The sequence below is a fragment of the Equus caballus genome, chromosome 15, assembly GCF_041296265.1.
Source record: "Equus caballus isolate H_3958 breed thoroughbred chromosome 15, TB-T2T, whole genome shotgun sequence".
Lineage (NCBI taxonomy): Eukaryota > Metazoa > Chordata > Mammalia > Perissodactyla > Equidae > Equus > Equus caballus.
The window spans coordinates 52,686,199-52,811,829 of record NC_091698.1 but is presented as its reverse complement, the minus strand read 5'-3'; the positions used below and the strand labels follow the sequence as shown (position 1 = coordinate 52,811,829).

The 125,631-nt window shown below is 42.1% G+C and overlaps 1 protein-coding gene and 1 long non-coding RNA gene across 5 annotated transcripts; one reads left to right on the top strand and one right to left on the bottom strand.

Annotated features, from left to right (window-relative positions):
- Positions 1 to 8,299: 8,299 nt before the first annotated feature.
- On the bottom strand, positions 8,300 to 123,020 carry SERTAD2 (SERTA domain containing 2). 4 transcript variants are annotated; one of them, XM_070235366.1, is made up of 3 exons: positions 122,277 to 123,010; positions 14,723 to 14,937; positions 8,300 to 13,551 (listed from the first exon to the last, which is right to left on the bottom strand). In XM_070235366.1, exon 3 carries the CDS (start codon positions 13,545 to 13,547, stop codon positions 12,600 to 12,602), a length of 948 nt encoding a protein of 315 aa, XP_070091467.1. In that variant the 5' UTR covers positions 13,548 to 13,551; positions 14,723 to 14,937; positions 122,277 to 123,010; the 3' UTR covers positions 8,300 to 12,599. The 4 variants fall into 4 exon arrangements, with proteins under 4 accessions (XP_070091467.1, XP_023474757.1, XP_005599995.1 ...); XM_023618989.2 differs by lacking the exon at positions 122,277 to 123,010 and adding an exon at positions 30,610 to 30,927; XM_005599938.4 differs by lacking the exon at positions 14,723 to 14,937 and having other exon boundaries at positions 122,277 to 123,020.
- Positions 102,424 to 106,910, top strand: LOC138917670 (uncharacterized). Its single transcript, XR_011426013.1, has 3 exons — positions 102,424 to 102,692; positions 103,563 to 103,671; positions 104,040 to 106,910. It is a non-coding gene; the product is annotated as an uncharacterized lncRNA (long non-coding RNA).
- Positions 123,021 to 125,631: the final 2,611 nt, after the last annotated feature.

Sequence of the window (125,631 nt, the reverse complement as noted above, 5' to 3'; positions counted from 1 at the left end):
ACTTTGGGGGGGCACGGAAGAGGGGATATATGGGGACTCTCTGTACTTTTTTCACAATTTTTCTATAAACCTAAAATGATCTAAAAAATAAAGTTTATTAATTAAAAATCTTTAAAAGTAATTAAAAACAGATTTGTGCTGCCCACTTCCCTCTCCTTCAGGATGGAGCCGGGCAGCCCCCCCTCCCTCAGCTCCAGCTGCCAGCAGGAGCTCTCTCCTCCCCACCCAGAGCCCTAGAGGGCGCATCACGGAGCCCAAAGCACCATTCAGGCAATGGCGGGGCGGGCAAGCCAAGAGCACAGCACTTCCTCCACTGGGGAAGAGAAATACTTCTCATCTGGCAACAGGACCAGCACACACATCATTCTCTCAATCAATTATCTCGCCTGGGACAATGCCCTTGGGCCTCCTCCCTCCAGGCTGGAGCCAACCTCACACCGCCCTCCCTCTCCTCACCCCTCTCAATTCTCACCAGTGTTGGGGGGGCAGGGGGCAGCATTCAAATGCCTGGGACCAAGGTGTGGTCCCCCAGCCTGAGAGCAGGAGGGAGCGGAGACGGTGCGGGGCAGCCACTTCGCCCCCCTCACCTCTGCAGGTTGCCCAGCTTTGGCCCTAGGGGAGGATAGATAACAAAGGGGAGAAAGACCAGATCCCTAAAGACCAGCAAGCAGAAGGCCGCCCTCAAAGAAGTAGGTGGTAACGACAGCACCTGCTTTGCTGGGCTGTAGTGGGATTAAATGAGATAAGTCATGGAAAACATTTAGGCCAGGGCAGACACTGGAAGAGGTCAGGAAATACTGACTGTGACTGCTCGGATCCGGGTGCTCACCCCACGCCCATCCTCCTGGTGGGAACGAGGCTGTGGACTGCGCGAGGGTGGGCGCCAAGCTGCTTTGCTCTGTCCTGGAGCGCCGGCACCAGCAGGATCTAGTCCATCCGCTCCTTCTGCGAGGAGTTACCAGGGGTTGGCCCCCATGCCAGGCACTGGGGACGGCCACAAAAACACAAATTCCAGGCCTCGTGGACTCTACCCTTCTGTGAGGGAGACACGAGCATCAAATAACCACCAGAGGTTTATAAACTCGTAGGAAGCAATGTGTGGTGGAAGGCAAGGAGTCCGGCGGGGCTGGAACAAAGTGCATGGGGAGAGGGGGGACACAGGGCAGAGAAGCAGCAGGGGCCAGAAAGGCCAGGACAAGAATTTTGGATTTTATTCTAAGAAAGCGTGGAGCGCTTGGAGCACAGGAGTGACGTACTCTAATGCTTGGCTGCTGGATGTGGGCTCCGTGGACTGGCATCTCCCAGAGGCTCGTGAGATGCAGGCGCTCAGCCCCATCCCAGAGCCACGGATTAGAAGCTGCACTTTCACCAGTCCCGCGGGTGAGCCGTGTGCACATTCTGGGAGCACAGGACTGATTTATACTTCTAAAGGATCCCTCTGCCTGCTACGTTAGGATCCAGACAAGGAGGGGAGCAGGGAGAAGAGCTGGGAGGCTGTGTGGTAATCCCGGTGGTGAGACGCCAGGAGACCCTGCGTTCGTCTGAAGGGCGGAATAAACTGACCCCACTGATGAGGTGGGTGCGGTGGGAGAGAGGAGGGTCAAAGTGACTCCAAGGATTTTGGCCGCAGCAGTTAGGTGAGTGGTGGTGCCGTCTACTGCGATGTGGACGCCAGGGATGAGGCAAGAAAGGCTCATGGAATGAAAGAACAAACGGCCCACAGGAGCTCCCTCACCTGCAGCTGCCCCAGCCATGGTCTTCCTGCTGCCACAGCCATCAGACAGGCTCAGAGGTCACTTCTAGCTGGGGAGGGTTCCATCCTCTATTTGTTATGACCCACAAAGATCAGTCTCAGTGTGGGGAGCCCTTCTGGTCTCCAGAGTTCCTCTCCTGCCCATCCTGTTCTTGCCCGTAGCCAAGCTGAGGGGTCTGGCAGGCCGGGGATGCAGGCTGCTCAGATCTGGGGACCAGAACCTATTCTTGGCCCCTCACTCCCCTCTGAGCCAGCCCCGCCCAAGATGGCTAGGGATCACATCCAAGCTTTCTGTGTGGCACCGTCTCCACAATGACCCACAGTGTGGCCCAGGCACCCTGGACAGCAGAGTGATGTGTCCGTGCCATGAAGAACAGAGTCTTACAGGAACACGCAGACCCCCTGCACTCCCCAGGGACCAGCTATGCCACCTTGGACAACCTGCCTAACTTTTCTGGGCTTCAGTTTCCCTGTCTGGATTAGTGAGAGGGTGGCCAGAGAGGGCCCAGCCCAGTGTCCAGCAGAGAAAAAGTGCTTTACAGAAAGTAAGGGTCTCCCCCTCCCCCATCTCCCTAAGGGCACAAGCCCTCAGCCCCAACCTGTCAGCAGTCTTCAAGGTCCCAAGCAGCCCCTACCCCGACAGCATGGTCTGTTTGCAGACCACTGAGAACAGAAGGACCCAAGACTCGTGCTCCCCACCACCTGCCAGCACCACTGGCTCCTCTCCCCATCCTTGGCAGATGCCTCTCCTCAGAGCCCACCTCCCTCAGAGCCTGGCACCCCACCAGCTCAGCTGACCCAGGCAGTGCCACCTGGGAGGCCCTCCCCTCTGCCTGGAATATCCTCCCTCCATGTCCCATCTGTACTTAGTCCCTGCAGAGCTGCTCAGGCCAACCTGGAAAACTGAGCTAGAAACCTCCTACCCCAACTGACCCACAGCCTGGAGGCTGGGCGGCCCCAGATGGGGAAGCCAGGTACCTAGGAGGCAGCACCAAGGCCCCCCCACCCTGCCAGACCAGCAGATGCCCCTCAGGGGTTCCTGGGGGCCCTGGCCTTGTGACTCAGAGGTCGCCAGACCTCTGTGAACCTGAGCCCTGGAACCTCCCAGTCCCACCAGGCCTGCCTCAAAGGCCAGGGAATAGGGCCCAGCTCCTGGGATGCAGAAATCTCATACCTCGGAGAGGGGTGAAGCTCCGAGGGCAGAGGGGCCTGGGTCACTGGCTTCCAAGGTCAGATTCAGCGCTGGGTGACAGCAAAGCTGGCTAAGTAGTAACATGGGAAACACAGCAGTCAGAGACCAACGGAAACTGAGGGGAGGAGAAGGCAAAGGGAGACAGAGTCAGAGACTGAAGAGAGGAGGTAAGAGGAGAAGACGTGGCAGGAATGGAGGTGGGATGGAGAGAGAGAGAGAGAGACAGAGAGAGCTCCAGCCAGCACAGGGGGCGGCCAGGGGCCACAGAAGTTCTGCACCGCAAAGCTTAGGGGTGCAGTTTGGCTGGAGGCCACCTCCGGGTTTGTCTCAGAGCTGGGCTGGCCCAGCAAGCGCCTGAGTTTGTTTAAGGCTGAACGTTTGGGGTGTCTCTGTGGGTCACAGCCAGGCCTGGGCCTAAGGCCCTGGAGGTAGGGCAGGGCACCGGCTGCCTGGAGCTGAGGCCCCTCCGCTCCCTCCGCTGCGGACAGCCCCCTTGGGGGTTGGTGGGTCGCCCAGGGGAAGAAAGGACGGACAGGAAGCTCTGAGGCTTCAGTCCCCCCTCAGCTGTTCCAAAGGTCCAAGAGAAGATGCAACTTCTAGCTCCAAGGTTCCCTGTTGACCCTTGTTTTGTCATCACTGAGCTTCCGGCCAGTTTCTTCAGGCTCTGAAGCACCAAAGGTGGTACAGGTGGGTGGCCAGAGCTGGAACTGCATGGTCACACTCCTCCACCTAGCAGCCCTGGGCCCCTCGCTGCACCTCAGTTTCCCCACGCCTGCCGGGTCTCCCCCCATCACCACCCCCTCCAGAATCGTCAGGAGAATCAAACAGCGAATGGACATGACAGGCTTCTGGCACCAGGAAGCCGCACCCGAGTGTCAGGACGATTGTTACCAGCACTGGACCCTCCCCGGGCCGGGAAGCGGCCCTCCCTGCGCGGGTATGGACTGGATTGACTCTGGACAACGCCACTGCAGGGGCGCCGCCACCTGGCCCTGGCTGCAGGCCCTCGGCTGGGAGATAAGTGACCACAAATCCTTTTCTGGTGGCGGCCTGACCCGGCGCGCTAACACACACCGACGCGCCCTCCCCGGGAACGGCCTCCTGAGCGGACCATCGGGAACAGAAGCCTGCTAGTGCGACTGTGCTGAGGACGTGGCCCCAGCGCGCCCCCTCCCCCTGCTGTCTCCAGCCTCCCCGGCCTGTGCTCCCCGCAGCCATTCCCTGTCACTGCTGAACAATAGGCCTCCTGGCAGCTGGCAGCCCGGCCGCCCCGCCGGCGAGGGGAGAGGGGAGCGAGCGAGCGAGCGAGGGAGGTGGGAGGCCGCCGGCGGGCTGCGAGGGGCTCCCAGCTCCAGGCACAATGGCAGCGTGCGCGCCTTCCCATCATGCGCACGGCCGTGCCACCCCCGAGCCTCGAAGGCTGGTGCTGGGCACCTTAGGGCCCCGCGCGCGTCCCACCTAGAGCTTCCGTGAAACCCGCGAGGCCTGGGCCCTGGGCCAGAGATGCTGGAGGAGGCCTCAGGATTCTCACCGGCCGCCGGGGAGAGCCAAGGCCGAAGCGCACGGCATGTACGTGGTCCTGCACCTTCCCTTTGCCCCTGAGCCAGCTGAGTCCCTGAGAGGGCAGGTGACTGGCCCAGGGTCACACAGAGCCAGGACGAGAGAACCTAGGGGGCATTCAGCTCTGTAGAGCAGTCCCAACTCTTGGTTCACTGCTGGCCCCACTGGGACATCTTCCTCCTCTTGTCCCTCTGGGTGGTGCCCTGGTGTGCCAGGAGGACTCCACACCCCCAGGAAGAAGAGGAGACGTGAAGCGGCTGTCCAGGGTCAGGCAAGTGAAAGAGGTAAAGCTCGGATGGCATGCCATCTCCTGACTCCCGCACCTTGTTCAGCCTCCAGTGTCAGCCTGCCTGTGGATGCCATGACACAAGGAGCAGTGATGAGTGCTGACAGGAGAGCGTGCTGAAGGGGTTACAAGAGTCATGGGGCCCCACCCACAATCCCAGCTCTGCCACTTGCTAGCTGTGTGACCTTTGGGCAATTGCTTAACCTCTCTGAGCCTGGACTCCCTCCTCTGTAAAGCAGAGGTGGGAGGAGAAACCTCAAAGGGCTGGGGTGAAGAGTCCATGAGATCATGCACGTCAGCACTTCATGGTGTCTGGCACGTGAGTGCTCAGTTAAGTGGTCACCCCGGGGACTATCACTGCTGATTCAGTCAAAGATTCCTTTCCAAGAGGGGCAACAGGACCTTAAAAGCAAAGATGGAAGAGGCAATAGGCACTCTGGGAGCCCAGACTGCCACACGAGCTTCAAGCACCGTGTCCTCAGTAAATAAAAAGCTGACCACTGTGATGACAGGCATGGTGTTAGGAAACGGCGCTGTCCCCACAAAATGTGCGTTTAGCATGAGGACGCCCCAGCTTTGCTTTATGGCCCAACATAAAACACCGCCCTGAGTGGAGGCCTGGACTTTAGCCCTGCCCACTGTCGTGTGTGCCACAGCTAACATTTGTGGACTTCTGTTTTTCATGGCCTAGAACTGCGTTAAGTGCTTCACATGGATGGACCCATTTAATCCCCACCATTGCAGGAGACAAGCTAGTTATTACCCTTGTCTTTCAGAGGAGGAAGCTGAGGCACAGAGGTGATCAGGAGCTCGCCCAAAGTTACAGGCTACAAACGATGGAGCACAATTCAAACCAGGCTGTCTGGTGGCAGAGCCAAACTCTGAACCCCGGTGCTATAAACTGTGTCTTGCCCTAGACAATAATCACGTCCCCTCCCTGTGCCTCGGCTTTCACATCTGTGAAATGGGGCCCTGGGACCAGAAGATCCATGTCTGAGGCTCCTCATAGGTCTCAAGCTCTCTGAAGATGTCCACTTTGGTGTGACTTTTCTGACTGCTCCGCCTTCTCTGGCCCTCGCACCCCCACCTCCAGCGCTCTGTGCCCTTGGGACCCTTGCCGCCACATCTGTACTGTCTTCGCTTTCCTGGGGTGTAGGTCCCAGTCTATGTAAGCCTTGGAGCCCAGGGACTGCAGCCTGGCCCAGCTGTGGACGAACACTGTCCTAAGCATTGCATGGTTTGCAAAGATTAGGGTTTGGCAAACTGTTTCTGTTAAGGGCCAAAGAGCAAATATTTTAGACTTTGAGGGCCATATGGTTTTCTGTGCCATTGTAGCAGGACAGCAGCCACAGACAACACACAGATAAATGAATGTGGCTGTGTTCCAATAAAACTTTACTGACAAAAACAGGCAGGGGGCAGGATTTGGCCAAGGGCTGCAGGTTGCTGACCTCTGGCAAAGGTGAACATCACAAGGTCGTTGCTCTTCAGAGCAGCAGAGGGACGTGGAGGAAAATGGCGTCCAGCTAACCTGAGACATGGCAGGACTTGTTAAGAGTGTTCGCAGAGGCTCGGAGCACCCCAGAAGAGGTTGGTTCTGACTGCGGAGAAGGCTTTATGGAGAGGCACTTGAGCTTAGCCTTGGAGTGATGGGTGGAATTTCTACAAGCAGAAGTGGGGGCCCAAGCAAGGGCACGCAGTGTGCTGGAGATGACGGCATCCAGAGGGCCAGGATGGGAGTGGGCCTGGGACCCAGAGAAGACTGAGTCCTGGCTTCTCTCATTCCATAGAGAAGGGTGAACTCCAAGGGTTTTTTTCCTTCTTTTAATCCAACAAATGTTTTCATGCCTTTGGAGGCATGAGATGACAGGCATCCGTAACTTGTGTTTTTCTTGCACTGTCAACATTTTCAAAGAGATTTAGGAGCTATGACTTTATCTTATCCTCACAAGTCCAGAGAGATCGAGCGATTTGTGATTTCTATCTCTAATTAACAGCAGATGCTCATAATTCTAGAGACAAACCACTCTCCTGAGCGAGAGACTCTTACTTCTAGCTGCCTAATGAGTCTCCACCGGGATGTCTGGAAAGAGCTCATCCTGTCCTTCTCCCCCTGAGTTTGCTGGGGCTGCCGTAACGAAGTACCATGAACTTAACAACGGAGTGGCTTAAACAGCAGAAATTTATTGTTCTGGAGGCTTGAAGTCAGAGATGGAGGTGTCAGCAGGGTTGGTTCCTTCTGAGGCCGTGAGGGAGAATCTATTCCATGCCTCTCCCCTAGCTTCTGGTGGTTTCCTGGCCATCTTAGGTGTTCCTTGGCTTGTAGACACATTACCCTGATCTCTGCCTTTGTCTTCACAGTGCTCTCCCTGTGCACTCGTCTGTGTTGAAACCTCTCCTTTTGATAAGGACACTAGTCATACCACAATAGGGCCCACCCTAATAACCTCCTTTTAACTTGATTATCTCTGTAAAGACCCTGTTTCCAAACTAAGGTCACATTCTGAGGGACTGGGGGTCAGGCCTTCAACCTATCTTTTTTGGTGGGCACAGCTCAACCTGTAACACCTCCCCAACACTCCTCCCTCATCACATTCCATTGCTGATTGATTGGAACCCTCATTTCCCAGGTCCCTCACACCCAGCCCCCTCCCCTAGCCAGCTGGTATGGTGGCCCAGAACTGCCTGGACTAGGCAAGGCTGGATCCCACGACTCCATCAAAGATGGGCCAGCTGCCGAGGAGGATGCACAGGATCTCCTCCATTAACCTCTGAAGATGGGGGGGAGCAGGGCCAGTTGTATAAATCACAGGGGGCTGCTGGAGGAGGTGCAGCAAACGCGTGCGGCACTGGCGCTTTGAAACGTTGACTCTCGAACCAAGGATGTAAGAGAAACAAAGGCGGCAGGTAGAGTAGCTAGGAAGCAGGTGCAGTGATCGGAGGCAACAAGGGGACCTGAGCTGGGGAAGCTGTGGTAGGGATGGAAAGGAGGTGGTGGGGGACCTGTGAATATTCGGGAACAGGATGACTGGCATTGGAGGAGTGGGGGCAGCAGAATCACACCTGGGAGGAAGGTGACAAGGCCAAAGAGGGGCCCAAAGGGGAAGGATCATCCCAGTGGGAAATGAGGCTGTTTTAGAATGCGCTCAGGGTGAGACGGCACGGCCTGGCAGATGCTTAAGTCCAGGGCTCGGGAGAGAGGCAGGAGCTGGAAGCAAGTTTTCAGAGTCCCGAGTTGATCAGATCCCCTGGGCACAGCAAGCTGGTCAAAGAGCTGGTCACTGACCAACCAAACCCTGGACAAAAATGATTACAGAGAGTTGGGGGAGCAGAGTTCGAACAAGGAGAAAGGCCCAAGAGGCAAGGGAGAACCAGGAGAGAAAGGTGTGTCTGAGACCAAGAGGCATGAGAAGGTCCCCAGCTCCACCTCCAGCAGAGGGAACACGACGACTCCTGACATCCGAGCTGGCCGAGCTCCGGTGAGAAGGAAACTGCACACGCGCCTCACTCATCTTTTAACTGTTTATTGTATAATATAAAACTACAAAAGTAAGACTGCTCATTTCCATGTACATTTAATCTGTCCAATTGTTTAGATTACAGCCCAAACCTACACGTGAATACAGCCATCTGGGTTCCGATGTAACGTCTGTAATATTGCATAGAAAAGGCACAGCTCTCAGGTCTGTGGGGGAAAGGTTACACCTCCTTTTTTGACAGAAGCCCTCCTCAAAACACCATGCACCAAACACACCACTATGTACATCTTTTCCAAAATCTTGGTTGTTTGCTTGTATGGATTGCACTTCTCTTCTAAACTTGTTATCCCCAAAAGATGTCCAAAATTTTTATTGGCTTTGTCTGCAATCGCATTTGATCCTGGCCAATTTTCAAGAACCATTTAGACTCGTTCTTAGAAGCACTGAAAACAACTGTACACAAGCAGGACGCACGCACCTCGCTGCCATTGGCAGGTACCAGGAAGTTAACCATTTACAGCCAGAACGGGTTAAATAAGCTCTTTTCAATATTTTCAGAAAATGTATAAAGGTCCAATTTGTAACAGCAAGGTTTTGAAATTAAGACAATTCATATGGAGAAGGACAATCGCTGCACAAAGCAGAGTCTCTTAGTTGTTTTTTTACATCTGTCATTTAAGAAGGCTGCCCTGCGGGATTCATAATTCATTGTTTACCACAAAGGTGGCTAATAAATTTAGGCTTTAAAAACGATCCGTAAATTGATACTTTGGCTCTTTGGAGCTTATTTACTTAAGAAATTTTCCTTGATTGACCTCAGGGCCGCTGGGACGCTCCGAGGGGCTATGGCCATCAAAAGCTTAATTGATAAAGACACTGGAGGTGGAGCAGGGGCCCAGCTCGTTCTCAGCCTCTGATGTGAACAAGGGTGTCAGTGTGGTGGCCCCGTCTGTCATAAAGAGAAAGTGCTACTAGAAACATGTTTAAAAATATCAACCCTTTGATGCTTGATTTTCTTAAAAATTTGGAGGTATTAAAACATTCCTCATCCATACCTTTTGCATATTTCAAATAGACCCATATTAGAGAAGAGAGTAAAAATGAATGTGGACTGTGCATACGATGAGAAGACCCAGGGGTCTGGCTCGGACCCCCTTTTAATACAGATTGACATTCCTACAAGAGAATACATTCCTACCATACATTCTGCACATGTTACGATCCAGATGTTGTTAGAGCTCCACAGTAAAATAAATATATTTACACAGAAAAAAGGAATAAATAACTTATGAAAAAAAATCACTTCAAATTCAAAGCTCTTATTATTCTGCTCTCGTCTTGTCACTTCATTGCACATCACTGTCAATAATTGTCCTCTCCCAGCCCCACCCGGCACGTCTTTCTCATGAAGGCACCTCAAACTGCCTGCCTGGCTTACTGAATGCCACGTGATGTCCTCCAGCACCGGGAGGGCACTGCTGCCAGGTGGCATCTGGAAGCACGTCCCACAGTCAGACTGGGACTCGGAGATGGCACACAGGCTCACGTTCTTCCCTGTTGGGACATCACTTTGTAAAAATAAGACACAAAGATAACTTGAACACTTGATGGTTTTGTTCTTTTAAAATGGGCCACTAACTTCCCCTATCCTCCCCATTAGACCTTGAATATCAAGCATTTACGGCAAGAGTATCCAGAGTTAAAAAGCATCTGCCTGCTGTTCTCGAGGGTTTTGTTTTGATTCTGAAGCCCAGCCTTACAAACACGAGAGAGTCGGAGAACCACGTCTGGGCAACACTTCGCTGTGCTTATCTGAACTGTTGCCCAACATATGGGATTTGTTTAAACACACGATTTGCTAATCCACCCAGAGTACAGTTGTTCTAAGTTACTGTAAATCAGCCTTTAACAATGGCTGATCAGCCGCCCTTAGCCTGTTATTGTTGGGCATCATCAACACTATTGTGTGTGTGCACGTATGTGTATGTGTGCGGCAGGGGGTGAGTCGGCTGGGTCTTCCAGTTATCAAAAGCATGGCGTCTGCACTGACTTGTTCTCCATAGGAAAAGGAAGCTCTTAAAACGGACAGGCACAGTGACACCGGAAGCATCTACAACAACCCTCACCTTCGCTATCTGGTCCCTAGTCCTACCAAAGGAGGTGACACATCTGAAGCAGCACGAGGTGTTCCGGTGGAGGTGGGCTGTAGGGGAACAGGTGCAATTTGATCCGTTTCTCACTGTTCTGAGTTGATAAGTAGCCTTTAAAAACACATTCAAGTGGGGGGGGAAGTAAATTAGAATGTAGAAAGATTCAATCATATCATACACGAATCTTTTGCTTAGATGAGCAGTTCCTTCATCACAAATGTAATTACTTCCCCATGTGCATTATAAAAATAAAACTATCTATGGCTTGTTTAAAGTGCCATTTTATAAAGCTGACTTTTTTAATTGGCCAGAAAGACTCAATTTTATCCATGGCAAGAAGTGAGCAGAATTGGTGACTCAATATTGACAAATGACCAACAACAAAGACAACAACAACAACACAAATCCCATAATTTAAAAATTCTTAAATAAATATAAAAGTTATTCCTAAAGAAGCCATCTGCATTTCAACAAATATAGGTGGTAACCAGCTAAAGTACCATTGGAAGAAAGAAAAAAAAACGAAACGAAAAGGCCATAAACAATTTCGGCAACAGGCATGATACATTGCAAATGTTTTAAAATTAAATGTACACCGCTAGGAACAAAGAGCTACTTCTCAAGTGTCCTGGGGGGGGCGGGGGAGGGGGAGGAGGAGAAACATGCACAGAAGGTCCTGTCTGTGTATTGGGGTAAAACAGCCTTGCAAAGTGTAGTTAAAGCAGTTGATTCAAGAAAGTAACCAGATTGGAAGCCGTGATGTAATGGGACCGACTCCAGGTTCAAGAGTTACACGAGTGCACCCCAGGCTGAGCCAAGGTGAGCAGAGCTCACTGTGGTGATCATGAAGATGCCATTTCCAGCACTTAGCAACAGAGGGAATGAGAGCTCTAGGGAAGGGAAGCTGCAAAAGACAACTGAGCGACATGATGGATGCCTTCTGGGGGAAGATTTTCTTCTTTACGAGCCTTAAGCATTGCGGTACGGTTTAGTTCCGTGAAGAGGTTGGTTGCTTTTCATAAAATTTTGTTCACGTGTAAAATTTCACGTCATCATAAAAATTACGCCAAAAAGGGAAACATTTGGGTTTTCGTTTAAAAAAAATAAAAACAATTAAAAGCGCAAACTTGGCATAGATACAGTGAGTATTCGGTAGCCTTCCTCTCAAAAGAGGAAGCTAAAGAGAACCATCACTTAAACCCCCCCGAGCTTGACAGTTGTCTCCCGCCAACCGCTGACTGAAAATTTGATGAGCAGACGTGGCTCTGGCTCCGGAAGTCACCGTGCTGGCGGGTGTTCATGCCAGGGGGTCGGTGCTCCTGAAATTTGGGTGTGATATCGCCTGGCCCTTCCTTAAAGCACTGTGTGTGTGTGTGTGTGTGTGTGTGTGTGTGTGTGTTTGCATTTGGGGACATCAACTGCAGACTGATTTGATCCAATTTTCTCTTTGCACCAAACACATATAAAACATTACAACTCTATAAAAGTACAAGTGCAACTTGTACATCTGAAGTTTGCAGGAACTAGGTGAGCAAATCCTATCAAAATAGCTATCTCATATGTATAAACAGCATTTGTTTTTAGAAAAACAATATCATAAACTGCAGAATCTGTACAAAAATATAAAATAAATTTGGGCAGCAGTTTCTAAACAGCCATGTAAATGCAACACTTATGAGGAGTAGTTAATGCCTCTAAAAAGGCTGAATTGCCAAGTCAACCTATACAGGGCGAAAATGCCAGAAAAGGTACTGAGATTATCTAAATAATATATATATATTTTTTCTTTTTTTTCTTTTTTTACCTCTTGCAATAAAACTTATAGAAAAAATAGACAAATATGCACATGCAATTTACAGCTTTTCCAACTTATTCCTTGTGCTTCACTTGAACTGTTTATTTTTGTCATTCAGCATAGCAACATTGTCTTCCAATGTATTCTTTCCTATTCCAGGGTAGCAGGTCTCTGAGGAACCACTCCGAAAAGCATATTAAAAGTGGTCGTACTTGGATGAAGGCACTCCAACTCTGCTCAAAGCAAAAACTAGTGTGATCCTTTTGTAAAATGTTTCGTTTTCTCTGAAAAAGGCAAGCAAGGGTGCATGCACAGTGCGGAGAGCTGTCAGGGTGTGGGACGCTGGCAGGGTCTGGATGGGCACAGTCACCGGGTCCCCAGGTCTTAGGACCCGACGAGCACCTCCATGATGTGGTCCAGCTCTGTGAGGTCCATTTTGAAAGGCTGACTCGGGGCGACGGGCTGACTGCTGTAAGGAGCCAGAGTCTTGAGGAGGTCGTCGGCGGACACCGGGGCCATTTTTGAGGCTGTCCCCGACGTGGACGTGCAGGGGTCAAAATCATACATCGACGTGTCGATGTCGGCAAACAGGATGTCGTCCAGGGTCAAGTCTGTCAGAAAGCCTGTGGACGTCGTGATTTCAAAGTTCCCGGGTAGAGAGTCCATCAGTTTCGAGTCGTCAGGCCGGCCCTCCTGGAGCCCCTCGGGTTTCTGGAGGCTGGACTCGCTGGAGTCCCCCTTCGGGCTGTCAGTCACTGCCACGGTGGTGGCCTCGGTGGAGGTAGATGTGGGACAGAGCTCCTCGATCTCGTCCAAGGCCGAGGAGAAGCTGTCCTTCTCCGGTGGGAGGGCTGGAGGGGAGACTCTGGCGGGAGCAGCCGGCGGCATGGCCGGGGAAGTGCAAAAAGTGTCATCATCGTCCTCGAGCAGCGAGGCCGGGGTGAGGCAGGCCTCCAGGGGCGTAGTGCTTCCGAGGTCGCAGGGGTGCGCAGAAGGGGACGCGGGGTGGCTGAGGGGGGCCGGGGCCTCTCGGTAGCTGTCGCTCAGCGAGTCGGCCGGCTGGGAGGAGGCGGGGAACACAGGCCTCAGGCTGCCTTCCTGTTTGAGCTCCTCTTGGATCCGCCTCAACATGTTGTTGATGAGCACGGTCTTCTGCAAGCTGGGCTCTGTGAGGGGCCTGTGGTTATAGAGTTTCATAAGGGAAATGTTGAAGATAGTCTGGCGCTGTAAGGTGTAAGACACCTTGGACGGACCGTCGGAGGGAGACACGATTTTGCCTTCCAGCCCATCTTCATGCTCGTCAAACTTCCGTTTTCCTCCTTTACCCAACATATATCTGCAAAGGAGAAAGGGAGGAAACGGAATTAATCACCCGAAAGCTAATTCCCACCGTAAAACAAAGACGCTGATTCAGAGGTCAGGACTTGGACTTCAATTCCTTGCCCATGGTTAGTGAGAACAGACTGATTAACTGGGGGAAGACCTTTTGGAATAAGAGAGAATTGGGAAATCTACGTTCGTATGCCGGTGGAGCAATTTTTATCACTAGGTAGTCTGGTGAATATATTTCTTGAGAAATGTGTACGACACAGACAAGTTAAACGTTACCATGGAAACCGTGATTTTGACTTTCTCAGCTCGTGTGCCTGCTTTCGCTTGCATGCCTAACATTACTATGCAGGTTCAATTTCCCTCCCCCAAACCCATTTATTTTTAAAGCTCAAGAAAACACTTACAATGCTAGGACCTAAAGAGATAAAGGTGTCAGAGATTACAGGTTGACCACATCTTGAACAATTAAAAGAACCAAGCTGGAGAAGGGGGAAGAGGTACAATTTGGGCAGAACTGTGTGTGCTTTCAATGTGCCTTTTCCTTGCTCATTATGCATACAGTCCTTCTGTCTGTTTGGTGACATGTGGTAAAGCACTCGGCCTGTGTTAAATGACCAGTGTGATTGACCTGCCACAGCTTTTCAGTCTAGAATCAAGAGGAGGAATGTGGATTTCCCAGCCCGAGTTTTTCCATGACTTGATTTCACTGTGTGCAGTTATGACTGAATGCCACTGGACTAATTTAAAAAGTAATTTGCCCTGATTATAAGCATTGCTCTTTGGGTACTTGAGATGTCTCATAACAAAATACCTACAGATACAGATGTATGTCGAAGCAGCGACGAGCTCGGCTCTCAGAACGTGAGCGTTTGGGAATGGGTTGCATTTTAACTCCCGCCCCACCTCACCTGAGGCTCACAGCCTGGCTGCCTCGCCTCTTGCTCTGCCCTGAGTGAGGACGTCCTCAGCTGGCTGCGCCTTTTGGAGAGGGGTCCCTCTTCTCAGAACTTCTACCAACTGAACAGAACAATCTCAAGTCCACTGCCCTTTGCCTCACAGACCTCCCTTCTACCCATTTAATCAGGAAAGCTGTCCTTATGTTGTCCAGAGGGGGAGACGTGGTTCTAATTAAGCCTGGCCCCTGCCTTCTCCCTCACCTCCTCTACGACACTTACCCATAGATGCGTGTTAATCCTCTCCTCAGTGCCACTCACTCACTCTCGTATCTTCATATACAAGTGAGTGCTGTACAGTGATCCAATTTTTCTTCTAAAAGTGACTCGCCTTTCACTGAATTGCTTCAGCTGATTTTGACGGCGCCTCAGTCAATCCTTTACTACCTCATTCCGCATCTCTGCTGTCCTGGGCACGGGCCAGAAAGCGCGGAATCCTGCAGACGGATAAAGCCTGGTCTTCACGGGGCTGAGTATCTTCTCCCACACCTCAGTATCATTTTGAATTATGAGTCTCACCCCAAAGGAAGAAGGCTAACTATAAGAAAACTTCACAGAACTTCCCTCCGACACTTTGCTAAAGGAGGCCACACTGTCCCTCAAGGGGGCCAGACATGCAGGTGGCCAGAGAGCCTGGCACACAAGTCTCATGGGGCGGTGTGGGGGACTGCCTTCATGTGCCTCAGTCTCCAGGAGAGAAAGGAGACAGCTGCAACCCGTCAACGTCAGACTCAGCTTGAGAATTTGTTAATGCTCATAAAGAATGTGGAATTACTTGTCTGAAACACTTTCTCTCATTTTGTAAACATTAAGAAAATGGCTGTCAATCACTAGGACCAAAGACCAGTCCCATAATTAACTGCTCTCCGAGGCAAGGAAGGGTGATAGGAACAACTTGCTTATCGAATACTTCAGATGAAAGAAACATTTCCCGCTGCTCACACGTCGCCCAGGACACTTCCTGTCTCGAGTCTCTGTGCCTGTGCAACTTGGAGCGAATCAGAGAAGGTGATTCATTTCACATTACAAAATACTTTTCCACTTTATGCAGAAGTGTTACCGGACAACTGTTTTCAAACAGAGAACTGTATTCACAATTATACTATTTGTGTTTGCTTACAACTTAAGCATTTACATACTTGCTTCCAGAAAGCTTCCTCTTTTGCCAAAGAGCTCACTAAGGTACACTTAATTCCCATATGAAGCTGTTAGATGACGTGCATTCTATGGAATAATGTGATCATATCCAATACATTTAAATGTGCGTGTGAGAACACAAAAATGCATACACATACCCTCGGAAACAGTGTTTCTCAAAGTGTGGTCCATGATGAGGTAAGTAGAGATACTGTATTAATTAAAAACTTTTATAGAAAATTTACAGAGTAATTGTATGTCTGTAAATCTAATTTAAAAACGAGGTTTCTATTTTAACGTCTCTGTCCTTTAATCTCATTTCCTAGTGACTGTTTTTATTATGTTTCACTAAAATATTAGTCTATGAAGGAGGAAACAAACAAAATGGTCCTTCATCACAGAAAGTTTGAGAAGCACTGTCCTAAAATGTAAACTGAAGTCACAACTAAAAGCAGGTTAGTAAGCTCAGCGCCACTTTCAATTTTTCTTGGTTTTCTGGAGGAGAGGTAACACTTGGCTAAGACTTTTTTCTTTTGGTCTCGATATAGAACTGTCTCTTGAAGACTTGCTGCCAAAATAAACAACAGGACTTTCTCAATAACTCACATTTCTCTAGAAATAATCACTGAATCTACAGAACTGAGATATCTGATAAGCACGCAGTCCTCCAGGCCTTTAGCCGAATTCTCACAGCTGAAGGAGATCTGTGGAGATCTTTGCAGAGAGATGTCAATGTGGGGAGCACCTAATTTCCAATTAGAAGGATCCAGCTGGTCATAGCTGTGTGATAATCCTAATGATTTGGGAAAAGCCTGATAAAACATTTGTAATGCTGTCTGGAAGGGGAAGGAGGAGGGCCCCTTGTAAGCAAGATCTGTGAGCAGGAATATTTAGACAAATCGAATCTTGGATGCTTTTCAAATGTGTAAATAGGACCCATGATGGAGTATGTCTCAAAGCAAGTTTGCCCTCATTTCTCTGGTTCATTTTATGAGGCAAAACTGGCTGCACACACCCAGTAAGATTGCAAAATCCACACAATCTTGATTTGTAATCCTAATTCTATCTAAATTCTTATAGAAAGGAGTAACATGCAACATAAAATCTAGTCCACATTTTTATTTTAAAAAATTTAAAAGTCTTAAAACATTAAAATTTTCCCAATGTTTGTGGAACACAGTTTCGAGTCAAGTGCTCCCACTCCCAGAAGCGGGAGGGCGGTGAGAAGAGCGCTCCCTCCCAGGGCTGTAGGAACACCCACCTCTGGGAGCAGGGCACCATTCAAAGAAGGACAGCCAGCCTCTCGAGGACCCGACGGCAAGAAGCCAGGCGGGGTCTCGGGCCTGAAGTGCTGGCTGGCCAACGCCAAGGCCGGCTGGCTCCGCAGAAGCCGCTTCCCTCAGGCACTCCAAGAAATAACAATAGCTCTTTAAGCACGCTATTGGAGAGGCACGTGACCTTTTAAAAGGCCTCGCTAGGCTGCAGTCTGAAGATGAAGCAATGGCTGGGGCTCACTGCAGGCTTCAAGGTAACACTAGTGAAGGGGGCATCTGCTGTTCTGGCCTGAAGGGCCCCCAATTGTGGAACACAGACTCGGGATGATGGCCTGGAGTTCACTGAAAGGCGGGGCTTGTGACAAGTCCGGTTTCTAGGCCGCCCTGAGGCTTGACACCCCATTGTGTCTCCTCCCTTGGCTTGTGAAGACCTGAGCCCAAAGCCCGTGCTTTCTACCCAATCTTTCAGTCAAAGTCCCAAAAGGGACCCGAGCTTCAGGGCTGGTTAGAGACCCCCATATGGAGGAGTGAGGTGGGTGTTCCCTCCCTTTTCTGCCCACCCAACTGGGCCTAAAACTAACCACAGGCACTCTCCACTGGCTCTTAATATACGGTGCAAGATAAAACACCCTCCTCCCCAATACACTTGTTAGAAACAAACTCCTAGCACTCTGACTTTCTTTGCATAAATTTCAGCAACTATAACTGCAGCAAACAGTTTTGAGAATAAAGATCAAAACTCATGGGTAGCAACAGAAATGAAAACTTCTCTTCCGGAGTTTTCCAGGAAGTTTAATACTGAATAAAACTCTCTCTATACACCAAATCTGGCTCTCAAGTGTGCAGCTTTCCCCAGGAAGGACCCTGCCCTGAAAAGCTACAACCTGCTTGAGCAAATGATCACAGGTAACCAATGCCACTCAGAGATTCCTGAGCAGAAGAAGTACCAGAGGAACAGAAGACGACAGTACCTATCTGGGAGTCTACAATGCCAGAGTCCGAGGGACTCGCATGGTGAGGAACCCGAGACTGTTACAGACTAGGCGGATCGGGGAGGCTTCTGGAGACAGGATTTGAGATCTATATTTAAAGTGGGATTGTCTCTTAATGTCTGTTTTCCACTCAGGACAGTAAGCCCCACGAGGGCAGAGACTGTTTCATTCATCTCTGCATCCTCAGGATAGGGCAGTCCCTGACACAGAGAAGATGCTCCATAAATCGTTGCTGAATAAATGAATGGTAAAATGGAAACAACGGGAAGAGACACTGAGGGACTGCCAGAGAAGAGTGATAAAACGAAAGATGGGAGGGGTGTGTGTCTTTGGCCCTGAGTGTGATCTGTGCATGGGAGGGAGGGCATGAGAAAGGGGAGAGCTAACGGGCCTCAGAGGTGACTGCTGTACAGAGTGGACCTGGGCAAGGAAATGCGCTAGGACCAGAGGCGCAGAAGGTGGCAGGGCAGCTCCAGCTCAGAGGGCTCTGGTGAATGCCTCTGTCTCACTCGCTAGTTCTTGAACTCGGTGAGCATCAGACTCACCTGGAGGGCTTGTGAGCACAGAATGCTGCCCTCCCACTCCCCAATGTTCTCAGCAGGTCTGGTGTGGGCGCCTGAGAATCTGCATGTCCAACAAGTTTCCAGGTGATGCTGGTTTGAGGACCTCACTTCGAGAACCATGACTTCCTCTTTTCCCCATGCGGCCATTTTGTGTTTAAGCCTGAGAATATCTTTCTTTACTCAATTAATCTTCAGCCGGAAGGTCTTCCCTGTTTGTGTCTAAGCTAGAAAGAAATGAACGGCGTTTTTGTGACGGCAACTGACCTTAAAAAAACACTCCATGTAGAATTAAGATGTCTTCAGCTCAATTTTAACGACAAAGCTCAGCCTCTCAGACTGATCATCAGATCCCACTGGCTCAGTGGGACCCAGACTCTTCTTGCTGTGATCTTAGAGGGAACAGCAGTGAGGCCTTATGTCCAAAGTCCAAAAAGGAACTGAGATAGTACCTATGTGTTACAGGGTAACATTTCACAGCTTTTATATTTTTAAGCCATTAAGGCAAAAAATGCCAACATTAAGAAAAACAAGCGATCAGAAAAGTTCTTTTTAACTCAATGTCTTTCAACTACGTAAAGCCTATGCCTTTGAATTTTTTAAAAAAATCACTCTCCTTTAATGTTATCTGAACTGTCAAAATGTTATGATTTTAAAATTAAGAATAGTAAATCTACTTTTGTAAACTACCACTTCTGTAAGCCTAATGACAACAAAGCCCACCGCTTTTTTAAATTGAGGTAACATTAATATTATAACATAAGTTTCAAGTGTACAAGATTATAATTCAACATCTGTATACACCACAGCATGCTCACTACCAAAAGTGCAATTTCCATCTATCACCATACAACTGACCCCCTTTACCCATTTTGCCCACCTTCTATACCCCCCCAGCTCTGGTAACCACCAATCTGTTGTCTGTACCTATGTTTGTTTTTGCAAAACCTACTGCTTTAAGCTGCAGGCTCACCACAGCCCTCAGTGCCCACTGGTGCTTCCTAGAGGCCCCAGCCTGCTGGCTGCTGACTGACAGGCTCACGGAGGGGCTGTGCTGCCCCTGCCGGCAGCCTCACTGCTGGGGCTTGTGAGAGGCCTGAACAGGGAGCCCTCCCCATGGCTTTCTGACTCTGTGCCAGGCAAAAAAGATGTAAAGGACTGCATTATGCTTTAACCCAATTCATCCCAAACAATAGTCACTACTCCAGACAGAAGGAAAACCCTCCATCTTGTCCTACTCAGCATCCAGGGAATTCATGCTACAAAAGGTCTTTAAAAGGGGGTCAAAGTTGATACCTCAGTCCCAATTTCTGAAGCGAGGAAATGATTGGGGAAGGTGTGACTGACCACATGATCAAAAGGCAGTGATGTGGGGAGGCAGCTGACCCGGCACACCTGGGAGGCCGTGGAAATGGCTCCCAGCTCAGCACCACTCGGGTAGAGCGATGCTTGTCAGGACACAGCACAGGATGGGGGATCCCGGAAGCCATTTCTTGGAAACACCTAAAAAGGCCCAAATGGTTTGTACCACATGTACATTTTCAAGCGCTTGTTCCAATTTCCTTTTGGACTAGTGAATAACAACTACAAGTCCAGTGTCTTCCCTTCTCAGAGTGTAGCAGGCTTCATGATTGAGTGATGTGTTTTAAAAGTCAGTTAACAGGGCAGAACTAAGCCACGGTGCCTGCCATCGGGGAAAGGTAGTTACCACCGGGACGCACAGCTTCTGGGGAGCTGGTCACATTCTACTTCTTCACCTGGGTGGCAAAGACACTGCTGTTTGCTTTGGGATAAGTCACTGGCCTGTAGCCTTAGGATCTGTGCACACTTGTGTATGCATGTGGTACTTTAATAAAAATGGTTTTTTTCTTCTTCTCCCCAAAGCCTCCCAGTACGCAGTTGTACATCCTAGTTGTGAGTGCCTCTGGTTGTGCTATGTGGGACGCTGCCCCAGCATGGCCTGATGAGCGGGGCCATGTCTGCGCCCCGGATCTGAACCAGCAAAACCCTGGGCCGCCAAAGCAGAGCGCAAACTTAACCACTCGGCCATGGGGCCGGCCCCCAATAGAAATGTTTTTAAAACACTAGTTAATAGTTCTTAAGAAAAAGGCTCCTAATTCAAAGGAGAGCTTTATGAAGCCATATCCCTAATCTCTTCAACGACACCATCCAATGTGACCACTGGTGTGACCGCCGCTTGCTGAAGAGTCCAGAAGTGCTGATGCTGACACTAAAAATCATAAAAATGAAGCATTTACAGTAACACCAACAATTCCCAACAATGATTTGTCGTCATGGATCTACCTTGTTTGAAGAAAATGGAAGCTAAGAGAAGACGTGTGACGAGTGTCTTCGATGAGGCTGGCAGAGGCTACTTCCTCACTCTGACATCCTGGGCCGCCACAACCCCAAGCCCCTTAAGTGGAAACACACACACATGTTCTTTCGGTTTCTCTTGGGGGTGGTGGGAGAAGAAAGAAGCGCCCCTGGCAAAATTTCTGTGCGTGTGACAGACTTCTGAGACGCAGAGAGAGGCCGGCCAGAAGGGGTTTTGAGACAACTTCTGAAATACAGAACAACCTCACTTCTCTCCTCACCCCATCCACTTGCCCACAGATGTGTTTTGGACCCTGCTTTTGAGGTGGTCCAAATGGAGAGCCTCTCTTCCTAACAAAGGCCACCTCCTGCCAGCCACAGGGCAGGATTCTGAGAAACGGTTCTTCTCCTGTCAGACTGTCACACAGCAATGCCCAGGCAGGAAGGAAAAACCCAATCCTACTTCAACGGGGGGAAGCCACGTCTGCTAGGACAACTTTTTACACTGATAAAATATTACACCTTAAGAAACGCACAGGAGTCAGAAATCTGATAATGTCTATGCTTTTAACACCTTCCCTCTCCTAAGTAACAACAAAACACACCAAGAGAACAAAAAGGCCACCCTGAAAAGGACAGGGGTGGGGAGTAGGTGGTGGTGCTGGTGGGATCAGAGACAGCTAACCAAAGCAGGCCAGGCCTCCAGGGGTGTGCTGCCCAGGGGTGTGCTTTGCACCGTGGCTGGCGCAGGAGGACTGACAGCCCTCCACAAAGTGCCAGGGCGGCGATTCCGTGAGCCTCCAGGAGGGTGGGGAGAGGGGGACCAGCTCTCCCAAAGGCTGCCTCCACACCCCAAAGTGCCTGCCTGGGGCCCAGGGGAATGGCAGACTGCAGGGGTAAAATTCCAAAGGGGAGAAAGCCTCTGGGCTTATTTACAGCCAGGGCGAGGGCTCCCAGAAGACAAGGGAGGAGGGTGTTAGTAACAGAACTCCTAAAGCTGCCCGGATCAGAGGAGCTTGTGCTTTTTAAACCAAAGCTCATCTAGGATGAAGTCCCCGCAGTAACATCCATGCTAATTGGTAAGTAAGACAAAGCCTTCCCTAACAAATCAGCAATGTAATTATGAAGCCAGTCGCTAGACTGAGCCAGTTCAGCGCGCTTGGGCGCTATTCCGGAGCTGTAACCCGATACCACTGTTTGCCGCCGGCGCCTCCTCCCGGCTCTCCCGCCGCGGGGGCTGGGCCCAGGGCACCGCACCGGCTGTTTATTCACGATCACACTGCATTTCGACGGGGACGGCCGGGGACAAGCCTGCCTCCCTGACAGCGTCTCAAAGCCTCGAGATAAACCGAAATTCGGCCAGGAAGTCGACCTCTAAGTAAATTAAAAAAAAAAAAAAAACAACTTTCACTGTTTGGGATGTCTTCTAAAGTCCATATTTTAAGAAACTCTAGCTTTCCCTCTCGGGATTTTTACATACTTCTATTAAATTGAAGACAGTTTCTGATACTGTTGGTTTGTCAAGTATAATCTCTTCTCTTGGAAAAAGAAAAGAAAATTTTAAAATGTTGACACCTAACTGCAATTAGTAGGCAAAATAGAGTCTAATTCTGGGAGAGAATGTTTCAAATAAATATTTCTTTGAATAAATTATGGCCTTGTTAATAAACATCTGGAAAGAAAAACAGGCTTTTAAGAATGTAACTGTTAAGTAGTATAAAATGTTTCTAATATCCTGGCTTATTGGTCTCTCCACCGGCTGGAAATTTTAGGTTTTAAACCTAACTCCTAAATGAAGCTGGGGACACCACTCACCTTCTTCCAGACAATAGAAATGCTAACAATTCTTTTACTTTACCCAAGAATTCTGGCTAAAAGCACTGCACACTTAGAAGATTGAGTAGAATTATACAGTTTCTAAACTTAAGTTTAACAAAAACATACAATCTATGATGCCTGGAATCTGCTTTAAAATCCTCCAGGAAAAAAGTGGCCATGTCGGTGAAACAAGATTGACAAAATGCTGATAACTGTGGAAGCTGGGTGATAAGTACAAGGGGGTGCACTGTATTCTTCTCTTTACTTTTGAGTATGTTTGGAATTTTCCATAATAAAAAAGTAAAGAAACACAACACACCAAAACATATTTTTAAAATTCTACAAATTAAAAAAAATCAAATATGCACAATAAATTATTTATACCCTCAGCGAGAACTATTATATTAACCTGATAGGTTACTGTCCACAGAAGAAAGCTATGAATCTCTATGTAAACAAGCACCCCCGGCACAAGAAGGAACTCCTATTAAGCTGTGAACGACAGCATGTCACATCCAGCCACAAGGGGGCAAAGCAGAGCAATACTCCTGAAGTCTGCTTACTCACTGCATTTTCTACCTACAAATCTCTCCAAGTAGACACATTTCCAAGACTGTTCCCAAATTCAGGTCTCCACAGGACACTGCTAAGCAAGTCAGGGGCCTTGCCAAGTCCAAACTAAATTATATTATGCTATAGTTCAAACTCTGGAAATACTGGCATGTAGAAAAGGTTGTTGCCTGTATGTAAGCAACACATGTTTCAAAAACCATGGTTAAAATCCGTAGAGGACTCCTAAAGTGAGAAAAAACAACAACACACACACAACTCAAGTCATAAGACGTGCACTTGAAGAAGCCAATGGTTCAGAATTTCCAGTGGGAGCCCTCAAGCAGACTCCCAACCACACAATGGTTTCAAGGTTAGCACTAAGAATTTTACTGGCACAGAAAAACCTTCAATAATCCTATTGCTTCTTAATAACAGGAAATTACCTCCAGGCTGAACAGATATGGCTTCAGGCACTGATTTGGGAAAACTTCATAAAGAATATTGGGGAGGAGCCATTTAATTGTAAAATGTAACATGGTTAACCTGAGAGAGAGAATGAAGCAAGTTACTGTATAACTACTTGCTGGAATTCTTTCTATTCAAATTACAAGTTGAGGTTCTACGAGTTGCGTGTTCAACTATAATGTTCATAAGAGATGAACTATTTATCACCAATCTCTCCACTTGAAACTTGGTAAATATGAACATATTACAGTATTATTTCAATAAATATATTATTATAATCATTTAAATTATCTACTTCAAACTAATTTGGTACCAGGAACCCATCTTTAGCATGCTGAATTTAAAGCCTCATTATCATTAAGGTAAGGGATTCTTAGATATGAATTTCTTTCCCTTAAGATTATGTGCTGTAAAGGCTAGCCAGCCTCGCCCCACCCCCATTCCCGTGCATAATGAAAATATTTTTTTCTCCTCTATTTCTAATTGCTTGGATGGGATTCTGGTTTCAACGCTCTTGTAGCATCTTTTCCCCAAAGATACCTTGTTTTTCCCCTCACACTAGAGACCCTTCAGAAACAATGTCAGGGGAAAAATGGCTTAGGGTAGAAACCAAATGCTTTGCCAGAAGTATTTGACAGTTGTTTTTTTCAAGAGAGCCATCAGATATATAAAACAGTCACACTAAAACATGTAAATATAATTTGTTAGAACAAATCCATGAAAAATAAAATTGAATCCTAGTTAAAATAAGAGGTTGCCTTCTAGATTTTGTTAGCCAACTACTTGCCACTGAATAAAACTAACAAAAACTTAGTATCCCACATCAGGAAGTGTTTTCATGGAAGTGTTTCTTAAAGGTTATGATTAGTTTTTAATCTTCTTTGCTTTCAAATTTGGAATGCTTTATTACTGTGAAAAATCACTTAAAAGAAGACATGCTATAAAATATTCTTCACAAATACAGAACGTACTTAATCTTTTAACTTCCACATGCAGTCTAAAGAGGAAAATCAGAGAAATGTTATTTCTTTCTTTACTTACTGAGAAAATTAAAAATTGTGCTGTACAGTCTAAATGTGGATCCCGTGTTTTTTTGTTTTTTTTTTTTGGTGAGGAAGAGTGACCCTGAACTAACATCTGTTGCCAATCTTCCTCTTTTTTTTTTTTTCCTCCCCAAAGCCTCAGTGCATAGTTGTATATCCTAGTTGTAAGTCTTTCTAATTCTTCTATGTGGAATGCCTCCACAGCATGGCTTGATGAGCAGTGTGTAGGTCTGTGGCCAGGATTCGAACCAGTGAACCCCAGGCCACTGAAGTGGAGCACACGAACTTAACCACTCGGCCACAAGGATGGCCCCTCTAAATCTGGATACTTTAGAAGAAAATTTTCAAGTTTCCACAATATGACACGAGTATAAAAATTTAAGGTATAGGATAATAGAAATATACTTAAGAGACATGTAAAAAGGAGGAACTAACTATTCTGCTATGTAAATATTTGTCCCATGTAAGCAACATAATTATTCAGAATGTTTATTTTAGTTAATTCTGAGAATTAGGCAGGCTAGTGACAAGGTTTCACAAAGACAATTTAAATTTCATATCATTTACTTGAATAATTCACAAAGTAGAAAAAGGAAATGAGAATACAAAGTAAACTTGAGGGCAGTGAATGATACTTTGTAAATACAGTAGCCACTTATTTTTTTAAATAATTACCTCGCGCTATTTTGAGATAAAATGTATTTATTTCTTCCAGAGGACTTCTGTGTATTGACAATTAACGACCCATAGAACTTTACGCAAAGTCATGTAGTCAAATACAATAAAAATAAGCAGAGTACCACACTGAATATAATAAATATTTATTTCCTAAGGAAACTACCTCATAATATTTCAACTTCAATGATCTTCAATGATCTGTAAGGAGAGGCTGCCCCCAGCCCACCTCACTTGCCAGCCCCTGACAGTCCATTCAGCCTCCCATCAGGATCTTAGAAGCTAGAAGGCAGGTGCCACTTGAGGAATCTACATTTTGAATTTGTAAACCAACAAATGTCAGATAGCTAGCAATCATCACCAAGTGAAATCTACTTCATTTCATATTTCTGAATACGGTAAAAAATATTTTTAAAAATCAGTCTGTTTTAAAAACTGTTCAGAAAAGTCCAGCACCAGGATCATGACAAGCAGAGAGGCAGTGCGAAACTTTCTTCCTCAGCTGCAGACCACAGCGCTCAAATTCCTCAGCCAGATCGGTTCTTATGACAGCAGGGAAGACACAGAGGTACACACGTACATGGAAGTTCCCTCCTCACAAAAGGAAAGAAATCTGAAAAGCAAATCTGTATCACGTATTATTATAAAATGGGATAACCACTCAGGGAGGATCAGTTTAAAATAGTTGCCACCTCGTTATCTTGTGAGTGTGGCTAGAATTTTATGCAAACCTGTTCTGGTGTGAGATGACCTTGGGACTTTCAGATTCCCTGAGTTTAACTCGGGCAACACTTCTGAACACCAGGGTGGGGTACTCCAGCAGGCTCGCTCAAAGCCCAGGAGCCGCGGCGTGGCGTGGAGTGATAAGCAGCCTGCCAGGGCCGAGGAGAGCGAGGGGCTAAAGGTCGATCTGCAGCAAGTGACACTTTAGTATTTAATTTTCTGACCATGGCATATTCAAGTGGCAGTTTTTACTTTTGTTCGGCAGGTTCACACAGCTCACTGTAAGCGTGTGTGTTTGTGTGTGTGTGTGTGTGTGTGTGTGTGTGTATCCTTAAGGCCCAGAATCCCCTCCCCTTCACTATTCTACGTGAAACTCCTTAGAAGCACAAAAATGCCTGGTTTAGCATCTTCTTCTCAGTTAGCTGCCTATGCAGATTTTAAAAGGAAAACAGCTTAGAATTAAATAGTAACTCCGCCAAGCTACAGGTTTTTTTGCAAAGAGACAAAAAAAGACAGTAACACAGACATGACTTAGTTTTAAGAACCTAGGTTTGCTGCTACCTGGAGTTACTGGAGAAACAAAGCTGCCTTTGGGCACCTAAAACTAGTCAGACCTGCTGTAGCAGTTGTACAGTCGGCTCCGCTCTGTCCTCCACTCTCCTCCCTCAGCCCCCACCCCACACATCCACAGAGCTTGCTCCACTCTCCACTCGGGGCAGTGCCGAGCCGGGCACACTCACCCCTCATTCTGCTGTCCCTGCTCAGAGGCAGGGCCAGCTCTGGACACACAGCGAGCAAGTGTAAGAGGAGGCCAGACAAGGGAGCAGATGCTGGCTCCATTCTGAACTGAAAGCTGCAGTGGGTGCAGAATACAGCTTATGCGATCCCGGTTTCTAAAACAGATAAATCAAATTGTGGTGTTTGCTTCAGTGACTCCGGGCAGGTACCTCCGATTAAGTTCAGATGAGGGACAGCAGAGCTCCAGAGGAGACGAACGAGCCTTTCCAGCTTTAGAAGCCTTCACACCACAAAGACAGCAGAATTTCCAAAAGGGAGTTTGCATTGTCTGTATGTGGTGCTTGTTTAAATGGTAAGCATCTGTTTTTATCCTATTAGAAATCATATGTTTTCAAAGATATTGTGATGTTTTTATTTTGAAATTTTTATTTGTATTTCAAAGAAAATTTTTAGACAGCCAAGCATGTTTTGTTTGTCTCATGATCTTCAAGAAAAAAAAAACAACAAGGCATCTATTTATTACCCAGAATAGGAATGTCGTCTTATTGGCCTGACATATGCCATTCACAGATTCATACAAAGAATGAACTGCCACACAGAGCTCATGGAGAAAGACACTGCTCCACACAATGAGTGATGGGCGCTCCAGGGGACAGCTCTGTTCACAGGGTTTCCTAGCATCTGCACAGAGGGCAGAAGTTTGCCTTTAATACCAACTGCACTGGCCACTGGAGACAATACTTAAAAAAAAATATGCCAACTTTGGTTAGTAGCTATTTCCTTCAAGAATATTAAAAGTAAATTAAATATCCACACACTTCTTAAGCAGGAGTCCTAGCTTGTGGGTTTCTGTCAACTGTTTAAGGAATAATTATTAACAGTAGGTAGAAAATATATGATTTGTACATAGGCAGTGGCCACAGCATTTTCAGATTCTCATGTTCTGCGGATCAGTATTAATTAATAAAAAGACCAATGAAGGCGGTGTTACTCTTACTGTGAGGCGATTTTCACTTAGAAGTGGAGCTTGCCCTCTGGTGCCTTTACCATCCACCTGATCTTTGGACTCAGTAATCAGAGGCACCTCTCTCTCTCTCTTTCCTTTGCCAAGAAACTATTGCACCTACAGCTATCTCCTATAGGATATGCCATTAACAGTAAACACGAAATTTCTGTAGCAACAAAGCCTTAAAAAAATTCTGCAAGTCAATTAAAGTTCAGACTCCTAAATACCATATTTACCTAGACATGTTTTTTATCTATATATAATATTGACAAAGTCATCTTGATTTTTCTGATATAAATGAAATATAAAATAAAGCTTCATGCCTTTACTAGTGTTCTTTAACAAGAAACCCCAGCAAAAGAAACCTCTACAATTTTCTGCTGTAGCTTTTACCTTTCTTAATTACTAAAATGTCAAATATTTTGACCGAGGGTAAACTTATAGTTTAACTTGATACTGATAATTTGTAATATGCTACTTTACTTATTGACAGAAAAATCTTGATGTATTTGTATATGTATCTTCAACATCCCTTATACCTTTTTATCTGTTATGTGTGTGTGCGCTTTCTAAAGCAGCGCTGTAACTTTTATTCTGCCACTAGAGCACCGTTTAAAATAGTAGATGCCAAAAGCTATCAGCTGCTACACAAATCTGAGTGTGTTTTAAAATATCAAAATATATACCATTTTATATGCTCATTGTTAATAATTCAGTACATGGCAACTGGGTAAAATTTATGTTTCAGCTTCTCAATTAAATAAAAAAGCTTTCAAGGGAGACAATTCAGAAAATAGGAGTCTAACGATTTTCTAAATCTGTTTGAAGATCCTTTTCTTAGTTTTTTAAGAGAAACAAGCCTGAGCAACTGTTACCTAAGCTGTGACATTCTCCGGACAATAAAACTGTTCCCTAGGATATCTTTTGTCACACACTTGGTTGGTATCATAAAATGTGACTCTTCTCTCCTACCTGTTGTAATAAAGCCAGGAACAGAGCTGAGCGTTTAAAAAAAAAAAAAAAAAAAGGCTGTCAAATCCATTTCATAAGATTTCTCACCTGAGAGCAACATGCCTATGCACATTTTAATTAGGAGGAGGGGAAAGAAGTAAACATTATTTTAAAGGGTTCCAGACCTGAGGAACACAACTTTACATTAGCATATAATACCTCTAAGTAAATCAAAAAGCTTGAAGCTAAAGGAAAACTTTCTAACATTTGTCCCTCTCTCTCTCCTTTTTTTTTTCCATGAAGAAATTGATAAAATGAACAGGAAAGCAGAGACCCATGAACAAGCTATTCTTGCTCATGCCAGAAGCTGCGATCTTAAGATGGGTATTTTCATCCACACAGCACACCCTAGCACACTGAAATCAGAACAGACTGCTATAAAAAGGGGCAGGAATGGGAGGAGCTCTTGGGGTGAGACAGGCCTCCTGGTTAGCCCAGCAACTAACCCCCCATCACCAAAACAACCCGGAGGCCCTCAGGTGGACTGTCCTCCAGGGGTTGAGTGGAGCCAAGAGCCCACTTCACTCTTGTCAGAGACTAGCCCCTAATTATAAAAGGCTACTTTGAACACTTAAGGCCTCAGGGATCCTATTGGCTACCACAACTTCTAGGCTGTTTACACACATTATGGATATTTCTTAACATACATTGGGAAATCAAAAAAGCATATTTCATGAACAAAGCTTGAAAACATTTACTATCTTCCTGAAGACCAACTGGGGCTGCCCAATTCGACTCAAATAAAAACTGCTCTAGTCTGACGCTGGATTTCTCATCCTGCTGATTGCCCTTCCCCATTGGGTGCCTGTAAAAACTTACTTTCCACCTCCTGAAACATCCTGAAACTACCTAGCTTGAAAGCAGAAAGTTATTCTAAGACAAACTACATCTAATCTTTTTGTGAAATTTAAGACTAAACCCCAAACTCTACTCCCATCTCAATCTATTACTATTACTTCTACTAAAGGTAAGATAACTCATGCCCAAGAAAAAGAAAGAACAATTTATGATTTTCTCGCTACAATGGCCCTCTGACGGCACCCTCTGTCTTGATGGTACAAAGTCCAGAGCTTGGGACAGCTGGCTCCCCTCAGCCCCCTCCCTTTCAGTCATAGGCGGTCACCACCAAGATGACTTGTAGATTTCTAACTTAAACACCAATGAGACATTACGTTTAACATACAAATATATTCAAAATCAATTCACTTAGGCATGGGCGAAAAGAGGGTAGAGAGGGATGTTTTTAAGCTAAAAACACAGGGAAACTCACAAAAACACACTATAGCAAGTTGGATGCAAAGCCAGCCACGGAACTCAGACGTGAAGGAGCCTTCGCGCCAGCAATCCGAGCCTTAAAAAAAAAAAGTCTCGCACGTTCACAACAACACAACCGACACAACACGCACACACATCCCAGCTGTAAAAGCGACAGCTTCAAGCTCCCTCGTTCCCACTGCTGAGCTCTGGTTAGCTCCCGACCCTCTCCTGACCCCGGTCCGTGACTGCCCGTCCCCTGCCCTTCCCCCAGCAGATCTGCCCGCAAACGCTGGGGGTCCCCGGACCCGGCCACAGGGGTCCAAGGGCGCCGGGCCGGGAAGCGGCGGGAGGCAGCACTCCTCCTGGTACCTGCTCCAACTCAGGTCCCTCTCGACCAGGCGCCCGAGACCCTCGCGGCCGCCCGGGTCCCTCCTCCGCCCCCGAGCTCTCCCGGCCCTGGCCGGGTCCCAGTGCCGCCCCCCACTCATCCGGAGCCCAGCGCATCTGAGGATCCCCTCCAGCCCGGCGCCGGGAGAACTTACCACATGCAGCTCCACCTGGGAACTAACGCATCAGGAGGGGTTTCTGCCCACTCCTCAAGCTACTCCCGCTCCATGCAGAGTCCCCCGCTCCGGGGGCCCGAGGGTGGCGCCGGGGAGCGGGCAGGAGGCGAGACCGAAGCTAAGACTCCGCCGTCCTGTGCCTGCGCGCTCGGAGCATTATACAATGGTGGAGGAGGAGGCGGCGGCGGCGGCGGCGGCTGCAGGCAGCGGAGGAGGAAGCGGGAGGCGGGCGGAGGGGGCGCCCTGACCGAGCGAGCGGCAGCTCGTACTCCAGCACTCGCCGTGCAGGAGTGACGTGCGGCCAGCGAGCCTCCCGCGAGCTCCGGGCTCCGGGCTCAGCAGGCCCCGCCCGTCGCCTGGCCCCGCCCCTCCGCAGCCCGGCCCCGCCCCCTCCCCCGGCGGTCCCGGGAGGCGCGATAAATGTGGAGCGGGCCCCGGCCGCCGGAGGAGCAGGAAGGGGCAGGCGGAGCACGCGAGGCGCCGGGTGGCAGCGCCGCCCACGGCTCCCTCTCCGGCCGGCGCGCCCTTTATTTTCTCTTAAGGAGAGGCTTAAAACGAAGGGGAGAGGGAAAGAGACACTCCGGCCAGGGGACCACAACTAACCACCAGCAATCCCCTCACGCTCCAGAAAATACTCATGCAAATGACGGAGCGGCTAGTGACAAAGGCGGCGGCCAGCGCAGCGCGCGCACAGCCCGCTGAGTCGCGCGACCGCAAATATGACAAGCATCTGAGCTATTCGGCAACTTGGGGCCGGTCAGCAGGGCGGGCAGGGTCCCGCGAGGGGGGTGGGGGGCAAAAATTCGACCCGCAGGCGCGACGTCCACGCTGCCCGCGGTGCTTTCGAGACAGGCATCCCGGGAGGGCGGGGGCGGCAGCGTCCGCAGCTGGGCCACTCCCCGATGCCCCCGTCTCGGGACGCACGAGTGGCCCGCAGAGATGTCCGAATGGCAGGATGGGTGCTCCAGCTGGAGAGCCGGGGGCAGAAAATGTCCCATGCGCGCGGTGGCCTCGGCCCAACACTCGAAATGGGTCACCAAGTCCAGAGTACTTTCGGAGCAGGACGGAACCGAGTTGCATCGTTTGTGGCAGGCTGCGCCGCGGTGTAGACCCGGCAGCCGGCCGGCTGCCCTGGCAGAGCCCACGCAGGTAGGGAAGCCAGGCTTGGAGACGCAGGGGCGTCAGAGGCGCCCGTCCTCTGCCCAGAAGTTTCATGCTGATAGCCTCTTCCCTCTCCTTAAGCAAGCTTCTGCTTTGAACTACAGACTGACTTCGGCAGGGAAATTTACACTAGTTGGGAGAGGTTGAGCTTATGCCTAAATGGTGCGAATTTAAGAGCACTAGGAAAAGAGAGACAGCTCCCCTGGAAAATTAATGATTATCTTAAAAATTACATGTGCGTTCAGTTCAAAGATGTTACAAAAAGTAATTCAGGCACCTTAAAATTTTGGCTACCACCCCAGTCAATATCATCTCAGCTCACTTTGGCGTTTAATGGTCCACTATACTAGTTATATCTAAGGATAATAAAGCTTTAAGACCTAACATAAAGGTGATTATAAGTCGTTAACATCAAGACAAGTTTAGACCCGCTGGAACTGTCCTGTAATGATTTGTTATCAATCAAATTGATGATTTTATTGAAATTAAACCTGGGTTAAAATGTTGGTAGAGGAGACAATGTTTCATGTTTTATCTTTAAGGGGAAGGAAAAGGTTTTTACTGTACCCTCAGGATAATTAAAATCTTATACGAATTTTTCTTTAAGTATAACCGATGTCAAAAGCTAATTATTTGTGGACGTCTTTAGAAAGTTTCATTATAATGGCTTTCCAAATTACACATGGACGCAGTGTTCAGGGCCCTCTGCAGGTCCTGCTCAGTTTGTGCCTGGGTGGCATAGCATTCAAACGTTTTGCCAGGAAGCCAAGATACTTTTCATTTCCAGAGTTCTGCCTTTTAGAGACGACATTAACTACTAACAGTTTCCTAACCACCCACTCATTTATACTTTCAGCGCTCACTTTAAGGAAAAGTCATTGAAATAGAAGCTGCAATAATCTCTTCCTGTGATATCTTTGTAGTGGAGGCCAGAGGCTTGGTTGAATTTAAAATGAATTTAGACTCTTATTCATGAATTGAAGTTAGCAGCAAGTTAGACATTCAGAATTTTTGTGACACTTGGATATTTTCTAGCAAACGGATTATCAAATGTAGTGTTCCTGTACAAAAGAACTAAGATCAAAGAGACAATTTTTGTGTCTCCAGAGTGGACACGTGATTCTGCTAAAGCACGTATTCTGTGCGTGCTGGGTAAAGGTTTGTGTTCTTAGGAGAGCAACCTGAGGTTTGGGGTGAAATGGTTTTCACCTTTCCACACTTTTGAAGGTTGTAACATCCTATCAGTGCACACATTATATACAAGTCCCATTTCCCCCACTTTTAGATTCTGGCATCCTTCACCAAGAAGTCAAAGCATCAAGTGGCAGCTTTAACAGCTGCTGATGTGGTCCAGCACCAGGTGGTTAACCACCCCCCTCCCCCAGGCCGAGTCCCCCACAGGCCAGCACAGCAATGCCTGCCTGGCCCTGGGAATCCAACTCCAAGAGGATAAGGAAAGGCCCCCCTGAGCTTTTGAAGTCAACTCCCTTCAGTATTCAATGGCATGATTTTAAAAAAATTATTGTTTATTCCTAGCAAGAGAACAAGAAACATTTACCAAACATGTACGTGTGGTTTTCACACTTTCACTTTTTGGGACATTTAAAAGCCCATTTAAAATAATCCTACCCTAAGGATTTAGAGTTTAGAGTTTCTCCCTCTCACTTTCACATATAAGAAATTAGGCCAGTCATCTACATTTAACTATCAGGAACATATCTGTTTAGGGAGAAAAAACACACATTGCTTTTGTAAGTATAGAACTGTGATGGTAATTTTTAAAAATACTCATGAGTTTAATTTCAGAGAAGTACTTCTCAACATCGCTTTGTAGTTCTGGGTACTAGATTGCTCTTCGAGGCTTCTCTTGAAAGTTGCTGTGCCCTCACATCTTGCAAACTACTAGACTACTGCCCCAACTGAAGGCCACTTTTAGCACTTAATTAGCATGCACCAAAGAAATGACACAAGGACAGCTGGCTGAGAAACAAAGACTTTAAAACAGTTTGCAAACTTTAATTTTTCTTTCTCCTTTACTGTATTTTACCTTTCAAGTTCCACCTAAAATACTGGTAATAATCATCATCTGTATGCCTTGGAAATTTTGGTCTTACAGCAAAAAAAAAAAAGATAAACATTTCAGTTATTAAATACATTGTATATAGCTGGCTGGGCTAAATAAACTTGTCATGGAAAATACAGAGATCCTAAATGAATGTGGACTTCCCATTCACCAATAACTGGAAACTATTAATCAATCTTCAAAATAAAGTTCTGGGAGTCACACCACCTAGCTGATTATCTAGGAGTTGATACAGGATGCAATGCTTTGGAAAACTGAAGACTCACAAAGATGGCACAGACAGGTTCAAGGTTCAGTACTTTTCAGCCACTAGCAAGTTAAAACTTCAGGTACCAAAGGAGCAAGTCAACTCATCTACTTCTGCAGACTCTTCTCCATCTCTTCTTCCCCCGCCTTTTGTCAGGTTTTTTTCCTGCTTCTCCCTGAAGTCACGCTTCACACACGTAGAACTTCAACTCCACCGAAGGGCTGCTTTTGCAAAGCTTCCTTTATTGTTACTGGATTGCCTTGCAATGACTGTCCCTTATGTACCCAGAGAGGGTCATTCTTCTGTTAGAGATGTGCCATTTTCTCTTTTAAAAATCTGACAATATTTAAAATTCTAATTTGGAACAAGATCTTAATAATAATATTCGAAGAAAATGCTTTTACAACCACTTGCTTTTTTCTAGCATTTCTGATTAGTCCCTTCTAACCATCACTAGAGAAGATGGCTTCTGACGGGCATTAGCTTCCTTCCTATTCCATTTGCCACTGCTTTCCATTAAAATCCTCAGATAAATTGTGAGGTCCAATTCTGAGCAGCTCTCCATAGAGACTCCAGCTTCTGCTGCCACCCTCTCCTCAGCTGGAAAGCAAAGGCCTTTCCTGGTGACAACTCCAGTGTTCCCTTCCTGCCAGATGCCACTCCACTAAGACTGGTGGTCGCTTCTCAGAAACCTCTCTCCTTGTCCCCAGACCCCCACACAGCACTACCCTCCCGGTGGCCTCTGCATGTTGACTCTGTGCTTCCTGTCTGTAGACCATCCCCCCTTCCTGAGGAGTTCATATTCTTCTCAAGACACTCAGCACTCCTGACTTCCACAGAAAACCTCAATGAATGTTAGAAATCACACAGCCTTCAGACTTCCCTTGTCCCTGGGAAACAGCTGGGTGACATGAAGTGTCCTGGAGCAGGAGCTGGAAGATCTTGTACAAATAAATCACTTAACTATAATTAATCGTTGCCTTTAGTTTCTTAATCTGCTATGTCACAGATTTAGGATCAGCACCAGTTGGGGTGAAAAGACAACAGGTTGTTAGTTGTCAGGAGATTTCATGTCTAGTTCCTCAGCCACAGACAGCAGTGAGGCTGAATCAGACCCTTGACACCATTGGCCACCTCCACACCCCACAAAAGGAGGAGCTCGAGCTCAAAGATGTCTGTAGCCCCTTCCCAGAGCTAGGAGTCTATGAAAAGGTGACTACAATGGGAACTACCTTCATGGAGGAGTTTTAGGACTCAAATAAGAAAATCGGCTCAAACTGGAAGAATATAAAACCAACTTTACACTCATACATTTCTAAAAAAAAAAAGAGAAGTACAAATAATGATAATATGTATGCTCTCTTCAATAGGATATGTTCTTTCAATTATTTTTCAAATTCAGAAGACAGATTTGAGCAGTCCTATCCATATTCTCCTGGATTTGTTACCCATTATGGTTCAAGTCACCTGCCTGTGACATCTGTAATACCCTGCTCCCCCACCCCCACCCCAGACTCCAACATTTGTAAAGAAGCAGGACAGTTTACAAGGCATTTTCACATGGATTCCCTTGTTTGCCCTTCATAACACCTCCCCTGGGCCATAGGCAGGACAAGTGCCACTGCCCAAGTTCTACAGATGAGTAAAGAGAGGCTGAGACAAGGACCGCCTGTTGAACTCTTCCTTTCTCAAGCTGACTCCCAAGAACAAGGAAGGTCTGGAGGCTGCGAGGTTTCTAACATCCATTGAAATTTTGGGAGGAAGCCAGGAAAGACTCCAGCCGAGTGTCTTGAGAAGACTACGAACTCCTCAAGAAGGGAAGATGGTTTACAGACAGGAAGTGCAGAGTCAACATGCAGAGGCCACCAGGAAGGTAGTGCTGTGCCAGGATCTGGATCCCACTTTGCTTCAATCCTACACTAGAGCCATGAAGTAACACTTCTGTCTCTTAGAGAAAGAACTCCAGCCCTGCCTGTCCTTGGCTTTGTTGGCATCACAGTTTAACCCACAGAATTAATAACTCACAACCACCACCACCAAAAAGAGATAAAAGACATCACACCCTCCAGCCCTTCACTCATTTCCAATATGGTTTGTAAAACTGTCGTTATTGTTTGTCACTCTAGCTCTAGCCTCTGGGACAGTACCTGGCACAAGAGGCATTTGGTAAGCATTCACTGAGTGAATAAATTAAAGAATGCTGAAGACTTTATACCAGCTTCATAAACTCAAGGGGTTAATCTTTCCTGCTAAAATTCTCTCACTACCATTTTACTAAGCTCTGTGTGTGTGTGTGTGTGTGTGTGTGTGTGTGTGTGTGTGTGTGTACATATAAATAAGTATACACAGAGATTGTTTAAGCAGTATTTGGGAACCTTCACATTAGAGGGATCACTATGAGCAATATAACGTCGTAATTATAACTACTTTGCAGCATTTCTAAAATACGCCATTTGGGTTTAACATAGTTAAAAGGACTAATGGACACTCACAAAGTACTGTTAGGAGTTAATCTATACAGCCTCACTATTGGGGGAGGGTTCAACCTTGCAGATAAACAAATCAGTGCCATAATTCCACTATTCTGTACTTCCTTTATGAAGATTTTTCTCTTCCTAGTTTAAGAATTAAAAGTCTCAGTTAAATTATATTTAAAAATACAGCAGCATTTGATAATTACAAATAAAAAAAAAACTTGCCTATCCAAATTTTCTAGTGATTACCTAAATGGTTCAAGTGACCACTTATTAATCTCACCTTCATTTCCTCCTGGTCATGGAATATAAAAATATGCCAATAATCAAACATTTTATGAATATCATCAACCAATATTAATTCCCAGGAAAACCTGGCAAAACGATGATAGGAAAAATCATTCTTTTTAAAAGGATTACTCTAATACCAGCTGTCTTTTATGTTTTATAATCAAGCAAATCATATGACTGGCTGGACTAAATTCTACTTTCTGCTCTGCATATTCTCATACCTACTGTAGAAACCATCCAGGACTGTGTACCTTTAGGTCACCTATGAGTAAAGAGGTCACTTAAGACAAGTATGGCAATTTAGGGAATGTAAATAATATATTTAAACTATTTTTTGAAGTCCCAGCTAGAAAAATTCTACTTTGAGAAGTTAAAAAAATTCAAAGTTTTAATGTATATAGAGGCCCAGGAAATGCATTTAAGTTCAGGCTATGAGGTCTCATCAGAAAATGAACCTGTGGACAGAGAACACAGTTTAAATGTAAACACAGTAAACAAGTAAAAATGAGTTGGCTCTTTGCCACTTTGAATTTTTATTGGTTTGCTGGAGGAGAGCGAACACTTAGGTAAGATGGGGTAGACTTTATCTTTTCTTTCAGTGACCATGGAGAACTATTTTTTAAAGAGCTGTTGCCAGAATAAGCAAGACTTTTTCAAATTATCCAGCTGTCCAATAATACTAGTCCTTTGCTTTAAATTGAAAAAAATTACATTTTTAAATTTAAAGTTTTTTAGATTTAAAATGTCCGAAATGCACAGAGTGAAGTCAAGTAGAATAAAATAAAGCAAGCACCTCCGAAAAACACCAATACCACAGCAGATACACTTGTGTAATCAGTCAATTGTTTTTCTAAACATGCTTTAAATATCGAACAGAGGATTTAATCTTGCTAAGTATTATTTGTTTCAAAACTGTTTTCTTAAAAAAGTTTTGTTTGAGATATATGAAACTCCTTAAATGGGCAATTATCAGAGAAACTGGCTTTTAAGGAGAAAATAATAGTGTGAATGAGCTATATGTAACTTCCCTTTTTAAAAACAGAAGTTGAATCTGTAACACCAAATTTAGAAAGGAGAGTGGATGGCAGCAAATACCACGAGAATATCATGTTATAGCATAGACGCCCACTGCCGTTCTGTTCTGTTACAAATAAATGTACACTCTATGATCCTGAGTTTGCTCAAACAACGCATGTATTTAATCGTCCCTACAGATTACTCTTTTAAAAGAAAACATACATGTGAAAGAGTAACATCAAATCTTAAAAAATCACTTAAAAACTGAGTCAGATTCTCTGACTTTACTGTGACTCATTTGGCCTCATTACACAGAGTGTAGCATAGTCCATATTGCGGCTGTGGATGAATAGCTTTTGTGGGAATAATATTGGTAATTTCAACACATTTATATTTCCTTTTAACTTCCTTTAAGAAATTAAAGCCCAAATTACAAAAAGGTAGAAAAATTTTTTACTGAACCAGATATTCATTTTCTTTCTTCTTTTTTTGCTTTGGTGAGGAAGACTGTCACTGAGCTAACATCTGTGCCAAGCTTCCTCTACTTTGTATGTGGGACACAGCCACAGCATGGCTGTATAGGTCTGTGCTCAGGATCTGAACCCCCGAACCCCAGGCCACTGAAGTGGAGCAAGCAAACTTAACCACTATGTCACCAGGCCGGCTCTCAGATAGTCACTTTCAATCCATCCTGACTTGTTACCACTTTAGAACCGTTAGACATCATGCTTTTAGTTTTAGTGATAAAAATTAAGAGCTATAAATATAAAGACTCCAGAATTATTATTTTCACATTATAGCCAAAAATGAAAAGTGAGAAAATAGAAAGCTTTCCAAAAGTTCATCAGACGAAAAGATTAGAATTAATGAGGAGTCGTACCAATTATGGACAAAAATACTTAATACTATATAACCACAAATTCTCCCCAAACTCATCAATAAATTAAATGCAATTGTAATTTAAATCCCAATATTTTTGAACTTGGTAAGCAAATCCAGAAATTCATCTGGAATAGCAAAGGGCAAAAGACAGCTATAATAAGTTTAAAGAACAAGATGGGGGGGTGTGTCCTATCAGATATCAAGGCTTATTATAAAACTCTAGTAATTAAAACAGAGTGGTGTTGGCATAGGGACAAACAGATCAATAGAAGAGAATTGAGAGTGCACGAATAGACCCACACATCTACGGAAGCATAATATATGGCAGAGGTGAGATTACAGATTAGTGGGAAAGAACAGACTTCTCAATAAATTGCTACGGGTAACCTGGTTACCTGCCAGAAAAATGAAATTAGGTACCTAATATTTTTTCAAAAAATATTCAGTTCAGGTGTACTGAAATCTAAATCTGTAAAATAAAACTTTTGGGAGAGACTATAGGAAAATATGTTTATGGCCTCAGGGTAAGGAATGTGTGATTACTGTTTGTCTCCTGAGATTCATTCTCTACTTCCCTCTGCTTTGCTCTGTGCCTTGAAATGTTGGCCCCTGGGGACTAAGCTCCTTTGCCAACTAGCCTCCAAATGGATTCACCAAAAGGAAGGTGCCAGAAAGAGATCAGTGGGTCAGGGGAAAGAGTGGCTGGGGTATTTCTTGCCTGCCCCTTCCTGCTTTGGGCCCCTGTTACGGCAGTACCTCCCTCCACAACCACGGCTCCTGCAGGTGGCCCCTTCTCCAGGATGCCAACTCACGGATTCTGGCAACACCATTTCCTCCCCTTTCTCCTTTGGGCCTAAGGATAGTAACAGCTTCCTACTGTTGTTGGTCTTCTATGCCTCAACTTTTGTCACATTCCTGTAAAAAGTCCCTTCATTAAAATCTCTTTAGTGGAATTATTTGAGTGGAATTCTGTTTCCTGCCAGGACTTCGACTACTGAGAAACAAGACACCCAATGCACAAACCATAAAGAAAAAGATCAACAACTTTGATTACACTAAAAATTAAACATCTATTAAACAAAATATAGTATAAACAAGATAAAGGCAAGCTAAAGATTGTCAAATGATATACGTGATTCATATAATCAAGAAAAGATTAGTACTCAGAATTAATAAAGAATTCCATTGAATCAATATTTAAAAAGCCATATAAGCCCAACAGAAAAATGGGTGAAAGAGCAAACTCAAATGTCCAACAAATATGTGAAAAGATACTCAACCTCACCAGTAATAAGAAAAATGCAAATTGTAAAGAGAGAGTTCACAGCTCTCAGACTGCCTACTTTGGAGATAATTTGGCGTTATCCAGTAAAGTTAGAGATACACACCACACACACACACACACACACACACACACGGTCTTTCTCAGCTGGGGTTCCACAAGAAAATAAGTCCCACAGAAAAAGATTCAGGTGAATATTTCCTCAATTCTCCCAAGGACGGGATAAAGTTACAAACCAGTGGTGTGCCGGTAAATGTTTCGCAGGCCTGGGGGATGGGGAAAGAAGCCCTTATTTGTAGCATTTGCTGATTTCTGTGGTGTAAATACCCCCACCATGGCTGATTTCAGGCCTCCCAACTGAACTCAGAAAGGGATTCGCACAATTGCTCTTCGGAGCAGCTATGAGTCTGCAGCTCCAGCCTAACGCCTGAACCATTCTAGACCTACAGGACGGAAGTTATTTCACTACATACAATGGATGCCTTAGGGTAGTGGGGCTTAATTCTCTGGAGGAATTCTGGATGCAAAGAGCTAAATCTAGAATGCAGAGAAATTCTTATTTTTATCCCCCAAGGAGATATATAAGGATGTTTGTGGCAGCTTTGCTTATAATAGCTAAAAATTGGAAACAAGCTTAATGTTCACCAAGATGAGAATAAATTGATACACTCAAAACTACAGTGGTTAAGAAGTACTAAAGGGGGATTGGCCCGGTGGCGCAGCGGTTAAGTTCTCACGTTCCGCATCTCAGTGGCCCAGAGTTCGCTGGTTCGGATCCCGGGTGCGGACATGGCACCACTTGTCAAGCCATGCTGTGGTAGGTGTCCCACATATAAAGTGGAGGAAGATGGGCACGGATGTTAGCTCAGGGCCAGGCTTCCTTAGCAAAAAGAGGACTGGCAGTAGTTAGCTCAGGGCTAATCTTTCTCAAAGAAAAAAAAAAAAAAAGAAGTACTAAAGCTACCATATATTGACATGATTAAATGTCAAAAACACAATGCTGAGTAAAATTAAGCAAGCTGCATAATATATACAGTATAATATCATTTATATAAAATATGCAAAATAGTGCTGTTTATGTTGACAAATACATACGTATGCAATTATAGAATAGAAAAATTAGAGATAAAAAACATTCAGGAAATGTAAATGGTGGAGGATAATGGAAGCAGGGAGAGACACACTGCTGGCTTCTGTTTTATCTGTAATGTTTAATTTCTTTTTTAAAAACATGAAAGACAAATAAATATGTCGTAATACTACACAATTTTATTTTATTGTTTTAGATTTCATCAGGTTAAAAAAATACATTTTTTCTTTCTTCCTTATGGTTCCCAAGAAGTAGAACTTTATAAGGTTTTTTCCTACAATTTCTAATATCTATTACTAAAGATATTATTTGTACAATATTTGTATTTCATGCATTTCTTTATTCCCCATAATTTCAGTAATAACTTACTCCTTTCACTCACTTTGATATATTGTCCTTCTCTCTCTGTTACTAATAGTCTATAAAATTCAATAATAATGCTAGATTAACCTAAAGTTCTTAACAGGAAGCCCAGCTGACAGGGCAAGTATAAGAGAATAATTGGTTTAAAGCCTGAGTTTGGGGTCTGTTTCTCACCTGCCAGGCTAACTTTCATCTTACTGGAAAAGACAAAATTTCCTCTCAAAATATTGAAGATTTCTTCTTACTTCCTTAATATGCCAAATTACACATTTAGCACTAAAAAGTGAAATCTTATTTTGTTTTGTTTTTTAAAAAACAACGGAAACACACTTTCCCCACAAAATATCTTTCACTTGGTGTTCAGGTGACCCCTGACTGACACCAAATGCATTTAGACTCTTTCTTATTTTGTGTCTCTTGATATGAGGATCAGAGGAATAAGGCCCACAGGCTCTCTTGACCTTTGGGAACGTGACGCTGTCTTGGTGCCTGAGTAGTGGGACTTTTTTCAGAGATCGTCTTGAAATAAGCCTATGTTTTAAATACACACTTTTCTGCGCGCTAGCAGGCATTCTGAAGCTAGGTGGTTCTAAATAAAGAACTCTAGTCAACAACAGGAAATAACTCCCACAGAAAAAAGGGGCAGAATACAAACTCTCACCAACTCTTGTACACAGTTCACAACGGCCTTTTGTTCCATGCACATTAAGCCTGAAATCTTTACTTTTCAGAGCATGTTTGGGCCTTTGCAGAGCAATTAAATCTTTCTTTTCCTTCTGCTGGTTGTCCTTGCCTTCTTCTCTCTGAGGAAGTTAACCTTACAACTAACTTCTTACTGTGAGGCAGCAGATCAGAAAACGGAACAGCTTCTATTCCGAGACGTAATATATTTTTTTCTTAATGGAGCTTCTCAAGAAAAAAAAAAATCAACTCTCAGTTTAAAACTCACTTTTCCTTCTAATACCTACAATACCATGTAAACACACATGTGTGCGTTCTAAAGGAATGTGTTCATCCGCAGTCTATGTATCTAAAGGTATCAACCAGGATGCATCATATCAACCCATAAATCTAGACTGATGGGTTATCAACGCTTTACCAGGGACATTTCAGCAAATCAATGCAACTAGAAGACAAATTTATATTCTATTCAAAGGCTCCCATCTTGAGTTTTTAGTGAAAAAGAGGGAGAAAACCCTAGATCCCAAGCTAACCAAACAGAAAGACATCTGAAAGATGGTTTTCAAAGTCAAAGTGACTCCTACTGGAATGATTTGGTGGCATTTGACTACAGCACAGCACAAGCACTCCTGACAAGAGAACAGGGCTGAGCAGAAGAGCTTCAGTATGACTGCAGACTGGTACTTCTTCCCTCTCCTATACACTCGGCCTGCCCTCTTTACTGGCTCCTTCCTGTGGTCAATAAATTACAGACTCAACGCGCTCTATCTTCACTGTTAACACAAGAAACAATCCTCCTCTGCTTCAGTGCTGCAGGAATGCTGGTGGCTACTCCTGTCTTTACCCTTCACAGCTTTAGTCCCTCCTATTTCCTCTGGCTGCTGCAGAACTGTATTGACCATCCCCAGAAAAGGGCACCAGTGCCCCCTAAATGCCAAGGCCAACGGACACTTCTCAGTTCCTCATGCTACTGAGCTGCTCTGCAGCATGTGACATTGCTGACCACCTCCACCCATTTCTTTCAGTAACTTTGCTTGAACTACACAGTGTCCTGGTTCTTATCTCTCTAGCCACTTGTAGTTTCCTTTGCTGGCTCCTCTTCCTCTGCCCAACCTATAAACCTATAGTTCTTGACTTTTTTTTAATCACCTCCGGTGGCAATTTGAGACCAGAGAGGATTATGAGGTGAGTGGGGGATGGGGATGATTGGTTAGGATATCAGTCTTCAGAAAAATTTGGAGATATTAATGTGTTGAAAAAGTTTTGCTAGCTGATAATCACTGTCCAAATGTTTGCATTCCCTATTGTTTTATTTTTGCTCCCTCTTCTCTTCTTCTCATCCTATAAACTCTCCCTAGGCAACCTTATCCACTTTCAGGGCATCTATATGCTAGTGCTTCACAAATCATTAACCACATTCCAGACCTTTCTCTTTGAGCTTCATATCTGACCTTTATATAGAGACAGACCATATATCCAGTTTGTTAGGGTCATTTCTAGTTTATGCTTATCCTGGCACAATTATTAATAGCACCCTATTTCAATCTCAAAAAGGTACTGGTTTGAACCATAAAAGTATATAATTAGCCTATTTCTACCCCATTGCCTATTAGACATCTCCACTGGGTATCATATAGGCATCTACAACTCACAGCACATCTAAAATGGTCCTAATCGTATCTTCCTTAAATCTGCCTGTCCTCCTGAATGCCTAAATATAGTTAAGGTACCAGCAAGGTACCCCTAGTGTCTAAGCCGGAAATCTAAGATTCAGAGTATCTTCCCTCTCCTCTTCCCTCACATTTAACTAGACATAAAGTTTTGTCAATTTTCTCTCTTAAGTACTTTTCAAATATGCTCTCCCTCCCCATTTTTCCCATCACTGGCCTAGTCAAGACTCTAATTATCTTTCACTTTGATTATGGCAACAATCCATCTCCTTACTTCCAATCTTGGATATTCTCCTCTAATCCAGCTACACCACCTACTGTGTGACAGGTAGCATGCTTTGTACTAGAAATACAAAATGAACAAGAGATGCTCCTACTGAGTTCACAGGGAAGACTAACTCGTCATTGTGATGCAATGAGTTACGTGGTGACAGAGACATGCTCAGGGGGACAATGGACACACACAAGTGGCCACAGAGCCTGGACACTGTGAGAGTAGTCAGGGAGGTGGTGATGGATTTTGGGGTAAATGGGAATTAGTCAAGGCCATTAAGGGAGATAGAGCAGCAGAGATGGGGAGGTGAGAAATAGCACAGGAGACAGGCGCAGATCTGAAGTGTAAATCACAAGCAGGGAGTAGAAACACACAAGACAGAGGGTTTGGCTGGGCATGTCTAGGAAGCTTGGATGCCACATGAAGGGGTCTGACCTTTACATTCTGAAGGTGGTGAGGAGTCATTAAAAGATTTCCCATGGGGGAGTGGCACGATCTGACTTTTATTTTAGGACATTAACTCCAGATGTATTCCTGAACGTGACAAAATCATCCTAAAATTTATTTAGAATAACCAACAAATGAAAAAGCTGTAATAATTAACAGAGTTGGGTTCTGGCAAAAGAAAAATATAAATAAATCTCCATTGAACAACTTGAAACAGACCTTAGTATAAAGATTTAGTGTATGAAAGATGGTTTTCTTGTTAGTTCGAAAGGAAGGCAAGTGCAATAGTTTACTATTTAAGAGGAAAGATGGACATTAGATTCTTGCCTCACACAATATGACAGAACACTAGAGATTAACTAAAAAATAAAATTTATTTTTAAAAAACGTAAGAGCACTAAAAGAAATTGCAGATGCATAATTGATCCTACAAGTAGATAAGACCTTTCCAAACATAAAGCAAAAGAAGAACCATAAAGTTTAAACAGATCACATTTAAAAACTATGTAGCAAGAAACCCCATAGGCAAAATTAAAAGAAAAGTGACAAATAAGGAAACATATTTGCAACACAGATAACAAAGGCTTAGTGATGTTACAACCTAAAGAGGTCTTAAGAATCAATCAGAAGAACACCAATATTAAACTAGAAAACATGAAACTAAATTAGAAAAATGGGCAAACGACTCAAGCTGATGATGACCAAAGGAAGAAATGCATGAAAAAAACAGATACGAAGTCATCTAATCAAAGCAATACAAAGTAAAAAGAAATATAATTGCCACATACCAAGCTGGTTACTGAGATATCAAAACTGGTGACAATGTGAGGGCACAGAGGACTAGGCTGTGTCATTGCCACTGATGGGAGTGTAAATGGATGCAACCTAGGGAAGGCAGAGTTTGGTCCTGTGTATCAGGAACCTTTAAAAACGTCCACATCCTGCAATGTGGTCATTTCATTTCTAGGAATTTACTCCATTGAACTAATCAGAGCTGTGCATACAGAGTATATTCATTCAACAAATACTTAGTGAATGACTACTGTGTCTTACATTCTAGGAGCTGGGAATGCGGCAGTGAACAAAACACACAAAAATCGTTGTTCTTACCGCTCTTACATTCTAGTGAGGGGAAAGAGAGAAAATAGAATAAATTAATAAATTATATGGAATATCAGAAATTAAGTGCTACAGGGAAAAATGAAATAGGGAAGGAGGACGGGGAGCGTGTGCTTGGGTGTGTACGTGTGGGGTAGGGGTGCACTCTTCAAGAGGTGGTTAAGAAAAGCCTCATTGAGAAGATGACCTTTAAGTAAAGACCAGAAGGAGGTGAGGTCTTAGGTCAAGCAGAAGAGTTTTCATCACAGAGGGAACAGACAAGGCAAGCGGCTGCGAGTGGGGAGCACGCCTGAGGGCTCAAGGATGTCAACCTGGAGGGGAGGCGTGGATGAGAGGGAGAGCGGAAGGAGAGGAGGTGTGCGGAGGGGCAGGGTGGGTGGTCGAGGGCCTTACAGCTAAGGCAATGACTGGATTTTACCTTGAGTCAGACGGGAAGCAATTATTGTAATAATCATGTATTCCCAATATAGTGGCCACTGATTAAACAAAACTAATCCTATTAAAATTAATTAAACAAAATTAATAATAAATCAATAAAATCATTAATTAAAATAAATAAAATTTTAAAACTATAAATTAATAATTGAACAAAATTATTCCTATTGAACCTATTAAAACAAAGGTCAGGGCATGTCACTCCTCTATCAAACCCTCCAGTGATGATGGCTGGGTTGTAATGATTGATTTGTTTAGTGTTCCTTTGAGTTTTTAATCTCTTGAAGCGTGCCAAAAATTCTAATATTTGGAAATGTGCATTCAACACTAAACAATGCGAACCACCGGGCTGCTGTAACGGTGAAGAGCTTCAACTCTGCAGTGAAGGCAGATCCGCCCCTTCTGAGCTTCCCACTTACAGATCTTGGGTAGGTTTCTCAATCTCTGATTCTTAACTGTGAAAAAGGGGAAGTATCACCCATCCCATGGTGTTATAAAAAGTTAAATAAGATAACGTATTTCTTTTCAAAGTAAAGGGTCCCACTGGTGGCACATGAGGTGACTTTGAAAGGTACAAGGACCTGGCACTAAAGGACCATCTTGGAGGAGGAAGGCAACAGCCATGAAAGAGAAGTGTTGTTTGACGGGACACAAAGGTTTCCCAGGAGGAGGAGGAGAACAGGATAATGTTTGAGACTTTACTCGAGGTTCCTTGCTGTCTAGCCTCCAATGCTGCTGGAGGTGGCCAGGTGACACAGTTCTGGCTAAGCAGGTGTAAGGGGAAGGCTGGGAGCCCTGAGAAAGTCTTTCCACCCTGACTAAAAAGTGAAGGGCACACAGGCACGCAGGGAGAGCTCTCTCCATCCCAGCTGTGTGAGGATGTGGTGCCTGGAGCTGTAGCAGCCATCTAGTGTGCATGATGTAAGAAGGCTAAAGACAAAAGGCCAACACATGGAGGGTGGGGGTTGAGGTCCAGGTGGAGCCTGGGCCCTTGACGACATCACTGACCTGATGAGCTGATGAGAGCCAACGGATGCTAGGACCATCCACCTCTAGACTTCTGACGAAAACAACCAACGTCCTTACGGGTGAGTTTGTAACTCTGCAGGTGAGGTCCAAGGACCACAGGCCACTCAATCACCTAGGGACTAGTTTAACCCCACATCCCTGGACCCCACCCAGCTCTGCCAAAACATGATCTCTGTGGGAGGAGCTGAAGAATAGGCATTTTATACTTCCCAGGGTATTGGTTTCCTATGGCTGCTGTAACAAACTGCCATAAACTTAGCGGCTAAAAATGACACAGATTTATTCTCTTACAGTTCTGGAGGACAAAATCTAAAATCACAGTGTTGGCAGTTTCTTCTGGAGGCCTCAAGGGAGAGTCTGTTTCCTTGTCTTTTCCAGTTTCTAGAGGCCACCCTCACTCCTTGGCTCACGCCTCCTTTTTCTGTCTTCAAAGCATATCATTCCAACCTCTTCTTCTGTCATCCTGCTCATTCTTCTGTCTTTGACCTTCTTGCCTCCCTCTCATAAGGACCCTTGTGATTACCTGGCGCCCAGCCAAATAATCCAGGCTAACCTCCTCATCTTAAAATCCTTAATTTAATCACATTTGCAAACTTTTACCATCTAAAGTAACATGCGGGGGGGGGGGGGGGATACTATTTTGACCACTACATCAATTGATTACAGAATCAATAAAAATTATAGGTTTAAGAGCCAGCCCTGATAGCCTAGTGGTTAACGTTCGGCATGCTCTGCTTCAGCAGCCTGGGTTCGGTTCCCGGGTGTGGAACCACACCACTCGTCTGTCAGTAGCCATGCTGTGGCAGCAGCTCACATAGAAGAACCAGAAGAACTTACAACTATACACAACTATGCACTGGGGCTTTGAGGGGGAAAAAGGAAGGGAAAAAAAAGAAAGGAGGAAGATTGGCAACAGGTGTTAGCTTAGGGCAAATCTTCCCCTGGGGAAAAAAAATTATGGGTTTAAGCCACTGTTTGTTGATTCTTCTGTAACCTGCATGTGAAAGCATCTTCATAAATCACTTAATGGTCATAAAAACTTAACCCAGTGGTTCTTGAGAGGAGCAGAGGTGGGGGGGTGGGGCATGGAGGATGGGAAAAAGGGTTGGGGGCAGTTACGCACATTAGAATTGTTTGGGATCTTTTTCCAAAATAATTCCAAAATACCTGGGTTCTGCCCCAGACCTATGGAACTGGAATATCCAGGCAGAGGCATCAGGCATGTATAGACGAACAAACCTCCCTAGGGGATTCAGCTGCGAACCCTGGCTAAAATCCACTGATTAAGCTCCAGCTATGCCTTAGTATTTTAATCTATAAAATATAAAAATAATATATGCTCCCCCTATCTCTCATGATCATGTGAGGATCAAGGGAGGCAATGTACTTGGAAGCATTTTAAAATTGGTAACCAGCTACATAACTATCACTGGTGATCATTAGAGGAAACTGATGCGGGCTGTAAATGGTGGTGCTGGGCAAAAAATTCATCCAGAGAGACTCCAACCACTGAGAATTAACAAGGCAAGCAAAATAAATCCTTGAGAAAAAAGAAATCACTAGGCCCATACACCAAACTTCATAATTACCATGTACTCCCTGAGCATCTATTTAATCTTAAAGATTATTTTAATTTATTTGTGTTTTTTCCCCCAAACTATAGATTGTAAATGGAAATTAGAGGGGACAATGGATTAAAAGAAGCAAGCACATGATACTAGCAAAAAAAAAAATGAATTCAAAAAATTTAGTGATGTGGGATCGTTTACAGTATGGGCAAATAGCACCATGCCCCGCACTAGCCCTGACCAGAAGACTTTGTATTCTAACAGAATATGTGAGCGATCGAAATGACCCTGAGTCATGAAGAAAAGGTAGCCTTATGTTCAATGCTCTCTATGGAAAAAATGTACTAACACCACCACAATAATGATATAGGGAAAGATTTTTATTGAACAAGCTTACATTAAGCAAATTTGGGTGCTTAAAGAGAAACTTCAAATATCTATAAAATGTACACATGCAGAATGTACGTGTGCAAATATCTATAAAATCTATAAAATGCACATGTACAGAATGCCTGTATGCTATCTAAATGATATGTCACTGTATAAACTATAGCTATTGTACATCCATACGTAAGTTCTGCAGATGTGAAGGAAGCCCTCACACATCATAAGAGATCAATAAATCTGTGTTGTTCGAGAGAATGAAACTGACATTGCCACCTTCATGGATGAAGGATGGTGTTAGACGGGCTCATCTGCTGGCTGTGGAGTATACAATAACAATACCACACCTTTAAATTTGTATAATTACTTATTTACACATTATAAAGTATGTTGACATCGCATCTTATTTGCTCCCCACCCACTAAAGCCCCAAGAGCCAGCTACTACTATTCTACTTTACATTTGAGGAACTGAGGTTCAGAGAAAACTTTCTCAAGATGCCACAATGACCAAGCAGCAAAGGCCAGCCTGGAACCCAGATGTGATTCAAGATCCAGTTTTCATTTTCGAATTTACGTTACTGTAAATATCACTTCACTTAACCATCTAACAAGGACGCTTTGCCGAAGCACATTTCTAAAAACAAATTCAGATGGGAACTTAACGTATCATGATCTATCTATTTACCTATCTAACAATCTACCTATTTATAAAGCAGCATGAATCAGAAAAATTTTAATATATTGTACCTTTTTTTTTAATGTGTCCACACACTGGGTACATTTCTATAAACAGCTTTAGCTCAGAGTGAAATTTTATGACTGAATCTTAAACACTTAAATAAATAGAAAATGCTAAAATGATCTAAGCTAGTAAACAAAATCATTAGTTCTAAAAACAAAAAGCTCAAAATGTGCAGATTTCACAAGTATTTGGTTGCTATACGTTACAGTTATTCAAATGGTGTATTTTACTTTTATTTATATTTCTAGTGGACTACTATCTTTCCGCGCAATTTCAACCCACATACATTGATGACATATGCAGAGCTTAAAATGCCATGATTCATCAAGGCTGCCACAGTCATGCAGCTCAGTGATAGACCCATCGGATGTGAAGCTGCACGCTGCATAATGTACACTCACGCTCCCCTGCCCCCACCATGCATTGCATGTGACTCCAGCAAAGCATATTCACCCACCTCCAACCCACCCTCCCACCTGAGGGAGAGCACATGCCATGAAACTGAAGTAAATAAAAAAGGATTACATAAAGGCACCCTTAGTCAGAAATCATCTTTTCCACATTAACAGTAAAAAAGTCTTCACTATGAGTTTGGCCAGTTTTATACCATTACCTTTTGGTTCTTTGCAGAGAAACCAAAGTACAAAATGCAGAGTATTTTCAGATTATTTATCATGTATTTAAGCAAACTATAGTCAACATTTTCCAACATGCACCAGAACCCTCACTTTGGAGTCAAATAGTCCTGGGACAGACAGGGTTTCAAGTTCCAGTTTGACCATGTCTTGGCTATCTGACCTCAGGCAACTTGCTTCAGCTTCAGTTTTCTCAACTGTAAAAAGGGGATAAAACCAGGACCTGAGGTATAGTGATATTGTGAAGGTTAAGTGAGATTATGTATGTAAGGAATTTAGCACAGCTTCTGAAAATGATAAACAAAGGTAGCTATTTTTGTTATTAATAATTACTTAATTATAAAACGCTCATTAAGTTCAATACTGCACCGGTGGTCACTGGTATTGGAAGGAGAGCTTCCTTGCTCATCCCCAGCAGGCTTAGTCACTGCTGCCAACTGTGATGAATCTCACGTACAGGTCTGAGAGCCACATTACAGCATGCTAGAGATCAGATGGAACTCCACTCACTCAAGGCACCAGGTCAGACTGGAGTACAGGAAAAATACATCTTTACTGAATAAATCTTGTCATCCGACTAGCATTCAAAATGTACCCACATCCCTGCAATTCAATATAAAGCCAACCCCACTTTCTTTCTTCTTCTAACAAACATTTACTGACTGTCCACTGTGCGAGGCCCTAGGCACAGCTTAAGAAGAGATTCACAAATAACTGAGAGAGGGCTAGAGTGCTGGACTGTCAATTAGTTGTAATTCCCTCCTCCTTGTTCTTTTGCTTTAATTATATTCTGATGGGCAAATGTGTACACAAAACGTAATACAGACTAGCAAAGATCAGCTACTTTCTTCAATGGTTTTACAATATAAGTAACAGGAGCAACCAGCAGGCCTCTCCCTACTTTCATTGCTTTAACTGGGCTAAATATTTTCTATTTCCACGTAGAAAAATGCCAGTGATGTTTGGCAAAGTGAATCCAAAGAAATGGAGAATGTATACCAAAAACGTGGAAAGCTTTAAGCCTCCATTAGGAATAGACATATCCATCTTTCTATAATATCCATTATAAGTGTGTGCAGTTGAACCTCAGATCTCAAATCTCAATTTCTTGGTTTGCTCTGAAAAATATTGGTGCTCATCACAGACACAAATATCTCCATTGGCCCATGTTTCTACCTCCAGGTTGATGGATTATGGGCTTGAATGATATATTGGGATTTACAATTGGCTGTGACTTAAGAAATATTGACTAACAGTGGCTTAAATGACTAAGAGTTCCCCTCACTGTCAAAAAAATTAGAAGTCTGGGGTTAGGCAGTCCAAGTCTGGAAAGATGGCTCAAAGGTACCTGTTCCACCATCCTCATGGTCCTTAGGGTCATAAGAAGGCTACTATCCACCAGCTTTTTCATCCACATTCCAGGTAAAAATAAAATCAAAAGTCTTGTGTTCATGAGGCTTTGTCTTTTTTTTGTTTTTAGACTTTATTTCTTTTTGGTGAGGAAGATTGGCCCTGAGTCAATAAGGGCCAATCTTCCTCTATTTTTTTTTTGTATGTGGGATGCCGCCACAGCATGGCTTGATGAGTGGTGTAGGTCCACACCAGGGATCCAAACCCATGAACCCCAGGCCACCAAACAGAGCGTGTAAACTTAACTACTATGCTACTGGGCTGGCCCCGAGGCTCTGTCTTTTTATTCCAAAAGGGGTATCCTCCCCAGGGACCTCTACCCACATCTCGCAGGCCAGAACAGAGCCCAAGTGGAGCCACCTCATCTATAAGGATGTCAGACCATCAAGTATTTTAGCTTAGCACAGAACAACTCCAAATAAAATCAGGGTTGCCTTAAAACAGAATGAGGGGGAGAGGATTCTGGGAAGATGGAAGAGTGGGAAGCACCAGGAATCTGTCTCCCCACCTAGACAACAATTGCATTGGCAGAATCTGCCGGATATAAACAATTTTGGAACTCTGGAGTCTGTGGAAGGCTTGCAACTTCCAGGGAAAGACTTGTACGGCAAATAGCAGTAAATTTTGGTAAATTTCTGTCCATTTCAGCTTTTAGCACAGTAGCAGCTACCTACCCCTCACCCCTAGCTGTGCATGGCTTTCCTAGAGCAGCTTGCAAGCTGCTCACGGGAGCCAGGAGGGCAAAAAGGACCCTGTCCTCCAAATATTGGGGATCTCTGCTCTAATTGTTAATTGTTGCTTCTGATCACAGAGGTGCAGACAAAGAGGTGGGCAGCCCCTGTTGTTGCACCTCCCCGCATTGTTGCAAGTACCTCCCCCTCCACCTGAAGTAACTTCCAGGGGTTGAAAGGACCAGCACTCTTCACCGCCACCCCCCCTTCATTTTTTGCTTTTTCCCCTTTTGAAAGCCAGACATTAAAGACTAGGCCATCAGAAAACAACTGCAATAGGGCCCAGCCCCATGGCTCAGTAGTTAAAGTTCCATGTGCTCCACTTCAGTGGCCCAGCTTCACGGGTCTGGATCCTGGGCATGGACCTACTCTACTCACCAGCCATGCTGTGGAGGTGTCTCACATACAAGAGAGAGGAAGACCGGCACAGATGTTAGCTCAGGGCTGGTCTTCCTCAAGCAAAAAAAAATATGGAGGATTGGCAACAGATGTTAGCTCAGGGTGAATCTTCCTCAGAAAACAAAAACAAAAACAAAAACAAAAAAACCCATAACCTGCAATACACAGGGAAAATAAGAATGTGACCATGTATGCCAAGAGAAAGGCTCAGAAAAGACCTGAAAAGGCCTTAAGTTTACACCTCAGGCTGATCCTTGGCACAGAGGCAGCCTACAACAATTAAAAAAAAAAACCAAAACAATACAAAAAACAGCAAACCTTGAGGAAGGGAGAGAACTTGATTTCCAGAGTTACCACATTATTAGATTCAAATGTCCAGTGTTCAACAAAAAAAATCACAAGGAATACAAAGAAACAGGAAAGTATGGCCCATTCAAAGGAAAAATATAAATCAGAGAAATTGTCCTTGAAAAAGACCTATTGGAGATATACTAGAAAAAGACTTTAAAACAACTGTCTTAAAGATGCTCAAAGAACTAAAGGGAGATGTGGAAAAAATCAAGAAAATGACGTGTGAACAAAATGGATATCTCGATGAAGAGACAGAAAACCTAAAAAGAAACCAACAAGAAGTTCTGGAGCTGAAAAGCACAACGATTGAAATGAAAAATTCACTGGAAAGTCTCAAAGGCAGATTTGAGCAGAAGAAAGAATTGGCAAACTTGAAGACAGGACAACGGAAATTATCAAGTCTAAGGAACAGAAAGAAAAAAAACCTGAAGGAAAACAAACAGAGCCTGAGGGACCTGTGGGACAAGTGAAACCACATCCCCAGAAGAGAAAGACAGAGAGGAAGGGGCAGAGAGAATATTTCAAGAAATTATGGCCAAAAACTTCCCAAATTTGATGAATCCAAGAAGCTCAACAAAATCCAAGTAAGATGAACTCAAAGAGACCTACACCAAGACACATTACAAGAAAATTTTCAAAAGACAAAGAGAAAATCTTAAAAGCAGCAAGAGATAAGTGAGTCATCACATACAAGGGATCTTCAATAGGATGATCAGCAGATTTCTCATCAGAAACGTTGGAGGCCAGGGGCTGGCCCCGTGGCCGAGTGGTTAAGTTCGCGCGCTCCGCTGCAGGCCGCCCAGTGTTTCGTCGGTTCGAATCCTGGGCGCGGACATGGCACTGCTCATCAAACCACGCTGAGGCGGCGTCCCACATGCCACAACTAGAAGGACCCACAATGAAGAATGTACAGCTGTGTACCAGGGGGCTTTGGGGAGAACAAGGGAAAAATAAAATCTTGAAAAAAAAAAAAAAGAAACGTTGGAGGCCAGAAGACAGTGAGCTGATACAGTCAAAGTGCTAAAAGAAACACTGTCAACCAAAATCCTATTATCTGGCAAAACTGTCCTGCCAAAGTGAGGAAAAATTAAGACATTCCCAGATAAACAAAAGCTGAGGGAGTCCATGACGACTAGGCCTGTCCTGCAAGAAATGCTCAAGGGAGCCATGTGAGGTGGAATGAAAGGACACTAGACAGTAACTCAGAGCCATTTGGAGAAATGAGGATCTCAATAAAGGAAAATACATGGACAATTATGAAAACTAGTATTATTGTAAAAACTGTTTTTAACTGCACTTTTTATTTTCCATGATTTAAGAGACTGATAGATTTAAAGAGAAAAAAACCCCAATTATTAGGGGTTAATTAATACTAAATAAAATCTAGTATTACTGTAACTTTGGTTTGTAACTCCAAATCTTGTTTTCTCTACAGTTTAAGAGACTAATGCATTTAAAACAATTATTAGTTTATGCTTCTGGGAACACATGCATAAAAGTGTAATTTTGTGACATCAACAATTGAAAGGGGCGGGGATGGAGCTTTTATAAAGGAGCAGAGTTTTTGTATGTTATTGAAGTTAAGCTAGTATAAATTCAAATTAGAGTGTTATAACTTTAGGATGTTAAATGCAATCCCTATGGTAACCACAAAGAAAACAGCTATAGAATATACACAAAAAGAAGTGAGAAGGAAATTTAAACATTTCACTACAAAAACATCAATTCAGTACAAAAGAAGACAGTAATATAGGACATGAGGGACAAAAGAGCTGTAAGTAATATAGGAAAAAAATACCACAATGACAGAAGTAAATCCATCCTTTATCAGTACTTGCTTAAAATCAATTACATGTCTATACACAAACGATGACGAATCTGAAAAAGAAACTACAAAAATAATTCCATTTACGATAGCATCAACAAGAAAAAAACACTTAGGAATTAACTTAATCAAGCGGTGAAAGACTTGCACAATGGAAACTACAAAACATTGCTGAAAGAAATTAAAGAGGACATAAGAAATTGAAGAGAACACCCCATGTTCATGAATTGGAAGACCCAATATTGTTAAAATGTCAATACTACTCAAAGTGATCTACAGATTTAATGCAATCCCTATGAAAATCTCACTGATATTTTTTGCAGAAATAGAAAAAAATCCTAAAATTCATACGGAATCTCAAGGGACTCCGAACAGCCACAGCAATCTCAAAAAAGAACAAAACTGGAGGACCTAGACTTCCTTATTTCAAAATTTACTACAAAGCTACAATAATCAAAGCAGTGTGTTCCTGGCATAAAGACAGACATATAGACCAACGGAACAGAATAGAGAGCTCAGAAATAAACCATCTCATACATAGCCAAATGATTTTTGACAAGGGTGCCAAGACCATTCAACGGGGAAAGGACTGTCTTCAACAAACGGTGCTGGGAAAACTGGATATCCACGTGCAAAAGAATGAAGTAGGACTCTTATCTAACACCATATACAAAAATCAACTCAAAATGGATCATGGACCTAAATGTGAGACCTAAAAACATAGGACAAAAGCTTCACAACATTAGATTTGGCAATGATTTCTTGGATATAACACCAAAGGCACAAGTAACTAAAGAAATAATAGACAAATTGAACTTTACAAAAAATTAACTCTGTGCCTCAAAAGACACTATCAACAGAGTAAAAAGGCAACCCACAGAATGAGAGAAAATATTTGCAAATTATATATCTGATAAGGGATTAATATCCAGAACATATAGAGAACTCCTAAAATTCAACAACAAAAGCAAACAACTCGATTTAAAAATGGGCAAATGACTTGAATTAGACATTTCCCCAAAGACACATGAATGGCCAACAAGTACATGAAAAGATGCTCAACACCTCTAATCATTAGGGTAATCCAAATCAAAACTATAATGAGATACCATCTCACACCCATTGGGATGGCTACAACCAAAAAAACAGAAAACAACAAGTGCTGACAAGGATGTGGAGAAATTGGAATCCTTATGCACTGTTAGTGGGAATGTAAAATAGTACAGCCACTATGGAAAACAGTATGGCGGTTCCTCAAATAATTAAAAATAGAATTACCATATGATTCAACAATTCCACTTCTGGGCATACACCAAAATGAATTGAAAGCAGGGACTCAAAGAGATATCTGTACACCCATGTTCATAGCAGCATTATTCACAATAGCTAAAACATGGAAGCAACCCAAGTGTCCATTGACAGATGAATGGATAAGCAAAATGTGGTATAAATGTACAATGGAATACTATTCAGCCTTAAAAAGAGAGGAAATTCTGCAATATGCTACAGCATGGGTGAACCTCATCGCATGGATGAGGACATCATGCTTAGTGAAATAAGCCAATTACAAAAAGACAAATACTGTATGATTCCACTTATACGAAGTACTTAGAGTAGTCAAAATCATCAAGACCAAGTATAATGGTGGCTGCCAGGGGCTGGAGGTATGGGAGAATGGGGAGTTACTGTTTCACGGGTATAGAAACTAGACCCATTACAGTTTCTATAATTACAGTATTTTAAAATCTAAATTCTAAATACCCATTACAGGTTCTTGTAAAACTAAAACTGTAAAATAATAATCTTGTAAATTATTATAAATTAACTATTGTAATTTTTACAGTTTTACAAGATGAAAAGAGTTATGGGGATGGATGGTGGTGAAGGCTGCACAACAATATGAATCTATTTAATATCACTGAACCGTTCACTTAAAAACTGATTGAGATGTTAAATGCTAGGTTATGTGTATTTTGCCACCAAAAGAAAAAGGGAAAGAAGAAAAACCAGAACGAGGGAACAAGGGAATAGGTATAGCATAGATAATTAACAGAATTTGCCATAAGTGGTAAGAGTCTGCAGCTTAAATTTATGACTTCATTGTGGGAAAAAAATGAGTTAAAATGTCAAATGATTATTAACAACTGAAATGGCTTTGTATTGGTTGTATTAATAGAAATAACTGCAATAGCATCTTGTATTCACAGAGAACTTTTCTCTGAGGATCTCCACATGTTTTCTACACATATTAACTTTTCTCCTAAGGTTAAATGAGAAATTTTTCCAGAGAATATTTGCATAAGGTAAAGGATAGGAATGCAGAATACAGAACTATAGAATGCGCCTTTGTGCCAAGCGCTGTGCTAAACACGTTACGTGTGCTGCCTCATTTTCTCCTCCCAGAGACCCTGTGAGGGATTCAGAAAGGTTAGGGAGGCTTTTAAAGGCTGTTCATGAGAAATGCAGTCTGAGTCTAGTTAGGTTCACCAAAACCGTGGCGTGAACCCATGAGACTTTTCAGGAACCCAATCCTCACCCCTTATGAAAGAGGTCTGCAAGCACAGCCCTATGAGTGTACGCACAGGGAAACAAACACAAGGTCTCAATATTTAGGTCACCGTAGTCAAGTTGTCACTGCTAGATCAAAAGAGGAAGGGAGGGAAAAGGGGGGAAGGAGTTGAGAGGCGGAGCTTTGATCACTATGAAACAACTCCCAAAGACTGGGACGAACTAAAATCATGTCACCTATGATATTATTCCCTTTAATTCAAATATAAGTTCACAGATGGGTAGCTTTGTCCAAGGAAATTAAACTTTCAGAGAACATGTATACAACATACTCAAGCCCAGAATATATTCAGATTTGATAGGGCATCATATAGCCATTAATTAACATAATTTGCTCCTGAACATATGGAGTTTCTAACTCAATCACAGCTTATTTCTAAATCTTTAATCATTCTGTAGACTAAAAATAAAAGTATTATTACTAAGCAAAACAGTAAAACACAATGGAAGCTCTTCTTCTCTGAGCACATATACAACTATTGTTACTAAGGGAGCTGAGCACACATTCATTTGGAGAAAAAAAAAAGGAAAACTCTGTAATTCTCAGAGCTATTAGAAGTGATGCATTATCTTCCTCAGATGAAAGAAGGAAAGCGGAGGCTGTTTAGATTTACAGGTTTCAAATATGTACATGTTCAATCAATCATATTTATTTTGTGTTAATTTTAATTTTAAAATGTCACCCCACATGAAATGGTTGCATCACTGATGGATTAGATCATAACACTCTTTTCAGAAAAGCAAAGATAAGTTTAGTAAGTTTAAATAATATACTAAATAAAGGTTCCCTTTCTCAGCCAAGAAATCACGTGAGTTGAAATCAAGTATGGGGGAGTTCTGGAGTCAGTTTCATAATTACTTATGACCCCACAAGAAGTTAGAGCAAAAATGCTTCATAGAAAAAAAAATTTGTTTTAATTCACAATTATGTGGTTGGGTTCACATTCACCACTAGCTATGCAGATCATAAGGTCTCAAAAGCAAATAAATACACTCTTTGTCTTAAGACCTTGGTCTATCTTTGAAGAAGAATGGGTGTGTGAGTGGGGTGGGGAGTACTTAAAGCTTGAAGGAGCCTGGGAAGCTCATCCAAGACTTTAAATTTTAAGAAAGACACAAAACAACCCAACACTGGGTCCATTTATGGAGGAATATTTGCCTGGTTGCAATAGTGAATACATTTCTTTTCCTGCGGTGTGTGTGTTGAGGAGGTTGACATGATTTTTAATTGTATACTACCAAAATGGATTTACAACACTTTTTGTTGGTTTTAAAACTAATAAAAAAAATTTTTAAGTAATACTTTTTCCCCCCAATGGACAAAAACTTGGGCCTTCTAATGGCTTCATACGAGTTGGTTTTTAAAACCTGGAAACTGATTGGGTGACATTTAATCTCCGAGATTAAAATCACTTAGTGAATATTGTATTGTTCCACTGTTCTCACTGTCATTTTGGCATTTGGGGCCTCGCTCTGCTGCTTCTGCTGGCGCACTTACCAGCTAATGAAACCTAGCCCAGGAGCAGCTGCCTGAGTCTATGTCAAACTGCATCTGGCAGCCATCTATCTTCCAGCCATCTAAATTCACCTCTGAAATCACACAGAAGCAGCGCAGAGCTGCCTGCAGCCACACCAACACACCAGTCTTTGTTTCATCAAGCCTGTAAAGCAATTTTAAACCTTTTTTTTTTTTTTTAATTTGCCACATATTTTAGAGTGGCAGCTTTTGAAAGGAATGCAGGAAAGTTGTTTTTTTTTTTTTAATCATGAGAATATCAAGTCTTAAAAATATCCTGTTAAAATTTGGTAGACCATCATTAGCACAGTTTTGGCTGAAACAGTACATTTAGGGGCTTGCCAGTAGAGACACACTGGTGCCGACAGATCCCAGACAAGGAGGCGAGTCTGCTTAAAATTCTTGAGTTGTCGCGGTTATTAAATATGCTGTGCCACAAAACCTTCCAGTACTCAAAGTTTTCTCCATATCTGCTCTGCTAAATTATCAAAAATGCTGGTTTTAGCAGGAAAATTACTTACATGTGCAGTCAAGGAACGTTATTTTAAAGGACTATTATATGAGAGAGAAAGGTTTTCCTGAATGAGGAGATAGACAGATATAGATATACATACATAATTTATAATCATATAATTTTAAAGATGAACTTTTTCCAAAAATTGTAATTAGTTGGGTCACTCTGTAACAATTGACTCTTCTCCTGCCCTTCTGATGATGACCCTCATAAGGGGAAGCTATTTTCTTTAACTGCAATGGCTAGTGTTTGAGCCATTAAGAAACAAGTGTAAGAAACACATACTAAGGGATCTACAAGGAAAGCCAAGTCTTAGATGATGCCTAAAGCAAGCTTAGCTCTTAGATCAGAAGTAAGTGGAAAAATAGCTTTTCTTTGCTCACTCATTGATTTTATTCATATATATATTATCAATTTTACTTTAGATAGTGTTTTACCTACATAGTCTACTTTCTCTTTATTGTGGTATTTACATTTATCATTCTAACCTTCTTTTTTGTGTGTGTGAGGAAGACTGGTCCTGAGCTAATATCTGTTGCCAATCTTCCTCTTTTTGCTTGAGGAAGATTGCTGCTAAGCTAACATCTGTGCCAATCTTCCTCTATTTTATGTGGAATGCCACCACAGCGTGGCTTGATGAGTTCTAGGTCCATGCCCGGGATCTGAACCTGTGAACACCGGGCTGCCAAAGTGGAGTGCACAAACTTAACCACCATACTACTGCGCCAGCCCCCTATTTCAACCTTTGTAAAGTGCACAATTCAGTGGCATTAAGTACATTCAGTCTGTTGTACAACCATCACCACCATCCAATTCTAGAACTTTCTCATCATCTCAAAGAGAAACTCTGTACCCAGTAAACAATAACTCTCCAGTCCTTCCTGCCCCAGCCTCTGACACCCTCTATTCTACATATGACTTTATGAATTTGACTATTTTAGGTAGCTTATATAAGTGGTGGCATACAATATTTGATTTTTTGTGTCTAGCTTATTTCACTTAGTATTTTTTCCAGGTTCACCTATATTGTAGCATGTTTTAGAATTTCTTTCTTTTTAAGGATGAATAAGATCATACTATTGTATGTATATACCACACTTTGTTTATCCATTCATCTGTTGATGGACATTTGGGTTCCTTCCACCTTTTTCTACTGTGAAAAATGCTGCCATGAACATGGGCATAGAAGTATCTGTTTGAGTTCCTGCTTTCAATTCTTTAGAGTATATACCTAGAAGTGGAATTACTGGATCATATGGTAATTCTACAACTTTTTGAGGAAATGAAAAGTAGCTTTCTATAACAAATCTTCTAAAACTTAATTTTGTCCTTATAATGAGCCATAGATTCGTCTAGTGACTAAAATCTTCTTCTCTGATGTATGGGGATCATCAGCTCCCTCCACATTGCTAAATTCAATGGTCAGTTCTCACTTGACCTACACAGGTGATCAGCTGATCACTCCCTCCTCCTCAAGGCAACACTTTGTTCACTTGGCTTCCAGGATCCTGTACTCTTGGTTTTCTTCCTCTCTCATTGGCCATACCTTCTCAGCCTCTCAGCTGGTTCCTCTCTCTCTGACTTCTAAAGGGTCCCTGGGGCTCAGTCTTTGGACTTCTTCACTTGGAGATCTCATCTAGTTTCATGGCTTTAAATATTCTATGAATGCTGACAACTTACAAATTTATATCTCCAGCCTGTAGACCTCTCCTCTGAACTCCAGACTGGAATATCCAACTGCCTGTTCAACATCTCTACTTAGATGTCTCAAACTCAACATGCACTCCTCAACTTCCCCCCAAAGTTGCCTCCACTTCCGTTTTTTTCAACTCTGTTAAAGACAACACCATCTGTCCAAGTCCTCAGCTCCAAAACTTTGGAGACATCATTGATTCCTCCTTCCTTCATACCCTATATCCAATCTGGCAGCAAATTCTATTGGCTCTGTCTTCAAAATCTAAAGACAAATGGATCACTTCTCATGACTCTCCTGCTACCACTCCAGTCCAAATCACCATCACTTCCTGCCTGGAGTACTGAAACAGCTTCTGAAGTACTCTTCCTTCTCCTTAACCTATTCCCCTACTGTTTGTTCTTAACACGGCAGCCAGAGTGACCCTTTTTAAAATGCTAAGTCAGGTCATGCCACTCCTCCATTTAAAATCCTCCAATGCTTCCCCATTTCACTCAAAGTAGGACCTAAAGACTTTACAACACCCTAAAAGTTTCCACATGTTCTGCACTCTCATTGTCCCTCTAACTTCATCACCAAACTACTTTGCCTCACTCACTCTTGTTCCTCCAACACTGGCTTTAATTTCTTGCTTGTCCTTGAACATGCTGGACGTCTTTCTGACTCAAAGCCCAGAACTCTCTATCTCCATATACCCGCATAGTTTTTCCCTTACTTCCTTTAAGACTTTGCTCAAATGACACTGTCTCTTTGTCTTTAAATCTTGTTTAAAATTGCAAATTGCAACCCACTCACTCTTGCAGTCTTTTTCACATCCTCAACCCCTAAACACTGCTTTAAAATATTTTCCATTGCACTTACCACCACCTAACATACTGTATAATTTATGTATTATGTTTATTGTCTTCTGCCCCAGTTAAACTGTAAGCTCCATGAAAGCAGGGCTTCCCCCACCCCCCACTTTGTTCCTTGTTATATTTCCTGCAGTTAGAAGAATGTCTACTATAAGGGAGATGCTCAATAGATAGTTTTTGAATGAATGGGCCAGCAGAGAGATACCCTTCATTTTGAGATGTACTCTCAGTTATGGGTGCTTAATATAGCTACATTCAAATGTTCAGCCGTTCTCACTTAAGGCAACCCACAAACATTTTTGAAGCATCTTCTATTAGTCAGGCATGGTACTAGCTGCTGGTAAAATACAGATACGCCTTCCTTCATGGAGTTCAGTCCAATGGAGTTCTAAGGAGTTCATAAGTTTTTAAACTTTTTATTTTGAGATAATCGTATTTTCACATGCAGTTATAAAAACAACACCGAGAGATACCATGTACCCTTTACTCAGTTCCCCCCAAGGGAAACATCATTATAAAACTATAGCACGGGGTATTGCCATTGACATAGTCAGCTACAGAACTCTTCCATCACTGCACAGATCCATTGTGTTGCCTTTTTACAGCCAACCTACTTCCCTCCCACTGCCCCCCACCTTCCTTAACCCCTGGAAACCACTAATCTGTTCTCCACTTCTGTAATGCACTTCAAGAACATTACATACATGGAATACGACAGTATGTAACCTTTTGGAACTGGCTTTTTTCACTCAGCATAATTCATCCAGGTTGTGGCAATGTAGCATTAGTTGCTGCCTTCTCATTGCTGAGCCTATGAACATACCATAGTCAGTTTAACCACTCACTCACTGCAGGAAGTGAATTGTTTCCAGTTTGGGGCCACTATGAATAAAGCTGCTATAAACATTCATGCACAGGATTTTGTATGAACTTAAGTGTTCCTTTTTCAGGGATAGATGCCCAGGTGTGCAATTACTCGGTCATGGTAGCGGCATGTTTAGCTTTTAAAGAATCTGCCTGTTTTCCAAAGTGTCTGCAACATTTTACATTCCTACCAGCAACATAGCTGTGACCCAGTCTTAGCATCCTCACCAGCATTTGGTATTGTCACTATTTTTTATTTTAGCCATTCTGATAGATGTGTATGTATCTCATTGTGGTTTTAATTTGCATTTCCCTAATCTAAAGATGTTGAACATATTTTTGCCATCTGTACATTCTCTTTGGTGAAAAGTCTTTTCATGTATTTTGCCCATTTTTAAATTGGATTGATTGGGGGTTTTGTTGTTGTTGTTGTTTTTACTGTTGAGTTTTGAGAGTTCTTTGCATGTTCCAGATACCAGCTCTTTGTCAGATATGAGGTTTACAAATATTTTCTCCAAGTCTGTAGCTTGTCTTTTCATCCTTTTAACAGTCTTTCATAGAGCAAACTTTTTAACTTTGATGGTCTAATTTGTCAATTCTTCCTTTTATGGATTGTGCTTTTCTTGTGTAATACAATTTATTTTGTAATGAACCTGGGTCTTAAATCAGTAAGAGTTTGCCAGAATGAGAAATGGGAAAGAACATTCAAGGCCAATGTATCAAAATGGCAATACTAGCTACGAGGCCAGTTGGCTTAAAAAATATGAGTGCTGGAGAACTCTTTGACAATCTCATACTTACAATGATACTCTAAGTGTAACCAGAAAGTTCTGTACTCTTTACAGTGTGGTGGGGATGGGGTGTAATTGCTCTATGTTTATAATCTGAAATATGTGGAGATTGGCTAATACAGATACTGTCTTTAAAAAAAAAGAAATTACTAATGTCAACCACTCTGAAACAATATATAATTCTAGATACCAGAAATGAAACTCAGAAAGAATGTTCCGATATAAATCATGTGTTGGTAATTAGATAAAGGTGAAGAGTATTGTGAGTAGAGGGGCCTCTCCTTAATTTGACAGGATCATTTTTACGGACTGTTCTACATAAATGAATTTTCCAGATAACTGATGAAGCTTACCTCTTCAGAGTGCCAAAATGTTTTTTCTTTTAACCACAATGGAAGATTCTAGATCACTGTTACTAAATCTAAGTATTTTACTATGTGGTAACGTTGTTAAATGAGCAGTGCCTTGGGCTACTAAAGGTCACGGGACTGGTTGCCCCTCTATCAGATTCCTCTGACCTGCCAGTTTAGTTTTTGCCTCAGCCTTCTGTACGTTCATATTTGTTACTGGACACTCTGCTCTCAATTTTTGCAGCTGTCAAGATGCCTGCTTGTCACTACACTTCCTCCTAATCTGCAGTGGTTTGGGAAGCCCTGTAACTAAGCTAATAAGAATTCTGTCTAAATTAAGAGTACTAGGCTCTGAATGAGGACGTGGTTTTACTCACCTCTGAGCAAAATGCATTAGTGCGTGGCCATGTGATATCCATTTTAAGGCTGTCGAAAGCTTCGAGCAGAGGCTTCTAGTTACCCCCCAATATATACTCTCCCTTTCTTCAGCAATAATATAATTTTTAGATGAGCCCATGACTGCACAACTAAAGACTAAAGTTCCTAGCTTTTTTTGTAGCTGGGTGTAGCCACGTAACTCTGTTCTGGCAAATGGGATAGGAGCTGAAATGACAGCTGCAACTTCTGGGTTATGCCCATCTTCGCCCCACCGCACTCTGTTTCCCCTTTCCGGTGGCTGTTTCAATGGGTATTGTCATCCTGGACAAACGTAATGCTCCAGGGACGGTGGAGCAATAAGACAGAAAGTGATATAACAGTTCTAGTGTACTGCTGCCCAGTCCTTTACCTATTACATCTTTGAGTATCACTAATATTTTTAAGGATGCCATAATATTCTTAGTAAAAAATGAATTCTAAGTTAGAATACCTATTATGTAGAACTTTCTGAGAGGAATGTTGTGGTAGGGAGCCTCTAACATGGTCCCCATTGATTCCTGCTTCCTGGTCTTCATGTTCTCATGAAATTCGCTTCCCTTGAATACAGACTGACCTAGTGAATCCCTTATAACAAAGAGATGGAGCAAACACAATGGGATGTCACTTTCAAGATTAGGTTTACAAAAAGACTGGCTTCCATCTTGCTCACACTCTCTTGCTTGATTGCTATGATGGAAGCAAGATGCCATGTTGGGAGCTACTCTTGACAGAGGCCCACAAATCAAGGAACTTCTTCCAACGGCCCCTGAGGGACCGAGGCCTTCATTCCAACATCCTGTTAGGAAACGAATCCCGCCCACAACCATGTGAATGAGCTCAGAAGTAGATCCTCCTCAATCAAGCCTTCACATGAGACCACAGCCCTGCCTGACCTTGAGAGACCCTGAGGCGGAGGCACGCAACCAGGCTGCACCCAGACTCTTTACCCACAGAAACGGAGACGATAAACGTTTGTTATTTTAAGCTGTTATGTCTTGGGATAACTTGTCATGCAGCAATAGATAACTAATACAGCTGTTTCAAAATATAAATATCAATGATAAGAAAACATAATTTCAAAAAGTCATACATAAATTTCATTTCATGATTTTGCTGTTTTTATAGATACTAGAAATTTGTAGGCAGTGTTTATGTGAAAATAAAAGGACTAAATTATCCAGAGTATGAAAACAACTTTGTTTATAGCTATACAATTTAGACATAAGCAAATCAGTCTTTGGAAGTAATAAGTTTTATTAAATCTTGTAGGACTAAAGATTTCATATCAAAGCAATGATCTATATTACACAGCCATAAAGATTTGTTACTCTTTTCCACCAAAATAAAATAGTATCTTGGTTATAAAATAATTTAGGGTTGAATTCTAATTGTTAAATTTATAAAATGTTATAAAATTCAGGAGGGATATCAATAATAACAAGCAAATTTCTAAATGTCCAGATTTGCAAATGTTTAGGTATTGGTAATTTAAATATTCATACATTAGTAACTTAAATATTTGTATCTTGGTAATTCCAAGCCCCTGAGTAGACTCTCTCTTGCACAGAGGGAAATCCAACTTTCTTTCCTCCAGATTCAATTTTGTAAAACTCAAATGAAGAAGAGAAATTTTTTTTTTTGAGAAAGATTAGCCCTGAGCTAACTGTTGCCAATCCTCCTCTTTTTGCTGAGGAAGACTGGCCCTGAGCTAACTTCCGTGCCCATCTTCCTCTATTTTATATGTGGGACGCCTGCCACAGCATGGCTTGACAAGCGGTGCCATGTCCACATCCAGGATCTGAACCGGCGAACCCTGGGCCGCCGAAGCAGAACGTGCGATCTTAACCATTGTGCTACTGGACCGGCCGCAGGAAGAGAAATTTTTTAAATAGCTTTATTGAGATAGAATTCACATGCCATACAATCCTTCCATACAAAGTGTCTAGTTCAATGGCTTTTAGTATATTCACAGAGTTATACAACCAACTGCCTTTTGCACTGGGTGCTTTCAGAGGTCAGGATGAAAAGAAAGTAGACAGAAGAAACTTGTACAGAAGAAACTACCACTCTTTTCAAAGGCTCAAGTCCCATCTTCCAAAGCTAACCCACAGGAATTTTTTCAAAGCTTATTCTCCTTCAGACAACTGGCTAAAATGCCTAGATTCCTTTCCAGTCTTTACTCTTAAATGATTCCGCCCTCCATCCATATGGTCTTATACTTGCTCTTGGCCACTGCTCTTTCCCCTTCCCCTCTAGCTTCACCCTCCAGATCCAAAGGCCTGCTATAGCACGTGGTGTTGTAGCACAGAGCTTCCGCACTATGTGCAAACTGCCACGAATGGGTGACAGGGATGCCGAGGTGCTGCTCCCTCCCTCTGCAGGGCAGCCATGGAGGGCACAAGCCAATGGAAACTCTTAAGCCAGGGTCTCTACAGGGCTCACCCTCTTCAGCATTTTCTCTGTGTCACAGAACGAAAAAGGTTGTGAAGTGCTGCTCTAGTTTCACTAATTCAGTGAACAAACAGAGCTTGACACCAGCCACGTTCCATTGTTCTGCTATGTGCTGGGGCAACAAGGAAAAAGACAGTCCCTGACAGTCTGGAAAAGGGACATATAAGTAATTACAACACACTGCGATATGAGCTCCAAGGTAACACTGTAACAGAAAGTAACCAAGAAAGCTCCTAGAACTGGTTTGGGAAACAAGAGAAGAGAGAAGTGAAAGTAGATGAGAAATGGCTGTTTCTAGCTAAGGAACCACCTTCTCAGGGAACCTGGAAGGTAAATGCCACCTTCTTTACCTTGTTCACCCCAACACCAGCATAGGGCCTGGCTTATTGCAGGTAGTAAATAACTTGGCTAAATGAAGAGAGTTCACATTCCTCTTCTTATGCAATGTGACCAATAAGTAAGGGTTCACTTTTGTCAGACTCTGCAGAATTACAAAACTATTGGAACGTGTGAGCTTTGCCTTTAGTCTCCTGGGATTAACTGATCCTTTTCTGGGGACTTCTATGATCTGGTATTTCTCAATTCTGCATTAAATGTAAGCATAAGGATTCATTTAATTTAATTCAACAAATATTTAATGAGTGCCCATGATGACAGAAAGCCATTTTACTAGAAAATTTACAGATTTCACAATACTACTCATTTCTTAAAAAAAACACTATCTGCCAGATAAACCTTGGTAGGAAAAGCTAGATCCTAGGAAGGTGATGTCTTCTTTTTTTTACTGTAGGGAAGATGGTCTGAGAAGAAATAATCAAGAACTGCTTCGCCCAGAGGGAGACAGCTGGGAATAACAACAAGGTAGAAGCGGAGAACGTGAACTCAGAACTGGAAACACTCACGACAACAAATCAGAAAGAAAAGCTAACCGAGTGCAGATGGTCACATTCATTTTATATCTCCCTGGCAGTTTATGACAGCTTTAGACTTTATCCGCTGTAACAGTAAATCAGAATTCAAATTTGTTTGGTGTTTATCTCCCACTATTTTTTTTTTTTTTTAAAGATTTTATTTTTTCCTTTTTCTCCCCAAAGTCCCCCGGTACATAGTTGTGTATTCTTCGTTGTGGGTTCTTCTAGCTGTGGCATGTGGGACGCTGCCTCAGCGTGGTCTGATGAGCAGTGCCATGTCCGCGCCCAGGATTCGAACCAACGAAACACTGGGCCGCCTGCAGCGGAGCGCGCGAACTTAACCACTCGGCCACGGGGCCAGCCCCTATTTCCCACTATTTTATAAATACAGCCCCAAACAAACAAAAACAAACCCACCTACAGAGAGTAAAAAAGAGAGGAAATTACAGAAAATACAAAGTTATAGCTATAGCACATTCTATTTATTTTGAATTATAAAAATACCGCTGGTGCACAACTGTCAAATGCAGCAAACTCGCAAAATGTAGGAGGACATGCCTATAGGGAACAAGAGTGCAAACACCTCCCAACAATAATAGGTGTAACTATTACTCAGTCATGCTTAATCCCTGGGATTTGTGGCACTGAAAGAATTCCTGGTAGCTGAAACTACAACAGGCAGGAAGAATGATACTCCTGTCTTTAAAGTGACTCTCCTAGGGGCCAGTCAAAAGTCTTCTTCTAATTCTGAGCACAGTACCCTATCTAATCAAACCATCAAAATTCTCTCAGAAAAGGAATCCCTACCAAGTTTCCCTTGAGTCCGCCCTAACAGCCTGTAAACCCCAAATCTTTTGCCTGGAGTGAAAACTCATACTTCAGAAGGAAGATTATCAAAAACAGAAGGAAACTATTCTTGAGAAGCAGGTGGACAAGCAAATTACAAACTATGATATGACTAAATGAAGCTAAAAATTAGAATTTGAAATTGGATTCCACCTATAATCCTGGAATCCTAATTTTGGTTGCTTTATCACTGTCTATCCTTCCTCCACCCCTCCCCCTACCTGAAGAAACTTTTTAAAAACACTATTAGAATGCAGCAGAACTGACTGGTTTGGTTTTAAGTGTTTCTTCCCATATCTGGGAGGCTCATAATCACTGACGTGTTTCAAAAGATGAAGAGCAAAAGGAAACCGAATGAGGGGGCTGGATTATGTCATTTGATTCTAAGGTATTTATAAGCAAAACAGAAAACCTGTTTAATCTATGAACGAAATAATCACATAAAGAATAATCAAGAAAGGATATAAATTTATCAAATATCCTAGTGATTAAGAGATTTTCACTTGATTTTTTTTTTCCTTCAGTTTGTATTCAGTATTTGCTCAACAGTACAATTAAGTAGTATATTATCTTACAATTTGGATAAAATTGAATATTCAAGATCCCCTTCATTAAGTACAAAACTATTCCTTATACATTTTTACCTTACTTCATCAAAATTCTGTCACTGAGTAACACAACAAATAGTGGCACAGATTATTTACCAATGAGTTTGACAACTGACAGATCAATTGATTTTGGCCATTTTTTCTTTTCTAGTATAAGCACTTAAAACTATCAATTTCCCTCAAGCACTGCTTTAACTGCATCTCACAAATTTTGATACATTGTGATTTCATTTCCATTCAGTTAAAAATATTTTCTATTTTCCTTTGTGATTTCTTCTGTAAATCATGTTATTTTAAAAGTGTGAAGTTTAATTTCTAAACATTTGGGAAATTGCCCAGATATATTTCTGTAATTATTTCTAAGTTTGATTCCATTGTGGTCAAAGAACATAATCTCCATGATTTCAATCTTTTAAACATTACTGAGACTTTTTCTATAGCCACGAATATGGTCTATCTTGGTGAATGTTCTATGTGCACTAGAAAAGAATGTGCATTCTGCTACTAATAGGTGTATTCTACAAAAATCAATTAAGTTAGGTTGGTTGATGGTGTTTTTCAAGTCTTCCAATTCCTTTCTGATTTTTTCTATTTATTCTATCAATTACTGAGTGGGGAGTGTTGAAATCTCCAACTTAATTATGGATTTATCTATTTCTGCTTTTAGTCCGTCAGGTTTTACATTATATATTTTGAAGCTCTATTATTAAGTGCACTCAGATTTAAGATTTGAATGTCTTCTTGATAAATCTACCCTTTTGCTCCTTCTATTAGATGTATTACCATGTGACAAATTACCCTAAACTTAGCAGCTTCAAACAACAAACATTTATTATCTCATATAGGTTCTGAGGGTCAGAAATCCAGGTGTAGCTTTGCTTGGTGGTTCTGGCTGAGGGTCTCCCGTGAGGTGGCAGTTAAGATGTCAGCTGGGGCTGCAGTCATCTGAAGGCCTGACTGGGGCTGTGGGAGCTGCTTCCAAGATGGTTTCTCAGAAAGCTCTTGGTTGGAGGCCTCAGTTCCTCACCATATGGACCTCTCTTCACACAGTGGCAGCTAACTTCCCCCACAGCAAATGACCAAATAGAGAACAACCAAGCTGGAAGCTGCATTATCTTTTATCTCTTCCACCATATTCTATTCATGTGTCACAAAGTCCAACCCCCATTCAAAGGGAGAAGAATTAGGCTCCACCTCTTAAAGAAAGGAGTATCAAACAATTTGAGGACACATTTTAAAACTACCACAATCATTATGAAATGTCTTTTATCCCTGGTAATATTTCCTGCTCTGAAGTCTACTCTGTCTGATAATGATATAGCTGCTAAAACTTTCTTTTGATTAGTGTTTTTGTATAGTTTATTCTTCTCTGTTCTTTTACTTTTAACCTATCTGCATCTTTATGTCTTAAGTGTACAGATAACATATAATTGTAGATGGCATATGGTTGGGTCCTGCTTGTAGACAGCATAAATAGTTGAGTCTTGTTTTTCCATTCAGTCTGACTCCTTTTAATTGGATTGTCTAACCCATTTACACTTAAGGTAATTAGTGAAATAAGTTGGCTGTAAGTTTAGCATCTCATTATTTGTTTTCTATTTATCTCATCTGTTTTTTGTTACACTTTTTCTCTTTTCCTCCCTTCTCTGGGGCTGGGTAATTTTCACCATTTCATTTTATCTCTTCCATTTGTGTAACAGCTCTTCATTTAATTTCTTTATCAGTATTTTCAATACACATTTTAAACTTAACACAGTATACCTTCAAATAATATTATATAACTTCACATATATGGTAAGAACCATTCTTGGTATTATTGATGTCATTCATTTTACTTCTACATAAATTATAAGCCCCACAATACAATTGATTTGTTTGCTTTAAACAGTCATCACTTAAAGAGGGTTTTTTGGTTTTTTTTTTTAAAGATTGGCACCTGAGCTAACAACTGTTGCCAATTTTTTTTTTTCTGCTTTATCTCCTCAAACCCCCCCGTACATAGCTGTATATCTTAGTTGCAGGTCCTTCTAGTTGTGGGATGTGGGATGCCACCTCAACGTGGCCTGACGAGCAGTGCCATGTCCGCGCCCAGGATCCAAACCCTGGGCCGCTGCAGGGGAGCGTGCGAACTTAACCACTTGGCCACAGAGCCGGCCCTAAAGAGGTTTTTTTAAATGTTATATGGGGAAAAGTCTTTCCTATTTACCCACATATTTACCACTTCCAGTGCTCTTTATTCTTTTGTGTACAACTAAGTTTCCACTGGGGATCTTTTACCTTCAGCCTGAAAATTTTCCCATTACATTTCTTGGTGTGCAAGTCTTCTGGCTATGAATTCTCTCACTTTCTGTTGGTTTAAAAGGTCTTCATTTTGTCCTGATTTTTTAAGGATATTTTCATACAGTATATAATTTTACATTGGCTGCTTTTTCTTTAAGCATCTTAAGGATACTACTATTCCACTGTCTTCTGCTTGTATAGTTTCTGATGAGGAGTTTGTAATACTTTCTTTTCAAATTCCCTGTATGTCTATGTCTCTTTAAATTTCTTTTCTTTTTTTTTTCTGGCTTCTTTTAAGAGTTTTATCATTATGATTGGTTTTCAGCAATTTGGTTATGGTGTACTGTGGTGTGGTTTTCTTTGTGTTTGTTCTGCTTCAGGTTCATTTAGCTTCTAGAGTCTGTAGGTTTCGTTTTCATCAAATTTTGGTATTTTTATCCTTTACTTTGTCTAATTTTTTTCTCCCTCCACCCTTAGAACTTCAATTACATGTATATTAGATCACTTATACTGTCCCACAGTTCACTGGGGCTCTGTTCATTTTTTTTTTCAGTCATTTTTCTCCATGTTTCTTATTGGATAGTTTCTATTACTATGTCTTCCAGTTCACTGACCTTTTTATTTGTCAATTTCTAATACACCATGAACCCCATCCAGTGAATTTTTCATTTCAGACATTGTATTTTTCAGCTCTATAAGTACCAGTTTTTAAATATCTTCCATTTGTCTTTATGTTTATGTTTTATTTTAAATCCTTGGTCATACTTGATAATAACTATTTTCTAATTCATCATCTTAGTCATTTCTAGTCCTCTTTATATTAACTCATTTTTTCCTCCTGGTGATAAATCATATTTGCTACTTCTTCACATATCTAGTAATTTTTTTATTGGATGCTAGACATTATAAATGTTGCAGTGTTAAGTGCCTGGATTTTACTGATTCCCTTTAAAGTGCTGATTTTGTTTTGACTAGCATTTAAGTTACTTGCAGATCAACTTGATCCTTTCTAGGCTTAATTTTAAGTTCTGTTAGGATGGGTCTAGAGCAGGGTTTCTCAACCTTGGCACTACTGACATTTTGAGCCATAAAATTCTTGGTTGTGGGCAAGGGCTGTTCTGTGGATTGCAGAGTGTTAGCAGCATTCCTGGCCTCTACCCATTAGGTGCTAGTTTTCTTCCGAGTTGTGACAACGCAGTATGTCTCCAGATATTGCCAAACGTCCTCTGGTGGGACAAAATCATCCTTGGTTGGGAACCACTGGTTTAGGGAAGCTTTTACTCTAAGGCTGGTTTAGCCCTGTTTCTAATGTATGACCTTTCTGGTACCTCTACTAAATGACCCACTGGCTATTCAGAACTCAAATGTTATAATGCCTTATGTGAGATCTGGGCATCATTAACTTACAGGTTCTCCCAGTTCTTTGCCTGGCGTACAGAAAATAGTTAACATAGCAGGCCTGGTTGCTATCTTTTGAAAGGCCTACTTAAAGGTTAGTCCCTGGCTGGCATCTGGGAACTTGAATTTCAGGAGTGTTCCCAACACTCTAACTGATAAGAGTGGCTCACCGGGCCTAAACCGTTTCTACAAACAATATGGTTTACACTGAATGTCTGCTTTCTTTGTGAAAGTGTGAAATTTTGGTATGTGTCAGGCAGAACGTGCCTATGTGAATAGCCCCTAACAAAAACCCTCGTACTAAGTCTCTACTGAGCTTCCCTGGTAGATAACATTCCACACGTGTTGTCACAGCTCGTTGTTGGGGAAATTGTGTCCTGTGGGACTCCACTGGGAGAGGACTCTTGGAAGCTCACAACTGGTTTCTTCCAGACTTCACCTCGTGCACCTTCTTCCCTTTGCTGACTTTTGCTTTGTATCCTTTCACTGTAACAAATCTTAGTCAGCAGTATGACTACATGCCAAGTCCTGTGAGTCCTCCTAGAGAATCGTCAAACTGACGGTGATCTGGGGACCACCAACACACCCAGCCTCACGGAGTTTAACCACAGGCATGTATAGTGGAGTACTAGGCAACAGACTCAAGCGACTCCTGTGCAGGCGTCTGCACGGCTCCCTGCTCTCTGGTACTCAGCCTCACAAATTCTGGTCTCTTCAGCCTTAATAAATTCTGATCTCTCTCTCTCTCTCAGTTCACCCACGATGTAGACAAACAGTGCCTCCAGAGGGAAGCCTGTGATGATCTCAGGGCTTACTCCACTTCCCTCTCTCAGAGATCACAGTCCTGCACTGCCTGTTGAACAGTTATGCATCTTCAAAGGACGAGCCACCCATGGTCACTAACACTGATTATTCCCCCTGCGTTACCACTATTTATCAATGCTTTCTTTTATTCACTATCTCTTGATAAATTTTTTGCTTCTTACTCACATCTCATTGAACAAGAACATCTCCTAGCACTCTGTCCCACATGCTTGTTTATCTGAATCATTCATTTATTTGTTCTAACAGATATTTATTAAGCACCTACTATGAGGAAGCCTAGTGAAGTGGTTAAGAGCCCAGAATCTGTCACTAGGCTGCCTGGGTTAAAATTCTGGTTCCTCTTCTTACTAGCTTTGTAGCCTTCATACTTAATCTCTCTGTGCCTCAGTTTCCTCATCAGTTAAACAGATACAACAGTATCTCCCTCATAGGGTTATTATGAGGACATCTGACCCTCTCAACAACCCTGAGGGAGATACTGTTAATCAAATTCTTAAAACAGTACCTGGCACATAGCAGGATCTACAGAGCACTTACTACTACTACTACCACGACTACTACTACTACTACTACTAGTGCCAAGCAGTATTGCAGATGTTGGACGGAAGTGAGTAAGACACAGCCCGTTTCCTGCAAGGAGTTTACAGGCCAGCAAAGGGCACACAAGAAGTAGCAATGGAATAATATTTCAGGAGTTCAAATTATCATTGTAAGATAACGTTTACTGAGCATTAAATAGCTTTACCTGCCACTTAATTCGTTAATAACCCCTACAAGTTAGAGACTATTATTATGTCTCTTTTACAAAGAAGGAAACTGAGCACATGAAGGTTTACACAATCACCCACGGTCATACAGCTGCTATACAGCTGGGATCTGAACCCATCTAACTCCAGAGCAGTAGAGGTTTACTAGCTCACCACAGCCCAGTGGTTAAAGCATAAACTCTGGAGTCACGAGAGGAAGCACCATTCATTCTGCCAAGTGGGAGCAGGAAGACATAACATGTAGGTTGTGTTTCAAGGATGAGTAAAATTTCACCTGGCAGGAAGAAGGAAAGGCAACCACAGAATGAGCTAATTAGACAGGAGAATGAAATGGCAAGGTGTATTTAGGGTCCTGAGACTTGTTTGATGAGAATATAACATAAAATGCACTGGGGGTGGGGGGTGGGGTGGGAGATGTTGAAGCCAGAAGTCAGTTGGGGCCATTTTGGGCACAGTCTTCATGGGAGTGCATATTCTACCCTGTAGAGCAATACTTCCCTAACTTTCACACAAAGAAAACGAGGTTTTCACGGCACGATGCAGTGAATGGATAAGTCCACTGGGGACAGGGCTGCCCAGCCACCACTCCCCACCTCTCAAAGGCTGAGGGGACTGGCTATGGAGTGTGAGGGAGAGAGCTGGAGTTCCAGTTGAGATGATAAAAAGATGGGGAGAGATGCCCTAACAGGAGATAGAGCACGTAGGAGGGTAAGCTACAGGCCGGGGAGAGAGAAGAAATCTAACTCAGGATGCACCGAGTCTGGGCCTACGAGACATTTAGCACACTCTGTAAGACCTTACTGGAGATCGGGAGGAAGGTCCTGCCCATTATCTCCTTTTCTAACCTTAATTATTACCCTTAGTGTTGTTTTCAAACCACATGTCCAGTGTCTTTTGGATGTATGAAAAAGAACAGTATTCAATATGTTTGGAGAAATGTGTCCATGAGTTTGGGGAGAAAGGAGAAGCGTTAGAAGAATGAATTGGAGTGAAAATTATCAAATTTTTAGAAAAGGTGGCAAGTACAGCTTCTGATGCACCTGTAGAATAAGAGTACAGCTTACAAACAGTTTTAAAGTTAAGGGAATAGGTGGTAGCCAAACAATTGGATTTACTCGGTATTGGCGAGGGTAGAACGTAATTGTGCAACACTGGAATTTGACCAGGCCATTAGGGTCAAGTAGTTAAAAGCAAAAGGTGCTTCTGATTGCCTAGAATGTAAAACTGTCTGTTTTCCTACTAAAACAAAATTTTTAATCACACTGATTTTCAGTTCTCTTTTTCCTTAATTCCGAAAGTAAGAGATCACACTTACATAAGTGGTACAACTGGAGGAGAGAAAAGATAATACCGAAAAATGTATACATGAGAAAAATCTTAGTGATTTTGAAATAGCTGAATGCGTCTATTAACAACCATAGTTCTGTAAAAAGAAACCGTGTGGAGAATATACCAACATTTAGTTTATGTTTTCACGAGTATATGCTGACTGTCTCATAATTAAGTACACAGAGCTCAAAACAGCCAACACTACGGAGAGCTTACACTGACTGTTAGCCATTATAGAAGGGGTTGAGAGAGATTTGCTAATGACTGCCATAAAAGGAACGGATGACTAAGAACGGAGAGGATGTGTGACTAAAAAGTCCCGCTACAGTTCTTTGAAAATTCCCTGAATAACTAGGCATGCCAAATGTGGTTTGTCATAAAAATATTTGATGCTAAACTCTGTAGTTAGACAACAAATACACACTCTGCCCAAAGGATAAAGTTTTTATATAAATCATTCAACTGCAAAGTGCCAAAACAACAAGACCACCCATAAGGGAAAGTGTTAACAGATGAATCGTGGCCCTGAGTTCAAATGCTGCTGGGCCAGACTGTGCTAACTCCACAGACAATTCATTCAGTCCCTAGAGTGCTGAACCGCAGTGCCAGACACTTCGGGCCACTGCTGCTCTTTCCTGAAGATGGACAGAAAGATTCTCACAGCTCCTCGAACACTAGAATAATCCAAGTCAGCACATCACAGCCTATCTTTGGTAAGTCAACCTTTTTACCCCAAAGCTTACCACAGCTCTGCCCAAATGCAGCTATCAAAAGAAAATCCCAGTACACATTGGGAAATGCATCATATTTCTTTCATATACCCAACTGTCTCTGACTATGCTGACACAACAGAATGTTAGTTTCCCCCAAATAATAAATCCAAATTGTAATAATAATGACAATAGTTATTATTGTTATGTAAACAACGTCATTTAACCCTTCAACTCATGAGATAGATATTACATCATTTTTCAGATGGGGATGCATGCTCAAGGTCACATCATTTAAGATCAGACTGAAACTCAAGTTTGACTGACACTAAAACCCATTTTTGTTTCATTACACTTCACTGTTTCTTGATATTTTTCTGTTTGTTACTGGCATTCATGGGAGAAAATACATTGAGCAAGTACTGACTCAAATGGGGAAACAGTTTTGAATGACTGCAAGAATGCCTTGTAACACACAGCAGTGACTTTTCATGCCATGTGATCAAAGCTGTTATTTATTTTTTTCTTTTCAGTTTTATATTTTTGGCTTTCCTAGGATATGCTACTATTTGGACCTCTAAATATGTTTATAACACTATACCCGATTTCAGTAATATATGGGCTTTTAGTAAAATGTACATCTCCACCATGCATGAATCTTGCATATTTAAGAACCCATGTTCTGGGGCCGGCCCTGTGGCTGAGTGGTTAAGTTCGCGCACTCTGCTTCCGCAGCCCAGGGTTCCCTGGTTCAGATCCTGGGCACAGACATGGCACTGCTCATCAAGCCATGCTGAGGCGGTGTCCCACATGCCACAACTAGAAGGACCCACAACTAAGAATATACAACTATGTACTGGGGGGCTTTGGGGAGAAAAAGGAAAAAAAAATCTTTAAGAACCCATGTTCTGAGTATACGATGAAAAAGAAGCAATTCTTTACTCCTCTATTCAGCTTTCTTTCATTCAATATAATTGATTCAAAAATGAAGGATGAAACTTACTTTCCTTATTTGGATTTTAATATTTCCTCTACCTAGCGAGAAGTACAATGAGAAAGAACTGATTTCATAAAAAGACATTTTTATTTTCTGAAACAATGAACTGCAAACTGGCATTTTGCTCTACTGAGAAAACGCAGAATTCAGTATTATTAAAAGTGTCATATATCATGATTACAGAGGACATCTGTTGCTGTTGTGGCATCCCTCTTCTCCTATAACAGCACCCCCCTTTTCTTTGAGAACCACTCTTCCCTCTTTACTCTGTCCAGCTGACTCTACTCTCAGCAGTAGGGATGGGCTCATGACCTGGGCCTGGCCAATCAAAGCATTCTATCCCCCTCGCCACAGTGATTGGTTCCCAGTTGCATACATGTCCCAAGACAGGCCAATGAAATTCAATGCCAAGACTTTTGCGCACACCATTGGAAAAGAAGTGCCCTCTTTCTGCTAAGGATGCTAAAAAGGTAAGACTGTCACTTCTGGCTGTCTTTACTACCACATGGGGACAACACACTTAAGAACGAAGACACCAGAGGAGAAAACAATGAAGAAAAGTAGGAAAGATTACCAGTTCCTGATGTTATCATCTGAGCAGCAGCAGGCTCAGGAGGAGAAGGAGGGTCTTACCCAGCCTCTCCCTGTCATGTGGTCTTACTCTGCTGCAGGCCACCCAGCTTCTCTTGATTCCTTGTTTCCAGGCTTCCTGGCAATTCTGTGAGCACCTAATATCATTTTTGGCTTAAGCAGAACAGGGTCAGTTTCTACGTCTCAACCAAGAACCCTGGCTAGTCCAATGGGCAGACAATGTTATGATCTTAGGGTGAAGAAAGTCTGCCTAGAATGATAGATCTGACTACCCATCTAAAAATAGTAATAAAATAAGAGGAAATAAATTACAAAAAATTATATGTGAACATGTCAGTATAGACATTAAAAGATATTCAAATTAATGACAAGAAAAAAAACAAAGATTAAAAAAAAACAAAACAGAGAGATACTAGTCTCCCAAAACAACAAATCCTGGGAAGGCAAAAACCATTTCTATATGACTTATTATTGAAACCCTAGCATACCCTGGCACATAGTAAGCACGCAGATATTTATTAAAAAATGAATGAATGAATCAGTTTAGGAAAGAAGAAACTGAGTATAATAAAACAGACTTTCTCATCTACTATTAGTAGGACAAGACCCTATACCGACACTGGAGAGCAAATAAGCAACATTATAAAATGTTTGCACGTACACTCTGCTAGACTCAGCAAGCCCATACCTAAGAATTTATCCTACTGGAAAAAAAGGAAAAGTAGTCTAAGACGTAAGTGTAAGTGATTTCCCACAAGCACACGGCTTCCAAGAGGACAAATAAAAAACAATACAAATGTCTGGCAATAATGGTTTGTTGAATAAATTATTATACATCCAATCGCATTAGAATATTCTGCTATTTTAAAAAAAGATAATCTATATTGACATGGAAAGAGTTCTATGATTGAAAATAACAGAAAGAAAAATAGCATCTACCGTATGACTTTATTTAATAAAGTTATCTATTTCTCTGGAGGGAGAGTGGGGTCGAGAAACTTATTCATTAAAATGAAGCCAGTGGATTCTGAGTGGAGGGCTTGGGGGGTTTATACTTTTATGGTTTGGATCTCTTGCACAAACATATGTTATCTTTATAAACAGACAAAATAACATAATGACACATACATACCAGAATTAGTGCAGTTCCCAAAGGAATTAAATTTAATATGCAATCAGAGAAGGCAGGAGAGAATCGTAATTTTTCATTATGGCAATGTAAGGCTAAAAATTTACCCAACTGGCCTGATAGGGAATAAAGCCCCCCTTTTTCATTCTAGAGGCCTAAGACCTAAGGGAAAGACCCAGGTTAGAGCAGCTACCAGGTGAAGCATGCCAAGAAAAAAACTTGTTTTATCTTACAAAAGATGTTCTTCTGAATTAACACAAAAAGCAAGGAAACTGAGGAACTATGAGGAACGAACGAAAGCCAACAGTTGTTCAGATGGTCATTGCATCAATTCTGACCAGTCAGAAAAACTACATCCAAAATGCAATTGAAAACTTTTGTCCAACACCACCAGAATGTCTCTTATTTGTTGCAAACTCAGACATACTTACCCACGACTTATCCCCAAATCCTCAGACATATAATCAATTTAAAAAGTAGTAAGTAAAATGCTTGGCATGTAATATGGAAGGAAAGATTGATACCGGGAAGAGATAACGTAATACAAGCTGTCAGTCTAATACAGTAAATAGTACAACCAGTGCAACTGAAAGTCTTGTTTCAACTGCCTCTATTACTCTGAAGTGCTTAAATTCTCAGGAATTCTACCTTTGAAACAGAAACTTCTCTCTACAGGGTACCATAACTTACATAATAAATCCAAGTTAATATTAGGGACTCTCCCCACTTCTTTACAAATTACAATATATGGGAAACGCAAGCATGTTAAACACCAGTTCAGAATTTATGTATTCAAGTATGCATAGGCAGTCGAGAACAGTGGTTAAGGCCCTGGAGGCGGATGGAACGGGTGCAAGTCTCGGCTCTGCCACACACTAGCTATGAAATCTGGGGCAAAATAAGACATACTTCATAGAGCTGTAATGATTAAATGAGTTAATACGTATAAAGCACTTAGTTTCTGACACAGAGAATGCCCAATAAATATTAGCTATTACATGATTATGTGGCATAAATGATTCTAGCACTCTAATTCTGTGGAATAGCCAGGGAATTAACCCATTTAAATTTAAGTTTTAAGGCATTTATAATTCAACTCATAATGGTTCTTTTTAAAAAGTGGTGAATAATGAATTTTAATTCTTTGTGGCACTTTAAAACCCTGTGTTAACTAAATGTTATTCATAAGGTTATATAGTAAAATTATTTCAAAGAGCTCAGAGGCTTAATCTACTTATTTCCTGAGCCAAAATGTGATAATTTTTTTTTCAAATAGACAATTTCTAAAAGTGGATATGCTTATAGATCACAGATTTCATTCAGAAAATTAAAAAATCTTTGCAAACATGACACATACGCTTCAAAGAAGTGGTAATGAGGAGTTTATGCCAGTAGTTATTACAAATTTGAAAGGGCCTTTGCAAAATCCAACTATAGGAAAAGCCTAGTACTAAAAAAAGGCTCTAATCTTAGATATACGTTTTCCCCCCAATCTATCAAAATGAAGCTTCTTTCTTTTTCACTTCTTCATCACTCCATTTTTTTTATTGCGGTAACATTGGTTTACACTACATAAATTTGAATTATATAAATTTCAGGTGTACATCATGCTATTTCAATTTCTGTATAGACCACATCGTGTTCACCACCAAAAGTCTAGCTCCCATCCCTCACCATACAAATGTGCCCCTTTACCCCTTTCACTCTCCCCCCTTGCCCCTTCCACTCTGGTAACCACCAATCTGTTCTCTGTATCTATGTATTTGTTTGTTGTTGTTTCTACCTTCCATATATAAAGGAAATCATAGAGTATTTGTCTTTCTCTCTCCAACTTATTTCACTTAGCATAATACCCTGAAAGTCCCTATGTTGTTTCAAATGGCAAGATTTCATCTTTTTTATGGCTGAGCAGTATTCCATTGTGTATATATACACCACATCTTCTTTATCCACTCATCCACTGACGGGCACGTAGGTATATTTCCAAGGCTTGGCTATTGCAAATAATGCTGCAATGAACCCAGGAGCACACATATCTTTTAGAATTAGTGTTTTCATACTCTTTGGATAAATACCTAGAAGTGGGATTGCTGGATCATACGGTATTTCTATTGTTAATTTTTTGAGGAATCTCCATACTATTTTCCATAGTGGCTGCACCAATTTACATTCCCACCACTAGAGTACAAGGGTTCCCTTTTCTCCTAACACTCCATTTTTAGCTATCCCTTAATTTCATTAACACAGCATTAGACTTCATTTCATTTTCCCTTTTCAATAGGGATGCTCTTTTAAAAATAAATGTCTCTTTATTTTTGCAAAATATCATGAGGACTAAAATCTGGCCAACTCCTATCATTTCACCTAGAAGAGCTTCCCTTTAACACATAGCACTGTTGGTTTTAGTAGAGACAATCTATGAAACTTACACTACTAGAAATCTACTACATCTCAAAGTAGTTACCATTTATCTTAGTGCAAAGACCATGATTTTACATCTTGATTGGTGTATTTGTTTTGTTCTGAGATTTGAAAGAGATCCCTTTGGGGCAGGTTCGATTATTTTAAAAGTCATAAATAAGCCCTCTTTTCTTGGTTGTAAAACGTCTGAACTTCGCCAGCAGCTCATTCACCTGGACCTTGATTTGAAAGGCAAAGATCACCTACTGGGCCACAGCCTACGCTCTAGTAAAGGTCTGACCTCACGATATAAGTTGTCGTCTAACATCAAATTACACTTATGAATCAGCACACACCATCTACTGCAACCACCAATTTCTAACAGTATTGAGTGCTTTCCACTTATCAACTTACTTAGTCTCACAACAAACCTGTGAGGTAGATAACTCTTTTCATGCTGATTTGATAGGTGGGAAGTCTGAGGAAAAGAGAGATTAAGTAACATGACCAAAGTCCACACATATTGTGAGTGACGGTGACATGATTGGAACCCTTGTGGACTGTGCCAGGGCGCATGCTCTTAACCACTGTAATAACCACTGCGCTCCCTCAAAGATAATTTTGGGCAAGCAGGAAATAAAACACAAGAGTGTGCACTACATCATCATGCATGTACTTTTCTCAAGGTCAACTATATGGGCTCAATTTAAAAAAGGAAGCTGGAAAATAGCAATTTAGGTAGTATAGGCAGTTCCTCCTGCTTTATTCATTGTATGTTCAGAAGGACAGAGATTAGAAACTAATTCTTTTGTACCCTCAGTCAATTTCAGTACTTAAGTACCCCTCCTTAATGACCCAAGTACTTCTCCTTAATGAGAGTATTTAACTAAGCTGAGAATAGTTTTAGTGCAAAGGGACGTTTTTCATATAAGATTAGTTGTACGCAAGTCAACTATGTCATCCGGTGCTCAACTGAAGAAACAGTGATTATTCTCCTGCTGCTGGGGAAAACCGGCTCTCTGAGGAGATGGAATGGCAGTCTCCACTGTGCACCTTCCTAAGGAATTAACAAGAGCAATTTTGACCAAATGCAATTTTTGCTTTACATGCTAACTTCAAAACCTACCTCCTGCCTTAGATGCAACTCCACTGTACATATCAGCATTGCATGCGTTTCTTCAATAACAATGAGTAATGGAGGCCATATAATAACAGAATGCAATTCATACTGATCTGGGCTATTATTGTGGGTTTGCAGTCTCTTATATTCCTCATAGCATTTGTTCAGTTTTTTCCCCACTCTTTATAAAATCTCAAATAGATCCATACCCCACTCATAGTAACTAACAACAACTCTTACTTTATAAAAACATGGAGGCCACGCAGCATCAATTCTCTCCATTTACTTTACTTTCACCACAAAACTCTAAATCCTCATCCAGGCCCTCCTGCAAAAAATTGGAACCTAGTCTCACCACTTTACTGAAAGTGCTCTCTCAAAAGCCAATGAGGACCTGCTTGCCAAGTCCGATCACTTCTCGCTCTTCATCCTACTCTCTCTCTCTCCTTATAGCAGTGATTCTCAACCCTGGCTACAAATTAGAAGTACAAAGAGAATACCGATGCTGGGGCCCCACCGACAGATTCCAATCTAATTGGTCTTCGGTTGGCAGAGGCCTGGGTACTTGCTTAAAGCTCCTCAGGTGATTCTAACATGCAGCTGGGGTCAAGAACGACAGCTCTACAACACTGACTCTACTCATTAACTCACCCCTTCTTGAAACTCTTGGTCGCCATATCATACTCACACTGGGTATTTCTATTTCTCCTATTGTTCCTCTTCGATACCCTTGTCTGGAGCCTCTTTCTCTGATTCCATTTGCTTTGCCAATTGTTCATTTTCCTCTCAGCCCTTTCTTTAAGGTTTCCAACGATCTCAGATCTCGGTCTCTAATACTGAACTCAAGCTTTAGCTACAAACCCTCACCTCACATAGATGTTGTCCCTCTGAATTCAAATTCTACATGTCCAAAACTGTCATCCTGTGCTAGCTGCCTCTCTCCCCATTCTACACAGTAGCTATTTCAAACTTTCTGCATTTTTCTCGAATGCCTCATCCTACCACATCTCTCCTTGGTCACAGCAGAAAACCTTGCTCCTACTTCACAGAGTAAATAGAAGCCATCAGACTGTCTTAACTTGATCCCAATCCTACAAAGTCATCTACATATGCACTCTTTCTCTGCATCCCAACCCCTCTGAGGCTCTTGTTTTCAGCCACCCTGGAGAGCAGGATTTATCAATTATTTCCTTTCCCTCTTCTGGATCTTTCCTATCAGCATCTAAGTATGTTGAGGCCTTTTCCCATTTTCAAAAAAGAAACTCAGAAAACTGTTCAACTCCACATAGTCTCTTAAGTACAACCATCTCTCCTCTCTTTGCAGTTACAATTCTTAACAAGTTGTCCATAATCACTTTTCCCCCTTCCCAATCACTGCTCAGCTCATTAAAGCAAGTTTCCACGCCACCACTCCTCCATCCAACCAGTTCTAAGAGTAGTCAGCAAGGGCTTCCTTGTTAGGAAGTCCATGGAAAACTTCCAGAACTTAGCTTTCCTGGTCTGCTCACAGTACTGTCCACTACTAACCATTGTATGCTTTTTAAATGTTCTCTTTTCCTGGCTTCCAAAACACTTCACCATCTCGACTCCCCCCTACTTCTCTAGCCACTCAGTCTCGGTCTCTTTTGGAGGCTCCTCTCCCTCAAGGTGTTCCCGCAGATGCTGTCCTCACCTGCTCTCTTAAATGCTCTCGCTGTAGACACTCATGCACTCCTACAACATCAACTGTGGGCTCTCTGCCGATGCCTCATGAATATTTCTCCACCCTGATCTTTAATGAGATTCAGATTTACGAATTCAAATGCCTAACTCTACTTCCTCTCTGAGACATCTTAGGGGTATTTTTATTTTTTAAAGATTGGCACCTGAGCTAACATGTTGCCAATCTTTTCTCCCTTCTTTTTCTTCTCCCCAAAGCCCCCCAGTACATGGTTGTATATCCTAGTTGTGAGTGCCTGTGGTTGTGCTATGTGGGACGCCACCTCAGCATGGCCTGATGAGCGGTGCCATGTCCGTGCCCAGGATCTGAACCGGTGAAACTCTGGGCCGCCGAAGCGGAGCGCACAAACCTAACAACTCGGCCATGGGGCCGGCCCCTGTTATGGGTACTTTAAATTCAACATGTCCTAGACTGAACTCATCCTCTTCTCACGCCTCTCCTCAAACCTGCTGCTCTTCCTCTTTCTCAGTAAAAGGTACCATCATCGTCTATCAGGTTTCCCAAGCCAGAAACCTGGGCATTATCTTCATCTCCTCCTCTTTCTAAACCCACCACATTCCACCCCAACTGCTTCACTTCAGTCCAGGCTGAGACTATTTCTTGCTTGGATTGTACAGAACAGAACCCTAACTGGCCAGTGGGAGCTCTCTACGAGTGCAAATCTGACCATGTCCCTCTGCTGCTTAAGACTATTCAAGGTGGTGCACTTCACACAGGCAAGGGGATAGACAGACAGATTCATGGGAGGGGGCAGAGTTCAGAAACAAACCCAGAAAAATAATTTGGTATACGATGACATATAAAGCAGCATTTAAAATCAGCGGGAGAAGACTCAATTAATGGAACTGAGATAATTGACTATTTAGTTAGGAAAAATGAAAGTTGTATCTTTACCTCATATAATGAATGGGTCTAAAATCCAGATAAGTTAAAGACCTAAATGTAATAAAAGAAACCATAAAAGAACATAGAAGAAAATATATGAGAATATTTTTCCTAATCTGGGGATGAATAAGGCACTTGACTGAAAGGTCCAAACTCTTTAGGAGGACATATAAGGACCCTTGCTTTCCCCGTAACATCACCTTTCTATTGCCTCTCCTCCTCCTCTCCAGTCATGGGAATTACCGCTCCAAGAGAGGCACCAGGCATGTTCTCTCACCCGAGGGTCTTCGATGTTCTCTTTGTCCTCTCTCTTTAATTTACTGAACAGTTCATCCTCTTCCAACTGTAAATGCTGTATTTATCTTATCTTAAATTTGATTCTAGGTCCTTGTTTTTTTTCTGGATTCTATTCTGTTCTATTGACCTGTTGGTCTCTTCCTGTGTCAATATTGTACTTACTCTAGATTTAAGGTAGATGTTTATACCTGGTAGGATTATTCTTTTCATCCTTCTTTACTCAAATTTTGAGAAAAAGTAGAATCAGCTCATCAAATTCTATTAAAAATTCCATTAGCACTTTTGGTTGTCATTGCATTTAATCTATAGATCACTCTGGGGAGAAGTGGCATCTTCTCATCTAGGAATATGTTTTCTATGTATTTAATCATTCAGCAAAAATTTTCTTATAATGTATGTCTTAAGAATTATTATTAAAATGTTTTTCCTGGGGATTTAATAGCTTTAAAATGCTATGGTGACTGAGGCTTGATCTCATTATATTTTCAAAGTGATCGCTGATGATATATGGGAAAGCTATTGAATTCTGCATACTTTGCACCTGGCCACCTTACTGTCTTCTCTTACTAGTTCTAATAGTTAGTACTCAGGGAGAGTGAAACAGCATTAGGTTCCACAGGAAAGAAAAAAGGCAGGTAGTTGAAGCAGGTTTGTATGCAAGATAATGAGGTCCATACAAGACAGGTTGAATTTTAAGTGATAATATTATACTTAACAGGAGACATCCTAAAAGTCCACAGAAATACAGAACTGGAGCAGAGTGGGGGGGTGAGGGCTGAACAAGATGTAGGAGTCACGTGTATACAGGTAAGAGCTGAAAACGCTCCTTAAGAGCAAGTTTGAGGGCCAGCCCAGTGGTGCAGCGGTTAAGTGTGCACATTCTGCTTCTCGGTGGCCCGGAGTTTGCTGGTTTGGCTCCCGGGTGCGGACACGCACCGCTGGGCAAACGCCATGCTGTGGTAGGCGTCCCATGTATAAAGCAGAGGAAGATGGGCATGGATGTTAGCTCAGGGCCAGTCTTCCTAAGCAAAAAGAGGAGGATTGGCAATGTTAGCTCAGGGCTAATCTTCCTAAAAAGAAAAAAAAGAGCAAGGTTGATGCCAGGATTAATGAAGAAAAATGTTTATCTATTCCAAAATTTGCTATTAAAAATAGAAAGAAAAAGACATTTAAAAAAAATTGTGTAGTGGTTTCAAATTACAATTATTGAGTATGGACCTGCAAAATGTATTTTTCCAAAAAGAATTTCAGGAGACCAAGGGTGGGGTCTCCTGACTGTAGGTCTGACTACTACATTACTACCGTGAGATTCATGTGAAAAAAAAACTCTAATGATCAAAAGTAAAGGCAGGAAACGGGTGGAGGGAAGGGGAAATGCTGAACTACAAGGTCACGGTCAGGAAACCAATTTGGCAAGGCATGTGGAAAACCAAGACCTATAGAATCAAGCACCACATACAGTAGTGCACAGTCCCAAGCCAGCTTTGTTTCCAGTAACAGGACTCAAATAGCAGCGTGAAGGCCAGCGCCAGCGATCCACAGAGGGAACCACCTCAGAATCCCCTGTTGAGCTCATTTCTTTTAGTCACTCCTACTACTGAGACAGGCTTCCAAACAGAGCTTGGACCAAACGCTGCCTAGGTCCTAAGAAAAACGTTAGTAATAAAGGCCCAATGTTGACTGTCAGCAGTGTACACAAAGTCCCCTTTTCACTCATTTCCTGTCTTTTTTTTAAACAAGTCAAAGAACAATACTTGTAAATCGTATAGTAAAAGAAAATTAAGATATAGTATGTACAGCCAAATCCTAATTTTACGAAAGAAAGGTATCAGTGTGTGTGTATATATTATGTATATAAATATGTTCGTATTATGTGTGTATTCATTGAAAAAACAGTGGAAGAGCATTTGTCAAACTGTTAAAAGTAAATATCACTAAATACCAGAATACAGCATAGTTTTTATTTTTTAATTTATTATTTCCTGCATTTTTACATACTTTTCTGCAATGAATATATATATTGATTTTGTAATAAGAAAAAATGCAACAGTAGGTGTTATAAAAAAACAGAAATCAAAGATCCTGATAAAAGTTTAATATCATTGGGGCTGGCCCCGGGGCCGAGTGATTAAGTTCGCACACTCTGCTTCCGTGGCCCAGGGTTTCGCTGGTTCAGATCCTGGGCACGGACATGGCACCGCTCATCAAGCCATACTGAGGTGGTGTCCCACATGCCACAACTAGAAGGACCCACAACTACGTACCAGGGGGCTTTGGGGAGAAAAAGTAAAAAATAAAATCTTAAAAAGAAAAAAGTTTTAATATCAAAGAAAAACAACCACAACTGTAATACAGCATTTCAGATTACTCAGGAAGATAGAAATTCTGATTAAATCTCCAAATTTTCAGAATATAGGAAAATAAAGGAAGATGTACACCTAGATTTCTCCTTTGGAGAAACTAAAATAAAAGCGTCTTTCAAGGAATAGGTGAAATCCATAGATGTCAGTGTGGGGGCATGAACAGGGGTCGAAATTGATACTCTCGCCATGCCAGAAGAGTGGGAAAGGGGCCAGAGCAAACAACCACACAGCAAGTCAAACAGGATCGCACTTAGGGAAATGAAGGCAGCATCTCTGAAGCCGATGAGGTGTGCTTACAGGGTTAACTACAGGAGGGAGCTCCTTCCTGGCACCGTCACAGGGGAGGGGCAACGGGAGCGGCAGCTCAACTTGCCTTCCCCGGAGACAGCTGTTTCCTAACCTGGCCTCTTACCTTCCAGCACCCTGACCAGGCTGCCTTCCACGTGCCTGGCCCTTCCGGAGAGTCCTCACCAAATCCCACGGCCCCTCCTCCCCCTTCAGAACACGAACTTTCAAAGCTCAGAGGGGAGAGGCTGGGAAAGCAGCTAAATGAGCAAATGAGAGTCCCCTGCTGTGAGGCTGGAAGACAGTCTGCCAGAAGAAGGCTGCCTAAAGAAAGAGCAGTTTACTTGTGACCAGATGTGAGAAATGGGTATGTTTATTATGCTCAACTGAACACATACTTGTTAAGTGTCTTCTACACAGGAGGTACTTGCGAGGTGCAGTAGGAGATACAAAGAAAAATTACTCACCTTCCTAAGGGAGCTAGTGTTGCCAGAGGTGGTAGTGGGGAAATAAGTAAATAATAACGCAATATAATAGTGAGAAAGAACACTGCCTGGTGGGTAAGAATGGGCTCTAGAGTCAGACGACTGTGTCCAAATCCATGGCTTCCCAGCTGTGTGACCTTGAGCAAGTCACTTAACTTCTCTGTGTCTTAGTTTCTTCATCTGTAAAATAACAATAATAGTGGTATCGCCTTACAGGGTTCATGGGAAGAGCAGGTAAAACATAAAGAACTTGGAACAGTTTTTGTTGTTAGTGCCCACATGCAGATTTCGACTCCTAGCGACCCTGTGTATAGCAGCGCAGAACCCTGCCCGGTCTTTCTGTGCCATCCTCTCACCTTCCGGCGCTGTATCAGACAATGCTCCGCTGCTGTTCATAGGGTTTTAGAACATTACATGGCACATAATAAAACATTTGCTATAATTTTGTGCCTACTATGTAGCAATGTGCTAATATTTTATATCGTATATCAAATAAGGGAGGCATTATTGGCCCTGTTTGTAGATGAGGAAACGGAGGGTCAGAGAATCAGGTAATTTGGACAAGGTCCACAGAGAGGAAGAAGAGAGTTGTGATTTGAGCCCAAGTCTGCCTGAACGCAAAGCTTATGACTTTTATTACTACTACTATTCCTATAAAACAGTAGCAGCCAGTATGTGTGTGGTACTTATTCTGTACCAACTACTGGCTGCATAGCTGCAATTATTCTCACAAGACACTATTCGACCCCATTTTACAGGAAAAAGAAGAAATCCTACGTGTGGGGAGGCCTGCACCCAGGCTGGAGATCACCAAGCTGGGACGCAGCCTGTGTCCGCCCCTTCCCAGCACCAGCACTCTTTGGCCCTGCAGAGTGTGCTTCCACTGGGGGCATTCCAGAGAGGCAGAGTTCCGAGGGTCTGGCCCCAGAGGTCTCTGCCTTGGTAAATCCGGGGTGGCCCCACCGCAGCCTGCTCATCTCCGGGCCAGTGGCTCTCCGGAACCTGCAGAGGCATGTTTGGTTGGAGGTCTGAAATGTCTAGGTGAAAAGTTTATACTCGATTCATCTAGAAATGGGGAGTCAATTAAGGTTGTCAGTGAGGTTTTTCAGTAAGCAGTGTTTTAGGAAAATTAATCTGGGAGTAATGAATAGGATGGACTGGAGGGGAAAGAAAAGTGTGGCAGAGACCGACTGGCAAGAAGACTATTCTAAGCCACCAAGCTTATTTTAGTCTTAACACAGCTATATATCAGACACACAGAAAGTCAGTCCTTGGAAGAAGACCCACCTGAACACAAAAAGACTTGCAGCTTGCAGAAAAATCTATTCTAATATTCCAGATTTATATATAATAGCTCAAATAAAAATTGGGTTTTTCCTTTTGAAAAGCTACAAAAGAAATATATACATGTGTATACACAAGCAACAAAATTTTTTAAGTAAACTCTGAGACAATCTAGGTATGTAAATATGATTGAACTGTTCTAGCATATTATGAAGAAAAGAAAAACTGGGATTTTATAGGAATTTATAGTTTTAAAAAACTATATAAACTTTCTGGAAATAATGAAGAAAAGAGAAGATAATGTGTGAGGTTTATTTAATATATAGAGGATACAATTTATTTAATTATAAATTCATGAACTGAACTTATTTTTAATTTGTATTGTAGATGTAAATACATTTATGAGAAGCTAAATTTAAGGGAATAATAGCTTTTGTCAATTTGAGATTAAAAAGCTAAAATCAAAACTGTGGTAAAATAAGAAACTTTTATAGGTTTTAGGTTCATTATCGTTACAGTGTTGAGCAGACACAGAAAGTACTCATTTTCAGAAAGGAACTGAGACAAGCACTATAAAGATATTAAACCCTTTGACTAAATAAATCTACTTCTAGGAATCTATTCTAGGGAAATAACTGAACAAAAGCAAAAAGGCATACGTCAAAGATACACAATGCAGTGTCTCTCTAGTATCTAAAAACAAGAAACAATCTAGTAATCCAGTATTAGAGAACTGCTTGATAAATTATGATATATAAACATAGAATATTTATAATACTAAATAAATTTCAATTATAAAAATGATACAGAAAGGGCCAGTCCCGGTGGCCTAGTGGTTAACTTCAGCACATTCTGTTTTGGCAACCCAGGCTTGGTTCCTGGGCATGGACCTACACTGCTTTGTTAGCGGCCATGCTGTGCTGGCAGCCTGCACACTAAAAAATAGAGGGAGATTGGCATGGATGTTAGCTCAGGGCAAATCTTCCTCAGAAAGAAAAAAAAGATATAGAAAATGATTGTTATATTTTAAGTGCATATTCCAGAATACAGCATTGCATGGGAATTATTTCTACCTATATAAAAACACCCATCCATGGAATAAGGCAAATGTCAAAAGTGAAAACAGTAGTTTGATGGTTGTGATTAGGTATCTTTCTCAAAATAAAAACTTTTACTATTGTTCTATTGTCTTTATATCAATTTTTCAATTTCTTTAAAGTGGAGGCAACTTCCTAAGGGAAAGCCACCTGCCACCCCTAATTTCACTGATTAAGATTTCTCCGATGTATGGTTTTGCCTAATTAGTCTCATTTCTAAGGCAGCACTAACAACAGCCTTTCTTCTCATTCTTAATATTTATATTAACTGGAAATAATATAAATCGCTATCCCTTCTCAAGATTCTGTGTCCAGGGCTAATCCGGGCAAACCCAGGAGAGGTGGTCCCAAATCCAGGCTCCTTCCTTAATCTTTGGGTAGGCGACTTCTGCAGCCACATGGATTGGCTCATGACAAAACCCTTCCTATTTCTAGATAAAGTATTTCTGTGTGCTCCTAAGTGGAAATGCACTCAGATTCTCCTGGAGAGTTCCTTTTATCTGGGCCACCGGATAAAAAACGCCTGACAAAGGGAGAAGGAGATTCGGGGAAGTGAGGGCTGCAGATGGTTTTCCAGAGAACTCTTTCTACTGCCAGGTTTTGAGAAATAATTTGGGAGGAATCAGCAGTTATGAGCAGGTTGCAACAGAAACACCTTATCTTAAACAATTTTTCCAATATTCTACACTCAACTTCACAAAATAAAAAACTCAGGGAAAAAAGGCAGTTTTCAAAAGACTTTTCCGGCTTTTTCTGCACCTTTGCATCTCTGGAAATAACCCAAACAGTGGTTTGAAACGGGCCAACACAGGTCTTGCAGAACAGTATGCAGACATTGGGCAAGAGTGAGGCAAGTAAAAGAAGGAGCTCCTCCCCCCTGACCGAGCCACCTCCCCTCCTGTTTCGCATTCTCTCCATGTCACCCCACCACCATTGTTTATTGTCCAACACATCTATTCCCTCACTCCGTCACACAGCCTCTTTTCTTCAGAAAAGACGTATGTCTATGAAAACACATCCGCTTCCAGTTCTCTCTCTTCTGTGTGCCATCAGATTCAGCTTCCTAAACGACAGCTCCTTCCACATCACCCTTCTCTTCAAAACCTGCGTTAACTTGCCAAATTCCTTAGCATGAACTTCAGCTCTCCCCAGCTGGTCCATCTATTGTTTCTATATGTGCCTTGGGATTTCCCTTCTCCAAGTGTGTTCACAGCATTCCCTTTCTCTGAAATGCCTTTCCCCTCTTTGCCCTCATTCATGTCCAAAACCCTACCCATCCGTTAAGATTCGCTTGAAACTGCACTTCCTGCAAAAAGCCTTCCTTGCCAGTGCTACCAAGATACCCTGTCCTTCCTCCACACTGTCATCCTAATTTATGCCTCCATTTCGGCATTCATGATATCTTGGAAATGTTATAGTTATTGCTGAACAAAGTTTATTTCTCCACCTTAAAAGCACTGATGATGGCATCTCTTCTACACCCCTCATGATTGTTGAATAAATGAAGGACTAACTTTCGGGGAAGTTAAGACTGCATATGCACATTCGTGTGTGCATGTGTGTGTGTAAAAAGCTCCCACTCGTTTAGAACTTGGGATTGGCAGCCTCCAGGCTAGCCTCCACCAGTGTATGTGACCCCCATGGAGCTCAAGAGCTCCCCAACCCTGGCTGTGCATCAGTTACCTGAGGTGCTGCTGGGTCTCACCCTCTAAGAGATTCAGATTGGAGGGACTGGCGCAGGGCTCAAGCAGGGGTACTCTTTTCTTAGTTCTGCAGGTGACTGAAGGTACAGCCAGAGGGCAGATACAGTATTAACAGTCCCGGCCTGAGTCTGGGGTCCCAGAAACAACGCGTATGTGGTCCGACAGGGAGGAGGAAGAGGAAGAAGAACTACTCCCCCTTTTCTGGGGGAAGAATGCACCTAGTCCCACTTTTTAGTCTTCCTCTCCCCATTTCCCAGGACCTTATGATGCTCTAATCTCCTGAGTTTCTCACCTTGACCTGCCCTGTTCCCTAGCATCTTCATGCTAAAAGTTCCCTACTGCCCTACCCCTCTCAAAATGTCAGTTTCTCCAAGGGAGTAGTGTTCAACTAGATATTTGGAATAAAGCATTGTCTTGAAAATAATTTACACTATAGGGATCATTTATGGACCTTTTAGTTGTTTGCATATACGATAAGAGCTACAGTCTACTGAGAGCTTACCACATCCTAGGCACGGGGTCATGTACACTGTACGTGTACAGGCCTTGATTTAATCCTAGAGTAACCCTGGGAGGTAGGTACAATTATCCCCATTCACAGAAGACAAAATAGACTTGACAGACGAGGTAAAGCAACCTGCCCAAAGGTCACATAGCTGGAAGTTGGTAACGCCCAATTTCAAGTCTGAAGTGTCAGACTCCAAACTCATGCTCCTATCCTCCTTGCTACACGTGAAAGAAGACTCTTGCTACCCGACACTCGTCAATCTTGTTCAGTGGCACTTGACAGGATAAATGACAAAAAGAACTCTGGTAGCAGGCAAGAGGACAGGAGAGTGCCACAGTCTGACCACATGGGCTCTGTGCCTGGGATCCGCTCCCCTTGTCACTGTTTCCATAATTTTCTCTCCTTCCTCCACTCTGACCCTCAGATTCTCTCTGAGCACTGACAACACCTACCGTGGCAGTAGCATCTGGGCCTGGTGAGGAGGGGAAAACTGGAGCAAGAGCAGCAGCCATTTGTCGGGGGCAGTGTTGCTTATAATTAGACGGAACTATTTTAAATGCACTGGGAAAACTGCAATTAGTAGATCCATTTCTTAGATTTCTGTTACATTTCACTTGTGAAAGACTTAGATTAAGATCTATATCTTACAAATAATATCCTGGTAGGAGGTAATGAGAAAAATATTTATTGAATGTGGGTCCTGGTTGCAAAAGACAGGACCTATAATATCTAAAAATGCTTTTGTCTATTCAGGGACACCAACATTTAACAAAGGCAAATATTACTTTTAAAAAAGAAAAAAGATCAGACTGGACAAACTATAAAAAGAGCCTTAATTTATTTTCTAATTACCTTACTCTGTTGCCAGAGATTCTCAGCCACTTTCGTGAAGACTCCACATGTCCTTTTAAACCAGAGCTAGGTCTATACGGGCATGCCATTCCACATATCCTCCAGAGGCCAGGAAATCTTTGCCTGATCTTTTGTAACCAAGTTGCGAGAATTCTTTTCTCTTAGCGCATACACACTTGCACACACAAACCCCAAGGGTGTGAACCTCTGCCAAAAAATAAGAGGACAGTCCTGTTGGGAGACCAGGTACATCTGAAAGTTAATCAGTTTTATCTGTGGTCCAATGCCACCACTTTCCAGTCATCCTGACAGCTAATGAATGGAGTACAAACACTCCTCTCGCTTACGGCACATGGGCTCAGGGAGAAGGCTATGATTAGTAGCACAGAATGCACACCTCAGTGGACTCAGTTTCTAACCGACAGAAGTGAAATTTAATTTAGTCGATGTGGTTTCCTAACTGTTCTCATTCCAAGTCTCAGAACATGAGGAAGTACAGAAGATGGTGCTGATGTACACACAGAACACGGACTGACGTTCCTGACCAATGCAGGAGGGCTCAGCTGGCAGCAAGAGGACCAATGACGCAGAGACAAAAATGTCCAGATTTTGATGACTATCTTGAATTCCTTACAATTAAAGCAGCTTTGTGGGAAAACTAAATTCAAGGAGTCAGGAACTCCAGACTAGGCCTAGACTTTGCTACCAAATTAACTACTGATCTCTTCTGTGCCTCAGTTTCCTTATGTTAGTACCTGTTGTGCTTGATTCAGTCTTACAGAGATAAAATTAGACAATTAAAGTGAAAGTGTTCTAAAAGCATGACCATAAATAAGATATCCAGTAATGCCAGAATCTTATTACTATTTCTTATTTCATTTACAGTCACCACGGTTTAATGATTTAATAACAGCTAAAGAAGTTGGAAATGGTTTTAATCTCCAGTGGCATCCGTACTCAAGTCACTTTTCGTTTTGTTCCCCTGCCAGAAAATAAGGATATGGAAATAGCTTCTACGGTAAGGTTCCTCAGTCTCAAATAACTAAGTAAGCTATAAAGCTTTTAATTAAAAAAAAAAGTTTTCTCCTCATAATTTTCACTGCCTTAGCCATGTCAGTACTGTGAGGGGGAAAACGCACTAAAAGTACTTGAATTCCTACCTCACCTGTAACACAACCAAAAGAACCAGCACCTGAAAAGCAGAAAAGGTTGGACAAATACATCCAGCATCTGATACAAAGAGGGTAGCACTGAAGGGGGCTCCTCTCTTCTCAACACCCTTGATATCGCTGAACCAGGGACTAATAAAGCTGGTGAGAGCCAGAGAATCAGACTTTTAAGTAAAAGATGTATAGAAAAGTGCATAAATATAAATGGACAGATTCACACATTATTGAACAAGCATCTGCACCCAGGTCAAGAAATAGAACATTGTCAGCATCCCAGAAGCCCCCTCCCCACCACGTACCCCTCTTTGACCATAAGGCCCCCCCCCCCCCACTCACATATAGGTATCCTTGATGGATCCTGGTGCACAAGAGCTGTGTTTCTCCAGGGCAGCAGTTCTCAAGTGTGGTCCAACTCTAGGACCCCTGGGGATCTCCAGACTCCTTCAGATGGTCCACAAAGTCAAAACTAATTTCATAATAATCCTAAGATGTTACTTGTCTTTTACACTGTTGAAACACCCTGAAAACTCTGGATGGGTTCAAGGTGACACAAACAAAGGCAGGAGCACCAGACTGTACTGCAGTCATTGTGTTCCTCACCTCCACACGCTAAAGGACATATGTGGGGTTCACATGAAACGTCCTTGGTGAAGCAGTAAAAACACTGATTTTATTAAAACTCTACCCTCAAGTACACGTCTTTTTAACACTCTGTGTGACGACACGGGAGAGGGCACAGAAAGCGCTCTGCAGACACCGAGGCATGAAGGTTGCCTGGAGAAAGGCACGGGGCGCTCGTTTGCCTTTGAGCTGACGGCTGCTGCTTGTTCAAGGGACCCACTCGACTGAAGGAATGACCGTCAGACAAACTATGGCTATTCAGCCTTGAGTGTCTGGCAGGCAAGTGAGCCTATCACTTTGAGAAAAACAACTGACAGTTTTGGGGCCAATGATAAAATTCGGGCTTTCAAGTGAAAATTAGAATTTTGGAAAACTTCTATCTGCCACTATGTGCTTGACAGCTTCCCAATATTTAAACACTTTTCTGATGAGATTAGTCATGAAGTTAAAGAAAGAGACATTTTAATATTGTATGATGAAACGTGCCAACAATGAAAAGATCTATATAACTCTGTAAACCAATATTTTCCAAAGAATCAATGTATGATGTCACAAAATCATGAGTGAGCAAAAATCTATTCAACATGTTGGCAATAAACTAAAAAATTTTAGTGTAACAAAAAATTAAAAGTTTATTGATACGGTTTCAGATTTCACATTGCCAATAACCTTTAAGAAACGACCATCTGTAGTTTTAGCTGAGTAACAAAGAATATTTACAATTGTTTGAAAAGGTTATTAAAATACTCCTCCTTTTTCCAACTACATGTCTGTGTGAGGCCACATTTTCTTCATATACTTCAACCAAAACAACAACCACAACAGACGAATGCAAAAGGAGATAGGAGAATCCAGCCGTCTTCTATTAAGCTAGACATTAAAAAGATGTGCAAAACTGTAAAACAATGCCATTCTTCCCACTAATTTGTTTTTGGTAAAATTTAGTTATTTTTCATACAAAATAAGTTATTTATGTTAACATGTAATGAATTTTTTTTTTTAAATCATGAGGAGATTTTTTTTTTTTGAGGAAGATTAGCCCTGAGCTAACATCTGCTACCAATCCTCCTCTTTTTGCTGAGGAAGACTGGCCCTGAGCTAACATCCGTGCCCATCGTCCTCCACTTTATATGTGGGACAGCTACCACAGCATGGCTTGCCAAGCGATGCCATGTCTGCACCCGGGATCCGAACCAGCGAACCCCAGGTCACTGAATCGGAATGTGTGAACTTAACCACTGCACCACTGGGCCGGCCCCCGTAACAAATTTTTTGATGAATAAATATTTTAAAATTTTCTCTATTTTCTAATATGGTAGATATCAATAGACATAATCCACATAAACAAAAGTTCTTTGAAGTCCTCAATAATTTTTAAAAGTGTAAAGCGAGATCAAAAAGTTTGAGGAACTGTTGCTCCAAGGTATAAACGTAGGAGTGAGACTGCTGGATCACAGGGTTTCTTATCTTCAGCTTTACTAGATACTCCCAAACTTCTTCCCTACACGGTTGTACCAGTTTACACTCCACCAATAGTTCTTTATACATCTGAATATGGGTCCTTTGTTAGATGTATTCTAAATACTTATCTCACACTACTTTTTCCAATCTTTTTAGTGGACAGAAGTTCATCAATAACAGTGAAATTTGGGGCCGGCCTGGTGGTGCAGCAGTTAAGTTCACACGTTCCACTTCGGCGGTCTGGGGTTTGCCAGTTCCGATCCCGGGTGCGGACATGGCACCGCTTGACAAGCCATGCTGTGGCAGGCATCCCGCAAATAAAATAGAGGAAGATGGGCACGGATGGTAGCTCAGGGCCAGTCTTCCTCAGCAAAAAGAGGAGGATTGGCGGCAGACGTTAGCTCAGGGCTAATCTTCCTCAAAAAAAAAAAAAAAAGTCAAATTTATTAATCTTTTCCTTTATGGTCAGTACTTTTTGCGTCTTATTTATGAAATCTCTCCATATTCATAACTCTATATTCTCCAATATATTCTCCTAAACGTTTTATTGCTTTGATTTCACAGTGAGACCATGGCACCGTGTGCTTATCAGTTATTAAGGATCTCTTTGGGCTTTTGTCTGTTTGCAGTGAGGAACTCTAGCAGTCTTCTCTGCATTTTCATATGGCTCACTGAGGGGCGATTCTGTGCCACTGCTGTTAAATTTCCGTCTGAATCTCTCAACTCAACTCAAGAGATACAAGGCTGAGAATTCAAATGTTTCAACAGAAGATAAAAAGTAAGAGACCTTCAACGGACTCTTGGATAAATACAGATATCATCCACCCTCTTAGAGAATCACAATGATCAGGAAAGCTGCCCTTCAAGCTCTCACAATACAGTTTTCAAGAAAGCTGTGTTGATGTTCTGTTTTAAGAGAGAACTGAAAGTACTTTGGGAAATTTTCTAGGTCCACAGGATTTCAGTATTTCTCAGCAAAAGGTAAGTCCAAAACACAGCAGAGTGGAGCTGATTGCAAATGGCACTTGTTTTATTTACTTTATTTTACAAAGTGTTAGGGAGTGGCTCCAGAATATTCCTCAGCAGGAAAAGCACCACCACATCCACCATGGGAACTGCAAAGGGCATTCATGTCACACATTTGCCATCCTATGAGACCCCAGCATCTTTCTAGAATGTAAGTTATTATTTATTCAACAAGACAATAAATACCTATGCCCAAACATCTGTTTGCACGTGAACTTCTTACCTGCTACTTTTAATGTCTAGCACAGTATTTTTCAAACTATAGATCATTATCCACTAACGAGTCATGCAATCAATTAGGTGAATTGTAATCAGTATTTTTAAAAAATGAACTACAAGAGAATGTAATAGAAAATATCAGAACGCCTTGTACATAGTGAAGGTGATTATTGTTTCATAAAGTTTTTTTCAATTAAACATACGTATACATGTGCCTTAATGCAAAATGTATTTCTTACTATGGATTTCTGCAAAACAATTGAAAGGCACTAGTGTGACATGTTGTAGTGACCATATTTACTGGGGAATTTTCTTCCCAACAACCATCCCCTATCCTGGGAAATACCCACCCACCCACTTCCAGTCATATGAGTAAACACACGTGTCACCATGTTTCTACATGACCCCCACTCCCTGACCCCTGCTGAGTGACCCAGGGATGGACACATACTGATCTGATGAGTTTCTTGCCTACGATTTCTTTTAAGTTGGCATTCTGAGAACTTTTCAGTGACAGAAGCTATAAGATAAACTGTTAGTGGCCATGTTTCTAGCCATGCGGAAAATGGTCTGCCATGAGAAGAAATGAAACAAACATGCAGAAAAGGCATAAATGAAAGATGGAGAGAGTTCTGGCCACATTCAGGACAACTGCAATACTGCCCTTCCCACATTTTGGTGGCCGAGCCCTTCTTAGATTCTGTAGGTCAATCAGTCTGTTTTCTAAGGTAGCTTGATAGGTGTCCGACCTTTCAATGAAACAAACACATGCAATGCCTGTTTTTCTCCTACAGTCTCAGGGGCTGCACTGATGAACTGAAAATTTAAATCCCAATGAATAATGAATCAGATTATTGCCCTAAAATCTATGGAACTCCTCCCTTCCCTGCCATTTACAATCTAAGAGGGAAAATTGGAACAATTCATAAAAAACTACAAATATAAAGAGAATTGTTATTGAAATTCAGCTTTGGTCTTCACTACCAAAATGAAATGAAGGACACTTTCAGGTAAACGTGGTAAGTGGAGGTAGGATCCTTAAAGTCTCTTCAGCAAAGTTCACATATGCCCCATTTATAATATTTTGCCTCTGTCTCCGGCCTGATTTGAAGCCACTGAGACACACTATGGCGGAAAGGTACTGCACAGACCTCAATCAATGGGGTATGTTTATTTTTCTTAAAGCTAAACCAAAATCATTCCACCGAGTTCTTCGGCCCTGGAGAACGAAGCGAGGGCTGGATCACCTGATTATAACCAAGTACTGCTGGGTGTGATTCAAGGACTTAAGGGCAGAAACCTGAGAGAATGAAGAGAGGTTGGCTGAAGAGCAAAACCTGGAGCTGACAGAGGCAAGTGCGATACAAGCCAAGAGAGTGGGAAATGGAAGGCAGCTTTTAAATTAAAGAGAAACTCCTCTTCCTCTAAGAATATAGTATAGCTTCCTCCTGTATCTGCTTTACTGGAGGCTAATTTGCCCATGAAATTTACAATCCAACTGCCTTTGTGTAGACGTGAACATTTCATGCAGAATACCGCACAAACTGACCCATTTACACAATGCAGTTGGTCCAGTTTGGGAAGTAACCATGGAGAAAGATGAGTTTAATTCTGGTGCAAGTTAGGTCTATAAAGGCATTCCGTGAGTGTTTTTGTTGGCAAAGTGATCTCTTTTATATAATGGAACTTGTAATTATTCTGATCAATTCTGCATTCGCTACCAATTCAGCTTGACTTGGAGACTGCCCAAATTATCAGGGGTTTCAGAAAGGCTCTCCAAGTCCTCAGCTGAACGGCACTCACGGAACGCTAGCACGCGGGTGACTTGAGCACCGTCAGCTCTTTGGAAATGTACACCAAGGGGTTAAAAGCTCTTAGCAGAGCTTTTATAACAAGGCCCAAGTCATACACGATTTTTTCAGCCAAAACTTCTAGGGACGATGCCTAAAGAAAAATCTGGCACTAACCATCACAATTTGATTTGCTTTTAATCTTTACACTTCAGCTTCTCAGGGATGGGCAGCATTATTCTGAAATGTCCCAAAGTAGCTACAGTTGTCTTTCATACAAACAGAAGGTCGCATAAGAAAGGGCTTCTTCACAAATGTTTCCAGAAGACTGAGGCCAAATCTGGGTTGTCCATGAATCTAGCTGTGACATTCTTCGTCTTTTAAATGGCTGAACACTTAGCACAGGGTGCATTTTACCCTCGATTAAGTCCCCCCCACTAGATCCTAAACTACGGCAGGACTGGCTCCAGCACAGGGTGGATGCTCAGGAATGTCTGCTGGACGCTCAGGTCAAATGAGCTCCTATAGCGTCTGTTTAAGGAGGTGAGGTGTCCTTTCTCAAAGAAAGAGCACACTGGTCTACATCTGGGGAAACAGGCCCTAGTCTATGCAACTAACTGGAGTTTCACTTTCCTTATGAAGGAGCTTTACTCCAGATTAAAAAAAAAAAAATGTATATTAAAACTGCACAGTCCCTAAGGTTCATTCTGCACTACCATTCTGAGTCTAAGTAAGAAATAACAAGTCTCCTCTTTTTTTTTATTATTGTTTTATTAACTTCAAAGTCAATCAAGAAGCTGCCCTTGATGATATATATGTTCTTACTGTGAGCAGCATGAACTGGTCACTAAGCTGGATTTGCTGACTGTGGTTTTCTGTGCAGATACCAGAGTGAGAGGTGGGGACGACCACGAAGCTGGATGTTGCCTGAGTGCTGGTTCCCAGCTCGGTGAAGGGAGCGTCAGAGCAGGAGTCAAGAGTCAGGGACTCCAGTCGAAGCTCTGCTGCTTACTAACTGTGTGCCCTTCGACAGGTCACCAACTCTCAGAACTGCGTTTCCTCATTTATAAAGGGGCAGGGCAATGCCTCATGAGGTGGCTGCAGCTGCGGGTGTCAAATAGGATACTGCTCCTGAGAGTACTTATAAACTGCAACGCACCACACAAATCCAGGTGGTGTTATTTGTAACAAATCCGCCAAAAGGGCATTTTTCAACAAACTCTGAAGCATTAAAATAAAAAGATAATGCTTTCACGAAGGGTTAAAAATTAAAATTCTACTTTGTCTTCTGCTCGTATGATATCCACTGTGGAACAGATAGAAAGATAATTACTTAAGAGATAAAATCTAAGCCCAGCTTGGCTCTCCCGCTGCTCTCCCACTGACTTCAGTTATCTCACATCTGTCCTCTGCCCTTACTACGATTTGTTTACAATTACAAACAGCCTCTTGCAGTGAGGAGAAACTCCACTGCTGTTAAATGATAAACTGGGACACTTTCGCCATCAGTTTTTTTAACTTAAAGCTGGGCTGGGCAGACCCCTGCGGCCGTTCCCGTAAGAAGTGGGTGTGGGCTTCCCCCAGGGCAGAGCTGGGGAAGCCCCCCTCCCCGCTGTGCACACTGCATGGGCCACTCACTGCAAAGGCGGCTCAGCTCCCAGGCGGCCCCACACTGGGAGCCCTCACTGCACAGCAGAAGTGAGCGGCTCTGGCCGGCAGCTGTTACTCTCTCCTACTCTCCGTCACTCACAGAAAGAAGCCATAGAGGGTGAGAAGGTAGTGACTTGTTTTCTTTGTTAAAGCAGATTTTATGTATTCCGCCTTTATTCCTTCAACCGGCTGTAATTTTAAAAACTGGCAGTAGCATCTTTTAAAAGCAAAATTACTTTTTCCATTTAATGAAATAAGATGCAAAACAAACAGTCTTTTGGTTCATTTTAAGTTAAGCAATAAAATACGTTTCTTTCACCCCCAAATGCATTTTTTCTCTGGGGTATATTTTAGTCAACTACTGTGTAGATGCTAGCTTACTGAGGTTGTTAATATATTTAACTTCTAATTATCACAGCTTCATTTAAAATTCATTTTTGAGTACCTACTGTGTGCCAAAGTGAGCTTTAGAAAGCAGTTTATTTTTTTTTAATTATACTGGCCTTTTTAATATATAGGGTTTTAACACATTTTCTGTCAGGGGTAAGCAAAATCAACATTAACTTGCATTCCCTAAACATACACTTTAAAATCAGGGAGCTGGCTCAAATTGGGGCATTTGGCAGAGAAGTTAAGGTCCAAGTCATTTACTGTGGATAGTCCACCCATATCTAAACACCCTTCCTGCCTATTATTAATGTCACATTGAAAAACAGAAACAGATTCAGAGTCACAAACAGAAAACCAAGAGTTAGTCACACCATGAAGCACTCCCCAACCATATATGTAACTACAAATCATGGAAGGGAATTGTCCCTTTTCACTTTTTATAACTGCCTGAAAATAAACTAGAAGTGGGCACATGAGAAAGACAACTATTTTATACAACAACAAAGTTATATTTTAACCAGTGGTCCACCTCTCCCCTCCTTCCCAAGACAATTCTGATTTCTAACTAACAGAACAGTCCTTTCGTCTTGTTTTTGTCTCTTCCAGTTAACAACACGAGAGAATTACCATCATTCATCCTCTCAATTTGAGGTAGCTTTCAGAGGCCAAATGAAGAACAGGATCATCTCGTTAATAAATCTTTCCAATTAAGCCGGTGAGTGTAGACTTACTCTAGATTTTTCAAAACGCTCTCTCTGAGGCCTGGGAGTGAGTTACCTTATCATCTAGGGGTTCCCAAATGCAACAAGACTGCATCTGATTTTAACGCACAGATGTCCTGACTGGAAAAAAAACTCATAAATCATCATCCCACACATTTTCAATGGGAGAGGAAGTAAGAGAATTGAACAATTAACAATTACTAAAGAAGTTTTTAGTATATGAAAAGAGAGACAAAACAGTATTTCAAATAAATGTCTGAATTTCAGTCATTGTACCACTTGCTAACTTTTTAATTCTCTGAACTCGAGTTAGCTCATTTCTAAAATAGGAGTAACTACAATTCTTCTCCTCATCACACAGGTTCCTTCTTAGGATTCTGTGTGAAAATTCAAGGATAAATACTTTACAAACAGTTTTAACGGGCGACCCCGGTATTCCTGACATTAAGGAATTTCTCTGCAGTGCATTTATTCCGGTGTGACTGAAGACGACGAAAGCCAGTCACAGGTCGTCAACAGTTCTGCCAACTGAAAATCTCTACAGTGGGTCCGCTACCACGGCCGCATGGGGTGACGTCAGGCTGTTGTTTACAGGAGAAGAAAGGCGGCCAATTCCACCGAGCAGAAGACCGCAGCGGTCAGCCTCCTCCGGCTGCGTGTGAGCAAGAATGGACTCTTTATGTGTGGCGTGTGTGTGCATGCAGCGGTTCACGTGCAGGGCACCAAAACAAGAAAACTGCTCTGTGTGTGCATATTAGCACATACTTCGGGTCTTAAGTTTTCACTCAGAAGACTAATCAAAATAGATCAAAATGCAACTTTCACTTTGGTTACTCTGAAGAAAACAAAACTGTCAGAAACAGCTCAGTTTGATTTTTTAAAAGCATTTTTAAACCAGAACTAATTTTAAACCAATTCTTCTAGTTTTTACAGACTTGTCCTCAACTTCTACAAACATTCACTTAGAAAAAGAATTGCGGAAGATCTATTGCAAAGCATAAGATCTATTCAGACTGCAGGAACCAGGTTTTATAGGAACGACTTCATTTTCAGAGTGGCGGGAGTTGCTTTCTCCTATAAGTTCAGGAAGTAGCAGCATACTCACTCAAGTAGTAACATACTCTAAACGAATCCACTTTGAGCAGATACTTTGTTAAGTTTATTACTATAAAGGAAAGAAAAAATCTGGCTTATTAACATATGCCCATTCATGAAATTTCCTGGCAGAAAGCAACCTTATATTAAATCAAATTTAGCAGGGCAAAAAGAAAATAGCGGCTGCATTCATTATGCTCTTTCTTCGACTATCCATCACCTTCTGGGATAGCAGTCAAATGAGGAATAATATGAGAAGAGATCATGGTTATAACTGGCACTGAAACTTTACTTCAGACAATAAATCTAGTGTAAATCCTAACATTGGAACACTGAAGAAGAGGCACAGGAAATATTTTCAGTACCTGGAAATGTATTTCTTTTGGTCCTGTTGTAAATATATCTGAAAAGGAGAGAAATGAAACTATGGCTCAGTTAGAAAATGAAGTTGAGGGAGAATCCTGAGTTCTAGTTTTGGTTCTGCAGCTGATTATAGTATAATTCTAGGTCAAATACCCAGCCACGATGTGTCTCGTTTTTATTCTCACCTGAGAAATGGGATGATAATAGGAGATATTATTCTCCAACTTTTAGGAGAACATAAGAAAAAAAACATAATGAGTGAAAGTCTTACATAACATTACATCACAGGAACTAGAAAATAATAGAAACACGGGCTGGGAATTCAGCCTGATATTGGCCAACTCCTTTGAGAGGTGGGGAGGAAAACGTGCTAAACAAGTAGGAAGCGTTATTAGCACTTCCTTCATTTTACAGTTAGACATAACAGCAGAATAAAACATACAGCACCAGTTCAACTTTTCCACGGCCGCTTCCAGCAAGTAACATTGGCCACACATTCTTAAACACATCAAGGAACTGGAAGGGCCATCCCTGGGCTCCTCCTTAGCATGAATGTTAAAAAAGTATGCCAGAAAACCTTATAGAAAAATATGGAGGTAGTTTTAGATTATACTTGAAAGCGGCTGTTACCAGTTTCATTCATTTGTGTGGTGAAGGACAGCTAAACACATCACTGCTGATGCAAAACAATGACAACAAAATGGCAGCATGTAGGAACATTAATAGTCTGGCAGTCAGGGATGTTTTAAAAGCACAGGAATTTTACTGATTAAACAGAGCAGTGGTTAGAGCAGAGCTTCACACATCCTGAGCCAGTACAAAGTTGATGAACTTTATTTCTAATTTAAAAGAAATAAAACTTTATGAAAAGTAAAAGAGTCAACTTGTCAGTCAAGGCAATCAGCAAAAGGAATAGTAACAGAAGCTAAATTGATGGTAATCTTCCATGTTTAATACGTTTCCCCATGCAACTTGCTTAAAATTCTAAAATAAACTACTTGGACTTCATTTTTGTTGCTCTTTCTGGCTGTCACACTGACAGGGTCACTATAAAGCAATTATAAATGCACATCAGGAAAATGAGGGCAGGAGAAGAGTAAAAATTTGTAACTGGATTGACCAAGTCCCTGAGTTCCCACCTGACACGTCATGGCTTAACTGCTGCACTCAGGATACCAGAGCATCCTCTGCTGTAACGTGTGCTTTTCAGAAAAGTCATAATATACTTGCTCGCTATGCATTTGCTTCACAAACTGTCTCCTTAGGAGCACAAAGGGTTCTAAGAACTCACTACACTAATGCTCACAAATGACTTCTGAATCATTTCAACTTCAAAGACATACCTAATAAAAGAAAACTCAGTTCCATTTCTGTAACTGACTGAACAGGACAGAACTTCTCTTTGCCAAGAATTTTTTCCTAGTCCTATAAACATGTCTTTTTTCCCTCATCACATAATGGTGTGCTGAGTTTGCACTAATACCTGCATCCCGTATTCAAAAGTTTAAAGATGAGTATTCCACCTCATTTTGTTCTCCTAAGCTAAGAAGTAGGGAAACTGCTAGTTGGAATGTCAACAACTTGAACCAAAAAACAACTTGAAAGCTTTCAAAAGAGTCATTCTCACACCAACAACGCCTATAAGCATACAAACGGCTAATATAAGATGAAGCAGAAGAACGAAAGAAAAGGCTTCCACTTTAAATTTAGGAAATAGGAAATCCATCAAAAAAAAAAACACCTTTCTTATTCGTACAATTACTCAAAAATAAAAGTCACAGTTTCTCCAAAAGAAGTGAAACCTAGGTCATCAGAACAGTCACCAGAGATGACATGAAATGATTAGCAGGTTACACAAATGAACAAAAAGTACCTCTCCTCCATCACCCCCTAACATAGATTCTTTGCCCATCTCCCTGTCCAGTCATCACGGGAAAGCGAAACAAAACAAAAAAGTCTAGTCCAATGCCTTTATGTCTCTATTAGTGACCCTAAATTAGCCCAAATAGAAAATGCTTCACTTTTCATCATACTGTTCTTACGATGCATAAGTACTGCAAAAAACAAAACCAAAAATTCATGACCCATGTCAGTCTAGTGCATGGGTCACTTACCACTCAGTAGTCACTATATTAGTGGTAACGTGAAACGAGTTGCAGTAAAACTCTGCAATACTGCTGAGAAGACAGGAGTATCCCTGAACCACAAAGTTTTCACACTAAGTTAAGAAAGACGGACTGCATCGCTAGCAGAGTCCATGACTTGCTAATAAATAAATCCACAATAAAACTAAATTTATGGCTAATTACTACTTTTCTGACAATCAAATTTTTCAACCATAATACAATTCTAATAGTACCCTTAAACTATCCTTTCTTTTTGTTCAGCTGCAAATTAAAAAAAAAAAAAACTACTTCTGAAAATTCAAGTTGACCAATAAGTGTCCCCAAAGTGCTTCATAACTCAGTCATACAGCATATAGTTAAAGACGCACAAAGTGAATGGTGCAGTGCTTAATACGGCAAAATGGAGCCATGGCCCTAAAATTTCCCCATGGTATTTAGGTCTTTCAGAAATAATAACAAGGGGCCGGCCTGGTGGTGCAGTGGTTAAGTGCGCACGTTCCGCTTCAGCGGCCTGGGGTTCGCTGGTTCGGATCCTGGGTGCGGACATGGCACTGCTTGGCAAGCGATGCTGTGGTAGGCATCCCACATATAAAATATGGGGGCCAGCCCAGTGGTGCAGCAGTTAAGTGCGCACGTTCTGCTTCTTGGCAGCCTGGGGTTCACCGGTTCGGATCCCGGGTGCAGACATGGCACCACGTGGCACCCCATGCTGTGGCAGGTATCCCACATATAAAGTAGAGTAAGATGGACATGGATGTTACCTCAGGGCCAGTCTTCCTCAGCAAAAAGAGGAAGATTGGTAGCAGATGTTAGCTCAGGGCTAATCTTCCTCAAAAGAAAAAAACAAAAAGAAAACCCAAAAATCATTCTCCAAGAATAACCTCTTTTCCAAATACCTTTTTAAAAGCTACTGTAAATATATTTTTCTTAGGTGGGCAACAATTGTTCACTGGTTATGCTGCAATTTACAATCAAAATCAACTCCTTATGAAAAGTGAAAACAATAAATGACCTGAGACAAAGACAGTTTGCCCTTAGAATCCACTCCATACAACTTTAGACCCCGCCCATGAGAAGCTCCAAGAAGAACACAGAAATGACAGAACCGAGAAAGCAGCAAAGACAAAGCTCTGGCAATTACTCTAGCATTAGAGTATGAGTCCTGGGTCCTAAGAGGTAGATGACGCACTGCTCTCCAGCCCACCATCACCTGGACCTTTGTTCCATTCTCTCAAGGAGACTAAAAAGTAGGGGCAAGAAGCACAGTTGAAACATTTCTTAACAGGAAAGTAAAAAAGAAGGTGAGTCACGGCCAAATGCTTAGCCTTGATTGGTTTTTACCTGCCTGACTGAGAGTCTGAGGACAGGAACACATCCTGACCCAACTACTGACCCCACAATCAGTATGGCCAACGGTACAGCTACGAGCAAATGCTCCCCACATACGACTCTTCACATTACCGCAAAGCCAGCCTTATTCTATTTAGGAAATTTAATGTTACTTTGAGCTTTTGGATCTTGATCTTTGCTTTCTTTTCATTTCTTTTTTTAACATTGGGCAGTGGAAATAAAAACACAATCTAGTATTAGACGGGAAACAACAGCCATTTCACTTTTCATTTCAGCCTCTCAGCCACTGGTAGCAAACCTTAGCTAAACAGTAAAAGCGTTTGTTACACAACAAAGGGAATCTTGTCCACAAAACTTTCCTGCAAGGTACTAAAATTAAAAATTTGCCCAAACAAAACCAAGCTTCACAAGCTATAATCACATGTCACCCTTTTTTAAAAATAACCAATAACACTTCAAGGAAACACAATACAAATTTCAAACTTTTTCTTTTTTCAAGACTCTAGCTAGCACTTTTAACAAAAACTATAGCCACAATGTCCCTTCTCTGGCTTCTTTGATAAAATTACAATTGATTTCAGAGTTGTGCTTGCACTGTGCTGCTGCGTAATCGAGCGTTCGCAGAACCCTCAGTTGAGACGTATAAGAAACGTCAACACACGGCAACGATTCACGTCAGCGGAAGCCGTGAATTATGGATGCACCCACTCAAAATCTGAGTATTTTCAGTATTCACAGAGCTTAATAGATCAATAGATACCTTGTCAATACTAAATCTAAAGATGAAAGATAAAGTAAAAAAACCGTAAGTGAAAAGGAACAAGCCAAGGATCAGCATTTTCCCAGTCAACAGAGACGCCAGACTTTTGACCTTCCATTCCCTTGCCAGGGAGGCTGGCAGGAATGAAATATTCTACTTGAGGGGTCAAGAAGGATCGACAGCTCTCCTTCAAGAGTGATCCCAGGGGCCAGCAGTGGTTAAGATTGCACCTTCCACTTCAGTGGCCCAGGGTTTGCCAGTTCGGATTCCGGGTGTGGACATGGCACCTCTTGTCAAGCCGTGCTGTGGTAGGCGTCCCACATATAAAATAGAGGAAGATGGGCACACATGTCAGCTCAGGGCCAGTCTTCCTCAGCAAAAAAAGGAAGATTGGCAACAGATGTTAGCTCAGGGCTAATCTTCCTCAAAAAAAAATGTGATCCCATCCTTTAGGAAGAAAATTCAAAAGGAAAAGGCGAAGATCTTCCTACGTGACTGGGCTGCGACAATTTTGCAGGACTTTGCAGGTGTCTCAGGAGTGCTTTAGAAATGCCAAAGGGGAAAAAATATGACAATCCTTCCCTAGATACTTGGGAAAGGGCATGCCTGAGCAAAGACCCCCCTCCCCGTGAACACAAACACTGGAAAACACGCTTTGGAAGATGCCTTTCTCATGGTGGGTGAGAGAGGGTTCAAGACCAAACAATCCAAAAAAGATTTGCTGGCAAATTAGATACAATTCTTTTTAGAAACTAACTTCTAGAGAAACCAGAGCAGCTACACTATCACGGTAAGCCTAGATTTTCCCTAAGTATCAAAGACCTGGTCTATCCTGGACAAATAAGATACTATATTGCATACATAGCATTTTATTTTGCTGAGTTTTTCACAAGTTATGGTGCATTTCTTTTAATAAAAGGGGTAAAATCTATTTCAACTCTGTTGATTTTACGGATAGTGAAATTTAAAGAGATTTTTGTTCACACTTGATCTAGATCTTGATAAATATGTACACGCTGGTGACGTTTCCCTTCCCTGGCTTTGGAATGATACCAAGTGAAGCTCAAATATATAATAAAAAATAGGATGGGCCAAGATAGGTTAATGGAGGGTATCTGGCCACCCTCAATGCTCACGTAAAACTCTATGCCCTAGATACTGAGGTGAGAGGACAGGTAAGAGCAGTTAAGGGAGAGGTGCTGACATGTGCTTACTAGTACGGAGTGTGGCTGTGTCAAAGGAAGACAGAATTTCCTGTAAGATGGAAAGGAGAGAAGAAAAAATAGGGATTAGCATTTATTAAACATCAGCTTTGTGTTTACTGCCTTACCTATTTTATATCAGTTAAGAATCACACAGGTAGCTATCACCGAGCCCATTTTACAGCAAAGAAAACAGAGGCTTAGAGAAGAGTAATAAGCACCGTTAGTGGTAAACCCAACATCCATTCCTCCCTTCCTCTCCCTAAGAGAACCCCATCCCCAGGTCACTGGTCCAGACATGGGCAGAAATGCCCAATCAGACAGAAAGACAGACAGTCCATGCCTGTGGAGAGGTTTCTGACTTCCTCTGGACACCAAAATGTGTGGATGTGAACCAGCTTGGGGAAGGAGCCAAAACAAGCTGGAGCCAGCAAGGAGTCTGGCACAGCACAAAGATGCGAAGAACCTGAGCTACAGAACTGACCGACCCTGGAGCCTGCCCTACCTCCGGATTTGTTGTGAAATAATAAGTTTCCTGATGATTCCAGCGAGCCTGAGGGTGGTTTCTGAAAGTATCCTAACTGATACAGGAATTTCACTTCTCCAAGGTCACCTGCAGTAAATGGCAGAGGATGTATATGAACCAACATCGTTCTGGCTTGAAACTGGGCTTTTTCCACTAAACCACACTGTGGCATGAACTTTGATAAACATTTTTTCTCATGATATGATCATGAGATGTTAGAGCTAGAAAGCATCTTACCTCACCATACATAAGAAAATGCATTTACCTCACAAAAATGTTTGAAGTAGTGGCCTTACCTGCAAACACAGAGAAGAAACACATCTTTAGCAAAAATTCCCAGAATTTCATATTCTGCAGAACTTCTCACTTCATATGCATTTAATTTTTAGCAGAATGTGAATGCATACACCTTTAATAAATGGAATTGAGCTCTTGAAAAGCATCCCAAAGTTGTTACTAATTTTCTTAGGTGTGATAATGGTATTGCGGTTATGTAGGAGTGTCCTTATTCTCAGGGGATGCTTACTGAAGTATTTAATGGTAAAGAGTCATGATGTCTGAAACTTACTTTCACGTGGTCCAAAAACGTATAAAGAAAGAGAGAGAAAGTCATAAAGCCAATACAGCAAAAGGTTATTACTGAATCTAGGCAGAGGGAATATGGGTGTTTGCTGAATTATTCTTTCAAGTTTACTATATGTTTGAAAAATTTTACAATTTAAAGTTTGGCTGTGGGGGAATATGGTGTGGGAGGCAGCACTGAGGAGCAGTTTCAGTTACCCATGGTCAACTGCAGTACCAAAAATATTAAATGGAAAATTCCAGAAATAAGCAAATATAAATTTTAAACTTAAAAGTTTTAAATTGCTCGCTGTTCTGAGTGGCATGATGGAATCTCAAGGCTTCCCTCTCTGTCCCGCCTGGGATCTGAATCATCCCTTTGTCCAGCTTGTCCACGCTGTCTATGCTACCTGCCTGTTAGTCACTTAGTAACCCTCTGATTATCAGATCGACTGTCACAGTATCACAGTGCTTGTGTTCAAGTGATCCTTTTTTTACTTAATGATGGCCCCAAAGCACAAGACCGGTGATGCTGGCAATTCGGATATGCCAAAGAGAAATTATTGTTGTTAATCTTTTACTGTGCCTAATTTATAAATTAAGCTTTATCATAGGTATGTATGTATGGGAAAAAACACGGTATGTATGGGGTTCAGTACTATCTGCCATTTCAGGCATCCCCTTAGGGTCTTGGAACGTATGCCCCGCAGGTAAGAGGGGACTACTGTACAGTGTGGCTATGCATTAGAATAACCTGCGGACTTTTAAAAACACTGAGGCCGGGGCCTCACCCTGACTGGTGGCCTAGGCACAGGTAATTCCAATGTGTCCTGCTGGTATGACAGAAAGAGCTTGAGCTGTACAGTCACAGCTCATTAAGACTCTGACAGTCTCAATTCCATAAAGACAACTCTGAACATTTTTCTAGACATTTTTTTAATTCATGTAAAATTGCTAGTGTTTTAAACTTGACGTAAGCATTAATTCCAACAATAAAGAAATTTCCCCGAAACATACACTGGGTGACACAAGGAATACTCAATTAATATTAAACCATCGCTTAAACAAACATCTATTAAGCCCTGTGTGCTGTGCTCAAGACACAGGAGCAAGAAGAATGCAACAGACTTAGTTCCTCCCTACACAGATCTGTTCATGGAGTCGATGGCCCAACATGCCAAAATTTAATTTACAAAAATGCAAAAAAAAACCCCAACAATATTTAAGGAGGAGCATTAAGCCATTTAACCTCATTAAAAAAAAAAAAAAAAAGTCTTACTAAATCATGCTCTTTACTCCACGCCAAAGATGAGTCATAATCTGTTAAACCATAAGGAAAGGACGATTCCTTGAAAAATACACAACTCCAATTCTCTAAATTCAAATTTGTGCAAATTACTTAAAGATACTCCAGTGAGCCTTACATATGGAAAAAAGCTCTCTAAGGTCCTATATCTAAATTTCAGCTGGCGTATGGGCCTCCTCTGTTCTATTAGTCTTTCTAAAAACATGTGTGTCTGGGGTACGGGTTAGAGGTGAATAAATGGTAGATAAAATAAAATAGAGAAATAAAAAATACATGACAAACCTTAAAAATATAATTCTTATAACAGAGATTTTATTTTGAAAATACACCTTACAACCTACATGGCTTTTTTAAAAAAAAAAAACTTTACAAATATATAATAAATGCATATGTTTAAAATGTATAATTTGGTAAGTTTTGACATATGTATATACCCTTGAAACCATCACAGCAATCAAGATAATGAACATAACTATCCTAGGTGGCCTTCTGAATCAAATAGATGTGAGATGATTCTACCACAGACACAGTTTTCAGCAAAAGAAACTCTTCATAGAAACTGTCATTTAAGAAAACAAAGAAGCCGCCACACAAATGTCCAAATACTTTCATCAACAGATAAAATAAACATTGAGGCTGCAGATTTATTTGCCCTAATTTAAATCTAAGAGACAAGCATACTTTGTGTTAGTCTATCTTAGATTTAAGTCCAAATAAACAAACAAATGCACTCTAAAAAGAAAGAGATTCTTAATATTTTCGAACATCCAGGAAAATGAAAACAAAAGCCACAGTCGCACAGCATTACGTCTGAGAACTTACACACACACACATCAGGAATTTTGGCTAATTCCAAAACAAAACAATTTAGAAAGATTATACCTACATATTATAGCAACATATACAGACTTCCCAATTTGGCAGATTAGGCCCAGAGCACGCCCATCTCACAGGCAGGGCCGCTCCAGGCAAAACTGAGGAAGAGGGTGTCTTCAGTAACGGTCAAAAGTGTCCAACTCTACTTCTTTCCTCCCCTTTCAGTGTTTCTTCCATTTTTCGGTGAACTCCCCTTGTCCACAGGGCCCTCATCGATGTTCCAGGCCTCCCAAAGCTATGGAATAATTTTTGTCTTCAAGAACCTAAACCATATCCACGGTGTGCCCATGCCTTCTATTCTCAGGCTGAGAGTTTCTGCTTCCCACAGGGCTAGGTAGCAAATGTAATAATTGGCTAAGACGTGTGCTCCATTCCCTTTCCCTTCCCTCTCGCCCTGAGCGGTTGCAGTAGCTGTCCTTAGGTGCCTAAGGCACAAAGAAGGCCTGCTAACCATCTTTGCCTAAACTTAAGAGGAAAGATTGCGCACCCAGGGCCTCCAGAAGGCAAGTCCATTTGACCTAGGACTAAGTTTACTGTACGGCCTACACCAGACTTCCCATCAAGCTAAATGCCACATTGCCTAATACAGGAGATTTAATTGTCGTGTGGAGATCTTCTGTCTCCTCAACTCGACTCTATGGACAGGTGCCATGTCTTATTAGTCTCTGAATCCCCTAAGCACGTGGGACATGTATTAAATATTTACAAATAAACATAAAATAATTAATGAAAATCTTTATATTGTATTATATCATATTAATGCTATTTTACTGCAAAAACACTTAGTAGACCTACTTTAATATTTGAGGTGGAAATGTACAGTAAGGGTTTTTGTTTGTTTAGGAACTTACATAGTCTTTACAATCGTAGAAACAAAAAATTAGTTCTTTATGTACACTAGACAAAGCAAACTTAAGATGTTCTTGTTAATTGTGCAATATAGCTGAGATGACTATGTTTCCATTGTGCAATTTTCAGTATTACACATTTTTTTCATGCTCTATCACAAGGAAAGCAAAGAGAGAAAACAACTTAAGACATACAAAGAAAGCCTAGAAATTTCAGACCATGTCCACTGTAAGGCTTCCCGGGGTTCATAAAATGATGACAATTTCATAAGTTCTGGTGGAAACATCCAGCAACATTATAGGTTTTTAATATTTCAACTCAAACTCAAGCAGAAAGTATCCATTCAAATGGGGTTTGTTTAAAGATTTAGGATTCCTTTTACACCAAGTCAAAGGACATAAAATCCATATGAAGAAATCTTACCTTTTTTTATAACATGATTACACAATGTTTAGTTATGACTACTCCAAACAGTAGATAACAAACTCTATACACCAAAATAGTTTGGAACGTAACTTCCACAAGGACAGGAATGTCTGTCTCTTTCCTTCACTGCTGTAATATATGAGCCTAGTAAGAGTAACTGGCACACAGTAAGTGCTCAGTAAGTATCTGTTGAAAGAATTAAATGAATGAATGAATGAATGGAAGCCAGGAATGGAATGCAGGTGTGCAAAAAAAAAAGATCATGCTCCTTCCATGAGGCGTAGATTTTCTAAAGTAAAAGTTCTGAAAAATCTCTTATTTAACCAACTCCAAAATGCTGTTCATCTAATTTATATTTGAATTGTTTAAATAAAAAGTCACAATGGACTGTTTGTTTTCTAAACCAAAAGGAGGATTCATTTTGTTTAATCAAATTGAAAGGTTTTCTACTACTGATGTCTAAACAATGTTAGGTATTTTGAGAAGCTATTAAAACACTCTCTCCAAATCAATGGATTTTAGTCCTTAGGAAAACTTTGTACTTGATGGATTTTTATGTAAATCTTTTTTGTCTAAAAATACATATTCATTTTCATACCTTTTGATTTTCTGGGTGAAAAGAACGCTTAAAATCAAAACAAAAGTTAACTCAAAGGGATACATTTCATTTGAGTTGAAGCCATGGAAGACAATAAAACTGATGGTTACTTCACCAGGAATCATTAATCATTCAACAAGGGTGAACCCTGGAAAACCTCATCGTGGACATGGTCTGATGTTTGGTTGGGTTTTAAGGCATTAAAAACAAAACAAAGGAGCTGCTCTTCATGTCTAATGTGATGCTCTCAAGCCAGCCACTCCCCACATGGTCAGGTGGCTATGATCTTTGCTGAAACAGCCTCCAGAACTCGCCAAGGCACCGGGCGCTAAGCAAAACAAAGCTTGTATGTTTGAGATGTTTCAAGGTGATGTGGACAGAAAAAATTTTGTGGGCATCCCCCCCATAAAAGAGATGAGCAGAAAAGCAGTAAATAATAGACACTTCACAGTTTTCCATTTTCACTACTTCACAGAAGCAAAAACTTGGTTTTAGGTTTACAAAATGGCCCCTTACATTTTGTGTAGATAAGATATCAGAGAGCTCATCTTCTGAGATAAGGCAAAGCAAATTTTCTATATAGTAAGCATTTGCCTCAGTCCCATAAAAGCAGACTGAAATAAATGAAAACCTCTACTCCATACTTTATACAGGGACAAAGGCAAAAGAAAGCTAAAGAAAAAAACCTGCTGTGATCAAGGAAAAAGGATATCGATGTGAAAAGTAGAGCAAAATAGGCAAGATGCTGCACTAAAAGAAAGACACACACACGTGGAACTATTAAGAAAACTGAAAAACAATGGCAGAACAAAGCGAAGAGGATTGTGAAAAATAGATAAAGTTTAAATTAAAAGTGAACTGTTTTGGTCATTTTATTTAATATGTTAAAAGTAAACATTCAATATACCAAAGAGTTACACATACCACCACACAAGACATTATAAACATCAATGTAGACTTTAAATTCGAAAGTAGGGAAGAAAGCTGATCGTTTCAAGTTTCCATCAGTTGGCTGTCGCACAATAAGGACAAAAGGACAATATATTTTTAAAAGTTGCTTTCTGCTTAGCAACCTCACGTTTGAGGATCGCTGTTTGTGATCCTTAATGTTAGTTGAAATAAATAATATTTCTTTGTATGTCCCACTTGTTTTAATAGGTCTTACTCTGCGTACACGAGATTTCATCTCCACTTAAGCGAGTAACAGTGAAGTTGTGACAACTGTTGTGATAATAACCAAAGAGGTGAAGCTGAATTCAAAGAAACTTATACAATGTGCTAACTCTCAGCTTTCAACTTTTAAAGACTCCTAACTCACTTTTAGGGACAAGAGGAAAAAAATAGTTTCTTAAAATAAAGTCTTTCAACATGCATCTTCACTTGCCTTCCTAAATAAAAGATTAGATGGAAGAAATTAAATTCTCCAAGCTGCTATATTCTGACATGTGCACATCTCACTGCATTCAAGGTACAAAACAAATGAGCATAAGGAAGGGTCCTATAGCCAAGTAATCCTTTTGAAATTTAAAAGTAAATAATATGATTAATTTTTCTCTTTGCATATACTTCTAACGGAATCCGATATATCTGGACATGTTTTCCTGCAACACAAGTGCAAGTTTTACAAGCTTTAACTTAGTAAAATGCATTATCTCCTAGATACATAGTTTGTTCTTACAACATCAACATCTGCTATAACCCAGGATGTACCAAAACTCAGTGTTAACATTTAAAACCCCATTCAATTCAACCAAAGTTCCTTGACTCTTTTAAAGATACTTTACACATTTTTGTGAACATATCAATTAGAGGTCTCTTCAAATATAAAGTTAAAAGCAAAAATGCCCTTCAGACAAAAGATCTAAAAAGTCACAATCTTAAAATAATGATAAACAAATATCCATTTCTAAATGTGAATGTCTACCTTGTATTCGCTTGCATTTTGTCCTTCTCCAATGCTTTTAAAAAGCACTTACAGCATACCCCTACAAGGTCCTCTGTGAGTGAGGGCAGGGTAACTGCCTCTCTCTTCCCACTGAAAGGATAAGACCACGGGGAGTCCTGGAGGTTAAGTGTAACGTTTAAGTCACGTGCCAAACTGCAGCATCACTCAGTCTAGAACCCCATGGATCTTAATTCTAAGTTTATGTCAATAGACAACGCATACATTATTTTCCTCTCCTTTTGATCACTGGCAGAGTATAGATAGTAATCCATTTTCTTAATGTTAGAAGACAAGGATAGAAATCACAAGCCCTAAAGATTATTTCTAGCCTCTTTCCTCTTCTTTCCAAACAATTCTTCATCAGAAACATTGCTTTTTTTAAAAGTTGGAGATATCATATACATCTGTAAAATATTAATAAACACTTGAATGTCTTCACAAAAATGTTAAATGAAAAACTGAGCTGTGAGCGACAGAAACAATGTCACGCTGAAATGTGTCAAGTGAAAAGTAAGTGACCTTCCATCTTACAAACCAGACACCAAGCATAGTTTCTAAGTGCCTATAAGTTAATTTTTTAAAATTTCATTTTAGATTGGCTGCTTTAAAAGTATAGGAACAGGGGCTGGGCCAGTGGCACAGTGGTTAAGTTCACACGTTCCACTTTAGTAGCCCAGGGTCTGCCAGTTCGGACCCCGGGTGTGGACTTACGTGCTGCTTGACATGCCATGGTGTGGCAGCACCCCACATATAAAGTAGAGGAAGATGGGCATGGAAGTTAGCTCAGGGCCAGTCTTCCTCAGTGGGAAAAAAAAAAAAAAAAAGAGGCAAACTGGCAGCACATGTTAGCTCAGGGCTAATCTCCCTCAAAAAACATTTTTAAAAAAAGTATAGGAACAGAAAAGGGCAAGTTTTCTCAATTAATTGTTTTAGCCAATAAAAATGAATATATTCAACTGAATTGGGTAACTGATGATTAGGTTGAACAAAGGATTATGTATACAAAATTATCCACATTGTAGTAGATAGTTCACATATTTGAAAAGTTTTAACAATGTTATAAACACTGTAACACTTCTGACCAGATTAATATTCAGATTTCATTACTGAGAATATCTCTTTCATGAAAGATATTTCTTGCATTTCATAATTTCAGAGGTCATAGTAATTAAACTGGATTTTATTGACAAGTAAAACGGACCAATTCTACAAATGAAGCAGGTGCTGGGCCCCATCAATTTTGCTTATTTAAAAAAATATATTCCTTGGGGCCAGCCCCATGGTCTAGTGGTTTAATTCTGTGCACTCCACTTGGGCAGTCCAGGTTCAGTTCCTGAGCATGGACCTATACCACTAGTACGCAGCATGCTGTGGCGGGGACCCACATACAAAATAGAGGAAGACTGGCATGTATGTTAGCTCAGGGGAAATCTTCCTCAAGTAAAAAGAGGAAAACTGGCAACAGATGTTAGCTCAGGGTGAATCTTCCTCAGCAAAAAAAATAAATAAATAAATAAATATATATATATATATATATATATATATATATATATATATATATTCCTCAATTGTGTAATGTCTATTAAGTATGCAGTGAAGTTTAAAGTTTGTTTTATTTACTAATTACACATACTCCTTTATGATTCCTATTACACAATTTACTACAGCCATTTCAAAAGCTAATTATTTATTAAGACTGCCCAAGAGAAAGAGTTTCACTCTTGAATGAAAAGAGAAACAAAGTGGGCTGGCCCAGTGGCGCAGCGGTTAAGTTCGCATGTTCTGCTTTGGCAGCCTGGGGTTCGCCGGTTCAGATCCCCAAGGTGGACGTGGCACTGCTTGGCAAGCAATGCTGTGGTAGGCGTCCCACATATAAAGTAGAGGAAGATGGGCACAGATGTTAGCTCAGGGCTAATCTTCCTCAAAAAAAAAAAAAAAAAAAGAGAGAAATAAAGCTTTTATTTTCACAGTGTTAGTTTGACAAATTCTCTTTATTATTTTTAATTCTGAAGCTGTTAATAACATCTCATCATCATTTGGGACATTCAAAATCTAATCTGTATTATTCATATTACCTATAACAACATCCAACTTAGTGACAGATAGTTTGGGAGTGAGAAAGTCTTACAATAAAAAATGGACATTTCAGGTACCAAAGAAAGATATCTGATCTGTACTTTTCAGACTATTTTAAGTTTAATCTTCAAAATGAAAACTATTTTCTTCATGAAACATAAGTTATACTGTAATTCCCCTCATTTACTCTCTATTTACAAAAAATAATAGTTGAGAACGTAAAAGTTCAACTCAACAATACAAATAATATTATTCTCCACAATATCACTTACAGTGTCATTCAACTACTCATAAACTTAAGAATAACATTATTTAATTCATTCCACAACATTAATTAAGCTTCTTTATGTACCAGGCCCTCTGCTCGGCACAGGAGATTAAATTATGAATGAAACACTACTCTTACCATCAAAGAGCTTTCCGTTTAGTAGAGGAGAAAATCACAGATAACAGCAAAGGTGTGACGGGGATCATTATAATACAGGTATGTATATTCTATCATGCAAGTTTAAACGAAAGAGCGACCAACTCAACTCATCCAACAACTAAATTTCAGAAAGACTCATATAAATTCTCGTTTAAAAGTATAAATCAAACATCACGAACATTGATAAGAATTCTGCTTCTTTTGACAGCAATAATTCTTTATCTTTACATAAAATTTACTTCTAAAAAATAGTCACCCATGTTCCAAGACATACAAGGAGTATGAGAGAGAATTAAACTTGAAAAGATGTACCAAACATTAGGCAAGATCTTTGCATATATTAACTCATTCCACCCTCACAACAACCCTATGAAGTAAGTGCTTCTGTGATTCTCCTTTTACAGATGAGGAATCTGAGGTTAACTTGCCCAGGGTCACAAAGACAGCAAGAAGCAATGCTGGGACTTGAACCGACAGGATCTGGTTCTAGAGGCCCCACTCGTACTCACTACACTAGACGTCCTCTCTGAGGATGGTGATGATGATGGAGCAGCTAACACCAAGTGCTCTGTGACTTGCATTCTCATTTATTCTTACAGCTACCCTTTGAGGAAAAGCCATCCTTCCCATTTACAGGAGAAAACCAGCAGAGGCCAGGTCAGCTAGCCATGGAAGGCTGGCGGCAAGATTCAAATGCAGGCAGTATGGCTCCCCTGTGCTAGGAGGCCTCTCAGTGATTCAGTCTTCCACTCACAAAAAAGGCCACATGATGAAATTTATTAGACAATTCAAAAAGGGTTTGTATAAGTCTTCCTGAAACACTTTGCAAGGTTTGGGGGCTTATGGCAGGCATTTCTCTACAACAGCACGTACATTTGAGTCAACTTTACTACTCTGGGCTGATCATAAACACATTTCTGCTCTTTAAAAGGAAATCTTTCTGTCGAAACTTGGCAGATTTCAGTAAAGGAACACTCTATTCTTTAAAATTAAATTTAGTAACAACTTATTCTGGTTAGTCTGAAAGAGAAGAAGAGAATCAGCTACTAAGAGGCCTTTCCTGTACTTTAATATTTCAAAACATGTTTGGCTTGGCCTAATTTGAATCTTGTGGACAACTAGACCAGAACTTGATTCAAAGAGTAAGACCATTTTAAATAGGCTGAATTCTCAAAAGTGACCTCAGAAGCCGATTCAGAGTCATTATTTCTTACAATTTTTACTTTTATCTCAAAATAAATATTAAAGATGCATAAGGCAGGATTCTTATAAAGCATACATGGGCAAGTATGCGTACTTTTGAGCTACCAACAACGAAGACACTAAATTAAAATTTTATAAAATTCTGTAGCATGACATTAAGAGCAATCAAGTATACAAAAGAGGGATATCAGAAGAAGAAGAAAATGCATATTTATCCTTAACACACCCCACTGTGCCCAGTGACTGGGAAATAAAAAAATTCTGTGTTGTAATTTCTCGCCAGAATAGAGGGGAGCTAAAGATGAAGTGTCAAGCTGCATTTCCATCTTACCTTGCTTCCTTCCAACAGGTTCAAAGACTTCATAAGCTTTACTTCTCTACGGAATTCGTATTTTTTTCAAAAGGAATCCTATAAAACTATTTTAAAATAGAAATAGCAAGCCATGCCACGAGGCAACCTGCCTTCCCTTGCTCTATCACCACACATTCAAATTAGAAATACCTTTGGCTTTGCCTTTGTTGAATAAAAGTTTAACTTGGATTTGGAGGAAAATGTACCCATCAGCCTTTTTACACTTTCTGCAGGTCACAGTCCATCAGATCACATCGCTGACTATTACCGCTCACTAAGCATCCTACAGACAGAAAGCATGCCATTACCGCTCATTTTATACGCGTTATAATGCCCCGATGGTGGAAGTCTGGCAGTACCTAGAAATACAGCAAGGCTGGTGAATAAGGAGTCGAGGGGCGGGGGAAGAGGGAGCGAGAGAGGGAGGGAGGCAGTCGCCACCTCAAATCCACGCCGGACCAGGAACCTCCAGCCCACAACGTGATCCCTGCCCTCCCCAAAGTGGACCAGCTACACCATTTTCCCAGAAACCCACCAAAACCCATCACGGTACTCACCTTTCTGCGAAGAAGTCGGCACCGGGTCCAGCTCCGAGACGGGTCGGGGTGGCAGCGAGGGAGGGGACGTCTGGACTGTGGGCGGGGGGTGTCGGTGCGTCACTCGAGCGCAGGACGGTGAGTTCGAGGGGTGGGAGCGGAGAGGAGCGGGGAAATCAAGTCACCGCCGAAAAAGGAGGGGAGTGGAGAGCCCCCTCTCTAAAATAAACCCACCGGCCCCTGCGACCTCCTGCCCCAGGGAGGGAAAATAAAATCAGGGGAAATAATAGACTGACAAATCTCTAAAACGCCGAGGAGCGAGGAACAGACTTTAATTTTAAAGGGGGGAAATTGAGCGAGGGCTGGAAGGGAGACAGAGAGAAGTGGCTCTCGGTCTATCCCATGCCTTTGCAGTCCCCGAGCGGAGGAGGAGGCTGGCTGAGGGGAAGTTGCAGCGGCTCCTGAGGAGGAGGAGGAGGTTACACCGTAACAAGTACAGACAGACAGCCATGGATCAGAGGGGCGCTGCGAGCAGGGGCGGCCGCGGCGGGGCGAGCAGCGCGGCGGCAGCACCGCCTGCTCTGCTCGCTCAAGACATTTAATTGGATTGATGGGTTGTGCAGTGACTCACAGACTTTACAGAGTCGTACAGCAGTCCCCGCCCAGCTGGACAGGGGAGATGCGGCGGGGAAGGGCGGGGAAAGGGGGCCGTGGAAGAGCCGGCAGGGAAGGAGGCGACTGAGAGGGCGAGGCGTTGGGGGGGGCGGGGAGCGGCGCGGTGTCACCCAATGGCGAAGCCCGCCGCCTCGACGGGCGTGGGCGTCGGCCAATGACGGCGCGGCTCGATAGGCGGCTGGCTTCGCCCCTGGCCCAATGAGTCTTCTAAGGACACTGCCGCGAAGCGGGCGGGGGAAGTGGAGTGGGGGGTGGGGAGAGGTGGGTGGACGTTGAAGTGGGGGGTGGAGGGAAAGATGAGGCGCCGGAGACCGGCGGAGTCACTCTGCCCTCCTCGCTCCAGAAGTGCGCCTTCCGCCAATCCGAGGGCCGCGTGGGGGTGATGGACGCAAGCCTGTGGCCAATGAGGAGGAGAAGATACCGCAGCGAGCCAGAGGGGAGGGAGTGGGCGGGCCAACGCCCTCCCCTCCCTCCGGCGGCCGGGTCCTCCCTCCCGCCCTGTTCGGGTCAGTCACGCAAATAACAGTGTGAGGGCTGGGGCCGCGCGGGAGGGGGGCGGAGGGGCCGCGCTGCTGGCGGCGTGACAGCGATAGGGACTGGCTGTGCTGCCGACTCCGCGCCGGCAGGAGGAGGCGGCGGCGGAGGCTGGCTCCTTACTCAGCTTGCAGGCGGCTGCTCAGCTCCGCCTTGCGCTGCCGGGGAGCCCCTTCGGCCAAACCCCGCTCGCGAGGGGCAACCGGATTCGGAGTGAATCAGACCAAAACTTTGCCCCACGCCGGTGCAGTGCCCACTCTCGGAGACAGCTCCGTGTGACGTCCTCTGGGGCTGTGCTGGGGCTGGGATGTGAGGAAGCTGGAAGCCAGAGACCGGAGGCTTGGCAATGGCATTTGCCTGCTTGCTTGCCTGTTTGGGGGGGAAGTCGGAGTAGGGTGTGGACAGGTTGAAACAGCTCCTGAATACATACCAGTTCTTTATTGAGTTTCTGGAAAAGGCACTTCTTAACCTGGCATGAGCGAAGCTGTATGGGCTTTGCTTTTTTAATACATGTGCATACTCTAGCTTCCTCCAACCCTCCCTCCCCCACCGCTCTTTCTCCCACTTCTCTGCCCACCCTCCTCGCCTTGTACCCTGACCGCAGTGCTCAGGAGCGCTCACTATTAGATCTTCTCGCTGCTCATTCCCGGGAGCTATGGCTTTTCTCAATTTCTTGCCTACTGTCCAGTAATCCTTTTACAGACCTTAACACTTTCCATGCACTTGTACTTGGAAGTAATTGCAATCACCAATAAACCTGAATTAGAGATGCCCAGAAAACCAAATACACTGGCAAAAACCCACCTTCTTTCCCACAAGGTGTACTTCTGCGCATTATTTGAAATTTACAATTGCTTCCTATCGAAACCAAAGAGAGGCAGATCATATATCACATCCCTACAAAAAGAGATTTCAAGTCCACTTAGAATGCTCAATATCCATTTTCCATAGACAAGTCAACTTGAGAGAGCTAGGGTTGATTTAGGGTCCTGAAGCAAGCAAGATCATTTTTTTTTTTTTCATAAGTAAAAAATTTAAAGCTACAGTGGTCTGGAATTCAGAGAGACACTGAGTGAGCGTGAAGACTTACTCTAGTTATGTTGAGGCTTTCTTTGATTATTGTCCTTTTGGGGTTTGGATCCTTCCCCTGACCCGTGATTGTGACCCTCAGCCTGATACCTCTTCCCTTTCTGATTTTAGCCTTTCTCCGTGGTTTCAGCCTGTGGTCCTGAGCTTGTAGTACCCAGCTTGTGTATGCGTCGCCCCTCAGTGTGTTCAAACTCCTTTGGAATTTGGCAGTGTAAGGAAGCCCCTGTCCTCACTCTAGGACATAGTGATCCACAGGAGATGGACAGTGTTCCCTTAGCCAGGTCACTTTGTGATAATCTGAACAGCTAGATCCCTCGTGTGGGAAAAGTCAGCTCCGTTTCTAATGTGGGCTGTTGTACTACATTTAAGATGTGCTAATGATACATTTTAGAAAGCCCTTTTTTTATTTATTCTGCTGTGAGATCATTTTATGGCTCAGGAGAATATAATTGGTCAGAGTCTTACCTTCCATACTGTGGAGGGTACTAATCACACAGGAGGTTTTGAGTCTAGACACACACTAGTATGTTTCAGAGAATCTCCAAATACCCAGAGTTAGCCTCCTGTGGCAGAAGGTGCCCCTTGTCAGTTGTTATTGGCACACTTCCAATCCCACCATGTGTCATTTTCTAATTCTGTGCTCACCCTATTCCAGTATTTCTTAAATGGTTGTCCAAGGCCCGCCCAAATTCCTGGGTCTGCTCTCAGATCTACTGAACCATCAACTTTGTAGGCTGGACTTGGACATCTGCTTTTTTAAACAAATACCCCAGGTGACTGGAATAAACCTTAAAATATCAAAATAAATATTCCATTTGAGAACCCCTGTTTATTCCTTCCTTTTGAAAATTTGAGAACACCTATTTAGTTCTTAGTGTCTTCTTTCTTTTTTTCCTTTGTCACACATATCTTTCCTTTCTCCTATATATTTTCTCTTTCTCTTTTTTGTGGTCACTTCCCTTTCTATATCTCTTCTACAAAGACTTGTGTTATACACTGGTAGGGTGATCCCTAAAAAAGAGGATGAAGGCGCCAGCTCGATGGCGCAGCGGTTAAGTGCACACGTTCTGCTTCGGCA

Bases quoted from the DNA above. Each gene is read 5' to 3' on its own strand.
- SERTAD2 (XM_005599938.4), bottom strand. From the start codon at position 13,547: ATGTTGGGTAAAGGAGGAAAACGGAAGTTTGACGAGCATGAAGATGGG.